We start from the raw sequence: 144,179 nt of genomic DNA on the forward strand, positions 1-144,179 counted from the left end.
CTACTTGACGCTATATTCTCCTGATGATAATCTAGACAGCGTGCGAAAATGACGCACGACACTGCAACAAAGGCGCAGTGCGGTATCGCTGCTAGCAGGCAGTATACGGGCGCCGGTTATCGCCACGCGCCGTTAATGAGGAAACGTGCCGTTTGCAGGCGGCGAATACGAGGAGCACACACGCGCCCGCGGCGGCCGGCTGGAGGGGGAGTCCTTTTACCTGCGGCTCAGCTGTCGGCCGGAGCAGAGCTTCGCTGCGCCCCGAGAAGGCGGCCCAGGTCATTGACAGCACTCGCCTCACTGCTCAGGAATCCGTGCGGTCCCCCACTCCCCCTCCCCAGAGGGAAGCAGGTACCGCTACAGCCGGCTCCGGCCCAACCCGCCCTCGCCGGCAGTCGTCGCTGACGAGCAGACGCTGGCGCACCACCTCCGAGCGATGTCGCAAACGACGCACTGAAGGCGGAGAAAAACTATCGTGAGTTCTAACGAGAGAGACTTCAGAGTGAGATGGGCGGGCTGTGGCGACTCGTGCTGTGTTTACTGTCCTCCGCGCTGCTGGCGGCATCGGAGGAGGAGAACCCCTTCGTGGAGATGGCGAAGACTTTTTTGAAAGAGCAGATGCAAGGCCAGGGGGGCAGCTCCGGCGCCGGCGGGGCTCTGGGCGCCGTCGGCGCCATGATGCAGAGTTTCATGCAGGGCGGGGGCGGTAGACAGCTGGGAGACCTGCTCAAGGACTCGGACTTCGTGGCCACAGTGGGCTCGGCCCTGGCCGGCGCCGCGGGCAAAGAGGCCTACGGCGACAGCCCCAACTCGGGCGTCATAGACCCGCAGCTCATCGCCGACCTGGTCGGCGCGTTCACGTCCGGCCACAGCGACGAGAACAACAATGACGTGAAGCAAGGCCGCGACCTCCGAGACGAACGGAGGCCGCAGCAGCAGGGGCAAGTGGACTGGAGCAGCATGCTGGACCTCGCCCTCAGCTTGGCCGGAGGTACTCAGCAGGACCAGCCACGAGGCGGAGGCAACCCTCTGCAGGGGCTGCTCGGTCTCTTGCCGGCCCTCATGCAGGCCGCCAGCAGTGGCGAAGCGCCGAGGGCCGAAGGAGCCGGCCTCAGCGAGGCCAGACCCTCTCTGTTCGCCCCCGTGCTGGCAGCTTTCCGCGACTACTGGGAGCACTTCATGAGCTCCGAACTGGGCCAGACGCTGTGGAAGACCAGTGGCCTGGAGGCCACGTTCAGGCTGTTCACCGACAAAGACGGAAATCTCGATACGGAACGCATATACAGGTCTTTGGAGAACGCCAGCTTCCGGAAGCGGTGGGTGCGCAGTCTGGCGACCTACGTCTCTGAGTGGATCGCTCACGTTTCAGATCCTTCTACGCAAAAAAGGTCAGTTACTTTCTTTGTGAAATTTTACTTGGCTAAATCGTGAATCTCAGTCAGGTACAAAACTGTTTTATTATAATGTCTAGATCATTAAACTTTATTTATACAATATGTCCCGAGAGGAACAGTCAGTATTCATGGATACAATAGAAATGGTCGTTCGAAGAAAAACAGTCTAGTAAACATAGTTTCTAAAATACTTACCTTAAGAACTACGTTAGTTAAGATCTGGTACCACGAAATAAATCTCTTTGCTATCCATACTTTGAGAAGTGGTACGATGGACCACAACAAGAACAAAAGTTCAGCCAGCATGGACTCTAAAGTGAATACTTTAAGAAATGGTTCAAATGGCTCTGAGCACTATGGGGCTTAACTTCGGAGGTCATCAGTCCCCTAGAACTTAGAACTACTTAAACCTAACTAACCTAAGGACATCACACACATCCATCCCCGAGGCAGGATTCGAACCTGCAACCGTAGCGGTCGCGCGGTTCCACACTGTAGCACCTAGAACCGCTCAGCCACTCCGGCCAGCATACTTTAAGAGCTGTGACCATTTTTTCAGTAGAAGAGATGTGTTCCACAGTAGTGAAGATTAACAAGTGTTCGTGGTTCTTAAGATACATGCTTTAAAGCCCACATTTACTGGACATTTTTCTTGTTTTCGTCCTTACTACTACCTCTCAAAGTATCAAAAGCAAAGAGCTTGCAGTGGAAAAGATTTGATTTGCAGTACTGGCACTGTAGATGAAAAGTTCCATACCTCTTAAGGTATGCATTTTAGAGCCTGTATTTACTAGACTTTTCTGCTTCAAATGACCTTTCCTGTTATATTCCTGAATACTGACCATTCCTCCTGGGGCACCCTGTATAAAGCAGTCAGTTCCAATCAAACTTCACATTCTACTTCAGAGACAAATAGAACAGGTCAGTGTGTTAAACTACCCTACATAGAATAAAATACACACAACATACCAATCAGTCATTAGGACAATCCATGAAACCACAAATCGTGACATCTGTGCAGTATTAAGTACACCAACTGCTCAGTTAGTGAGCTACTGGAGTAATGACTATTGGTATGCTCTATATATTTTAGTCGATATAGTACCGACATTTTAACACCCTGACCTTCCTAATTTTTCTTTTTGTCTGTTATCATTTGGTCTGAAGATGATGGGAAAGTGCTGTTGAAACACATCACCTTTGGTAAAGAAACTGTAGCGATCTAGACATCACAATTAAAAGTTTTTGAGTTATTGTTTCTCAAGAAGCATTTGATGCCATTGAAAAGTCAGCACAATGTATAGAATTTCATTTCGTATAAGGAGCATGTAAGGAATAGATATAAAAAAGTAAGTAAACTGTTTATTATTTAAAAAGTAATTGCCATGACTGTTAATACATGGATTCCACTGTCAGATAAGACACTTAATTGCCTACTGAATCATGATGGTGCCTGGGTGTCTTCCTCTTCATCCAAAGCAAATTGATGACCATGAAAGTCTGTCTTCAGGGCTCCAAAAATATGGAAATCACATGGCCACATGGGGAGAGATCAGGATTGTACAGAGGATGCTTAAGGGCTTTGCAGTGAAACTTCTCCAGTGCAGTCAAAACAACCTTGGCAGCACGTGGACAACCATTATCCTCCAACAGAATGATGCCATCGGTCAATGTGCTGGGGCATTTGGACTATGCTGCAGAAGTTTTCCTGGAAAGACCTTATACATCCTCCAAATAGTCCCAATATCTCCCCCTGTGATTGCATATTTTTAGAGCCCTGACAAAAAACATTCTTGGCCATCAATTTGCTTCGGATGAAGAGGTCAACAATTGAATGTTTCTGCAAGCAACAGCAAAAAATTTTTCCATGAAGGGTTTGACCTTCTTGTCTCATAGTGGGATAAATTTATTAACAGTTATGGTGATTACTTTCGAAATAATAAACAGTTTACTTACTTTTTCCATCAGTCTTGTTTTTGTGTGACTGCTCCCTGCACAACAACTTTACTACTGAAGTTGATTGAGGGCAATGGCAAGGCAGACTCGCATTTGGGAGCAGTGGGGCTCAAATCCCTGCCTGGATAGTCAGGTACAGATTTCTACAATATTTTAAATCACTTAACACAAATGGGAGAACAGTTCCTTTGAAATTAAGGTGCCTGATGTACTGGGCATTTCTTGTTCCATTTCTAGAGTCCTCATTTTTGGCAGGGTATTAAACCCTAATTTCTCTTCCTTTGTTACTAAAATCAAGACAGCAATGAGATACTATTGATAATTTACACAAATTATTAAAATTAGCAGTTGCAAAACTGAATTGTTTACCCAAAGATAGCAGGAGACATTTTATACTTTGTGAACAACATTTTATTGGCGAGTCTGGGGCATAGGGTCATATCAGCAGTTTTGTGATGCTGTGATTGTGGAGTGATGTTGGTGTGCAGAATTCTGTGAACTGCTTAAATTCAGTTTTATCCATGTTTTTCATCTGCTGCAATATTTAGCTTCATGACATCAGACATCGCTCTTTCCACAATGTCATAGAATTTTCTCTATCATCAATATTCACTAAAACTTTGGGTACCTAAATTGGCAATAAGTTGCTGAAAGAATAAATGTCTGAAGATCAACAAAAAAGGGAAGGAAACATATAAATTTTATAAAATGAAATGTGTGCCTTTGTCTACAAAAATCTACCAGATTTGAAACCTGTCATTTCATAGCTATGTTAAAACAGCCTGGGTATGTAATACCTGTTGGCAAAACTGCAATTTTACTTTAATTCATCAGCTGGCCAATGGCAAGCTCATCAGTGAAGGGCTTAAATCAGGATGTTTCACATTGGAACTGGAACATATTTTCTCAAAAATATGAGTCTAGTGGGCATATCTGTACAGTTTGCTACTGATTATTAGTAGGAATCTTGTGGGTCAACATGAATTATAGAAATATATACAATTAGTGCAAATAATTTAAGTGACTTGTGTTGGTTATTGACAATAACTAAAAATGCCAGCAGTGCAAAACTATATCCCATAAAAATGCTAATGGTTGCCTGCATATTTCTACAATACATCCAAATTATATAAACCCAAAAAGCAACATTAAAGTTATGTTACTGTGTGGGAGACAGACAAGCCTGTAGTCATTATTGTTCCAATTTATGTTAGACGTTTGCTCAGATTTACACCTGTGTCTCTCACTCAGTTTTATACAACTGCATTATCTGAGCATGCTGTGTAGTTTGAATTCCATTGTGTAGTTAGATCTTCTTGTGTCATACGATACAGACCACGGGTGTTATGCATGCAATACCGGCACATGTTGTAAAATAGAACAAATGGAGGGAGAAATATGATCAAGGCAATCAGGTAAACACAGTACTTCTTAACTTCAACATTTATTAATGAAAGTGCAACTAGATGAGATACCAAATGAAATTTGTAAGTGGACTGGGGATTCCTTGGTAGCAAGAACACATGTTGTTACCTTGGATGGAAAGTCGTTGACAGATATAGAAGTAACTGACTCAGGTAAGTTTTTTGGTGCCCTTGTTGCTCATGTTGTATATTAATGACCTTAAAGACTATATTAATAGTCAGACTTCTCACAGATGCAGGGACAGTTCAAGAACATTTTTCCGCAATAGAGGCTTATCATTTGGCATCCTTCCACTCCCTCCTTTATGTTTGTACACTTTCACCTGTGTCAGTTTTCACTACTAATTGTGAAGTGCGCAGTATACACAGATCTTGCACTTTGGTGCCCCTCACACCTTTACACACCAAGTGACCACTACAAACTGTGATATGTTCTGCATAGAAATTTTGCAATTGTAGCACATCTGGTACCTCTCTCAGCTTGGCACCCCAATCAGGGGCATGTGTTGCTTGTTCCTTAAACCAGTACTGCACAGATGATGCAGTTGTCTGTAACAAAGTACTCTATTCAGATCTAGATAATCATCCAAAGTGATGCAAATATTGATAACTTGATTTAAATGTTTAGAAATGTAAAATTGTACACTCCACAATAAGCAGAAACATAGTATCATATGACAACAATACCAAAGAGTAACAATTGGAACCGACAATTCGTACAAATACCCGGACGCAACATATTTAGGGATATAGAATGTAATGAACACATAGGCTCACTCGTAGGTAAATCAGGTGGATCATTGTTAGGATACTGGGAAAATGCTACTGCTCTGCAAAGGAGGTTTATTATATAACAGTCACACAACATTTCCTACAATACTGATCAAGTGTATGGGACCGTACCAAATAGGACTAACAGAGAATACTGAACCTATGCAAAGAAGAGATGCACCAGCGGTCACCAATGGTTTTTCTTCTTTTGCCCACAGAAGTGCATACGGAAATTGTGAAAAATTTAAGCTGGCAAGTACTTCAAGGTATATGCCACCTGTCCTGCAGAAGTCTTTGTACCATGTTTCAAAAACAAAAATTAAGTTATGAATCTAGGAATTTACTACAGCCCTCTGTACATCACTCCCATGAAGACCACAAGGACAAGACTAATCTAATTATGGTGTCCACTACAGCTTCTAAGCAGTCATTCTTCCCACAATCCACACACAAATGACACAAGAAGGATCCCTACTATGTAGTTCAATGTGAAGTACCCCCCCACTGTGCACTTCTCACTGGTTTGCAGGGCATGTGCATACATTAGGATTCAACAACCCACTGAAAATGTAGTCATTAGAGACAGAGCAAATGCTCAGATGGAAGAAGGGTGAGGTAAGAAATCAGCCACATATCATTTTTAATGGAACCATTGCAGTATTTTCCTTAAAGGAAACCAAGGAAAATTGGCTGAATGGAGATTTGAATCCTAGTTCTTCTGAAAATGAGCATATGGGATAGTTTCCCAGATATGTGGGTGGTTTGAAGGCACTTAAGTAACAGAATCTAGTATGTTGTTCTCGGTGGTGACTGTTTATCAGAGACAAGGGTATCCTCAGGAGTGTTACACAGAACTATGATAGGACTGCTGGTATTTATTGTAAACACAAATGATCTGCGTACAGGGTGGGCAGCAGTCTGTGTTTGTGTGTTGATGATGCTGTGATGTACGAAAAGGTGTCAAAGAGAAATGATTGTAGGAGGATATAAGATGACTTTTCTAGTTGGTGTGGTGAATTGACAGCTAGGTCTAAATGTAGAAAAATGCACATTGATGCAGACAAATAGGAAAAACAAACCTGTAATGTTCAGATACAGAATTAGTGGTGTCCTGCTTGACACAGTCACATCATTTAAATATCTGGGTGTAATGTTGCAAAACGATATGAAATGGAAAGAGGATGTGAGGGCTGTGGTAGGGAAGGTGAATGATTGACTTCAGTTTATTGGGAGATTTTTGGAAAAGAATGGTTCATAAGCAAAAGAGAATGCATATAGGATGCTAGTGCAACTTGTTCTTGAGTACTGTTTCAGTGTTTGGGATCCATACCAGGATTAAAGGAGATATTGAAGTAATTCAGAGGCAGGCTGCTAGATTTGTTACTGGTAGGTTTAAACAACGCGAAACTGTTGTGGAGATGTTTCAGAACCCAAATGGGAATCCCTGGAGGGAAGTGAAGTTCTTTTCAAGGAACACTATTTAAGCATGTGTGAGACAGTCAAGGTTGCCTCTACAAGTGTCTTCAAGTCCTCATGAAGAAACGAAACCCCTCCCTGTGGAATCTTGCAATCAATTTTCTGCTGCACTTGGAAAAAAATGAAAATACAGATCTGAGAAATCAACCTCACTTATATCCCAAAGTCTGCGAAATTATGAGATAAGACATCTATTGCTGATTCATGACAAATATATATAAATTTTGTTTTTCAGGTACTTAACAACAGCACAATTCATGGGAAATGGATTTCTTAAGGCGCAAGGCTATCCTAAATCCGTGATGTTTGATCCTGCAAGACCATCAGAATCTCTCACTCGCATCGTAAATGCAGTTTTTAAGAAACAATTTGGTTTAAAAATTGACTCAGCAACTTACATAAAACCAGCTGTTGCTTATCTTCAGGTATATGTTTGTTATTGCTACTATACAGCATTATTGAAGTTTCATGGTGGTGGTCAAATCTTTTTCCCACAGTTCAAAAAAATCTTGCTTTAAGGGATGTGAATGAAAAGAGCTCAAATAAAAAATAGTAGATATTTTTCATGGATGCTGAAATTCATTTTGTCACATAGCTTGTTGATTTAAGAAAATTTGGCCTCAATTTTTGAGTTAAAGCCAAAAATGACAAATCATGACACTTATTTGCTGATTTTGCACCTTCTTCCGTTTTGAGCTTTCAATTCTAATTTTCATGTTAAATAATATTTTATACATTTCTAATTTTATAAAGGTAATTAAGAATATTAGTTGCACTTTCTACTTAATCAATGTCAGTCATCTACCCAAACTGCTTAAGTTAGAGATTGCCTCATTACACATTGGAGAACTGCAAGCCCCTCTGAAACCATGTGACACAGGTGACTAATCATCTACCAGTACTGACAACTTATACAACAATGAAAATAGTTCATGTTTTGACCATATGAGAAAAAAGGCATGTTCCAGCTCTGGATAGAGTACCTTGAAAGTCAACGAACTGCAGGAAGAGCTGAATGTACTCTTGCTGATCTCCATTGTCTGATCATATGCTTGGTATGACAGTAGCAACAACTGGTAAACAAGTTTATTGGTTGTTGTGCTTGCACTCTGATGTTGCATGCTGATTCAAGCCCTTGGTGTGGGGAGTTAATCCGCATATATAGCTCTGTTAATCACCAACACCATTATTATAGGATCTCATCAAACCACATCTTTTATTTATAAACAAACATGCACACCACATGACCCAATAATTGAAAATGTAAAGCTAGTTATGTGCTACAATGTTGACAGAGCACTCTAAGTTCAGGCTATTTAAAGTCTACCAATTATTACAGAATAACGTCTTACTGAGGCCACATCATTAGAGCTCGAAGAGAAAAGTTCAGATACCAAGCAAAGTCATCTTGCGTAGCAGTAGGGGTTCCAGATGCAGTTCGAAAACCAAGTCCATAACAATGATCCAGCAATGTGCCCACAGTGGTAGGTGTTCCAAGAGCAGATTAATCATAGCTGCAAGAGCGACATATGTAGCCTGTGGCAATTCCCTTTCTGTAGGCCACAACCGAACACACACTACCACATGGTGCCAGCTGAGTGATTGGAGCAGGCCACTGAGATTGTCATAGGCTTACTGGTGCAACAAATACAAATTGGTGAGGCAGGAAGGTGTGGCATGTCATCTGCTGCATCATTTGAGATGGATAAGAGACTTGTGCGATTTCATTTTTGTATGTTTGTTAAACATGGAAAAGGTACTCATGCCAGTGGCAACAAATAATCAATGCAAAAATCATGCTTCCATTATGTTTTATATTAACAATATACTTCTATTGAGAGTCACTTTACTATAATTTATTTAATAAAATAAGGTCATCACTGGGAGATGAAGAAGCTTGCACAGGATAGAGTAGCATGGAGAGCTGCATCAAACCAGTCTCAGGACTGAAGACCACAACAACAACAACAACAAGGTCATTTTGCATTGTTAGTTGGAAGATCATGGTGAACAGCTTTAGATGACTATGCAAAAGCTTTTGTTATTTTGTACACACAAATGGATAGCCTTTGGGAAGTGAGGATGAAGTGTCTTAAGTGTAAATACCTGCCATATGAGACTAAGAGTATGTTCTGTAACTCACTTAATTATGTACAGGAAGTCTTCAAGCTGGGACAGGCGAAAGGTCTCAGCTTATCACACCTTAGTCCAAAGGAGATTGAAGACAAACTTACAGACACAATAAGTGGTCACATAATTGAACCAGCAATGAGGGTCTGGAGAGCTTACTGGTACGCAACAAGGCACCCTCAGTGTGAGGAGTATGTAATATGTACTGTCAACCAGAGAGATACTGCGACAGAAGGGGGTTTGAAGCCTGGTGTCACTAAATTATCCAGGTAAGTTATGATTAAGTTTGTCTTTCAAAGGTCTGAACAATACTCTACTTTTAAAAAATTATGATAACTACATTACGGATAGATGCTATGATTGTATCTACTGAAATAACATATGAGAAGATTACCATAAGACATTTTTGCCGTGAAGAGGAACAAAAAGAAAAGAAAAAAATATTAATCACAAAAGACTATGAGAGAGAGAGAGAGAGAGAGGAAGGGGAGGGGGGGGGGGGGGGGAGTGTACTGACTACACTCTGCTCCTATGTTATGGAGAACAACACAAGCTTGAAAGCTGATCTACAACATTTATCTTTCCATGTGTATGTTTGTCAAATTTCTCAACAACTCTCATATCCAGTGAAAGTGTTTGCTCATTTCCTTCTTTGAAAACTATTGTGATGGCATGAGTGCTGTTTCATTTCAGAAACCCACATGTGCATCTGTCTTTAATGTAGTCTAGTATGCATTTCTAAGATCCTTTCTGATTTCATATTGAGTTCTGTGTGATATTTCTTATAAACATATTTCTGTATCCTGCTTCCTTGTGAAGTTTGTGAAAACTGTTACAAATGATAACCCTCTAAGGTAATTATATCCATAAGAAATAGAGTTTACTGTTGTCTTTCTCCCACAATGAATTTTGAGACTAATTCATTGGATTCTAACTGGAGGGAAGGAAGATTAGGGTTTGACATCCAGTAGATGATAAGGTCTCTAGAGATGGAGCACTAGTTCAGATACGACACATATAGCACTGTAGTCTCTTTAATGGAGCCACTTTAAGTGGTTTTTAGATAAAATGTGTAAAAATTAAATCTAGATGGCCAAGTGGTCAGTGCCAGCTGTTGTGTAAGAGCACGAGAGCATGTGAACACTCTAACTTTCGACACCTTGCAGATTTATTGGTTATTTTTCTTTCAGTGCTGTTAAATGTAGCATAGATGCTGCAATCTGAAAGATATGGCACTTAAATCTACCATGCTACTGCTCCTCTAGATTCCATGAAACTTGGCATCAAGGTCGCAAGCAAACCTTCAATTGTGCACATTTTAAGGTGCTTTTGCACATGCGCAACTCGCATTACGTAATATCCTTCTGGACCAATACATAGGGATTTGATAAACAACGTGTAAGGTTGAAGATGTGCACAGCTAGGCCTTGCCACTGAACTAGAAGTTTAAGCCAGTGCCACCAGGTGGTAGCACACTGTGGAAGACTTTCATCCCAGTTCTCTCGGCACAAATCCTGCTAGATGATAGCACTTTCCTCAGATATTCTACTTCACTCACTACATACTGTAGTAAAATTAGATCTGACATCAGTATATGTTAAATTTGTACTGACAGTAAACCTATTTTGTGGGTTTCTGAATGGGTTATAGTATATTAAGTTCTGAATTTCATAATACAGCGATCCATTTGAGATGCTGAGAATCATAAGGGCCTAAATCACATCACCGTCAGCTGAGAGACTGTAGCATTTATTCATGCTTTTGAAATCTGTTGATCTTATGGTCAGTCAGGTTTATCTGTGCTGTAGGCTCAGACTGTGTATATATGAAAATTCATGAAAAGTTATACCACTGGTTTCACTTATATTCACTTAAATGGGGGCTCAACAGCTGTGTGGTTTAGGCCCTTATAAGTCTCAGTGCCTCATTTGTATTCTAATCAAGTGACCTTGATGGCAGACACTACTGCTTGAGTTTAATCATTTCCACAAATGTCACTTTGTGTTTGCAGTTGGCTGTTTACTGTGTGAGAATTGGCTTTTGTGCACAGTGTAAAAATGAACTATGTTGACTCTATTTTAAATGCTAACAGAAAAGTAAAGCTGTGAGGACAGGTCGTGAGTTTTGCTTGGGTACTTCATTTGGGAGAGCACTCACCTGCAAAAGGCAAAGGTCCCAAGTTCGAGTCTCGGTCCAGCACACAGCTTTAATATACCATTAAGTTTCATATCAGTGCACACTCTGCTGCAGAGAGAATATCTCATTCTGGGAACAGAAAAGCAAATTACCAGGAAAAGTTAGCCACAAAGAAACTAGGCCTTCACAGAACGGCTCCTTTGAGACAGTAACAAAATCAAATAAGCGTGACTACAAGCGGACATTTGACGAGGAAATGTACAGTTAGCACCAGTTGTTAGGTGGGTGCAGCATAAGAATATCTTATTTTCAGCCCGGAAGTAAATTTGCGAACTAATACAGGGTGATTATAATTAAAGTTAAACTTTCGAACCGCTTAACATACTGAACAAATGTCTACAACACTGCCTGTATCTGTTTCGAACTTCTGTATCATTACTCATGAATTTTTATTAAATAGGAATTCAATGAATGGAACAGTGGAGAATCCAGGATAGAGTAATGACAATATTATGAAAGGTATAGATTGTCAATGTAATGAATGGAATTTTTATGTTTCTGTCATTCTCGACGTAATACTCTTATCATAGAAGTATTGCATTCAATAGGTACTGGTACTGCAACTTAATTTGCTTATTACTGTCTTTTAGCATGGTTGCCATATGGATCCTGTCAAGCAACAATGGGAATTCTTTCTGGAAGCTTTACAGTGCTGCTGTTGAAGGTCATGATTGCACAGTAAGTAAAATCAAAATAAAGTACCAATGTGTTTTCAAGTTTCTTCATACCTCCAGAATTGTTTTTCTAATCATGTCACTGCAGATAGTAACCAGCATTATACAACAGAAACAAAATTGTACCAGCATAAAACACTTATACAAAAACAGCCATTAACATGTGCCAAAACTTGATTTGACCTTTTGTTCAAATGTACTCATTACAATATAAAAAAGCTCAGGTAAGTCATTCATTTTTCTGTGTCATCTAACTGGTCTGATGCAGTCAACCACTGTTGAGCCAATCTCTTAATCTTCAAGCTGGACCTACATCCAGTATTCTCATTAACTTTTAATCTCAATAAAAGAATGTGAAATGCTACAAAGGGAATCAGCAGTTTGTTACATATGTCACAACATTGTTCATCACAGGATGCCAGAATGATTTGTTGCTGATGGCTTAGGATCAAAATTTAAAAAGTATTAGAAAGTAAGTTTCCAAAATCCAACCTCCAGTAATAATTCTTTATTAACTGGCCAGTCTTACAGAATTTTTGTAAACTTATAACAAAAATTAAATAAAAAACCAAATGGGCCTTTTCAGAATAATTAAAGGGGCAGACAAATGATGAAACACCTGGAAAAAAGAAAGTCAACTGTTTATTATTTAAAAAGTAATCACCATAATGCAGCCCTAGATCTACAATATTTCCAAATCAGGGGAAAAACTTGATAGTGACGCCACCATCTCCCTTGGGCGTTTGAGATAGGGCATTAGAGATAGAAAAAAAATCTATTTTTCAAAAATATTTAATTTTGTAGCCCACATCTTTCTGAAGAGTTTGATATATAAAACATATATGTTTGAGAAAAATAAGACATGTTATTTGGTCTTAAGTATGCCAAAGTGCAGTGCCACACCTCTTCACACAGCATTCTTCTATCACACGGCACAGTATTTTGCTCTGTGGAATTCAAGCATGTATATTTTGTAATGGAAGCCTCCAGATCTATATTCAGGACAGTGAAAATTAAAATGCCGTGTGGTCCCTCTCCTGCTCCCAGTCGGGCGGTTTGACATACTACTCCCCTAAAAAAACACACACACAATTAATACTGGGTGGGCTTATTTGTGACCAAGAGAATAAGAACTCCTAAGAAAATTTGCACTCTTTATTGCTTATTAGATAATAACTTACTCTTTACTAAGACATAAAATTAAAAAACATAAAACCAGTAAAGACAAGAGACAAGCAAGACAGTAAACTTTTCTTCAATCCTTTAAGTCCCAGCATTTTTTTGTCTCTAATCTTGCTACAGCTTTATACAGCGAGCTTTCCTTTCTACGAAAGAATCTATTACCTCATCAAAGTTTTTCAAATGTTTTGCTACATGAAAAATCAAAATGTCTTTGATTGATACTGAAAAAGTTGTTAATATGAGTAGTACCCAAGAATGTTGCGGTTTTTCATTTTGATTACGTCTGTTATCACTATCTGCTGGATAAAATAAAATAAGACTTACTAATATTGCAGTAATAGTAACACATGCCAAATAAGCGAGACTGTTTTGGCACACACGGTCATTTTTATCTGCCTCATTTACATACATAAGACAACCAAAAAGTTTTATGTTAGGAAATAGTTTCACATTTCATTCATGTGCTCCAGTTCGTAAGCATGGGATTAAAAAGTTGTAGCAATAGTATGAAATTTTTATACAAATTTGGACTCGTCATATTCTTACATATAATTTGTGTCATGTCCCCCATTTCCTCTCCTTCCTCATTCTAAAAAACAATCTTGTCATCACTAATTCTGTAACTATTCCTGCCATTGTCAAAACTTATTTTCTAGTTGCCTTCACTAACCCTGTCAGAATCACCAGTTCAGTTATCCCATGTTTATTCTCCAGTTACTTTTTATTACATGTTTGTACAATGAGTTTTCTGCACTATTTCGGAGACAGAACTTAAGCGGCTGCTAACCGGGAACTGTACAACTGGCCCTTCATAGCACAACATTCTGGCAAAAATTTTCTGTCAAAATTTCATTTTCTTGGAGACACTGAGAAGATAATATGTAATATTTCTTACCTGTTATTCCTATTAATTGTTTCTTTCCACTCTGGTAGTTTGAATCTATGGATTTCACTAATAATTATAACAACACTTATCATTGGCATACCAAATCAACCACATAAACAAACAGTAATTGGCATTCACATGTTTGGGTGTATTCAGCTCAGCTCATATAGCCCTTGCCCTTTTGTCTGTGGGAAAGTTTTCTATTTATAGACGCGATGGGGATTCCCCTGGCAGGGACATCACGTACACAAAGTGATCATTCAAACATCTACTTATGATTGATTCAGAAATCAACTTAGAATGTTTTCAGAAATGTTCAAAACCAAACAGGAATGCATTTCAAAATCATATGAACAGTCAATAGATCAAAGTGCGCTGGGTGTTACGCACTTTGTGAAATGAGGTTTTTTTTATCCAAGAATGTGAATTTGACACCACCTGACATTGCCACCCAGGGCAGATACCCCAGATTGACCCTCCCCCCCCCCCCCCCCCCCCCCCCCCCAGATCTGGGCCTGCCATAACTGTTAATACATTTGCTGCACTGTAAGAAAAGATGGGCAGTGCCTTCATGGAAAAATGTTTGCAGTTGCCTCCAGAAGCATGATTGTACCCAGGCATGCATCTCTACATCCACAGCAAATCAACAGCCATGAATGTCTATCTCACAATTACAAAAATGTGGATGTCACACGAGAAGAGATTGGGATTGTATGGATGGTGTCTAAGGGATTCCCAGTGAAACATCTGCAATGTAGTTGAAACAACCTTTGCAACATGTGAGTTGGCAGTAGCCTGCAACAGAATGATGCCATCCATCAACACAGTGCACACTGACTTTTAGGAACACAGAGCCACAATTAACACACAGTGGTATGTGGACACTGTCCGAAAACTGAAGCACACCATCAAGTCCAAACACCTGGAGTGTTGACAGGTGATAGCCATTATCTTGCAACAGAATGATGCCATTTGTCAACACTCCTGGTGTTTGGACGAGATAGCACACTTGAGTCTTTTGACAGTATCCACATACCACTGTGCATTAATTAATTGTGGCTCCATGTACCCAAAAGTCAGTGAGCAGTGGCTTCACAGATGACATCATTCTGTTGCAGGATAATGCCTGCTCACATATTGCTGAGGTTAATAAGGTATGCTGCAAACATTTTGCTGGAAAGCTCTTGCACATCCTCCATGCAGTCCCGATCTCTCCCCATGTGAGTTTCATATTTTTGGAGCCCTGGAGAAACACATTAGTAGCTGACGATTTGCTTTGGACAAAGAGGTGCATGATGGTATAATTATGATTCTGTAGGTAACCATAAATATGTTTCCTTGAAGGCACTGACCACCCTGTCTTACAGTGGTATAAAGATATTAACTGTTGTGGTAATAACTTTTGAAATAATAAACAGTTGAATTACTTTCTTCCATCTTTGTTGTTTTCATTTCACTGCCCTTTACACGTATTTCCAGTTGTTACCTCTATACTTACCAACTAAGCAGTCTCCTCATGGGATGTTTGTCTAGGACACTGCTTACAACATGTAGACGATTCTGATGTAGTTTCTGGTAGGATAAGTGATGATGCCAAAGCCCATCACTTACAACCTGTACTCTCACTTTACAATCAGAACTAGTCACCCAAAAAAGAGAAAGCATTCAACATTTATTTGCACAAAAAACTTGATATACACACTGGAGATACATGTTGCATCCTCATAAACCAATAAAGAGACAAGTTCATCGGATATTCTCAGCCATAGGCAAAGCAAGTGGCAGATTTCAGTTTGTTGGTAGGGCTGCTTGCAAAACACTTATACATCTCATCAAGGGAAGTATTCCATCTCAAATGCCTGAAATTGAATAAAAATTATTTTAAAACAAGGGGATGTGTGTTCTACCAACCAGCAATGTTGTTTGTCTGTAAAACTCTGTATTTGTGTACAATCGATATTTGAAGTTAAATAAATGTAAACTACCAAGCTATAAGTCAATGAAGAAACAATACCATCTAACCCACAATTATGACCAACAGTGATAAATCATAACATGTAAGCTTTCACGGCTGACGTCTTCATTAATTAAAACTTCTGGGCTATAGGCAACGAAACGTCATGAAGGAAAAGCAGTTTTATATTTGGACCACGGCAATTCAGCACAGAAGTTTTAATTAATGAACTGTTATAAACTTTGCAGTGACAAATGGTCTCACAATAACTTACTTACTTACTCACTGTTCATACCGGACTCGAGAGTCCATTACCGCAGCAACGTATTTTCGCCATCTGTCACTGTCTTGGGCCTATTTCCTTCCATTCACCTTCAATACCTAGGCTCCTCAAATCAGCCTTCACATTGTCCTCCCATCTACACCTCAGTCTCCCTACAAGACATTTTCCTTCTAGGTGCCCTACCAGTACTCTGCGCGCTGCCCTGTCCTCATCCATTCGAGCTACGTGACCCACCCATCGTAGCCTACGTGATTTAATAATACTGATTATGTCAGGGCTTGAATAGAGTTCGTGAACCGCTTCGTTATGCAGTTTTCACCACTCTCTGCTAATGTCATCCCTTTTTGCTCTGAAAATTTTCCTCAAAATTTTGTTTTCAAATACTCGAAACGGCTTTTCATTTTGCACAGTGAGAGACCAGGTCTCACACCCATACAGCATAACTGGTAGAATAGTAGTTTTGTATATTCTAATCTTTAAATTCCTAGACAATATCCGTGATGAATGTAATCTATTCAGTGAGAAGTAGCACGCATTTCCCGCCCATAATCTCTTCTTCAGTTCGGATTCAATCTCATTTCTCAAAGTGATGTCCACGCGTAGATACTCAAATGTGTTCTCACAATAAGCAGCACAAAATTTCAACATAAACGCATTCATTTAGGAATATGGATATCACCAGATGGAAAGGTAGTCAATCAAATAGATCATGTAGCTATCCAGAAATGATTCTAAAACAGTATTAAGGATGTCAGAACCTTTAGGGGGATCAGATTGTGACACGGACCACATGTTAATCATATCAAAAATGAAAGTGAAACTCAAAAGGAAAGTAAATAGAAATAGAGAAGAAATTGCACAGTGAGAGACCAGGTCTCACACCCATACAGCATAACTGGTAGAATAGTAGTTTTGTATATTCTAATCTTTAAATTCCTAGACAATATCCGTGATGAATGTAATCTATTCAGTGAGAAGTAGCACGCATTTCCCGCCCATAATCTCTTCTTCAGTTCGGATTCAATCTCATTTCTCAAAGTGATGTCCACGCGTAGATACTCAAATGTGTTCTCACAATAAGCAGCACAAAATTTCAACATAAACGCATTCATTTAGGAATATGGATATCACCAGATGGAAAGGTAGTCAATCAAATAGATCATGTAGCTATCCAGAAATGATTCTAAAACAGTATTAAGGATGTCAGAACCTTTAGGGGGATCAGATTGTGACACGGACCACATGTTAATCATATCAAAAATGAAAGTGAAACTCAAAAGGAAAGTAAATAGAAATAGAGAAGAAATTACAATATATAACATAGGAAACCTTATGAAAATAAATACAAAAGAAAATTTTACAAAAGAAATTGAGAGCAATCTAACAAAACCGAGACTGACCAACACAGAACAACAGGATGTTGAAAGCAGATGGAGACAACTGAAGGGCTGTATTCAAGAAGCAGCTTCCAAAATCTTAGGTAAAAGAAAACGACCTAATAAAATTTGGTTTAACATGAAGTGTAATGAAAAAGTACTGGAAAGAAGAAATACAAAGAATGTATGGATTAAAGAAAGGGACAATACAACATCAAAATAAAGATACTATAAACTCGGCCAAGAAATGCAAAGAACCCTAAGACAAGAGAAAAGGGAATACTACAACAATATGACCAGAGAAGTGGAGGATGATTTCTATCATCATAGGACAAGGCAAATGTATCCAAATATAAAAAATCCTTTGGGAAATTCAATAAAAGGGAGCAGTTTATACAGGATTAGTATGGGAAAATACTGACCAACAAAAGTGACATACAAAAAAGATGGAAGACATACTTTTCACAACTTCTCAACTGCAATGACCCACACTCTTACTTTAAATTGGAAGAACCTGGTACAATTGATACAGCTGATACAGTTACTATCCCATCAGTAAATGAAATACAGCAAGCAATAAAGAAATTAAAGAATAAAAAGGCTTGTGGTGAAGACCAGATATACGCTCAGTTACCAAAGAATGGAGGCCCACAACTGGAATTAGAAATACAGGCTTTAATAGAAACAATTTGGAAGACAGAAAACATTCCTGCAGATTGGAAAACTGCAGTTGTGTGCCCCATATTTAAGAAGAATGATCCACTTGTTTTTGATAACTACAGAGGAATTGCCTTATTGGGTGTCACCTACAAAATCTCATCAAGCTGCCTATTAAACAGGCTGATACCAATAACAGAAGAACTGATTGGGGACTACCAATGCAGTTTCCGCAGAAACAGGTCTACACTAGATCACTTATTCACCCTAAGACAAGTAACTGAGGAGAAGTGGGAATTCAGTGTAGATGTCCACATACTACTCGTAGATTTTAAAAAGGCCTATGATAGCATACACTGACAGACACTCCTAAATATAATGAAAGAATTTAAAATACCATCAAAATTAATCAGATTAGTTAAAATGTGTACAGACGAAACTTTATGTTGCATAAAGACACCGGTAGGAGAAACTGAATATTTTAAGGTGTACACTGGACTGAGACAAGGGGATGCCATTTCACCTATTTTATTTAACCTTGTCCAAGAGAAGATCAATAGAGAATTTTCTAAAACCAGTCCACAAGGGATCCAGCTACTGGATGTCAACATTGCAAGACTTGCCTATGCAGATAATGTAGCACTAATAAGTAGTTCCAAAACAGAATCAATCAGAATGATGCAAAATTACTACAAAATTGCTGAGAAAACAGGATTACATGTTAATGAAGAAAAGACAGAATACCTGCCTATAAATAAGAAAACCAGAAAAGATGCACCTTTGACTGTAGATGGATTCAATTTCAAGACTGTTGACCACTTCAACTACCTAGGAAGTCGTTTTAGTAATAACAACAGAACAGATATAGAAGTAGATGCCCATTTAGCAACAGCAAACAAGACACTTTTTAGTTTCATCAAAATTCTAAGAAAAAGATCGCTTAGCAGTAACTTCAAAATCCACTTATATCAAGTGGCCATTATAACTGTGATGTTATATGGATGTGAAACATTAATGTTTAGAAAGAAAGATGAAGGAAAACTGTTAATATTCAAAAGAAAAGTACTAAGGAAACTTTTTGGACCTGTATACAACGAAAATAACATGGAACGGAGAATAAGAAGAAATGGAGAATTAAGAGGGCTGTACAAACACCGTAACGTCATCGAAGTGATCAAGAGGAGAAGGTTAAATTGGGCAGGCCATATAGCAAAAAAGACAGAGAATAGACTACCTAGAACGGCATTCAGCAAAACAGTAGATGGAACGAGAGGAAGAGGGAGACCCAGAATCAGATGGCGGGATAACATTCGGGAGGACACAACAAGGATGAACAGCAACAGCAACTGGACAAACAGCACATTGCACAGACAGAAGTGGAAGAGGCATAGAGCAGGCATATGGTCAATAAGGCCCTTGCCACATGTAGAGTAAAGTAAAAGTTTCACAAGAGTCACAACAGAGGTACTAAAAGGCATAAAGCTAAAAATTTGCTCGAAACAATATAAGTATTTTAATTACTTCATTGAAAATCCACATATGTACTTCGATGATAAATAGGAGAAGGAAGTCTGACAAGACAACTACTTCTGTTTTGGGAAATATGATTCTAAGTTCTGCAAGTGTTAACATATATTGTTTCAAGAAAAAGTTTATGTCTTTTGCTAAACAGAACCTCATTGATGACTCTTGCACACATTTCTTCAGCAAGTTGTGCTTCTGTTGTCTGTAGATTCATTATCTTTCAAATACTGATTGAACTCAAATGCACAGTTTTACTGGTGAATGACACTGATGAGAGATGGCACAGGCACATTTCCATGTTATAAAATATTTTTTTATTCAGATTTAATCTGTTTAATTTGGGGTGCTTCCTGTGTTAGAATATTTCTCAAGAGTGTGGGAACCCAAACCAAACAGGAATGACTGGGGGGTACTGAATGTATACCAAAAAAAGAGAGCACCACAGGTTTGTTTGACCCTTGGGAGAGTTCCACAAAAATACTGAAAAACCTGCTGGCAGACACTTCAAGGCAGACACCAACTATCTCACAAAAACCTACCTATCTACTTTCAAGAACCAATATCAAGTGAAGAATGTAGGAATATACTACACATCATCCTATGTACTCCTCACATAAGGATTGTGAAGAGAGGATTACATCAATTAGAGCAAGCACAGAGGCATTGAAACTGTCATTCTTACTGCCCTCCATAAGCAAATGGAACAGGAAGATACCCTAACTTGTGTTATTAAGGAAAGTGCCCCTGCCATGCACTCCACAATGGTTCAAAAAGTATTGACAGGTAGATCAGAGGATAATGCTGAAAAGTCTTGTGAAGAAAACCTTTCATCATCCAAGCACAAGAAAAAGTCCAGTGGTAGTGGATACAGACAACATCCAAACAGAGAAACAAACATAGTCAAAAGAAGTTCACAGTTTATTTTTAAAGGATCCATTGAGATCACTGTATAATGCTGACACTGGTAAAAACTGAAGAAGCTTTTAGTAAGCTCCTACTGGCCTTTTATCAGTCCTGGCAGCCAGATCATGCAGTAACTATTACAGAACTTGTCCCAATTGAGTTGCAGTGTCCTCACTGGATGTTGTAGCAGCTACACAGATAGATGAATTTCTATATTGATGCTCAGTGGGGCTACTAAAAAATTAATGGAAATCAGGATTTAATAGCCTGTCAATGACATCACTAATTCTGTAACTATTCCTGCCACTGTCAAAACTTATTTTCTAATTGGCTTCACTAACCCTGACAGAATCACCAGTTCAATTATCCCATGTTTATTCTCCAGTTACTTGTTATTACATGTTGGTACAATGTGTTTTCTGCGCTATTCTGAAGACAGAACTTAAGCAGCTGCTAACCGGGAACTGTACAACTGGCCCTTCATAGCACAACATTCTGGCAAAAATTTTCTGTCGAAATTTCATTTTCTTGGAGACACTGAGAAGATAATATGTAATATTTCTTACCTGTTATTCCTGTTAGTTGTTTCTTTCCACTCTGCTAGTCTGAATCTATGGATTTCACTAATAATTATAACAACACTTATCATTGGCATACCAAATCAACCACATAAACAAACAGTAACTGGCATTCACATGTTTGGGTGTATTCAGCTCAGCTCATATAGCCCTTGCTCTTTTGTCTGTGGGAAAGTTTTCTATTTATAGATGCGATGGGGATTCCCCTGGCAGGGACATCACGTACACAAAGTGATCATTCAAACATCTACTTAGATCCATTCAGAAATCAACTTAGAATGTTTTCAGAAATGTTCAAAACCAAACAGGGATGCATCTCAAGATCATATGAACAGTGAATAGATCAAAGTGCACTGGATGTTACGCACTTTGTGGAATGAGATTTTTTCTGAGGATTTGGACAATAAAGCCAAGACATTGATTCTCTTATAAAATACTACACCTGACTCTCACTAATCCGGCCATTCCTGGCACTTATGGGTGTCGGATTAGGGGAAGTGCCGGATTATTGAGTGTCTGAAATTTATTTTATTCATTTATTTTGTTTTTTATTTATTTTGAAAACATAGGGGATATAGTGTACTGTACTTTATTAAACCGAAGGATACAATTTTAAAACATAGAGGATATACTTTATTAAATCCAAAAATACATTAATTTTCAAAGAAAACTTAGTGCTTGAGTGCATACTGTGCATAATTATACAGTCATATCACTCGCTATGAAAGATGTCCCTAATTTTGAACTGTCACAAAGATGATACTCAATGGTGGCATGCTTCATCACGCAACCGCTTTACAAGCATTAAATTGGTACTGCATATATCTGCTTGTTGCATAATTTACTCCAGGAAGACCTTGGCAGCTTCATCACCAGCAGTTTGAGAAATCTTCATGCTCTCCCCTCCTGTGTCCTCTTCTTCATCACTTTCATCATTACTTTCTTGCACACTTTTGATTATTTCTTCATCTGTTTAAGTTTTGGTCCGTATCACAGGTTTCTTCATTCAGCCACTTAGTAACATGTTCATCAATTTTTTCTTCTTCTGGAAGGTTGTGGAACATATCAATGTACAAAGTAATTTATAATTCCAAATTGACTGGCTCATTGTTGTCACTCAATACTGGATCCAACTCGGCGTCAATGGATGGTCACAATTTTCTCCAGCCCTTCATTATGGTAGTGCTCCCCACTTCATCCCAAGCTTCGGCTGCTTGGAAAATAACATCACATACGTTAATTACTTTCCACGCCTTCAGCATAGTCTCGATAGAGTCGTTTTCACTTTCGTTCAGCAACAAGACGAGAAGTGAATGTCAATAATGATGTTTAATTTATTCCAAAATTTCCTGGTGCATGGGCTGGATTAGGGCTGCCACACTGGGTGGGAAAAAGAGTGCTTGTATGCCATTGGACGTTAGAGAAACATTTGAAGGATGACTTGGAGCATTGTCAATTATAAGGATAGCTTTCAGTGGAAGCTTTTTCTTCTATAGCTCTTTTCTCACTGCTGGAACCACCAAGAGAATATTTGTCTGTCCACCCATGCTTTCTTCTGTACTGCACTGGTAGAGTATTTATGCCAGCGTATTGAAAACAACGTGGATGTTGCAGTTTTCCAATCACCATAAGCGGTAGTTTATGACTCCCATTTGCATTACAACACGCCATTAATGTTACACGCTGTTTCTGTTGTTTGTAACCAAGAGCTTCCTTCTCATTCTTGGCAGCTAATGTTTTTGAAGGTTCATCTTGTAAAAGAGTCCTGTTTCATCAGCATTATAAAAGGCATCAGCAGTTAAATCCTCTTCCACTATTATCTTCCATATCTGGCTTACAAACTCATCAGCATCCTTATCATTGGTTGAGTGACTTTCCCCTGTGACTGTCAGCTGCCGAATGCCATGTCGTTTTTTCCAGTCTGAAAGCCGACCTTCACTTGCTGCAAACAAGTTACTGCCGCCAAGTTGTTTGTTAAATGCAGCTGCTTTATCCTTTATAATCGGGCCACTAACGGAATTCCTTTACTGCGTTATTGTATGAAGCAACTATACATAGCTACATCCAGTTCTTCATTCTCACTCTTTCGCATAACCTTTCGTTTTCCCAACTCACTATCCATTTGTGTTGAGTACTGTTGAATAACATCTTCCTTTTTGATGTCATAAATAGTCGCTCGTCCAACTCAGCAGCAATGGCTTTCTGTGAAGAACCTCGATTTAACTCATCTAAAATTCTGAATTTCTGCTTTAGGTCTAGCATAACGTGTTTCCTTTTAGAAGACATGATTCCGAACTGTAAAGAAAGCTACAATTTCAAATACAGTATATAAAGCATTGTTTAAGTAAGCATTGTTATGCATGATAATTAATTGTGCATGTGTTTTTGAATGTGTGCCAGAATACAGAGAGGCCATACTACTGAGGCCAATTAGTGAGAGTCTAACTTATTTTCATTTCTTGAAGAATAACTGAAATCCTTATCTTACAGATTCAGTACCCTGCAAACTGTGGAACATTTCATGAAGAAGACATCAAAGCAACGACAGAATATATTCACAGTGAGCTGTAATGCATATCATCCTACTTCCACAAATAAATTATACATTTTAAACCAAAGCTGGTCTTTTGAACAAAATAATGTGGTGTCTGTTGTCCGTGCTATCAACAGAGCATCTCGGATTCAAAATTGTTGCAGCAAAAGCACTACCTGAATTATGCTATGAGATAGTATGTCTTATCAAGTTACGTTTGAAACTGTTTATGACTTACAGTCACATATGCCTCTGTATTTACAGAACAGAAAGATCGCAACAGAAAGATTAAATTATTCACAACAATTTGTTGTGATGCCAAGTGGGTAAGTATATTCCTTTGGCTCTTTGTAGTTCTTTCTATCATATTATGGGATGTAATATACTTTTCCTCTTTTGAACCATTCTTACACCACAATTTCTGAAATAAATCCCACAATTTTGTACTGAAGTGGTAATGTAAACATATGAATTTTATTGCAACATCTGTAGCAGCAGATGTACGGCAACATATTGTTCAAATTGAAGCATTCTTATGTTTGTGAAAGTGAAATATTGGAACTTCATAACACAAATGATGAAATCGAGCTGTCCATTAAATTATCTCAGGCCAAGGCTGACAAGTTCATGGTAGCAGAAGTAAAGTACATGGTAAAAGACGTGATGGTCGCTACTGGAAAACACTGAAAGACACAGTACAAGATCCCAGGTGTGGAATTCATATTCAAAGCACACCTGTACTGGTAATACCACGCAATTTTTTTCCAGTTGTTAATTAGTGATACTCTGCTGCAGAATGACATGAAGCATAGGTACGTGGAGGAATTGGAAACCTTTCTTAAGAAGTTTTACATATTATTGTCAATCCAAACATGAATTTTTGTATTCAGAATTAGACTACATTCCTTTTTATTTGGATACACTGTGTCTGATTCATGTAATTTTTTGCATGTGGGATGTCAGGTCCCCATCACACATGCATATGAAACCTTGGTCACCCAATCAAGGAACAAAATATTGCATTATGCATAAAATGAACACTTCTAGAACTGTGATAAAAGGGCATACTACCCACCTCTGCAAAATATAAGGACAATAACTCCTGATTCTATGTACAGGCCAATTTCAATACTACCTGTGCCTTTTGCTTTCAGTAATACTGTAGCAGTCCTACAACTGGAGGAACAAGGAGACCAGAGCTTTCATTTATATTAGTTATTGCGCTGTATGTGTTTGTTGAATTGTTGCATAATTCTGATGGCAGAAGTTTACGTGTAGTATTATTTATGTGTAAACTAGAAAAATGTATGTCACTGGCAGAAGTGACTGTTATAGCGACAACTATGGTATTCTGAATAATTAAGTTAGGTGATCCTGGCCAGGGCCCATTTGAGAACGTATATCCACACAAGCAACTTATTATTTTACACCCCCTTTGCCCCACTACTTCTTTGTACATTTTCACCTGTGTTAGTTTTCGCTATTGATTGTAAAAAATACTGTACACAAATCTTGCAATGGGGCAACCCTCTTAGCTTGGTGCCACAAATGACCACTACTAATTGTAATGCTTTCTCTATAGAAATCTTATAATTGTGGCACCCTCACAGCTTGGCAACCCCAGAGGTGGCTTGTGTCACTTGGTCCTTAAACCAGTCCTCCTCCTTGACATATTTTTTCTCTCTTCACAGCTTTAGATTTTCATTATAATTAACTGCAAAGATACATAAAAAGCCAGAGTCATAAAGTGTGTCCCCCCCCTCTCTCTCTCTCTTTTGATGGATTAATAGAATGTTTTTAAAATTACCTTATTTTACATTGTTAGCCGTCTTCAACAGAAGACACAAATTGTTTATAATCCACAATTTGCGCTATTCTGATGCTGTATTGTTCATCTTTGACATGCTAGTGTACAAGGTGTCACAAATTCACTCTAGTAAAAAATGGGTGAATTCCGCACATTTATTTACAAATATATGCTGACTTCCAGATTATCCTATGTCAGAGACCATATTTGCCAGATTAGTACGATTTGAAATTCTAAAATTTCTCATAATCTTTCACTGATTATGTCAAGGCTTGTGTCTTTCATAATTATTGTGCATTTTTAAAGATTTGTGAGCCCCATGCAAAATTTGAACTATACTGTGAATTGTTAACTAAATTTCTTTTTATAATGTTTCCACAACATTATCCTTGTCCAAAACAATCTCTTTATAATTTTACTGTATATTTATGTGAAAAAGGTTATATTTCTGAGAATCTTTGGACATTTACAAATGTTTTGTGTAATGTATTCTACAGTAAATTGTGTGCAACAGTTGTGCATTCTGTAAACTGTGGCAGCAACATCATTTTAGAAAATCATTTCCACCTCAGGTACTTATATCATTAGTGTAATGTTTCCATGTTTTTCTGCTCATTGACCTGTTTTTTCTAAGTCATTGTTTGAAATTTAACGATCCGTAACTTTGGCTCTTACAAATTCAACCGCTGTGTTGCAATATTGTGTTTTGCACATATCATATCTGTCATATTGCATCCCATTTAGGTTCCCACTTCAGCAGTAGTTAATACTGTCAATATGTAATAGCAATGTTTTCAACACAGTTAAATGAGCTTGGTAGCGAGCATAACCTCTTCAAAGGTTTCAAGAAATACAGTTATCTTTAAGCAATCTGTAAACTTTATCACAAGTTTTTTTGCTTGAATGTTGTAGTACCAGGTATTAAAGGGAACTTGCAGTCAGCATAGTATAACAGTTCCTTAAAATAAAGCAATGACAGTGGGGCTGCTTTGAAGTTACAGTATTTAGTGTTCTGGTAAACACTGTCCCAGTCAGATTGCAGCCCCACTGTGAACGCTGTTTTCAGGCATAAGATGGGTTAGTTGCTGTTCATATGCAGCTGGAAGTCACTCTCACAGCTGACAAGCAATTGGAAGCTGCTTCGAATGTGGCTGTTGGGCAAAATACTATGAATTATGTACAGAAGACACCATAAGTATCTCAAGTACTATGCTCTCACATGGATACAACACTGAAGCGCCAAAGAAACTGGTATAGGCATGCATATTCATATACAGAGATATGTAAACAGGCAGAATACCACACTGCAGTCGACAATGCCTATATAAGACAACAAGTGTTACTCCTGCAGTTGTTAAGTCTGTTACTGCTGTTACAATGGCAGGTTTTCAAGATTTAGTGATTTTGAATGTGGTGGTGTAGTCAGCGCAGGAGCGATGGGACACAGTGTCTCCGAAGTAGCGATGAAGTGGGGGTTTCTCCATATGACCATTTGACAAGTGTACCAAAAAGATCAGGAATCCAGTAAAACACTAAATCTCTGACATCGCCGCAGCTGGAAAAAGATCGTGCAAGAACAGGGCCAACGACAACTGAATAGAATCGTTCATTATGACAGGAGTGCAACCCTTCTGCAAATTGCTGCAGATTTCAATGCTGGGCCATCAACAAGTGTCAACATGTGAACCATTCAATGAAACATCATCAATAAGGGGTTTCGGCACTGAAGGCCCACTTGTGTACTCTCGATGACTGCGCGACACAAAGCTTAATGCTTCGCCTGGACCCATTAGCACCGGCATTGGACTGTTGATGACTAGAAACATGTTGCCTGGTTGGACGAATCTCGTTTCAAATTGTATCGAGCAGATGGACACGTACGAGTGTGGAGACAAGCTCATGAATCCATGGACCCTGCATATCAGCAGGGGACTGTTCAAGCTGGTGGAAGCTCTGTAATGGTGTGGGGCATGTGCTGTTAGAGTGATATGGGACCCCTGATATATCTAGATACTCTGACTGGCGACACGTACGTAAGCATCCTGTCTGATCACCTGCATCCATTCATGTCCATTGTGCACTCCAGCGGACTTGGGCTCTTCCAGCAGAACCACACAAGTCCCGAATTGCTACAGAGTGTCTCCAGGAACACTGTTTTGAGTTTAAACACTTCCGCTGTCCACCAAACACGAACATTATTGAGCATATTTGGGATGCCTTGCACTGTGCTGTTCAGAAGAGATCTGCACCCCCTCAAACTCTACATATTTATGGACAATCCCGTAAGGATTCATGGTGTCAGTTCTCTCCAGCACTACTTCAGACATTAGTCGAGTCCACGCCACGTCATGTTGTGGCACTTCTGCGTGTTCTTAGGCCCTACATAATATTAGGTAGGTGTACCAGTTTCTTTGGCTCTTCAGTGTATTTCCTCTGTAGCAAGTACAGGGTCTATAACTGTTCATCCATTTGACCATGACTGGTGTGTTCGTGGTAGGTCTAGGGACCCTTTACAGTGAAGGCAGGACCCAATGAGAACATGATACATTACTCCTATCCTCCTAACAATGGTATCTAAGGTACTGTTTTGCACTGAAACTGAGCCAGACACACTTCACTTGTTGGAAAGCCTGTTGTGACCTCTGTCATGAGGAAGCAAGTGCAGAAGCATAGGGATATGTTTACTATGGTGAGTAATGGCTCCCCTTAGCCAATTGTGTCCTGTGTATGGCTGAGGTCTCATTCAACATGTTGAAGATTGCTCTGGCAGCCACTGAGGGAGCAGGATGCAACTGACTGCAGATTAAGTGGAACCACAGATACCTGACATCTGGGATCTTAGGATCATTCCAATGACTAGAAGGGAGGGTTGAGGAGACCAGCCTCCTTCGTACTATTGGCATTTCAAATGTATGGTGAGTAATGGCTCCCCTTAGGCCATTGTGTCCTGTGTATGGATGGAGGCTCATTCAACATGTTGAAGATTGTTCTGGCAGGCATTGAGAGAGCCGGGTGCAACTGACTGCAGATTGATAAGTGGAACCACAGATACCTGACATCTGGGATCTGAGGATCATTCCAATGACTGGAAGGGAGGATTCATGAGACCAGCCTTCTTCATAAGTTTACAACAAAGCTCACAGTATGTAGCATAGCTCTCAAAACTGACTGGGTACCCCTGTTTCAGACCTGAGCAGAAAGCTTGAATCAGAGACTTCAAAGGTTATGTGACAAGCAGGTTGTGACTTCCTGGACTGATGTCATAGGGCTGAAAATTTTAGGCATTGTAGGGTCACCCTAAATGGATCAGGGGTGCACTACACAACAGAAGTTGCTACCCAGGTGGCTGACTATGTGTACAGCATATACAAGGGCGTTATTTTAGGTGACTCTCCATGCATTACAGATCATGATAGCTTTAAGAGACTGCAAAGTATTAACACAGGATTCAATGAAAAACAGTTAAAATCGTAGTGATCAACTGATGAAACATTCACAACAGAGAACCAGAGTTTGAAGCAGTCATAAACAGTAGTGTAGTTCATACAACACTTGGTACAGAAAAATTGCTAAAACCTAAACTGACAGCAGTGAGAGTTTTGGGCAATATATAAGCATCTATTTAATGGATAGGCTAACGGGAAGTGGTGCATTTGTCACAGCAGACAAGTTACTCAAATCCATGAGGGCAGAATGAAAACCTGCGTGTGAAAGTATTTAGCCAACACTCACTATCCACAAGGATGGGCATAAACTCGTAATTGCACCTTTCTATTGTCCACTAGGATCGCTCCTACTTGTAACCAAAAACTTTGGAGAAAATCTCAATCCACTATTCCATATGTTCCCCAATCATACTGATATTATTGGATGAGACCTTAACAATCCAACAACCAACTGGTATACTCACAGATTCCTAAGTGGTGGACATGACAAGACATTCTGTAAAACATTACTAAAATTTTCTGAAAATTATCTAGAACAGATATTCCGGGACTCTAATTGAACCTAAGAACAATAAGCAGATCTGACCTCTTTGAAAATGTCCATACTGAAAATGTTATCAGGGATCATGGGGTAGTTGTGACAACAATAATTAGTAAATGAGGGCAATATGCAAATCCTTTAATGACTTACATAGAAGAATCTTATCAAAAGACCTCTCACGAAATCTAAAGTAATTCTAGTTATAAGTAAAGCCTGTCAGTGGCACCAAAGTTAGTGCCCAGATACTCACAAAAAAGACAAGAATTGAAATTAAGTGTAGCAAAGCAAAAGAAGAAGTGTTAAACTCTTATTTTCAATCCTTTACTAAGGAAGATACAGATAAACAACCACAGTTTACATTTCACACTACTGCAAAGATGAGTGCTACAGATATCAGTGACACTGAGAAGCAGCCAAAATGAAACAAGGTTCCTGGGTGACGGGATCCCTATCAGATTCTATACAGAATTTGCAGCTTTTGTGGCGGCGTTCGTAGCGACAAACAATTCGCTGTAGAAACAGCTTACGAAGTCACCGCCACACTTTTAATAGCGGGCCGACCGGTCCGCTGGAACAGTGAACAGAAAGATGAAAACCCAAACACTCTGATTAAATAAAAGTCGGTACTTATCTTTATTAACGAAGATACAGAAACACAGTAGTGAACTCCGGGTCTACCGGGAGTTTGTCTAGTTCGAGTCGGAGCGGCTAGGTCAGCGTCGGCTGACGACAAACAACTCTGCTGCGATGAACACACAACTGACTAGCAAGTACACAATTCGGTGGCGAGTATACAACTGAGGGGCGAATACAGAACTGTCCTAGTGCTCGCAACTCCAGCGCTTAAGAAGCCAGAAGCCAGCGGTGGCACGTGCAGACTTGCGGCGATTTCCTGTCTCGCTGGCGCTGCTTATGCGGACGGCGTCCGGACTTTGATGCTGCCAACCTTTTGGCAGCGGGCTCGGGTGGCATTACTGGCTAGGATATAACAGCAGCAGAGTTAGCTCACCATTTAACCACAATTACTGTAGATCCATTAAATAAAAAACTGGACCCAGTGACTGGAAAGAAACTTAGTTCGCAGCAGTCTAGAGGAAGGGTAACAGAAATGATACAAAAAACTACTGTCCAGTCTCACTGACTTACATCTGTTGGATTCCATAAACATTGAGCATGTGAAAACGCAAATTGTGCTTTGCTCGCGATATCCTGAAAGCCTTGAATCAAGCTGGATGTATTATTTTTTAAGTTCTGAAAAATATTTGACTCACTTTCACAGCAATGTATACTAACATAAGTATGATTATGTGGGGCATCAAACAAAATCAGCGATTGGCTTGAGTTGGTTGGTTTCTGGGATTAAAGGGACCAGACTGCTACGGTCATCGGTCCCTTTTTTCAAAAAACTAAAACCACCCACAGAGAATAAAAAACGAACAACAGAAAAGATGGCAAACGACACAGGACAAGAAATACTTAGAGATCAGACAAAACAAATTAAAATCACACAGAGTGTGATGGTGGTTGGCCGACCATAGAGATAAAAAAGGAAAAGCCAACCACCAAGAACACATTAAAAAACACAGTGTAAAATTGGAGGCCAAAGGCCAGAATCAACACAATAAAACAAACACTCAGATTAAATGATAAAAATGATAATGATTAAATGATAAAAAAACCCTGCCCGAATAAAACGCAAAACTAAGTCCACCAAGGCAGAGTCATCTGTTAAAAGGGCAGGGAGCGTGTCAGGCAGTGCGAACGTCTGCCTGAGCACAGCTAAAAGTGGACAGTCCAATAAAATGTGGACCACCGTCAAAACGGAGCCACAGTGACATAACGGTGGGTCCTCACATCGCAATAGGTGGCTGTGCGTCATCCATGTGTGCCCAATGCGCAGCCGGCAGAGTACAACAGACTCCTTGCGAGAGACCCGCAAGGAGCAGTGCCACACACCTGTAGCCTCCTTGATGGCCCGAAGTTTGTTTCGTGAAGGCAGTGTCCCAAAGTTCCAGAATTTTGCCGCGTAAGAACAATCGCAAATCAGTCTCCGGGAGGCCAATGTCCAGAGATGGTGTACTGGTGGCCTCTTTCGCCAGGCGGTCAACATTTTCATTGCCGGGTATCCCAACATGGCCTGGGGTCCACACAAAGACCACAGAGCGGCCGCAATGGGCAAGAGTATGCAGGGACTCCTGGATAGCCATCACCAGACGAGAACGAGGGAAACACTGGTCGAGAGCTCGTAAACCGCTGAGGGAACCACTACAGATAACGAAGGACTCACCTGAGCAGGAGCGGATATACTCTAGGGCTCGAAAGATGGCGACCAGCTCAGCAGTGTCAACGCTGCAGCCAGCCGGCAAGGAACGTTGTTCGGAATGGTCCCCTAGAGTTAGCGCATAACCGACACGACCAGCAACCATCGAGCCGTCAGTGTAAACAATGCCAGAGCCCTGATACGTTGCGAGGATGGAAAGAAAGCGGCGGCGGAAGGCCTCTGGAGGGACTGAGTCCTTCGGGCCCTGTGCCAATTCCAGCTGAAGGCGAGGGCGAGGCACACACCACGGGGGTGTACGCAGAGGTGCCCGGAAAGGAGGCGGAAGAGGTAAAGCCCCAAGCCCGGAGAGAAGCTCTCGGACGCGGACCGCGATCGTACATCCAGCTGATTGACGTGCGACTGTGGGAATAGTAGCCGATAGTTAGGATGCCCGGGCAAGCTGAAAACATGGGCAGCATAAGCGGGCAGCAAACGTTGGCGCCGTAACCGCAGTGGAGGGACACCTGCCTCCACTAGTATGCTGTCCACAGGGCTGGTACGGAAAGCACCAGTGGCAAGGCGAATCCCGCTGTGGAGGATTGGGTCCAGCACCCGCAATGCAGATGGGGATGCTGAGCCATAAGCCAGGCTCCCATAATCCAGACGGGACTGGATTAACGCCTGGTAGAGCCGTAACAGGGTAGATTGGTCGGCGCCCCAGCGGGTGTGGCTCAAGCATCGCAGAGCATTTAGATGCCGCCAACACATCTGTTTAAGCTGCCGAATATGAGGCAGCCAAGTCTACCGGGCATCAAAAACCACCCCCAAAAACCTATGTGACTCCACCCCACAGCAAGAAGTTCACCATCAAGGTAAAGCCGCGGCTCCGGATGAACAGTGCGTCGCCGGCAGAAATGCATAACGCAGGTCTTCGCTGCCGAAAACTGAAAGCCATGAGCTACAGCCCAAGACTGTGCCTTGCGAATAGTGCCCTGCAGCTGACGTTCAGCAGCTGCAATGCCATTTGAGCTACAGTAAAGGCAGAAGTCGTCAGCATACAAGGACGCTAAGACAGACGTTCCCACCGCCGCAGCGAGGCCGTTAATTGCTATTAAAAACAGGCAGACACTTAAAACATATCCCTGTGGCACCCCGTTCTCCTGTGCGTGGGAGGAACTATGGGAGGCTGCGACTTGCACGCGGAAGGTACGATGCGACAGAAAATTTCGGATGAAAATCAGCAGTGGACCCCGAAGACCCCATCCATGAAGCGTGGAAAGGATGTGATGACGCCATGTCGTGTTGTACGCCTTCCGCATGTCGAAAAAGACAGCAACCAGGTGCTGACGGCAGGCAAAAGCAGTACGGATGGCGGACTCAAGGCTCACCAGATTGTCAGCAGCGGAGCGGCCTTTACGGAACCCACCCTGAGACGGAGCCAGAAGGCCCCGAGACTCCAGTACCCAACTCAACCGCCGGCTCACCATCCGCTCAAGCACCTTGCAAAGAACGGTGAGGCTAATGGGGTGGTAACTGTCCACCTCCAAAGGGTTCTTGCCCGGCTTCAAAACGGGGATGACAATGCTTTCCCGCCATTGCGACGGAAACTCACCCTCAACCCAGAGACGGTTGTAAAGGTCGAGGATGCGTCGCTTGCAGTCCACTGAAAGGTGTTTCAGCATCTGACAGTGGATGCGATCTGGCCCAGGAGCGGTATCAGGGCAAGCGGCTAGGGCACTGTGGAATTCCCACTCACTGAATAGAACATTGTACGATTCTGGATGGTGGGTGCGAAACGAAAGGCTCCGGCGTTCCATCCGCTCTTTAATGGAGCGGAAGGCCAGGGGGTAATTCGCAGGAGCGGAACTCAGAGCAAAATTCTCCGACAAGCGGTTTGCAATGACGTCGGAGTCAGTAGAAACTGCTCCATTCAGTGAGAGCGCTGGGACACTGACAGGGGTTCGATAGCCATAGAGACGTCGAATCTTGGCCCAGACCTGCGATGGAGAGACATGGAGGCCAATGGTGGAAACATACCGCTCCCAGCACTCCTGCTTGCGTTGGCGGATAAGGCGGCGGGCCCGCGCACATAGCTGTTTGAAGGCGATGAGGTTTTCTATGGATGGATGTCGCTTGTGTTGCTGGAGCGCCCACCGGCGATCTTTAATCGCTTCAGCGATCTCAGGCGACCACCAAGGCACAGTCCTCCGCCGAGGGGACCCAGAAGAACGGAGAATGGCAGATTCTGCGGCAGTAACGATGCTGGTGGTGACTGAGTGAACCACCGCATCAATGTTGTCATTAGCGAGAGGCTCAATAGCAGCAATGGAGGAGAACAAGTCCCAGTCAGCCTTATTCATAGCCCATCTGCTGGGGCGCCCAGAAGAGTGACACCGTGGCAGTGACAGAAAGATCGGAAAGTGGTCACTACCTCACAGGTCGTCATGCACACTCCACTGGACAGACAGTAAGAGGCTAGGGCTGCAGATCGAAAGGTCCATGGTGGAGTATGTGCCATGCGCCACACTGAAGTGTGTGAAGGCACCATCATTTAAAATCGAAAGATCGAGCTGCGCCAATAAGTGCTCAACGGTGGCGCCTCGACCTGTTGCCACTGACCCACCCCACAGAGGGTTATGGACGTTAAAGTCACCCAGTAACAAGAAAGGTGGCGGCAATTGGGCTATCAGCGCAGCCAGGACATGCTGTGCGACATTACCATCTCGTGGAAGGTAAAGATTACAGATGGTAACAGCCTGTGGCGTCCACACCCAAACAGTGACAGCCTCTAAAGCTCTTTGTAGAGGGACAGAGTCGCTGTGAAGAGAGTTAAGGACATAGATGCAGATGCCACCAGACACCCTTTCATAAGCTGCCCGGTTCTTATAACAACCCCGATAGCCACGGAGAGCGGGGGTTCGCATTGCGGGAAACCAAGTTTCCTGAAGAGCAATACAGAAGAAAGGATGAAGGCTGATAAGTTGTCGGAGCTCAGCTAGATGGTGGAAGAAACCGCTACAGATCCACTGGAGGATGATATTGTCCATGGCTGAGAAAGGCGTGAAGGGACTGTGAAGGCAGATTACGCAGCTGGGTCACCTGCTGCCTCCAATTGAGCGCCTGTGCTAGTACTATCAATGGTGTCTGAGGGACCGGCGAGATCGAGGTCTTCAGCAGACGCCAGAATCTCGACCTCTATCCTCAGACGCGGAGCTTGTAGGAAGCGGTGGGACGGGTGCCACCGCACTGTCGTGATTTTTACGAACCTTTTTCTTTCTCTGTGTCTCTCTCTGTGCCTTTGGTGGTTCCGGCTGGGAGGGCTTCCCTGGTTCAGTCTCAGGGACGGACGACGGCCGTGAGGCCCTACGACCAGCAACCGGTAGGTGTTTGAGCCGTTTGCGGGTGTCCGCTTTTAAACCCGTCGGAACTTGCGAAGGGAGATCCCCAAGGGACCCCCTCCTGGTGAGAGAAGCCGAAGAAGTCTTACGCTTCTCCGGCTGGGAAGGGGGAACTGATATCCCTGATGGTTGGGGGGCGTTGCTCCTGAAGTAGATGGAGTAGGAGCAACAGGGAGTGAAGTGCCCCCCCCCCTCCCCCCACCATCGAGGGGGCAGGTGTGGGTCTCTGGCTCTGAGAGCTAATGATGTGTGACACAGTTATGGGAACTGTAACAGGAGCGACAGTGGCAGCCTAAGTGGTCGTCATGCGTACTGGATACAGTCGTTCAAACTTATGCTTAGCCTCAGTGTAGGTCAGCCTATCCAGGGTCTTGTATTCCATTATTTTCCGCTCCTTCTGGAGAATCTTACAGTCCGACGAGCAAGGAGGATGGTGCTCCCTGCAGTTGACACAGATGGGAGGCAGGGTACATGGAGTATCAGGATGGGATGGTCGACCACAATCGTGACAGATGAGAGTGGAAGTACAGCGAGAAGACATATGGTCGAACTTCCAACACTTGAAGCACCGCATCGGGGGAGGGATATAGGGTTTGACATCACAACGGTAGACCATTACCTTGACCTTCTCAGGTAATGTGTCACCCTCGAAGGCCAAGGTGAAGGCACCGGTGGCAACTCGATGATCCCTCGGACCCCGGTGGACGTGCCTGACGAAATGGACACCTCGTTGCTCTAAGTTGGCGCGCAGCTCGTCATCGGACTGTAAAAGAAGATCTCTGTGAAAAATAATGCCCTGGACCATATTTAAGCTTTTATGCGGGGTGATAGTAACAGGAACATCCCCCAGCTTCGTACAAGCGAGCAAGGCTCGTGACTGGGCAGAGGATACTGTTTTTATTAAGACTGACCCTGACCGCATTTTGGACAAGCCCTCCACCTTCCCGAACTTGTCCTCTAAATGTTCTACAAAGGACTGAGGCTTCACAGACACAAACGATTCCCCGTCAGCTCTGGTACAGACGAGATACCGGGGCGAATACCTTTCACTGTCATTCATAGCCTTTCGTTCCTCCCATGGTGTGGCCAGGGAGGGGATCGATTTGGGGTCATACACATTAGCCTTAAAGTGAGCTTTGGAACGCTTAGAGACTGCTGAACGGCTGGCCGCCAGCGAGAGATGATGTACCACACTTCATTGCGGGTCATCCGCCCTGATGCCACCTACTCCAACCAAGGGCCCTCCCCACGGGTGCCACCCAGCCGCAGCAATAGCCACCTGGCAGGATGGCCATTGCCGGGAGTCCTGATGCCCCAGGGAGACGGGCATCTATTCCTTGGCATATGTGGGGAGTTGATGGCACAGGCATCAGTAGAGCAATCCCTGTGTTGTCAAGGGGCTACAACCAACAGGGTACATGGCAGCCCAACCACAACGGACTGGCTACCGTGCTGGATGTTAGGTGACATGTGGTCCATGGTCATCGTCAGTGCAGAAAGTGGCACTGCACAGCACAAGGTAGAAACTGCACGCAGGAACGTATCCATGCCCAAGAGATGGAGAGAGGGCATGACTGCAATGCAACGACGAATAAGCTGGCGAAAGTTCTCAATGCAAAATGGACACAATGCACCAAGTAAGGCGCCCTTCCCCAATTGGCTCGCTCTTCGGAAGAATTTAGAAAGATGGAGGTCAAACCCGAGAGGGGACCATCACATAAGGCCGAAACGTTTGAGGCTCCTTTTAGTCACCTCTTACGACAGGCAGGAATACCGCAGGCCTATTCTTACCCCCGAACCCGCAGGGGGGTGGCTTGAGTTGATTGGGTAAGAAGGGCGCAGTATGTTATCTCGTATTGAGAGTTGTTGACAGAAGTAAAACCAACTTCATGCAAGCCCTATGGAATTGTGTTGAGACTCTTGTAGTTCATGTTGTATGTTAATGACCCGGCAGACTATATTCATAGTAACCTCAGACTTTTTGTCAATGATGCTGTTATCTATAATGAATTACTGCAGAAATATTCAGTCAGATCAAAGTGGTCCAAGAGTGGCAAATTGCTTTAGATGTACAGAAATTTAAAGTTATGCACTTCACAAAACAAAAAAAAATTTGTATCCTTTGACTAAAATTCTGATAAGTCACAGAGCTCAGCTTTAGGTAAGCAAGGTGGCAGATTTTGATTCATTGGCAAGACAGCTGGAAAATGCAGTCATTCTACAAGGGAGACTACCTAAAAATCATTTGTGCATCTCATCTTAAGAGTATTACCCAGAGCACGATAGACCGAGACCAATTACCTGTAGGACCAATAGCACCTACTGAATGTAAACACAGAACAGTGCCACGAATGGTCACAGGTTTGTATGACTTACAGAAGGAGGTCACAGAAACATTAAAAAAATGTGAATTGGAAGACTCTTGGTAATAAGACATAAATTATCTTGTAAAAGCCAGTTTACAAACTTTCAAGAACAGGTATTAAGAACCTAGAAAAGTTATTCAGCCCTCTATGTATCACTCATATTGGGATCATGAAAATGAGATTGTACAAATTAAAAAAGCTACAGAGGCATGTAAGCAACCACTCTTGTTGCACCACTGAAACTGGATTTATCTCTGTTCTGAACGTACCTTTTCATACTATATGTTCACTAACAACAGTCTCAGGTAAGGAAAGTATACTACCAGCCCTCCTAATTGTTACATATAAAGATGCTCAGGACTTTCACAACTTCATCACTACTGATATTACCCTGGCGTTCACCAAAAATTATTTAAGTAAACCTAAGTCTGAATTGTTCCATTAGAACAAAAAATTATGTAAGAATGATAATGAGAACAGATATTCAGCAAAACCGCTTTATTACATCACATGTTCATATATAAATATTTGTATATCATATGAGATCATAGAGCTACTTTACATTTTTACTCATGAGAAAATAAAAAACAATATCACAAGCAGTTTTGGACGGATGACTAGATAGTTTCGTGCTCTAACAACTGCATTGTAAAGCAAATTTCATTCAGGAAAAAGATGCAAGGCACTGACAATATTTCAGCAATAAGCATTTGTCATGTAATACTAGTTTACAGAAGACTGTAAACTGAGATTCTTCACATAAAATGGAAACATTCATAAAAATTAAAACTTCTTAAAAACTCTAATATGTGCAAGTCATAGTGATATAGATTCATTAAAAATATCTCTGGATAAAACTATAATGCTCAATAATTTTATCACTTGCTCTTTGATTGAAGACATTTGACCTAATTGTTAAACTACATAAATGTATTTTGTGACGAATAATTCATTAATCATGTGCTCTGACTTTCAAGAATTATCTCACTAAAATTTTAAATAATCAATGTAATGGATATGCTTTGAAGTTTGATTTTTTTTCCTCTCTTATTGTGAGGCACCTAGTCAGTTAAGTGTATTCTGAGCTTAAAACTTGAAAGCATCAGGAGCTATCTTACACAATTAATGAGAACCTCCAATTTAAAATGGCAGACAAGGAAATCTGCATTACATCCACTGAATATGGAACTGTAATTACAAGGAGGACTATTACAATGTCATGAGAGGAGTGGTACACTAGATTAAAATTATGGTTCCCTTTGAAACTAGCACATTATTCAACTTTCACATAGTATGAAATTATTTCTCAGCTTTACTGAACCCACACATAGTGCATTGCAACATAAGATTTGTTCAAGTATAATACTAAGCACAAAAATTTGAAGAGTGAAGTCAACTATTCATCGCATGTCCAGTGTTGGTCGATTTACATATTTTAAGCATTTCAATATTTTCGTTACATAACTGACACCCCCCCCCCCCCTCCCCCGGTACAATCATTTTGAAAACAGATCTACAGTTTCTATCAAAATTAAATTAAAACTTCCCATTACAACAATGCGCTCTTTTATATCTCAGCACATAACACTACATAATGCCATTTCTTTAACCCTTGCTGAAAAACACAAAAATAAAATTCATTACGGGTATCAACAACTGGCTTACAACTAAAAGAAGGCACCTAAAACCTTTAATGGTCCACAACTCTTGGAACACTAAAACAATTAATCAAAAGTGAGATCTCAATTGCACTGAAGACTCATTCTCATGTGGCTGTTGTACTGACTCAATATTAAAATTGAGTATCAGTGTACCTGATGGATACATTTTAACTGGCAAAATTATTTCCTTTTGATGTTCTTACACACCCAATCCATTCCATCCTGAAAAGAAAAAGGAGAGTAAGTGCAAAAACATAGTTCCTGGTGATAAAAATGCTTGGTAACCAATACAAATTAAACTGGAGTTTAAACAAAAGTAAATACAGTATGACATGATTTTTTTTCTAAAACTGATTTCAGAAAACCATGAATGTGTCATATATTTATGAGCAATGAACTGAAGCAACCAGCCCTTATTCATGCTATAAAATTTATGTGTCTGCATATTTTCATGTCAATCTATGGAAGGTGCACATTCAAGTTATTTCATAAAACACATATGTCTAAGGCTGGGTGTACACCTGGCCGTAGGTGGCACAGACAGTGCAGAGCAGAGTGACCTAGTTCTCTGCAGTACATGCTTTCTAACGGTGAAGTGTCCTACCATATAATCCTGAGCACCAACACTGACTGTGCTAGGGTTGTGGCAGTGCTGCAGTTTCCTGTCTCTTGAATGGTGCAGTTGACTTGCTCTACAGCTAGCTGCTATGACGTTGGATGAATTGATAGGACTAGGGTGTAAAGAACCTCTTCTGTATGACACGAGTCATCTTGGTTCCATGAAGAAAACACTCAAAGACTAAACAAGCGAAAGAAATACACTACTCACTTATAACAGCTGTGTTTCCTTGTAACTTAATAATGGCCACAATAAATCAAACAGTGCTGGTAAATAACATTAAAAGAAATTTAAATTAATACTGTCCTTTTCTGCTACTTGCAACATGCCACAACACGATTCGTACAGGGCTGATGAAATAATTTTTAAAGCTGTTTTTTGCTACAAAGGCATGCATCCTAGCTACAGTCCGCGTATGCTGCAATGGGCACAGCTGGATTTTAGGCTTTTCTCGAAGTTCTTCATTGTCTCTTTCTCCTTCCGATAACAGCAAATTTAATGACATGCAGTTGAGAAGTACACATACACCCTTTACCAAGTTGTCTACAGTGTCTACTTTAACTTTGACTCCTGAATAATCTAAACTGATTTGCCAGCAATCCAAAAGCACACTCAACCATTTGTCATGTTCGCAACAATCTATAATTGAAAATGTTGTTGCCCTGGTCTTCAAAACTTGCGGCTTTGTGAAAGATTGCATTAAATCCTTAAACAATGGAAAAGACTCATACCCTCTAGAACAGGGCCAGCCACAGCGTGCCAAACTTCACACCATGTGTGGGCCAAGCCCAAAGCTGTCACACTGCTTTGCTCGGTCCTTCTCATAAGTACACAGAAAAGTGTGACATTTCATTCAGCATTGCAGTGTTGTATTGTTTGCTTGGCACAACACTCCGAGTTCACTATTTGCTCATGGCAAGAAGGACATTCACATGTCCAGTGGTTGTTTGCACAAAAAGAGGCAGCCTAATGATCTATCATTGCAATCCTTTAAAATAAATGGGAATGACAAAGGAGAGGGAGGAGAATCCTCAATTTGCGTAAGAGACAGGTTTGCGCATTTGCTATGAAATGACATTACAATATCATGTAGAAAGAATTTCAAGATTTAATTTATAATGAAAATGTGAAAATTACAATGATCAACAGATATATTCATTGTTTTGAACATCAAAAAGTACTTTGTGCTAAATTTGCATGCCTGGAGGGCGTGAAGAAATTGGCGGTATGAACAGTAAAATGTCTGAAGTCACACGCATTATTTCATTGTCATTTGATTTCAATGGAAATGAATAAAGAGTTTGGAGTCTTCAAATATTACTGTAAAGTATGTTGGTTAAGTTAAGGGGCATGCCTTGAACAATTTTTTGATTTAAAACTGGATATTATTGAATTAATGAAGGAAAAAGGAATGCATTAACGAAAATTAGAACATCTGGAATGGCTTGCAGATTTTAAGTGGATTGACCTCACACTGACTACAGTAAAACATTGCAAGGTAATTTCTTTTCGATTTGATGGTGATACATTTAAAAAAGAAAATCACATTGTAGAAGGGGCAGATTCTGGCAAAGACAGTCCAGTTCCCTAAGCTCACTTGCATTGAAGAAAATGTGTGGTTTGAAGACTTGGCTCTAAGCACTATGGGTCTTAACATCTGAGGTCATCAGCCCCCTAGACTTACAGCTACTTAAACCTAACTAACTTAAGGACATCACACACATCCACGCCTGAGGCAGGATTCAAATCTGTGACCATTGCGCAGTTCCAGACTGAAGCGCCTGGAACCATTCGGTCACAGCGGCCGGCGTTTGAAGAATTCATTGTGGCTCTGAAAGAGGTACAAGGATGGTTTTCTAAAGGTTTTGGGGACAATCTTACATCTTTTTTTTCGAGTTGTTTTTTAGACCACTTGCCATTTCAGTTGAAAGTGCCCCTGTGCATATGCAGATATAAATGATTGACCTGTAAGGTAATTCCAGTTTTAATAACAAATATTTTTATGTTAAAATTGTCCAGCATGTCTACATTACTATCCTTATGTAAAATTTCCACGTTTCAGTATTTGAAGTCACGATATTTGGGCGAAAGACTTTTTTTCAATTGTGAAACTACATCAGTTACCATAATGTGGCAGCTTGACTGCAAAAATTTGTGAAATTGTCTTCGTCTGTCCATATGTCGACAGTTTGTACAACATAAAAATTAATTATGTCTTCAGCATGCCAAAAATAATTAAATAATATTAAAAATTTATTTTGTTTGTGATCTATATTGTTGAGAAACGTGAAATATAAAACCAAGTCATATGCAGCTGCCATTTAAATGTGGTGTGTTCACAGTTTTCCCCTCTTCCCCCTTCTTGTGCTCAGACAGTGTGATTTGGTGGTGGGGAAAATGTGAAGCTAGTCTGAGCACTTTGGCACTAGCCAAATTCTTGGCTTCCCCTGCCCTAGAACAAAAAACCAGTGAGTGCAAATTACAACTGTATAGTGAGGCTCCTTTACAGACCAGCAGCTGCCCGTACACGTTGCACGTAAGGGCCTACGGTAGCTGTATTGGCTGTCTGTGCCCCAGTATGTGCTGTGTCGTACTGTGCTGCCCTGCCCTACTGTGTGCTGACCTAGCTTCCTGCTCTGCATCAATACTATATGCCCAGGTTAATACTTGTTCTCAACACTGGCATTTTCTTCTTTCTTTTGAGGCATAGTACCTTACCTATTTAGATGGGACATTACAACAGTGGACAGACATGCAGTACGAGTCATGTGCAGGACTGGTGGAGTCAGATGCTTGAGTATGTAGTTTCTATGCAATCTGGTACAGGTCACAAGCTGACTGACATTCTCTGAGCTGCAGTCAAAATACTGTCATTTTTATTTGCAATTCTGTTTGTTTAATTTTCAAACTGTCTATTAATTAGTACTATTATTGTGCTTAGTTATGAGAGTGAATGAAGATGTGAATGTGAAATAATGTTTTATGTAAAGTTATTATGCTGTACACTGAAGTAATTGGTCATGTGAGGAATGTTCAAGAACAATGTTTGTGTTACTCAATTGTACCGAGGAATTTGTTATAAATTATTTTGTCAGATTATGGTACTGGGGAAATGAGATTATGATGTTGGTATAGTAGTATTCTTAAAAGGGAGTTAATTTTATATTTGTGGGTTTTCAAACTTTATTTATGGTAATTTACTGTCCTGATTCAGTGACACATTTTGATCAGTTCTGTATATATGTGCAGGACTGAGTGGAATTGGAGCTGCTTTCCGAGTGGCTGCACCGTTTCTCTGCCAATCACAAATAAGCATATTCTTGTGTATTTTGGGGAACTATAAACTTCTTTTGTGGAGAGAGATGAGTAGAGTCGGGGCTTGAATCTCATTGTGATCAGACCTACTGATATGTGCTCTGATGAAAATTATTAATATTGTGACATTGTGGTACCAAAATGTTTGAGAAGTGCTGTCAAGTGTTGAAGAGAGTTTGATTTAATGCCCAGAGTGAAATTCAGAAGCTTTTGATGACACTTTAAATAATTAAATTCATGTGTGTTGCTCACTTGCGAACATGAACATTTTGTTACATGAGATTGATTATAGCAACCTTTGAGTGAGCTATTCTAAAAGAAACAATCTGTTTGTAAACTTTCTGGGAAATATCATTAATAATTACCATAAACTGGCTACAGTTATGAATCATGTGTGCTTTTCAGACTTTGTACAGCTTAGAATAAGGCTTGGTAGTAACTGGTGTATGCAAGCTTACTGTAATAGAGTGAAATGTTACGCACATAAATAGTTTCATTTAACTATTCCTTCCACTGACAAAACGATTTTTAGTGCGACTTGTGGTTACAAGGTGTAAAGCTGCTTTTTTCCTATAGCCTTTTCTGGCTGAGAACTGCGATTCAGTAACTTTAAGGAGGCATGCATTTGGGAAGAGATTCACCACAAAGTGAGTGGAACTTTGAAAATGCTCTACGCCGCCACACTTTCCATATGTACAGTTACTGAAATATTATGCAATTTACTTGTTTACTAATCGTATGTATGCATCTGTTTTGTATTCTCTAATTTATAAAATTAAGTTTATCTATGAACAACATAATACTTTGTGAATGTATAAAGCTGTTTTGTAGCTTGTTGTTTCTAAAATTAAGTTTATTTACAAACAACTTAATACTGCGCAAAATTGAATGCAACCTGTCTGTAAACGTTGTGCAAGTTGATAATGTGAAACAAAACTGGTTGTGGCATCCTGTTCCAATCAGACAAAAGTTACTCCATAGAAATCTCACTTGTAAAAGATGTGCAGACCGTGATTATGATGCATTTTATTAAAATTTTGGCAGCCACACTTCTGAAAAAGGTGCTGAAAATGTGAGAGCTGAGAACAAATATCAGACCTGCTATTTGTTCATAGTAACAATCTAGATGTGCACTTTCCATACACAGACATGAAAACACCTGAAACCTGTAAAGGGTAATAAAATAAATTTGATAACATTAATAAGTGGTTGCTGCAATTCCTTGCTCAGAAAATAGAATATTGACTGAAAGACACAGATACTGGCCTCGAGCACAAAGAGATGGAAAAACATCATATGCACACCTTTATCCCCTCGCCAGTAGTGGCAGAGCAAGCTTGAATCTGCCAAGGACGATCTTTAATAGTATGCAGTCCTAAGCCTTCAGCAATTTCTGATGCTGGTAATGCATGGAGGAGATCTTGCTTATTGGCATAGACAAGTAATGGTACACCACAAAGCTTTTCTTCCATCAGCAGCTCTTCTAATTCCTGTCCAGTTTCTTCTAGGCGTTTACGATCGGCACTGTCAATGACATATATCTGGAGAGTAGAAAGGTATTAATAATGGTATCTGTTTTTACCAAGTAACAAAGCAGTCAAGTGATAAACAAAATCTTAATATTTTAATAAAGCAATGCCACAGTGCTCTTTCTATTTTGTGCAAGAGGGAACTAGATGTCAACTAATTGTGCACTCCTGGATCTTTACTACAAAGCCAGAGAGAATGGATCTACAATAACTACTGGGAGAAGTAAGGTTCACTACTGATTTTAAAATTGCTATTAAGATGGCTTTTTTCCAGTTGTTAGAAAATACGAGGCTATTCCAAAAGACATACACAGTTTAATTAATTTGCATTTCACATCATATGAAAAGAACATGAACAGTCTACATACCAAAGGAAAGAGCAAGGTCAAAGATTTGTTTTGTTAACCACTAGCTGCGTGAATGCCTGCAAGAGCTGTGATAGTTGTGTAAACTAGGGTATTCGTGGCAATAGGTAGCTGTGAACAAGAGGCTATAATGCCGCAGGAAGTTTTCTGTGTTCTTAAGTTTGCAAGAAGTGAGTTGGCAGCTGCAGTGGAGTGGGCATTTTTTTCTCCGATTCGGTACTGAACCACCAACTAGGAAATGCATAAGCCATTGATTTAAGCAATTTCAACAAAGCTCTGCAAAGGAAAAAGTCCTGGCTGACAAGGGTGTCTCAGAGTATAACATCAGCTGAATACAAGACAGTTTTGTTCATAGTCTGTGTAAGTCAATCAATAGAGCTAGTATGGAACTAGGAATACATCAACCAACTGTATGGTGAGTTGTAAAACAGTGTTTACAATACTGTACAAGCCCTATTGCTTACAACTGGGGTACGCCCTCCCTGAGAATGACAAAGAATAGCGTACTAAATTTTGTGGTGATGCTTAAAAAGATGGAGGCTCACACATTTATACTGTCAAGGAGCTGTTTATGTCCCACCTTTACCAACAACACTAGCCAACCCATGGAACCGTGTCACTGTTGCTGGTGAACTCAGTAACATGAGACATTCTTCTTCGCATGGTGGACGAGTCTGGTTACCGCTTAGATATTTGCCCGGCTGCAAAGGAGGAGGGGGGAGGGCGGCATTGAATATTTATAACCTGTGGTTTGTGGGATTTTTTCTTTTTTCTAAAACTTCCTCTTTTGACTGGTATGTGCACTGTTCGTGTACAATTTACACATAATGAAATACAAATCAATTAAATTGGGTCAATCTTTTTCAATAACCCTGAATGCTGGTTAGTCAAATTTAGTAAAACTTCTAAAGGAGAAGTCTCTTTGAATGTTTTTGCATACAATTTGAGCATGGAGAAGCTCACTTAGAGATAAGGAGTGGTTATATTCCTCAGTACCCCTGGAACTGAAATCCCAATCGCAAACACCCCTCTCATGCATCACTTGATATTAATGGGCACCTCAATCCTGGCTGCAGTCAGCCATAATAGCCATATGAAGTCTACAATTGTTCATGCAATACCTCCTTGTGTTGTTACGAGACACCTCAGAACTTTTACAGGTTTTTTTTGTATTCATGAATGGCACCTGGACATTCTCCAATCAGCTTACCATATTGACTTGCGGATGTGAATCCACTGATGGAATTAACAAACTATGTCACACCCTCTTCTTATTATCTTTAGTTGTTCTTCACAAAGTTGAAAAGGTTGAGAACCGCTGCTGCAGAGCATGCTCAGCAGCCAAGGCAGACAGTAAGAAAATGAAACATCTACAGTTGTCCTTATGGTGCCATTTTTTGTGTAGCTACCAGTTTTGGCACTTGAATGCACTATCTTCTGGCTTTAGTTGACGTCGAAGGGGTTATCACGATTCATATAATACGATGCATCAGTGGCCAACAACTGGTTTACGCGGACTACCTGTAACTGTGATGTCTGTAGTAGTCTGCGTAAACCAAGTGTTCAATTGTGAAAACCCCTTCAGCATCAACGTAGGCCGAGAATGTTGCATTGAAGTGCTGAAACTGGTAGCTACACAATAAATGACGTCATAACGGCGGCTGTAGGTGTTTCATTTTCTTGAAATAGTGAACAGCCATACTTCCCCACACCTCCAGGCACAAGGACGGACATACAAAAAGGCAGATAGTTGCTCTGCGTCCATTCATGTACTCACTGTTTACTGGTAAATATTACCAAATAAAAAGCCATGTTGTGAACACATTAGTTGGTACACGGAATGTTTAGTTTCATGTATTATCCTGCCTTTGATGTTATACAATTTGCCTGGGGTGGGGTTGGAGTTTAAGTGGTAGAGGGTGGATGCCTGGAGCAGGTCTTACAGTGGGACTGGTTGGAACAATAGTAGCAGTATGAAATTTGGGGTAGAGAGATAATGCTGTGAGAATGTCATATCGGTTGACAAGAGTGTTATGGAGGTAAGACAGGCAGCTAAAAACAAAAGTGGGATAGATGATCATATTTCAAGGCTTAACTCAAGAAAGTCATAGCCTTGGCAATGTAATGGTCTGAACCATTTGACACCCAAGTGGCAAACAGGGTGCCTCTGAGGTTTTTTAATATCTTCATATCTCTCTCTCTCTCTCTCTCTCTCCCCTCCCCCCTTTTTGATTTTTTGATTTTCCTTTTTAATTCTTCACAGTACTTTGGATTCCCCTACTCATTCCTCTTCGCTTCAGTCCATCTTCAATTCACATTCTGTTCTGTCATCTCTGGACTGAAGCTGACATAGTGATTACCAACATACTATATTTGACCAGCTACTTTCTTGGACACCCCTCTTCATTCACCTTTGTCTCCTCTTGTCCTAACAACAGGTGGGTCCCTCTCAACCTCTAGTCTATGCGACAAACTTCAATCCCAAACTTCACATATCTATCCACTTTTTGTCCCTGAGGAAGGAACTGTGAGGTTTATTCAAAAGTGAAGGTCATTTCTTTAAATTTATATGCTGGCAACATGGAACAAAACTGCACAATTCAGCACCATCTACTGATTGTTTACGAAGAGTCAGAATTCACTGTAATGATTCAGTATTCATTTGACTGTGGATGAACGCAGAAAACAATGGCCTCGAAAATAATTGGTGCTGTAAGTCACTTCTTGTGTCCAAAAGGATCTACAGCTGTTCAAATTATTCAAGAGTTGTACCTAGTTTAGGGACCTCCAATTTCGAATGGCGAAAAGGTTAGATAATGGTGGCAAGACTTTAAAAATCGCCATATAAATGCGAATGATAAACAGCAGAATGGTAGGCATAACATCCAGATCCCTAAAATTGTGCAGTAAGTGGACAAAAAACGGTGATATAATTGATATCGACATTACAGCTTGCGTTTTGTGGCAAAATACTCGCTAAACTGCATCTCCATCCTAAATCAGCAGCACTGGAAACTGTTGCCCACAACAATCCTCCTCCATGATAATGTGCAGTCACATACTGCTTCACTGCCTGTACCACTGTAACACAGATTTCCATTGGGTAATTTTTGATCATTCATTCTACAGCCCCAGCCTTGTGGCTAGCAACTATTACCTCTTTCTGCACCTCACACAATTGCTCAGTGGACAATGGTTTGAAGATGATGATATCAAGACCACCATTGACAACAAGCTTAATTCCCACATAGGGAGTTTGATGCAGACACTATTACAACACATGGAAAGTGTTAAGAAGCGAATGACGATCATGCAGACATACACATTAGCTTTGTACGTAACTAAAACTACCAATAAGAGCTATTTCTAATGAATATATCTACTTTGGTACTGGACACTTCTTACCTTTCATGTATGCCTCATAACAGTTACAAAAGCTAGGAACAGAAACTTTAAAACTATTACCAATACTTCAATTTCTGAGGATAACTACTTGTAGAAAATTATTTGGTCATGTTCAAATAAGGTGAGAACAGGAGTGGGAGTAAAGGCAGGCTGATGACAGGAGCAAGGTCAACATTGTGTGAGCACACACAGATCTGTTGGAGGCAAAGTTTCTGTCTGCACAGTTTAGAGAAACTAATGTTATGGAGAAGAACTCATATATCATGGTTGTAAACCAGCTGTAACAATCAACTGCTCATGTTAGGCAGCACACTACATAAGTGGATGATCCAATTGAGTTCCATCAGTTCAAAGTTCTCATTAATCTAGAGCTACAAATTCACATCATCAATAAAGCGCATGCAATCTATGAACTAACTCCATTCTCTTGATAAGATATTCTTGCTCTGCCTCAAAATTACTGCAGCCCATCTCTCAAAATGAAGTCTTTGTCCTCCAACAAACACAATGCTACTTGTTTTGCCTCATACTTCTGCTCTGGAATAACTCTTCTCACACTGACTACAAAAGCCTCCAGCAAACACCACCATTGGTTCTCAGCTGTCAAATCTCATCTTGCTAACCTGCTCAAACTGTCAGGCCTAAAAACTCACATGCACAACCTAAGAAAATCCAGAACCCCAACAGATCCATACCACAATCATCAATCCATTCTCAGAAAATCACACTTGTGCATCAATCTTGCTGAGGCATTTGTAGATCACTATTACCCTCCCCACCTTGATCAAAATGGGATCTCATGTAATAGACTGTCAGTTTATGTAATAATTTTTTGTTTATTTCATTTATGCAGCTTCTCATATGGTCTCACAAGGATAAGTGGAAATCGGAAGTGGTCACTGGAAATCTAACTGACGATTTCTGCAACAGGACCCATCTATACTAATCACCACCACTGGCATCAAGAACTACCTTCCCCAAAAATGAATCACACGAAAGGAACACAGCATTCCACTATCCCAAATCACCATTCCCCTGGGATGATTCCTCTGCACGAGATTTGAAGGATATGGCCGAACACTTGGCACTCATCATGAAATGACTCTAGAAATTTTGATGCCTGAGGTACCAGCAAGGACAGTAATAATTTATATGTGGGTAGCAGTCCTGTTCCTTTTCAGGAGAGGGGGTATTTACAAAAGTAAGAACCACATCCTCAAAACTGGAAATACCAATGAATGATGTATGTGAGCCCAGGGACTGGTCCAACTTCATGTACCATATTTGGGTTTTCCCCTGAGCTACATTCCACTTCAAAAGCTTTTGCTACATATCATCACGGTCTAGAGAGGTAGTCTGATTCCGAATAACGACAGCTACTTTCAGAGGCATTGAGAAGTTGAGACTCGAAAGACCAATTGACGACAGCAAACTGTCATAATGATTTGGAAGAGGGGAAATAAAAGCACACACGAAGAAGGCTTGAATAATAATAATAATAATAATAATAATAATAATAATAATAATAATATGGTGTGAATAGGTAATTCACCATTCCACCTCACAAAGTCTCTCTTAGAATGAAGCAGTCTTCTTATGGAAGAGCTAAATATACAGGAAGTAAGTACTATACAATTCTGATTTCATGCTTGGTAATGGAAATAAGAACAAAGAAAAATCAAGAAATCTACTAGCATAATTTGTTGATCTACAGAATGCCAACACTTGCCTTTAGCCTTAAGTTAACACTGTAAGAATCATAATCACAAAAGATATATATTATGTGACTGTTCATTGTTCACTATACTAAGCAAATCTCAATTCCACCATCTGTTATACGTCTAAGCCACTCAATGAGACACTGTAAGGACAGATATTCCTTTCTTATGTACAAATCATGGATCAATACACAGGAATTTGTGTGCAGTGTAAATGCTGGTAGACTTCCATAAAGAATGACAGCCTGCAGAGAAATCATACAGTGTCAGTACTCTGCTATGAGAAATATATTTCATTAAATGTTCAGGACTTTTATTGATTAACTCCCAAGTATGTGTGTTTTCTTACAATAGGAGGGTGTACATCTAGAAGGAACACTGCACTGGTAAGGATAATTTGCTGACGAAAATTTAGCTGAAATTTTAGGCTGAAGTCAATTGCATATTGTGAATGTACATACACTTGTAAGTCTGCACATGCACATTTATATTTCATAGTTTATGTATAAATATCTAAATATATTACTCACCAAAACATCCGTATTTTCAAAGTAGTTTCGCCAATATGGCCTAATCTTTCGTTGTCCACCAATGTCCCAAACATTTAACTTAAAGCCTTCTGACTGAACGCTCTTTATGTTGAAACCTTGTGTTGGAGTGATGTGTGATATATCTTCAGATGCAAGTTTTTTGAGTAGTGTTGTTTTTCCAGCATTATCAAGGCCTAACAACAATAAGCGGAGTTCCTTCTCAGGAGAGGACTTCAGCTTCCGAAGAATTGAAAGCAAACCCTATATGCAACATGAAAAAACATAACGTATGAATTGTCTGTTCATACTTCATGTGATAAAAAAAAGTAATATAGCTTATCCGACATTACCTATGTGGAAAGGTATTCTGTGAAGCTACTCACGTATTTTATAATAATTTACACTATTTAGTAAGCAATCATACACACACTTACAACAAGTTCAACTAACAAATTTTTGACACTTTGCTATTTACAGTTCGGCAGTCAATAACCTGCCTTTCCCTGCCCTTTCCACTTAACATAACTTCCACATTTGGCAATGCCTTATGCACATAAATATCATCAATTTGCACCCTAGTACAGATTTCGAAAAACTTCCACATATAGGTCTCCTACGGGAGAGTGAGAGAATGGTTGTACCAAATTGGTAATGCATCAGTAAAAATCCTGTCTGCCTTTATGTGACTTAAATTACAAATAATATTACCTACTACTACTACTACTACTACTACTACTACTAATAATAATAATAATAATAATACCTGTATTTGTAAGTGACATTAAATTAATATGCTGTTATACTTTAGAGAGCTGCAACCCCAGCTACTGTTTTTATTCAGGAAATAACCTATTGTATAAAAATAATTCATCATGTTAACCATACCCTCAATGCCTATTAGTATGCCACATACAGTATTGTGGAGCATGTATTTTACCCTGTGTGAGAGTATGCAATCTAATTTCAGCAAGATTGTTCACTGATCTATACCCGTAAATGTATTATGGCTTTGCATCTTGAGCAAGGTAAAATCAAACTATTTGTTTAGTATGTAAAGACATGCAACTTGAACATCACAGAGGATATCTGAACCAAGACAAAGCAGCTTATTAAGTTCAACTGCACATGTTACTAGCCAAGGTCAGTGAATGTCCTTTGATATTGTATACTCCACACGTGGGCAATTTTCGCACAGAATAGGGTCTGCCACACTGGCTGTAGCTGGGTACAATGCAAACTTTCAGTTTCCAACCCAGCCATGATAAGCAACAATGCTGCAATTCAAACAAAAGCAAAAGGTAGAACACTAGATCACTTGTCATCCATTCATGGGTAGAATACTTTGGTAGAATGAGAAAAAGGAATCTCCTGTCAAGCAGATGAGCATCAATCCTTGTGGTCACATTTGTAATGCACTACATGCAGCACTAGCAGAGATCAACTTGTGCATATGGGTAAGCTGATTAAGCAATGGGCATGAGATACATTGTGCAATAATATACAATTTTCTCTTATATGATAGCATTATTGAAGCATCTTCAGTGTTTGCTTGTTTTTAGACAACACTCTAAATGGAGAGATCATAGTATTAAAAATGTGGAGTGTGGTCTTCTTAAATAATACTATACTTTGTTTTTTGTTCAGTTGCACACACTGTTAGCAAGCCAAAGTTTCATAGTAAGGAATTTTTAAAAAATCATTTGCTGAATCTTTGGCTGTTATCTGTGGCTAATCAGGTATACTTTTTCATTTATTTTTATATACATCAAGTTTTTAAACTGTGTCTTCAAATTAGTTGCCAGCTTGTTTGTGCCAGAATAATACTTATTTTCAGCAACCTAGAAAGGAATGAAAAGTCTCAATGAAAACCTTTCTTGTATCCTGGCTACTTCAGTAATTCTTATTTTCATACCAAAACCACCATTCTCAAGTAAATGCACTGGTTATAAATGCACAACAGCGAAGAACACAAAAGGAATTTGTTCATAAAACTCAATATAATGCCACAACTTATTTTTTACTACAGCTACTTCACAGAACGTATTATCTTGCAGCTTATGCTGTACTGTCCTAAAACATTATTCAACATATTAACAAAGACTGGAAGTATGTCATTTATCTATATGCTAGTACTTCTGAAACATAACAAACCAGTGCAGTGGGCATTTAAGTGCAAAATAAGCTGAAGCAGAATTTCATCAATAAAATAGAAATACGAAGAGTCTATCTTAGTTTAAAATCCATCTTTGCACTGTGAAATATTACACACATTTTAGTTTACAGTCAGTACACAAATAATTCAAACTATACACACACACGGCTTCCTACACACAAAATAATGTTTTTGGGGTAAGGAGTAAGTTACTATTAGGACTATAGGGTGGAAGGGAGATGAAAATAATAATAGAAATGTCAATATTGTTGTAGAGTCCAGTTTTAGGTATTGCTAAGCTGATAGATGATAGGACATTTACATGCAAAATTATTCAAGTAGAATGAAAACAAGTTTGTAGAAGCTTCTAGAAATTTACAGTAACAAACAGAACTGTAACTAACAACACTGGAAATTATAAATGAAAGTTGGAGAGGTTGAAAGCTAATATTTTATGGGGCATGTAATTGGTGGACCTAGCGAGGTCTGAGAAAATCATCATCAGAAAAGTTCATACAGTTCATAATGGGATAAAGAGGAATATTTGATACAAGTCATCAGAAACATACGACAAACATCATAAATAATATGGTGGCTATAATGTGATAGCAGTGGTGATTTTTTCAAACAGAAAGCTACATGTCAGTCTGTCACCACAATCAGGCTTTTTTATTACTTTCACATTCATTGATTTACCAACTCACAGCCAAACTGTCACCTTCCAAACTAACCTAGACCTCAGGCTAAGCTACAGATCAGTCCGTCACAACCACGTATTTTTGCTTTCACATTCGTCGGCTTCACCAACTAACAGCAAAACTGTGAATATATGCATTACATCACAGCAGCCATTAACATTATGTCAATAGTCAAAACTGAGATAACTTATGTTCTGTTTTCCTCTTGACCCTTATAACATACAGTAAGAATTTTGTTGAGTACAATCCAGACAAGATGCTTATCAAGAGTAACAACAATTACATGGGCATAAAATCTGTAAGTGTCAGAATATTCATTCCAAGTAGGGTGTGAATCCTGGCATAAGTGAAATATATCTATAATATTGCATTACATATCTGTTTGAATTTCTGAGGATAACTGATATTATAGAATATATAATTATATTAGGATATATTCAAACATCAATGAGTGGAGACACGCAAGTTCACACCAGTTTACAGAAAATTTTGCCGCAACAACACAGTATTAAGCTAGAATCCCAAAAGTATCAGCTCTGTGTAGCTTTCAGAAAATTTCAGATTACATACTTAATTTTTTGTCAGCCAAATCATGATAAACCCATTTTGCACGAAGCTTTCCTATTCTTTTTTATACACACACAAAGCCTCACACTTACATGTGACTTTATTTTAGTATGCTACAACACAATTAAACATTGGAAACTCCAGGACGGAAACAAAATTAAATTTGATACATTACATAAAGCAACAAAGATAATGGAAAACTTTTGTGATAAAACAACAACTTATTTTGTAAAGAAGCCTGAAATATCTGTCGCTTTCTTTTAAATAAAACGATTTTTAGTAAAATCTGTACAAGTTTAATTTCTGTTAGCCTACTTATGATTTTTACTTTTTTTTTTTTTTTTTTTCTTTCTGCAACTGTAATTTCATGGAATGTCCAATACCCCTGCAAAAGTGATCCACAGATGAATAAACTACTACTACTACTACTGCTGCTACACAAATAATGAGAAGTGGACAGCCGCAAGCCCAATAAATTAAAAAGAAATTTCACTTTGGAAGAATTTGTGAAATATAGACAGGAAAGAAGCACACAATCTGCCAGATGTAAATTAAAAATTTAATGTATATTGGAATGTATATATTCCAAGAAAAAAAAGTAAAAACAAATCAGGGAGACTAGGAACTCAGATGGACTTAAGTATGCTGTCGTCAAGCAATCTCACACAAGGGAGATACAGCAACAGTAAAGGACTACTGATCAATCTCATAACTTATAAAAACTCACTTTTGAAAATACTGTAAGCAATCTCTCAGGTTTTCTTTGCAAATTTTACTGATAGTGCACTTCTGGATTTTATGCATAAAATGGCTGAACATCTGGAAGCTCACCATCAAACACATTAAGTAGCAAACAGTTGGTATTTTTTAAAATTCTGCCCCATGAACAAGCAACTTTCAGATTAATAAATAATGTATGGCAATCAATTATGGTACATTATGTTAGTCTTATTCCCTGGATCAGATGTGGAAGGGTCTCTGGGATGTGTGAAGAATTCGAAGATGTAGACTTGATCGAAGTGTAATACAATAAAACGACATAACATTACAAAATGTCATTGTATTACAGTGTTAATGCTCACAAAATAAATTTTAAGAAGGTTTCTGATGATACTCTTTAATGGAGTAGGGGGGGTTGCCAAGAAGTTCTTTAAGTGTTAAAGTCTACCACACTACTTAATTGCCATTCAATATGTTTTGGCAAGATACTCAGCAGGCCTACATGTGTACCCATTTACCCGATTCCTTTCTGCACTAATGTTAACAACCTGAAGTCTTTGTAGAAGATGTTTTGACCCTTGTGTTACATTTACACTTTGGTATTCCAAAAATACTATCCCTATAAGTTGAGTTTCCCATAAAAGATGATTCCATAACTTGTAAGTAATGGAAATGAGCATTACAAACTAGTTCATCCACTGTTTAAATCAGCTATAGCAATAACCACGGGTACTGCGAACATAGCTGAATTACAGCACATCACTGCTTCTCTGCAGGAGGTTTTCCAATTAAGGTAATCTATCAGCAGTCTCAAAATTTAACACTTTTTCCTTCTTGTATACACACTATTTGGCAAAAATGAAAGTTGTGAGTCCACCTGTCTCCTTTGACCCATAACTAAATATATGATGATGAGAATAATACCTTTCCAAAACAAATATTAACCCAAAGATCAAGAACATAAAATTCTCTCTCTCTTTTTAAGGAACACCACTGGCATCATAAATTTTGGATCACCTACATAGATCAGATGAAGACCACAATAGCAGTAACCCCCTCACAACTTAAAAACCAAGTACCGCAAATTTCATTTGTTGTATAGTTCACAAGAAGCCCTCCATACCATGGACACACAAATAGCTCCAAAACCACAAATTTCACTAGCCTATATGGCAGTTAAAATGAAGCCAGTAGCACCAAAACACAACACATTCAAATCTTCAACTCCATTACACATCACCCAAACCTTCACTTATCCTGTCTATCTAAAATGAAGTCCACAGTACAATGAGCCAGGAAGTTACAAACCAAAACTCATGTACACAACAAATATAAAAAATGTAACCTAATCAACCACAGTTTACCCACAATACCTACCTACCATAATCCAACACAATTACCAAATACTAACAAGAAAAATCCTGAAATTCATGAAAATTTGCATCACCACCAATTTTGGCATACACAAACAATTATAAACATGAACACACATACCGTACATATTAAAATACTTACCAACTACAGGCACCATTACATATACCTGAGTTAGTCAAATACACACGTACACACATGTACACCCCCCCACCCCACTCCCACCCCCACAAAAAAAAAAAAAATACCTCAAACACCAAAAAACAAAAGAAAACAAAACTGTTCACAATCATTCCAAATAACTGTAGGAACTTGAACATAGGGAACATATCTTTGCCCATTGGCCTTCTCATAAATGTATAACCGAGCAAGGTAGCGCAGTGGCTAGCACACTGGACACGCATTTGGGAGGACGTCGGGTCAATCCCGCGTCCGGCCATCCTGATTTAGGTTTTCCGTGATTTCGCTAAATCGCTCCAGGCAAAAGCGGGGATGGTTCCTTTGAAAGGGCACGGCCGACTTCCTTCCCCGTCCTTCCCTAATCCAATAAGACCGATGGTCTCCTGCCCCAAACAACACAACCCTTATAAATTTATGTTCATGCCATGACTGACAAAAAGAAATAAACAATATTATATCTCCAACCATAAAATACACGAGGCATTACTAATTCCAAACACGCATATGAATCCAGTAGCCACAATACCCAAAGTCAGAATAACTGATTAGCAAACTGGCACTAACTCCTCCAATGCAAATGCACATTTTATCCTTTTGATACATCCAGGTCCCAACTTTAAATGACTCACTAAATTACCTAACAAGCAACGGCAACATACAACACAAGTGAGGAGCGTTAAATACTACAACACACCATATCTACAAAAATAACTCAAATCAAAAACACCACACCACAACAGAGTACAACACACTTACATCAAGGGTCAAAGTGGATGGGTGGAATCACAACTTTCAGCTGACCCTACTATTTTCAAAGCTTGTATAGTTCTTTGTAAGAACTACATTTTAAGTACTGTTGCTTGTCAAAATTCATTCCCCTTGCTTTGAACAATTTGATAATGATTCTCAATTAAGTCTATAACCTATCTGAAGTGTCAAAAGTGTAACATGTTTTACTTCTTGTATTTCATTCTAGGAGTAAGCTATTTTTCTGGCTTGTGGAGTTAGTTCTGTGAAAAATCTGCATTTTATGCACCATGGCTTGTCAAAATTCAGTCCCTTTTGTCTTGAACCAACTGCTGATTTTCCAAATATTTTACTAGCTGCCATTTCGGTAAGGGGATTTATTTTTATTCCCATACTTGTATAATCAGCAAAAGGGGCAAAACCTTCATATTAAATGACAAAACTTTCATATTCTGAAAGAGCAGTTGGAATATCATTTATGTATATTTGAAACAGTAGAGTATTCAAAATAGAACCATGGAAGAGTATGTCTAAATATGTCAAACGCTTAAATGCTTATACTTAAGTGACTGAGATGGACCCTATACACACTGGTATCTGCACACAGGATAAAAATCATGACCAACTGAGTCTACTGTTCCTTTATATTTAACTTTTGTGTGAGGACATTATACACTACTGGCCATTAAAATTGCTACACCATGAAGATGACATGCTACAGACATGAAATTTAACCAACAGAAAGAAGATGCTGTGATATGCAAATGATTAGCTTTTCAGAGCATTCACACAAGGTTGGCGCCGGTGGCGACACCTACAACGTACTAACATGAGGAAAGTTTCCAACCGATTTCTCATACACAAACGGCAGTTGACCGGTGTTGCCTGGTGAAACGTTGTTGTGATGCCTCGTGTAAGGAAGAGAAATGCATGCCAACACGTTTCCAACTTTGATAAAGGTCAGATTGTAGCCTATTGCGATTGGGGTTTATCGTATCACGACATTGCTGCTCGGTTGGTCAAGATCCAATGACTGTTAGCAGAACATGGAATCGGTGAGTTCATGAGGGTAATACGGAACGCCGTTCTGGATCCCAACGGCCTCTTATCACTAGCAGTCAAGATGATAGGCATCTTATCTGCATGGCTGTAACGGATTGTGCAGCCACATCTCGATCCCTGAGTCAATAGATGGGTACGTTTGCAAGACAACAACCATCTGCAGCAACAGTTCAACGACATTTGCTGCAGCATGGACTATCAGCTCGGAGACCATGGCTGCGGTTACCCTTGACAGGAGTGCCTGCGATGGTGTACTCAATGACGAACATGGGTGAATAAATGGCAAAAGTCATTTCTTCAGATGGATCCAGGTTCTGTTTACAGCATCATGATGGTCGCATCCGTGTTTGTCAACATCACGGTGAACGCACATTGGAAGCGTGTATTCGTCATCGCCATACTGGCGTATCACCTGGCGTGATGGTATGGGGTGCCATTGGTTACACGTCTCTGTAACCTCTTGTTCGCACTGACGGCACATTGAACAGTGGACGTTACATTTCACATGTGTTACGACCCATGGCTCTACCCTTCATTCAATCCCTTCAAAACTCTACAATTCAGCAGAATAACGCACGACCGCATGTTGCAGGTCCTGTACGGGTCTTTCTGGATACAGAAAATGTTCAACTGCTGCCCTGTCCAGCACATTCTCCATATGTCTCACCAACTGCAAACGTCTGGTCAATGGTGGCCAAGCAACTGGCTCGTCACAATACGCCAGTCACTACTCTTGATGAACTGTGGTATCGTGTTGAAGCTGCATGAGCAACTGTACCTGTACATGCCACCCAAGCTCTGACTCAATGCCCAAGCGTATCAAGGCCGTTATTACGGCCAGAGGTGGTTGTTCTGGGTACTAATTTCTCAGGATCTATGCACCCAAAGTGTGTGAAAATGTAATCACATGTCAGTTCTAGTATAATATATGTGTCCAATGAATACCCATTTATCATCTGCATTTCTTCTTGGTGTAGCAATTTTAATGGCCAGTAGTGTAGTTTACAAATCAGAAATTACTCCAAAAGATAAGGATTCTTGGTTTATTGGGTTTTTCTGCACTACACGCCTTTACAAAAGAACTGGCATGGTGAGGGGCACTGGTAATCCTTTACTAATATCTTGTATTCTTTATTGTGGACCTGCATGACAACAGCATGTTTAACTCTTCATGAGAAAGCACTACTGAGAAAAGATTCATTTCTTAAGTAACTCAACATGTCACTAAGTTCGGCTGAAAAACATTTTGTTATTTGACTGCTTGAAAATTTATTCTTAAAGGAGTTGATTATAATGAAAACTACTTCTGGAGATAGAGGGCTAACTTGATTTTTACCAGACTTGTTTAGGTAGGCTTTCCTTAGAAACTATAAGCTATCTACCAAGGAAGGGTACAAACCAACTTACCAGCTAATGACAAAGATGTGTCTGCAACTTTGGGATACTGTATTCATCTTCTGCCTTTACTGACATTTCACTTTTCTGATTTCTTTTTTCTGTTACATTTTTGATTATGTTCTGAATATTTATTTACTTACTGGAAACAAAGTCTTCTTCATAATACACTTAATATTTAAAAAATGAATTCATTTGAGCATACAAACATCAGCTTTTGATATTGTGAGCCACAGTACCCTCATTATGATGGTTATATAACATTATGAAGGAGTCAACACAGCAGATTACTTCAATTTACATTATGCAAAATTTTGTCCTCCTTGCAGATGTCAGAAGTACAAAACTAAAAAGCAGTAATAGTCCTCTTACAGAATGAGCAGCCCCTGAAATATCTGATATCAACTGTGTCAAGGTAAATAGTGAAGTGTTATACCATGAAGAGACTAATACACACAGTGCAACACTTCTCATACGATACCAGACTGTCTAACTTACCTATTCAAACAATGAAATAAAAGAAACATTTCTTTTACTGAGCTCAGTTTAGGGACTATTAACAGATCATTCATTACCTCATCTATAAATCCATTGCCCAAGACTTAATGAAGCATCTCAGTCCAGTTATATTTGCAATATCCATGACAACAACTACAGGTGATTAAAAAGGAAGAAATCAATCAACACTCCACATATATTTCTAGTCACTAGTTAGATACAGAATTACTATTTGGGGAAACTTAACTGACGGAGACACCAGTTTAGGAATACAGAAGAATGTTACAAGAATCCTACCTTGTGTCAAAAATCTTGCAGATTTCTCTTTAAAAAGCTTAGCATTTTGACAATTGTTCTGTAATCTTTTGGAAAAATGTCGTTTCATCAGTGGAGGAGAAGCAGGAGGAGCAGGAGGAGGAGGAGGAGGAGGAGATTAGCGTTTAACATCCCATCAATAACAAGCCATTAGAGGTAGCATATGCCCAGATTAGAGAAGGATGTGGAGGGAAATAGGCTGTACCCTTCCAAAGGAACCATCCCAGCATTTGTTTGGGGCGATTTAAAGAAATCACAGAAAATGTTAATCAGGGTGCGGGTTTGAACCATTATCCTCCTGAATGCGGGTCCAGTGTGCTTAACCACTGTGCCTCTGCACTCGGAGGAGATCAGTGATTGACGTATAGTGAACTTACTCTTATTTCATACACATAGTTGGTTGTGATTGCAACATAAAATGTGACCGTGTCTGGGAAAAAAAGTTTCATAATAAATGGTACTTCTAGGACGAAAGAAAATCTCTAGAAAGACTTTGAGAGTTTAACTTTAGTACAGAGAGAAGTCACATAAATGAAATCCACGATCTCCCAGAGCATATGCAATGTCTTGAGTAATATAGTGGAGTTAAAGAGTGAATTACTTATCACCTACAAGCAACAGCTTCAATCCACTTAGATAGGCCTGATGAAATCAGAAAGTGGAGGAAGCATGAGAAATGAGGATTAAAACATTAAGCAATAAAATCTATGTAAAACTTCAGTGTCGTGTAAACATTTGATAACTGTATGGACACATCTCATATGTAGTCCGCAAAAATAAAGTCAGTAGAAGAAATTAGCGCTCTGTTAACAGCTAGGTAGGTCTGCTTTGTGGCGGAGCACAATCTCGGTTGACAAGGGCAGAAGAATTAGCTATGGTCTTACTGTAAAAACCATATCGCCATTAGTCTGCAAATCAAAGAAATCCAACTGGCTGAGCGTGAGTGTAGTACGTCAGACACTGCGCTACCTTTATCGAAGATCAAAAAATTGGGCTACTAAAGTCCATTATTATGCGTCCTTAACAAAAAATGTCGAGCAGAACATTCACATTACCGCTATCATGAATCCTGTTGCCTCTATTACACAAAACAATACACATAAATGGGTAACAACTAATAACACGTACTAACTTCGTTTCGCGCTGTAAAAACTAAAACATTATATTTTCATATGGCTACGAAAAATATGATAATGTGGTACCATAACGAATACTTGCCATTTGTTTTTCTTTTATAATAATTTGTTAATATATTACATTTCCTTCTACCACTCGCATAAATAAACACAGCTCTGGCAAAAACAAATTCTTCCCGGCGCTACAGTTGATAATCACGAGTGTAAACAACTAAGATAATATTCTCAACTACGATAATAATCGTGTCTACCCCGAAGTGATATATCTTTGGTTTTTGTACATACATCGTTGGTATAGTCTTGGTTACGGATCCCGTCAAAGTTGGGCGGGCCATTTGAAGTAACGCACGAATTTCCATTGGTGACTACTGCTGTTAGCACTACCACCGCCACTACCACTGCTATTGACCTTTTTGAGATACAGACCACACTGATTCAATAATATTCAAATCTGGTGGCAGCGTTATTTCAGTGCAGTATAAACATGCTTTGTAATTTTCATTCATATAATTTGGAACATTATCATTTTGGAAAGCACAATCCATTGCTTACACTTATTCGTCTTTCGTCATTGATGAACATGGTGAACTAACTATCTATGTAAGCGTAGGACCTAGTGGGCACCATGTTATGACTGCGAAAACACTTACAAATAAAGAGAGTGAGTGATGAGAGTAGTACATCATGACTTTAAATCTGTAACACTAGAAGAAAAGAATCCTTCATTAGGTATCATTGAAGTTTCACACGTTTCAGAAAGGTGTGCAGCATGCATATTACATGCACTACACAACATAAAATGTCTGACACACAGCCAGGCCAGCAGATGTTCGAGTATTCTAAAAGATTAGTATGTTCACTCTTCCTATTAACTTTAAATATTATGCTATTTACTATTCTCCAAAAGGCTACCAGTCATGAATACACACAAAAAAATCATATCAGCTAGCATTTAAACCTGTTTTGTTACATAACATTTTCACACAAATTATGAAAATGGAGTATGAAACACTAAACTAACTAGATAGCTACAAAATTTTCAACGTGCTTCACAGTGACAAGTTCACTGCTTGTGTTCTATATTTTCCCAGTATTCTCTTGCATAAAGTTCTACAGGAAAAAACAAAGTAATCAGAGGCATACTGAATCAAATTATGTTTTTCAGGTGGCTTGTAATCCAGGTTTTATTCTACTTTTATCATCAAAGCTTTTTATTTGCATTCATATGACTTTGGAGACAGTGGTAGTATCCTTACTACAAATATTTTCATTCCATAATTTCCATCACTCAGTCCGTGCTGACTGTGACTGACTGACTGTCGCAATAAATGGAAATTTGTGCCAGATTCAGATTTGAAGCTGGATTTCCTCTTTACTGCAGGCAACTTAACCAATTGACCAATTATGTCACCCAAGAATGTATTACAACGTGTTATAAGAGGCGACGGAACATTATGTCTTTTGTGGGAGGGGTCAGAGAGGGACGGTGAAAAAATGTGCCCCCCCCCCCCCCCCCCCTTAAGAACTGAACATTTGGTGGATCCACACCTGATGGAAACAATGGAGAGAAGGGCAGCGACACAAAAAGTTATTGGTAGATCCTTGCAAAAATGCTGAATCTGTAACGTGGTGAATATTTCACATCAAATACAACTCATCTGAAATTTAATTAGAGTGTGAAACTACCAATACAGTTGTATTAAGGTCACTGTGATATTAAATGTGGCTTGTTGATGTATGTGATGTTAGTTGCAAGTATAAATTTGTTCAAACCAAGAATGTCAATTACCTTATTCAGATTCCTCAGTTAGATTCAGTGTTATTTAGTTTCTATCAAACAAGATAGTCCAACCCACAGCACTAGAGTTACCCTATTGCTGCTAGACAGAGTCACTGCCATCACCCAAAACTGATGTACAAAGTGTGGACCAGTGGAAGGGACTGATCATTCCTCAATCTCTGCCCACTTGCGTGCTGGTGCTTCTTCGCAATTGTCATTGGGAAACGACCAGAATGAAAGCTATAGCCACACTTCATGCTTCTTGGAAAGGGACTGATGTCAATCAAAAGTGTCATCAGAGGAGCACTTGGGCTTCAGTTTTCCAAGGCATAAATGTGGTTTGCTGTGGTGAATACATTGTCAGATTTTCCTTTTGGTTTCTTTGTTTGTCCTAGCTGGATAAGGTTGTTGATGCAAGTCTTTGTAATTTAGAACCTCTCATACTTGTCAGCTATAGTTTGTCACATCATTTCCCTGGATTCTACATAAAAAACAGTGGTCACCACATTATTAATGCTCTTTTTCCATCCACAGTCCAATAGTTCAAGATGCAGATGCACTGCAAGATTCCACATCAGAGCTTGCTGTTTTTGAGTAGTACACATGGTATTATTCTGGGAAACTGAAAGTTTGTGGAAATCCTCCCTGAGTACTCTTATCACACTATTCCTAATCTGGAACATGTGACAGATCAAGACCTCATCCAGTGCTACCATGTACACTATAATCTGGGTCTGCACATTTGGGCTCATATGTCTGCTATTGTATTTTAGCCTTGCAGCTTCTGCATGTTAGTGGCCTATGATGAAGGTGGAGATCTTTGATGCTTCTGTGGAATGACTTGCCTATTTGTTCCACTGCAATGTCACCATGCCTTGAACTCTACTAGCATTTACTATCTTGACGCCACTGTAAGCTTGCAGAATGTGACACAAACTGTTGAAGACCAACATGGACAGGACCTCTCTTCATATGTCATTCTTAAGCCCTGTATTTCAGCTGAACGTCATAGACAACTCGATCGTAGTCACCAGTTCAAGAATATAAGGATCACTGATGCTATCCCTGCTGGACACTGAGAAGAAGGTTTAGACACACCCTTATCTAATGGATTATGCACAGTTGACTAGAACACCTTTCTAGCTCCTCCATTCACATGCACATAAAACATATTCTAGTCGGAGAGCAAAATTACAGAGCCACTATAGATGGTGGAAGTGTTTCAGCTTCAGGCTGCATTTACAGTGACATTGCACCCAATATGAAATGTGAAAATCACATTCCATTAGGTTAGCACACCAGAGAAGTATTCCAAGCAGATTACACCAAGGTAATAGAAGAACACTGCAAGCAGCTGCTCACTTATGTATACATTTAAAATGCCACATATATTATGCTGACCAGTTATAATTTATCTGTTACTGATCATCATAGACATTACATGGTCTTTTGTTGCTCACTTATTTGACAGTACTTGCCTATAAATACCGACCCACCTCAGTTGTTTCTAGTGCAGCTCTTAGATCATATAATGATGGCCTGGCACTATTAGCTCTTTATCCTCCATTCTGAGAAACTGCCTGTATTTGAATCTTACAGATACCCCATATTGATGGAATACCTGAAGAGTCTGGTGTGTTAACTCTGTCTTGAGTTTGAAATATTAACCAGCAACATTACTGCACATCTTATACCACTGGTTATTCAGTATATGCTGTATGTAACAGCACATCATAATTAGTCTCAAGCCTCCACACCATAGTGTAAGGTGAGTTCTGAAATCAATATGCAGTAATTGTTAGTGTCGTAAGTTGTCATGAGGACATGTTTTGTTTTGTACTGTATGTGTAATGAATAAAGATGTATTTGATAGCATATCTAGTTGTTTATTATTGATCTTCGCAGTACTACATACTTTCACAAGTCTATTCAACTTAGTATTTTGAACAATGTATTCTGTCAAACCTCTGTAATTTGTCTGGAATTATTTATTGGCTGAAAATAGCACTTACACATTTCTCAGATCCACTTTGTCTTGTCCACAGTCTTGTCTAAGTAGGAAAATATGTTGAGTTTAGAGCCATTTGTGCAAATCTCTATGCATTTAGCCCTCATACATCTTTAAGCAGTGTAATTTTACTGCACTCAGTCCTCGAGCTTCAGTCAGATCAAATACAACAAAGAGAAAACTTCTCAAACTTTAAAGATTCGTGCACTGTTGTGGAAAAAACCACGTCATGTACAACATTTAGTAGTAGATGTCTTCTACAACTTTCTCTTCTGTAGCACTTTTGTAGGTAGTTGTGATGTTACAACAATGTTACATAGTAGTGATGACACATCTATAAAAATCATGGGACAGCGAAAAGCAGCCTCGTTACAACCTTATAGGCAGATTGAAATGTGACTTTTATTGATTTACTTAATTCCAGAAATCTTATACTGTGTTTCCACAAAGACATGGGACTGATGAGAACAAAATGTTAAATACAGAAAAAAGCATTTTTTCATAAAAATATAATGTTTCCAACAACAGAAAATGTCTAGTGTTTGCAAACATAAAGTATCATTTACCCTAAGCAGGTAAATAAATGAAAATAGACATTAAAATTCAGCACATATGTTGTGGCAAAATTAACAGCAGCTGTGTGATAAAGAAATGACAAAACACATTGTGGCTATGTTAATACACAAAGGTATATACACACATCAAAAAAAGTTTTGCATCACCCAGAACTCCTGAAGATAGACAATGACTGTGGATATTGTATCACAGACACAGTCTCTTTGACTGTTCAGAGATGTCACTAAACCTGCCCAATGATGTAAACAACCATGCATGAGCAGTGCCTATTAGAGGGAGTCCAACAGCCGATCAGTTCCAGTCATTCCACCAGGAAGGAGGTTCACGGCTTGTGTTGTCTGCAGTTCAACTATGCCTAGACAGTTAGTACCATGGTTCGATCACATCCACATTGTTACTTTGTGCCAGGAAGGGCTCTCAACAAGGGCAGTGTCCAGGCGTCTCGGAGTGAACCAAAGTGATGATGTTCAGACACAGAGGGGATACAGAGAGACAGGAACTGTCAATGACATGCCTCGCTCAGGCCATCCAAAGGCTACTGCAGTGGATGACTGCTACCTAGGGATTATGGCCAAGAGGAACCCTGACAGCAATGCCACATTGTTGAGTAATGCTTTTCGTGCAGCCACAGGACGTTGTGTTATGACTCAAACTGTGTGCAATAGGCTGCATGATGTGCAGCTTCACTCCCAACATCCATGGTGAGGTCCATTTTTGCAACCACAACACCAGGCAAGTACAAATGGGCCCAACAACATGCCAAATGGGCCGCTCAGGATTGGCATAATGTTCTCTTCGCCGATGAGTATCACATATGCCTTCAATCAGACAATCGTTGGAGATGTGTTTATAGGCAACCTGGTCAGGCTGAACGCCTTAGACACAATGTCCAGCGAGTGCAGCAAGGCGGAGGTTCTGTGCTGTTTTGGGAACGCTGCTGGTGATCCTGGAATGTGCTGTAGCAGCTGTACAATACGTCAATGGCATCCTCAGACCAATAGTGCAACCATACAGGCAGCATATTGGCAAGGCATTCATCTTCATGCCCCCCCCCCCCCCCCCTTCATGCATACCTTCTGAATGACTTCCCTCTGAATAATGACATCGCTCAACTAGGGTGGCAAGCATGTTCTCCAGACATGAACCCTATCGAATATGCCTGGGATAGACTGAAAAGGGCTGTTTATGGACGATGTGACCTACCAACCACTCTGAGGGATCTACACTGGATCGCCGTTGAGGAGTGGGACAATCTGAATCAGCAATGCCTTGATGAACTTGTGGATAGTATGCCACGATGAATACAGGCATGCATCAATGCAACAGGACGTGCTACTGGGCATTAGAGGTACTGGAGTGTACAGCAATCTAGACCACCATTCTTGAAGGTCTTGCTGTATGGTGGTACAACATGCAGTGTGTAGTTTTCATGAGCAATAGAAAGGGCACAAATGATGTTTATGTTGATCTCTATTCCAATTTTCTGTACAGGTTCTGCAACTCTCAGAACCAAGGTGATGCAAAACTTTTTTGATGTGTGCACCATACATGCTAATACATCCATACTGAATTGAACTGAATTTTATTTGATATGGTAGGATTCCATGGTGTACAGTACATGGGTGTGTAATATGTAAAATAGGACAAGTCAAAAACAAAACAAAAATGTCATAATGCTAGACACAAACACTAGTGCAGCCAAAAAGAAAAAAAGCTTTTTTCATCCACTTTCAAGTAAATGACAAACATAGAAATGGTGCACTAAGCTGTAGAACACAATCTGAGGATGGGCGCATGCCGCACCCATGGTGCTACCTGTAGCACATTGAGAACAGGCTGCGACAAGATACACAATGTCACTATCAGTTCCAGACCAAAACAGGTGTTAGCAGGCCAATGACTTGTCTCAGATATAGGAGCTAAAGCACATCCCACCATAGGTCAGCTGGGATCACAACCCTGGGCGACAGCCCATCCCCAACTAAAGGAACAACACCATAAAACACCAAAAGGTGGTGACAGACGGCAAAACAGTTGCGCAGAGGATCAGAAGCCCTGCCCAGAGGCCTGTCTGGCCAACCATGCTGAACTAGGTGAAACAAGATCAGCAGTAACAGTAGCTGTGATCTGGGAGCCGATAACATGTGAATTTGATTTATTTATTTACACATCAAGTTCCATAGGACCAAATTGAGGAGCAAATCTCCAAGTTTATGGAACATGTCAGTACTTGAAATTACAACATAAAAGTAATAACAGATAAAAATAAATCTTCATGAACCCAAAGAAAGTCCGTCCATAAGTTTAAGTAAATGCAATCAACAATACAATAAGAATCAGCTTGAGTTTTCGAGGAACTCCTCGACAAAATAGAAGGAGTGACCCATCAGGGAACTCTTCAGTTTTGATTTGAAAGTGTGTGGATCACTGCTAAGATTTTTTAATTTGAGTGGTCGCTTATTGAAAATGAATGCAGCAGTATACTGCACACCTTTCTGCACAAGAGTTAAGGAAGTCCAATCCAAATGCAGGTTTGATTTCTGCCAAGTATTAACTGAGTGAAAGCTGCTTATTCTTGGGAATAAGTTAATATTGTTAACAAGAAATGACAGTAAGGAATATGTATATATATATTGAGAGGCCAATGTCAATATACCCAGACTTGTGAAAAGGGGTCGGCAAGAGGTTCGTGAACTTACACCACTTGTTGCCCGAACCTCCCATTTCTGAGCCAAAAATATCATTTTAGAATGTGAAGAGTTCCCCCAAAATATAATACTAGAAGACATAAGTGAATGAAAATGACCAGAGTAGACTAATTTTCATGTCGAACGATCACTCACTTCTGATACCGTTCGAATAGTAAAAATGGCAGTATTAAGTCTTTGAACAAGATCCTGAGTGTGGGCTTTCCATAACAGCTTAATATCTATCTGAACACCTAGGAATTTGAACTGTTAAATTTCACTAATAATATACCTGTTCTGTGAAATTAAAACGTTAGGTTTTGTTGAATTGTGTGTTAGAAATTGTAAAAACTGAGTCTTACTGTGATTTAGTGTTAGTTCATTTTCTACAAGCCAAGAACTTCGGTCATGTACCGCACTTTTTGAAACCAAGCCAGTGTTGTACACAAAATCCTTTACTACCAAGCTAGTGTCATCAGCAAACAGAAATATTTTAGAGTTACCCTTAATACTACAGGGCATATAATTCATATAAATAAGGAGTGGCCCCAACACTGATCCCTGGGGCACCCTCCACTTGACAGTACCCCACTCAGACCCAACATAACAGCCGTTATTAACATTGTGAATAATGAATCTTTCACTGTACATTGCACTTCAACATCTAAGTGAGAAAAAGGAGCTCATCTGATCAAAACTAGGATCTGGCCACATCAGAAGCTGAGGCAGTGCACCGGCATTGGCATGCTGCACGGTCTGTCAAAAATGTGTCTCATAGTTGGGTATGTGCTCAGTAATGAGTTGGAACTTAGACCCATACAAGAAGACATGAAACTTTTTGAGGGTGTAGATGATAGCAAACACTTCCTTTTCAACTTGGGAGAAGCACTGCTGAGTGGAGTTGAGCATTTTTGAGGCATAAGCTATTGGATGTTCGAACCATCCCCACAGTGATGTGTGAGAATGGCCCAAGGTCATACTGGAGGCCATCTGTAGCCAAGACAAAGTGGTGGCCATGATGGAAGGTAGCCAAACAAGGAGCAGAATATAATTTACCTTTCAAAAGCATGAACGTGCACTCGCAGGCTGGCATCCACTGACAAAGAGAGTCCTTCTAGAGCAATTTGTGGAGAGGATGGGCCACACCTGGAATGAATTTGTGATAGTGGCAATTTTCCTTAAAAATGTTTGGAGTTCTTTGACATTTGAAGGGCAAGGCAGAGCTGTGATAGTGACAACATCATGATGTAAAGGCTTTACACCTCCCTGAGAAACCTCAAACCCCAAATACGTAAAGGACAGGTGATAAAACTGGGGCTTGGTCAAGTTGCATTTCAACCCTGCACTTGCAGGATCTTGAACAAGGAGTGTAAGTTGCATAAATACTCTTCCATGGATGAATCCATCACAGTGATATCATCAAGGCAGTTGATGAACAACAGAACAGACATCACCAGTTGTTCCAGAAAATGCTAAAATATCATGCGGGCACTTGCCACACCAAACAGGAGATGCTGATATGGGTACAAGCCAAAGAGGATATTAACCACAAGGAGCCTCATCCAACGGAAACCGTAAATAGGCTCCAGATAAATCAGTTTTAGAGAAAAACTGGACCCCTGTGAGTCTGACCAACGACTTGTCCTGATGGGGCAAAGGGTAGGTGTCAATTATAAATTGAGCATTAACGGAAAGTTTAAAGTCACCATAGAGGCAAAGCTGACAGTTCAGTTTTTTAACAATCACAAGGGTAGTGGACTGTTCATTTGATGTAATATGCTGTATGACCCACAACAATGTCTGCCTGCCCAATTCTGATTTCACTTGTATGTGCAAAGCCATGGGAATAAGGTGCACACGGGTAAAGCATGGCTACACTGTAGTTTGCATGATAATGCAGGCCATAAAATTAATGGCACAACCTAACACACAAAAAAAGAGATGAGAACTTAGAACACAGAGGATCTAACTGCTGGTAAGGGACCTGACAGGAAACGAGATGCACCGGATCCACAATGGAAAAACCAAAAACATTGAAAGCATCCAGACCAAACAAATTGTCAGCGCCAACATCATCCAGTACCAGAAAAGATAAGGACTGAATCACAGATTTATACACTGTTCAAGCTGTAAATTGCCTCAAAACTGGAATACATTGCTTGTTGCAACTCACCAAACGTTGAGTAACTGGAGGCAATGCTGGATATCCCAAGTACACACAGGTTAGTGAGGTTAGCAATATCAAAGCTGCACCAGAGTCCACATGTAGTTTGACCTCCTTGTCCACCACCTGCACTTCAATAAACAGTTTTTTTGTAATTTGTTAACATTGGAGGCATACAATTAACATCCATATCTGCAGGAGAAGGCTGGGAATGACACACAGATGCTGTAGGTACTTTTTCCTACAGTTGTTGCAAGTCACCCAGCACTTAGGGCATGCAGCCGTGTATTGTTGCACAAAACAGTATGGACAAGATGGGAGCACCGAGCACTGCTGCTGCTACGGTTGTTGTTTGACATGTTGCTGTCCGGCACAGTGTGGAGGCCATGTTCGTACAGCTGCCATGTCATCCTCCTCCTGGGAACTAACTGATATGTGATGACCAGGAACAGGAACCACTGCACCAACACCAATCCTCAATCTGATCACCAGCAGCACGAGATACATCAAAAGATTGAGCAATATTCAACACTTCAGCCAAAGATGGATTCTTGCACTGTAGTGTTGATGCACTTACCTGTCCAGAGCCAACTGAATGATAGCAGCACAGACCATAGAATCAGCATAGAAATCCTGATGAGCATCCATTACAAACTGTCATTTGTGACTGAGCCAATGGAGTTTGGCCGCCCAAGCCTGGTAACAATGGTAGGGCTGTTTATAACAACAATAGAACTCAACAAGCAGTGCACTGCCATATGTGCACTTACTGTGATAATTGGACAACACATTTCATGAAATGAAAGCGATGCTGGTTCCTGGAGCAGTGCTAACTGATTATTTCCTGTTGAATGAGCATGAGTCTATCCGCTCCCATGCTTGCCCTCAAATGTCATAGTTATCCAATTTTCAAATCAGTATTTCATGGTCACTGGTGTTGAATGTTTTGGAGGGATCCAGAAATGTTTCAGATACAACTTTTTTTCCATCTAAGAACTGTATAATATATTCTGTCAGACTCACAGTTGCTGTTTCTGTGGATTTACCATTTCCAAAACCATGTTGTAATGGTACAAAGTATGTTTGTCCACACAACCAACTAACGAATTATACACAAGCATTTACAGGATTCCTGAGAAACCTAATATCAGTGAAGGTGGCCTGTAATTTTTGGAGTCATCCTCATCCCCTTTATTGATCACTACTCCACTCTGCTATCTTGCTATCATCAGTGTTTCTGGAAAAATCCCATCTCTGCAAGTGCTGTTCACTATATCTAGCAATGGTGTAATTATTTGCTCACTTACTAGCATTAATATGTGATTCAGTGTTTCATCACCACGAGCTGATATCTAGGACTGCAGTTTCTGTACATTTGTCCTCAGTTTGTGTTCAAAGACTGGTTTCAAAAACATGGTTCTGCCCAATTTTTTGATACCTTAGTAAACCTCTTTTCTGAACTATTTCTTTCCAATTTTAAATTCTCTACCACATTTATATGGTTATTATTGAGTATGTTTGCTATTTCTCTAACATATCTAATTCCCATGTTGTAAAATTTAAAATTTTCACAGCAAATCAACTATTCAAAAAAAATTTGGGATTGCAGCCAGTCGTCATAAAATTCATTCCATGATGTTTTGGCTGGATAACTGCCAGCCATCTTTAGGTGAGCCAAATGAGGACTGACGAAGACGTTCTCTGCTCCGTCTTATATAGTGCACTGATGGTACTGCCACGCATGTGTTGAAGTCTCGGAGACAGAAGGACCACACCGCTCAGCAGCAGTGCCCTCGCTGGTGGATCTGCAAGACTCAGCTGCCATTAGTATTGTCAGTGGCCGCAGCTATCGAAGTCTTCTGGTGTCTTCGTCTCAAGCAAATTACGATGACGGGGTTCATGTGTTATTCAGTTGGTAACCAGTGTCACGGTTCATTAGATTTTCCGCAATGTGTATTTCAATGGATTCTTTGATAATGGAGTCCCAAAAGGTTGTTGCTGTAGCAAAAATCGAAGATTTGTCATACTCCACTGGATGTCTGTTGGAAATACAATGTTCTGCTACTGCAGACTTATTGGGTTGAAGTAGGCGAGTGCAACATTGATGTTCTGTACAACACTCTTCCACTGTAAGTGTTGTCTGTCCTATATAGGCCATACCACATTGACACAGTATTTTACAAATTCCCGCCTTCCGCACTAACAAATCATCCTTCACCAATCTGAACAGATCTGAAATCTTAGAAGGTGGATGAAAAACCACTTTCACATGAAAATTATTAAGAATCCTCACTATTTTGAAGGAGACATTTCCAACGAAGGGAAGAAAAGCTAGGGACTTGGTTGGTGTGTTCTCTTCTTTATCCCCTTCCCAGTTCCTGGCTTTAGTTGAGAAGGCCCTATTAATTTGCCAGGTTGAGTATCCATTGTCTCTGAGCACCATCCTTAAATGTGCAAGTTCCTTAGGCAAATTCTCTGCATCCTACACTGTATGTGTCCTGTGAACAAGGGTTTTAAGAACACTCATGGTTTGGGATGGGTGGTGGCAACTTGAAGAATGCAAGTACAAATCAGTGTGAGTGGGATTACGATAAACAGAATATCCCACCAAGCCATCACTCTTCTGTCTCTATGACTTCAACACATGTGTGGCAGTACCATCAGCGCACTATATAATACGGAGCAGAGAACGTCTTCATCAGTCCTCATTCTGCTCACCTGAAGATGGCTGGCAGTTGTCCAGCCAGAACATCATGGAATGAAGTTTACGATGACCAGCTGCAATCCTGAAATCTCTTTGAACAATCACTGTATTGTCTATTTTCATTGATCTGATTTCTATTTCTTTGTTTGGTCCATCTTTTTCCTTTCTTTCACTATTAACTGCATTCCAAGGGGCCTTCATTTATTATTGTCTTTTTTAGTTCATTATGGTGGTGTTAATTGCTCTTGCTTTTGTCTCTTTTATTATTTTTCTGCACTTGTTTTGTAATATTTTGTAGTTTTCAGCTTCACCCATCCATCTCAGAGTCTGGAGCTTCCTACACAGCTCTATTATTTCTCTCTTAATCCACTGAGTTTGATGCTGGAGGTTTTCTTATCTCTTTACTCTAGGGAATGATGCATTAAAATGGTAGTTAATTATTGTAATAAATGAACCATACTTCTCACTTACATTCTGCACCTGTAGAGTTTCATTCCAGATTTCTCTACTTAATACTGTTCTAAAGATGTTGATTTTTGCTCATTAATGACCCCGAATTCTTTGTTTGTTGGTTTTGATTCGGATGTTATGCCATTACTTCTGCAGTAGCAGATCAGCCGTCCATGACAATGAAACATTTCTGTTTGTACTACATGCGACTCATAGAACCCAAACAAATTCTGGTCGAATATAAAGGCCGTTAGCAGCACCAAAGTTAGTGTCCAGTCCCTAGTGAAAGAGACAGGAATTGAAATCAAGGGTAGCAAAGAAAAAGCTGAAATGCTTAACTCTGTTTTCAAATGTTCCTTTACAAAGGAAAACCCCAGAGAATTGCCTCAATTTAATCCTCATACCACTGAAAAGGTTAATGATATAAGTATTAGTGGCAGTGATGTTCAGAAACAGCTGAAACTATTAAAATTGGGCAAAACTCCACGCCCCGATGGAATCCCTTTCAGATTCTATACTGAATTCGTGGCTGAGTTAGCCCCTCTTCTAACTACATTCTATTGTAGATTCCTCGAACAAACATCTGTACCCAGTTCTTGGAAAAAGGCACAGGTCACACCCACCTACAGGAAGGGTAGTAGAAGTGATCCACAAAACTACTGACCAATATCCTTGACATCAATTTGTTGTAGAATCTTAGAATACATTCCGAGCTCAAATATAATGAAATATCCTGAACAGAATGCCAACCTGCATGGATTTTGAAAACATCTATCATGTAAAAACCAACTCACACTTTTTTTGCATGACATACTGAAAGCTATGGATCAAAGGAACCAGGTAGATGCAGAGTTTCTTGATTTCCAAAAAGTGCTGCACCTATGTTTATTCTCGAAAGTATGATCATATGGAGTATATAGTGAGATTTGTGACTGGATTGAGGACTTTTTGGTAGGGAGGACACAGCATGTTATCTTTAATGGAGAGTCATTGGCAGATGTAGAAGTAATTTTTGGTGTGCCTCAGGGAAGTGCGTTGGGGCCCCTCAATGTTTTTTATATTAATGACCTTGCAGACAATATTAATAGTAAAATCAGCCTTTTTGCAGATGATGCAGTTATCTATAATGATGTGCAATCTGAAAGAAGCTGCATAAATATTCAGTCAGATCTTGATAAGATTTCAACGTGGTGGAGATATTGGCAACTTGCTCTGAATATTCAAAAATGTAAAATTTTACTCTTCACAAAACAAAAAAATGTAGCATCCTATTACTATAATATCTATGAGTCACTATTGGAATTGGCCAACTCACACAAATACCTGGATGTAACACTTTGTAGGAATATGAAATGGGATGACCACATAGGTTCAGTCATGTGTAAAGTGGACGGTAGACTTCAGTTTATTAGTAGAATACTGGGGAAGTGCAACCAGTCTACAAAGGAGATTGCTTACAAACCACTCGTGTGACTGGTTCCTGAATATTGTCCAAGTATGTGAAACCCGTACCAGATAGGACTAACAGGGGGTATTGAACATGTATAGAGAAGGGCAACACAAATAGTCACAGGTTTGTTTGATCTGGGGAAGAGTGCCACAGAGATACTGAAGGAACTGAACTGGAAGACTCTTGAAGGTAGACATAAACTATCCCAGGAAAATCTATTAACGATGTCTCAAGAACTGGCTTTAAATGATGGCTCTAGGAATATACTACAGCCCCCCATGTATCGCTCAGATAGGGATTGTGAGGATAAGATTAAAATAATTGTTGCATGCACAGAGGCATCCAAACAATCATTCTTCCTGCACTCCATATGTGAATGGAACAGGAAGAAACCCCAATAATTGGTGCAACGGGACGTACCCTCTACCATACATCTCACAGTGGTTTGCAGAGTGTAGATGTAGATAGTTACACCTACTAATGTTAGTAATTATGTAGTCTGTAACTCTCTGACTTTGAGAAGTCACTGTTGTTGGTGCAGATAGTTGTTGGTTCCATATTACACTGCATTAACAGTACTTCAAAATCTTGTTTCGTTTTTGATTCTTTTCACATGTCAATATTGAAGTCTCCACAAATAACGTTTTTCTTCATATTCATTCATAGTAAGTTTGCAATTTTTTTCAGAAAGCTGCTAAAGTTGTTACCTGGTGATCCATACACACTAAACACTTTAAAAGTACTTGTCACTACACCAGTAACTTCAAAGCCTTTTCTCTAGAGCTATGGGTACTCTCACACCTTTACTGTTTACAGTCATTAAAGGCTTTCCTCTTTTAATGTATGCAGAAACCCCACCATGTTTATATCTAGGGATGTAACTGGATAAGATATTGACCTTTATTGTTAGGTTAGCTATTTGACTTTCAGTTAGCCCATTTCCACTGATTCGTACTATGTCTGGTTGTGTTTCATTTAGGAGTTTAGTTCTAGTTTAGTTACCAGTGCATTGAATATTCTGATGTAGTACTTTTATGTAATTTTTCTTCTGCTGATTTACGTGTTGTGGGTTGTATTGCGACAGCATATTCTCTAGTCCCTTCTTTTTGTGTGATGCTTAAAATTTTGCCTTTTCTGCTATAACATCTGATTTTTCCTTCCAATCAGGCCATATTACTTTATCTTGCATCTAATAATGTTCCAGATATTTGTAAACATTCTGCTGAGTATTACAGACCTCAATCTATTTAAATCGATATATAATGTTACATATACATACATGCATATTGTTTCTTTATTTTGTCTATGAATCTTATAGTGAAATAGTTGTACAAGATATGGGGCAACTAGAATGTTACCAGTATGCTTAGAGCATTAATCGGTGTGCTTAGAGCAAGATTCAAAAATAAAAAGAAATTATATGGACTACTGATAACTGTGTACATAATATAAACATGGTACATGGTCTTCTTAAGATTTAAATTATCTGGGGAAGAGAATGAGGTCTTACATTTAATATAAATTTGCTGTCAGGTGCTCGTCAGCAGAAGAGAAAGAATCTTTCATTAGCAATTCCTCTATTTTCATCCTAAAGGTACTGTTTTTATTTCTAATCATTAGGGATAATTTTTTGAAGAATAGGCTACCCATATTTCTCAATTTGTCTTTAACCTAGGTTTTGCCACATAATGATGTAAAGTTCTTGCAAGGAATCACATGTAGTCTGGATTTCGCTTTAGACTGTGGCCCCTTTCCCCAGTAGGACTACAGGGATAGGTTAGAGGCACAAAAGTAATTGAAGTGGCATAGGAAGATGTTACTAGGGTCTCTGTACAAGATTTCGAGTGACTATCAGGCAGAAAACATGGAGGAAGTCTCTTCAAGGGAGTTCATCTGCTGCATGAGAACTTGCCAGAACACTTTTTATTAATAAAGATTCCAGGTACAAGTTTGGGTTCATACTGCACTTCACTGAATGCTTCCTGTCTAGACTACTCAAAAGATTTTTAGTTATTTCAGATACCATTATACGTTCTGTATCTGAAGATGGATATGCCAAAACATGTACTAAATAAAAATGTCTTTAACGACCTAAACAGAAAACATTCATTGCAGCAAGTTATTTCCAATAAACAGTGGCTGCATACAGATGCTTTGGGAAATGAAATTTGTAGTGTACCATGCTTCACATAGAAGGTGCATTCAAAAAGTAAGGTGACTTTATATTTTTATGAAAAAATATATATTTATTCATCACTATTCATGTCGTCCCCTTCAAAGTAATCCCCCTCAGATACAATACACTTGTGCCAAAGCTTTTTCCAAACATCGAAGCACTTTTTGGTACAGCCTGGTACTTCCAGTGATGCAGTTTTTATTTCATAAATTGTTGAAAATCTTTGTCCTTTCACAGGTCTTTTCAGTTTTGGGAACAGGAAAAAGTCATAGAGGGCCAAATCCAGTGAATATGGTGGCTGAAGCATGATTGTCATGTTGTTTTTGGCCAAAAACAAGCAACAATGAATGAGCAGGTGCATTGTTATGATACAAAAGCCATGAATTGTTTTTCCACAATTTCGGACGTTTTTAGGGTATTGCTTCTTGCAAATGGCACATAACATCAAGGTAATACTGCTTATTGACAGTACGATCTTGAGGAAAAAATTCACGATGAACTGCGCCAAGGTAATTGAAAAAAGTAATGAGCAAAACTTTGACATTTAATTGAACTTGGCATGCTTTTTTCAGTCTTGTCTCTCTGGGATGCTTCCATTGGAATGATTGAGCTTTGGTTTTGACGTCATAAATGTAAACCCAAGTGTTGTCACCAGTTATGACCCTTTGGAGCAAATCAGGATCATCACTGATATCATTCAAGAGCTCCTGGGCAATGCTCCTGCGACGGTTCTTCTGATCAAAATTGAGAAGTTTTGGAACAAATTTTGCTGGCACACGTCTCATGCCCAAAACATCCAAAAAAATTGCCTGACACGAGCCGACCAATATGCCAACATCCTCAGTAACTTCTTTTATGGTAATTCAATGATTACCCAAAACAATTTTCTTCACAACTTCCATGTTATCATCTGTTGTCGATGTGTTGGGGCATCCAGAGCGAGGCTTGTCATTGCCAATTTGGCATCTTCTCGGCCATCTTGGAAGAGCTTCTACTACTTGTAAATTGCTTGGAGCACTCACCATATGCCATTGTTAACATCTCAAGTGTTTCAGAGCAATTCATTCCATTTTCATACAAAATTTAACGTGGATTCTTTGCTCTTTTTATTACAATAATTGAAAATCGCCGAGCACACTAAAACAGGTCTAACAAAGTATGCTGCACCTGTATACTTGAAACTGAACATATGTTCAGGATATGTGTATCAATATAACAAAACAAAAACAAAAAGATTGATAATTGAATATATGTTGCCCTCACAATTTAAAAAGTCACCTTACTTTTTGAATAGCCCTCATACACGTGACCTGGCACCCAATGACTTCTTCATCTTTTCTTGCATGAGATACCAGCTTTGGGATGGGTATTTTCAGGATGACACTGAAGCGATATTAAAGGTGGAGCAGTTCTTTGGTAGCCAACATTATCTTAATCAGGGCAAATGTAAGATAACATACCAAAGTAGCACTGACCCAAAGCAGAAAATCTTGGTATCCTGGTATGCATGAAATGTTACAACTTAGCCAAACAAAGATGGCATCAACGAGATCATTGCTGTATTAATTGATGAGGTCTTCTATCTAAAGCATAAGTATGAAGTGATGCCTAGGCAATAAGAAGATAGTGAAGAGAAACTGGATGCCATGTGTCACATACAAAAGAAGAGTGTGGACAGTGCACCGATTGGAAATATTGTTTTGGGAACTGGACTTTGTAACAAAAACTGGAAAGCTGTAAAATCTGGAATTAGGTGTAGGCAGTGCAACAGAAGACTTCATTTTTGCTGTGGGAAGGCAGATCCCTAGGTGAAGGATAATGAGAACTTTGCTCTGAAATGGAAATGTGATGATCTTAAGTACAAATCTCCAACTAAACTATCTCATACTAAACAGTTAGCTAAACCATCCACTATACCAGAAACAAATAGGGCAGTACCTCATATACATTGTGATAAAATGAACAACATTGTTGTGAAGTGGTCCAAAGGTAATAATTACTTTCAGGAACTTAGCACTGAGAGGAAGCGTCATGAAGAATCACAGAATATTGAGGATGATCTGATGCTGCCTCATAAATTTGTGAACAAAAGTGCAAGGCAAGCAAGTAGTCAATATAACCAAAACTGTCCTTGCACTTGGCAGTAGTCGTGGTAGTTACTGATCTAAGTCAAAAGCTTGACCCAGTCATATTACAAGTGATGCAGGCTCCTTGAGGGAGGATCTTGACTAACAAGGCTATATAACAATAATGATAGATTAGAGTAGATTAGATTAATACTATTTACATGGATCATGAGTACGATATTTTGTAATGATGTGGAACGAGTCAAATTTTCCAATACATGACATAATTAAGTTAATTTAACAAACATAAATTAAGTTAATATAACTTTTTTTGTTTGGTTTTTTTCTTTTTTTTCTTAATTTATATCTAAAAATTCCTCTATGGAGTAGAAGGAGTTGTCATTCAGAACATGAATATAGAATGGCAAGTCATTAATATATATTAAGAACAACAAAGGACCCAAGACCGACCCTTGTGGAATCCCATTCTTGATAGTTCCCCAGTCTGAGGTGTGTGCTGATCTTTGCATATTATGAGAACTGCTTATTTCAACTTTCCGCACTCTTCCAGTTAGGTACGAATTAAACCATTTGTGCACTGTCCCACTCATGCCACAATACTTGAGCTTGTCTAGCAGAATTTCATGATTTACACAATCAAAAGCCTTTGAGAGATCACAAAAAAACCAGTGGGTGGTGTTCAGTTATTCATATCATTCAAAATTTGATTGGTGAAAGCATATATGGCATTTTCTGTTGAAAAACCTTTCTGGAAACCAAACTGAAATTTTGTTAGTACTTGATTTTTACAGATATGTGAAGCTACTCTTGAATACATTACTTTCTCAAAAATTTTGGATAAAGCTGTTAGAAGGGAGATTGGACGGTAATTGTTGACATCACATCTATCCCCTTTTTTATGCAAAGGCATAACAATAGCACATTTCAGTGTATCAGGGAAAATGCCCTGTTCCAGAGAGCTATTACACATGTGGCTGAGAATCTTACTTATCTGTTGAGAACAAGCTTTTAGTATTTTGCTGGAAATTCCATCAATTCCATGTGAGTTTTTGCTTTTAAGGAAGTTTATTATTTTCCTAATTTCAGAGGGAGAAGTGGGTGAGATTTAAATTGTATCAAATTACATTGGTATGGCCTCTTCCATTAACAGCCTAGCATCTTCTAATGAACACGTGGATCCTACTAAATCCACAACATTTAGAAAATGATTATTAAAAATATTTTCAACTTCTGACTTTTCGTTCATAAAGTTTTCATTCAATTTGATGGTAATACTGTCTTCCTGTGCTCTTGGTTGACCTGGGTGGTGCTGGGAACAGTTTGGGCTACAATTACAACTACAGAGTTGAGGAAGATATGTCTAACATGGCTGGTGAAACGACATACACCAATGTGTAGGTAGTTTTGCTCTTCCAGCATTTTGATAAGCCATTGATGAAACATTCCATGAAACATGTCAATGAGGAGCTCAGCAGAGCTTTGTGACAACCAGGCCAATCACACATTGAAATGACTGATGCAATACCAATAAGCCAGCACCATCACACACACCATAGCTTGCATCTAAATAGAGCAGAAAAAAATTATTACACATATCACCACCAATAGCATTAGAGAAAATCAAGACGGCATCCATCCGATGCCAATATTTTCTAACATTCAACATAGATCTTTTTTAGGAAAAATGAAAGAGACAGTCTAAAAGTAGTTCTAGTTGATGACAACCTGTCAGATACCAACAATGAAAGTAAGGGCTCTTATGATCATCACTGCTTACAAATATTCCATCAGAATATAAGACGCCTGGTAAATAAAAAGAAAGAGCTGCTTCTTTCAACTCAGAATACAACAGATTTAGATGAAACAGCTGTTCATGTGCTTTGCTTAACAGAGCCTCATCTAAGAGCTGCTGAAACTGAGGAGATTAGACTTAGAAAATTACAAAATTTGATCTAAGTATTGCAGAACCAACTTAAGAAAAGGAGGTGTTGAAATTTTTATTCACAACACTCTTAGATTACAGGTACGTGTATGTCAATACTGCAATGAAGAAGATTTTGAAGAGTATGCTGTCAAACTAGAAAAGCAATCTATCACATTTATAACTATCTATAGGGCACCAGTAGGAAATATCTCAAAATGCCTTGCTCAGTTAGAAACTATCCTTATAAAACTTTACAAGAGAAACAGTAAAATTATTTTGTGTGGGGATTTTAACATTGACCAAACAGAAACCCTAGACAGTTAGAACCATTGATGTCTTTCTTTGACTTATACCCCAGTGATCTCTTTCCCAACAATGGTAGATGACTACAGCAAGATGCAGTTGACAATGTTTTCCTGGACTCGCACATATTAATACAATGTAAAAATACAGGCTGTAGTAAATAGCCTATCCGATCATGATGATCAAATAGCAGTCCTATAACTCAGCGACATAACAATAGTTAATGTACACATCCAAGTTAGGCATGTCAGAATACTAAACAATGATGCCACCAACATGTTTAAAAATACTCTGCAACAGGAACTACGGGAAGAAGTCTACTATGAAGACACTATGGATATGAAATTTCACTCATTTTTAAAGCTACTTCTGAAACACTTTGAAGTCAGCTCCCCACAAAGACAAACAAAATCTAAATCAAATGTAAGCAAGCAGGAAGACTGGCTAAAATCTGGGATTAGACTATCATGTGTCAGAAAAAAGGAACTTTACATAGAACAGACGAATAGTAGACACAAAGCAGTGAAAATACACTGGAAGAGATATTGTAAAATCTTAAACTGCGTAATTAGGAAGGCTAAACACATTCAACATGCACATCAAATTAAGAGCTCAAAAAATAAAACAAAATCCATATGGTAAATCATAAAATTGGAAACAAACAGAAACAAAATATCAGAAGAATCAGGGGTAGCACAGTTAATAGAAAATGGGACAGATCTCAGTAATCTGAAAAGGGAAGACCGGAATCAAATAAATTTTTCCTTTGTGTAGCCGAAGATAAAGGAACATACAACACTCAGCCTCCCTCAGAAGCCACAAAACTGCTTAATCTTATCCAACAATATTATGAGAAGGAAAGTTGCTACTCACCATATAGCAGAGATGCTGAGCCGCAGATAGGCACAACAAAAAGACTCTCACAATTAAAGCTTTTGGCTATGGGCCTTTATAAGCTTTAATTATGAGAATCTTTTTGTTGTGCCTATCTGCGACTCAGCATCTCTGCTATACGGTGAGTAGCAACTTTCCTTCTCATAATATTATTACATTCCACCCTGGATTTTCCATTGTTTAATCTTATCCAATGTACATCAACATTGACAGTGCACTTCAAATCCACAGCACCCAATGAAATTATAAAAATCGTCACTTCCCTAAAAAAAAGCACCATCTGTTCAAGGTACGATGGAATATCTACCATGGCACTAAAATTGTGTGGTGGCTTAATCAGCAATATAATGTGCTACTTATGTAACCAGTCTGTGAAAACTGAGGTATTCCCTAATAAATTAAAACATGCTACAGTGATGCCAATACATAAAGTTGGTGAGAGACATGTAATATCTAACTACTGAGCAACCCCTCTGCTGCAATTTCTTTCAGAAATATTTGAGGGCATAGTGTACAACTCAAAATGGTTCACTGACTACCTCCCAGTTTGGCTTTCATGAAGGGATCTCCACAGAGGAAGCAATATTCAGTCTAACAAAAAGGATGAACTGAACCATAGAAGATACCCTTATAGGAATGTTATGTGCTCTAGCTAAGGCTTTCAGCTGTGTAAAACACAACATATTAGTAAAAAAAACTACAATACAATGGCATCAAAAACCAACCAGTAGCTTGGCCAGACTCCTACTTACATAACATGAAAAAGAGTTGTCCCAACAGGTGCAGGCGAAACAATAAAATAAGATTGGGGAATTATTAAGTATGATGTTTCCCATGGCTCAGTCCTAGCACCGCTGATTTTCTTACTGTATGTTAATGACCTACCAGCATCAGTAAGTAACATTGCAAATACAGTAATGTTTGCTGATGACACTAGTACCTTGATCAAAGGCTGTGAAATTTTCAGTGCAGTGTACAACTGAAACAAGCACACAGGATATATACCAATAGTTCACAGCAATTAGCCTGTCGCTAAACCTCTCAAAAACAAATTTATTTGTTTCTCACAGCAAATAATAAGCTCTTGAAACACATATCAATGGTCAGAAAATAAATGAAACTTCATATTGAAAGATGCCAAGTCCTAAGAAGGAAAATCTGTCCTCCTCATCCCATCCAGTAAGTGTACCCTGACCTGTAGTTCTGAGCAACTTTTCTCTCCATTCCCTAAACCCTGCCAGCCCTTTTCCTTTATCCCTCTTCCTTCCCTTCAGCCAGAAGAAGGAGCCACTGACTCCCAAAGCTTGCACATTTCCTAAACATATATGAGGCTATCAGCGCTATAGTGGCCTAACCCACAGCACACTGGTTTGTGGGAATGGCCACTGGAAGATGTTGACGTTTGCAGAATTGATGTGTAAGGTAGTGATTGTGCATATAGCAATGATTGTGGTATATATAATGTGGTATGGTGTCCGGTAATTGGCTATATGTGGAGTTAACTGTAATAGTGTTTTTAGACCATTTTTTTTGTGTGGGTAAGGCCACTATTGTTTTGGTGCATTTGACCATAATACACTGAACATGTGGGATAGACCATTACTGCTTTACACACTGAAGTCAAACACTGGACAAGATACACATCAGGTGTTAATGTTCATCATCCTTATCATCATTTTCAGGGACGGTGTTGCCACACGGCTGTGCAGATATCTTCAAAGAACAGTAATAACCATGGTACACCAGGAGGGAGTACGAATTGCAACAAGGTCATTAAATTGGTCTTCTTCAATGCACTAATAGCATGTCCATTGGGATATAGTACGTCCAGAGTCTCAATTACTTTCAATCCTTGCTTAGAAAAACTGACAATGTCAAATGGGACATCTGGCTCATTGGAGTACTTATAAAACATGATATGGGGAGAGGATGCTTTATGCTGAAGCCACTGAATATGCAACCATTGCACCCTGTTATTTTGTGTCGACACTTTATTTTCAAGCAGTGATAATGACATTCATCCAGTGAGAGGGTGTGTATATGTTTGGGTGAAATTTCCTGTTCTTCGTGATGATACCGAGGTCCTGGTCATGTGGTAGGTATGAATGCCCACTGACTAGGAATTTATGGTGGATTACTTCTGGTGTGAAATCTGCATGCAGCACCAGGAATTGACATAGTAACGCCATCTTTATATTCCGATTTTGCCTGCCACATTGATCTGAGTACATAATCAGTCGCTTTGTTTCGACGTTATGTTTAATGTAATGCACGAGATACAATCCAATTTCTTGTGGTCCTTGGGATGCTTCGCCCTCACTCCATACATACATGGTAGCTTTCTTGGTACCCAGGTCGTGTATTCCAAGGCAGTATGTCCACAATTGCCACTTGTAGTAACAGATACCTGTTTTGAGTAACGATGTTGGTAAAGTCCTCATCAAATCAAAGCCGATCACGGTCGTATTGTTGTCCTGATGCCTCCCTTCTGCTGCATCGCGATATATTCTCATCCGCACGCTCTCGGCCTTTCGTTGATGCAACTCTCTTTCACATTCCCATTTACCCTTCTCTTCCGCAGTGTCGGCTACAGCATGTTTATGTTATTGAGGTCGCATTTATGGCAGGAATCAGTTACAGGGGAATGAAAGACAGATTAAATCTTGTATTAAATATCTGAACAAACATGTAGTACGTGACCAGATCATGCACGGCTTTATATAAATGGTATAACTTCCCCATGCTCAGGTCGGGTGACAAATACTTCCGATCGACTGTTTCATTCATTCGTGCATAATGGCTCTGATATGCTGGAAACTGTTTTATGAAGTTTTCTACCACAACTGTCTTTGCTATTGGTGTTTTGATTTTAGCAGGGCATGTGTCTTGCTTATTGATGGGTGGGGTCTGGTGCTGCACTTTGTGTGAAAGAACCCGTGTAATCCTACTGTCTGATATCTGCTAAATGTTCTTAAAGAACGTTTTACACACCTTCACCTCCACTTCCTCTTCATTCTGGAAATGGCATTGCCTTGTTGTTACTTGTCACGACTTTGTAGCACCAGAAGAATACACGTGTGCTGTAGAGACTACTTTCACCATGCCAAAAATGTATGCCGGCTGCAAGTTAAAACTACTTAATGCATAGAATGGGTCAAATAGATGTTGCTGATGTTCAGGTGAAAAATGTCGATCACATTCCCCCTGACACGTGCATGCTCCGAGGGTGGGACATTTCTTTGGCACTACATTTCACTTCACGTTAATGTATTCTTCCCCTTTCGATCACTTTTCTTTTCAAATGGTCCGTGCCCATAGGTGTGCATTCTGCACCAGTTTTCTTCCTCGTTGCGGTGCAATTACTGTACCAGTACTACAATCCCCCTTCGATACATCCACGGTTGACATTGTGGGTGTGGTATCCTTCAACGCTCTGTGTAGATTGGGCTCTGATAATATGGCACATAACTCATCCGCTGTACCACGTGCATGCTGGCTGAATCGGCCAGGTGCACATTCCATGTCTGAGGCATCGGTAGTAGTGTCCGATCCAATTAGGTCTGAAATGGAAATGTTCCTTACCTGCACCAGTGTCCATATCACATCATATGAGTCCAATGAGGGAACATAACACCATCCTTACCTCGCAATGCGGCTTCGACATCATCACCAGGGCTACTGCACATGTCGTTCTGTAGTATGCAAACACTAATGACAGTTCAGTGGTGTATCGATCACAATACTGTGAGTATATACTGCAGCTGTGTCCTTCGCTGGCGATTACATGATGTATGACGTATGGTACACTGTCCCACCAGCCTACTCGCTATGCATACATGGCGCAATAGTGGCCTATGTGGCATTGGCCACTATTGCGCCCCATTTCGTATGGCACTGCATGGCGCACAAACAACATCTGACACTGCCACATTGTCCATGGTGTCCAAATACTTGTCTGGTGATTGTAGGACATGATGGTAGGGCGTAAAGTGATGTCCTGTGCAAATATCTCATTTTTCCAAAAATGTGGGTTAGGCCAGTATTGTGCTGATGTGTTTACTTCTGCCATGGCTTGGTGAGTATATTTTTTATCCATCCAATTATATATTTTCAAAAACTGATTATTCTCATTTGTACAACAATGTATCTTTGGATATTTTTGGCTACACAGTATAAATGTGAGTAGAAAACATGTCAAACTGAATTTCTTTATCAGTTTATCACTGCATTAATTTCATTTTTCATTCTTTTCCAGCTCAGTACTATTGCATTACAAGCTAAATGCAATCCAGTGTCATGTTCTTAATATATATTTAGATTTTTTTAAATTTTGATGAACAAGTTTACAGATTATATCCACGTCTATTTTCTGCGAACACTTTTACTGTGTGTGGCAAAGTGTACTTCTGGTACGACTTTGTCTTACTCTACTTCAGGTCGTTCCAAAAGTACCCCATAGAAATGGAGTACTCCAGCGTCCTCACTGCAGTGGCTCTGAGTCCCATGTGGTGGGAGACAGTGAACTCATTGCCACCTAGCCATAACTGGTGCAACAATCTGTGTTCACTGACAGCTATGGGTAGTCACGCAAAGCCCTGTGCCTCAGGTGGAGGATACATTTCTGTTTACTGAGACGGATGGTCTTCCACAGTGCCTAGGATGCTAAAGTGAGAAAAGTCATGCGATAATGATATGCATACATAAAGGTGGCAATGGTACCACATACATAGCTATAAAAGGACAATGTAAAGCTGTCATTTGTACTCAAGTAGTTCATGAGAAAGTGTCTCCGGTGTGACTACGGTCGCACGATGGGAATTAACAGACTCTGAATGCGGAATGGTGGTTGGAGCTAGACAAATGGGGCATTCCATTTCAGAAATCATGAAGGATTTCAATATTACACGATCCACAGTGTCCAGAGTGTGCTGAGAATACCAATTTTCATATGTTACCTCTCACCATGGACAACACGGTGGCTGAAGGCCTTAACTTAACACTTTTGCTGCGGCTAACGCTTATAAGTGTCAAAACAAGCCACGGGATAGTGCAGCTGACGCTTATAAGCGTCCGCGCTCACTGTCGGATAACTCAGTCTAGTTGCAGCGTCTAAGCTAGCATCAAAGCGTGTAAACTTTTTTTTGTGTTTTCAGTTATCGAACATACATTGTTCGCAATGGTGGCTAATGAACAGACACCTGGACCTTCCAATGTGAAAAGGATCAGGAAAGGTGTTAAATTGACAGAGGAACAGTTACTTAGTGTACTAGATGACAGTGATTTTCTGTGTAGTGAGGACGAGGCATACCACAGAGACTGTCATTTAGAGGCTGCAGAAGAATTGCAGAGTGATGATAGCGTGGAAGAACAGCTTTCGAATCTGTTTCATGACAGTTACGAATCTGACGATACGGATCACGACAATTGTGTGGAAATCGGCGACGAAAAAGATCCCGACCTGTCACACAGAGATAATCAAGGTGAGTCCTGGCATAAAGAACCACATAATATACAGTATCACCCACTTACGAAGGAAGACGTTTTGCAAAATCATCCTACTGGCAATTCTCCTATGGATTTCTTCAGATTATTGGTAACAGACAAATTGTTGCAACTTGTGGTTGACGAAACCAACAATAACGCAGTCAACATATTGATGAGCGAAAATACAAAAGAGGGATCTAGGATCTGTAAATGGAAATCTCTAAGTATAGGCGAATTACTAGTTTTCCTGGGTGTTTCGTTACATATGAGAAACATTAAATATCCGCGATTACAAGACTACTGGAAGAAAGAACCGCTGTTTGAGAATAGAGGAATAGCGATGAGTATAAGCAGAGACCGGTATTTGATCATATTACGCTCTCTGCATTTTGGAAAAAATCCACTTCTAGAAAACCCGAAACCAGACGATCATTTATATAAGATACGACCTATATTGGATTATTTTAATACGAGAATGTCTCAAGTGTATTACCCGGGAAGAGATTTATCAATAGACGAATCAATGATTCTTTGGAGGGGAGGATTGTCATTTACACAATACATAAAAAGTAAACGTAATAAATACGGCATTAAGGTGTACATGCTCAACAATCCAGACGGTTTCATAAACAAGTGCACTGTGTACACAGGAAGTAGTGGAGATACGGGTGGAAAAGGTCACGCTGAAAAGGTCGTTTTGCAATTGATGGCAGAAAAGCTGCACGTTGGTCATCACATTTACTTGGACAATTATTGTAACAGTTTTCATTTAGCTACAACTCTGTTGAACCTAAAAACACTTTCTACAGGTACTCTGAAATTAAATAGGAAATATACCCCCAAAGACGCTGTATAGACAAAACTTCGGAGAGGAGAGAGAATTGCGCGGTATTCTAATGGAGCTATGATTGGAAAATGGAAGGATCAACGAGAGGTTTCCTGCATTTCCACAGGACACCTAAACGTTATGGAGCAAGTGACGCATGCGCTCCAGCAAATAGTCACGAAACCTTTGCCTATTATTAGGTACAATGCGTGTATATCTGGGACTGATAAACAAGATCAGATGTTACCATATTATTTATGTGAATGAAAGACCATCAGCTGGCCGAAAAAACTATTCCTTCATGTCATTGACATGCTAGTTTTCAATTCTCTATATCTGTACAACAAATACGCAGGAAATAAAATGATGTTGTATGGTTACAGAATGAACATTATAAAGGGCTTCCTTCTACCAATGGACGTAACACGAAATGTGAGCAAGAAACATCACAAATGAACACATGTTGTGCAAAAGTGGGAAGCTACTGCAGGGAAGAAGCAACTTATGAGGAAGTGGTGAAAGAAGAGCGCGGAACAAAGCAAGTGCATTGATACACCATACGAGTGTACAACCCGCCCAGACAAACCTGGATACTGCTTGAACTGCTGCATAATTTCCCATAAGTAGCAATAACGCGATAGTATCGGGGAAATACCGATTATCAAAGACAACTTCTTTTATTTCTTTTGACATTGCATGGTTTCTTTTTATGATGTGAAAGGTTAGAACTTTTTTTCACGAGTATTCAGAAAATGAGGTTTTCTGTTGTGTTAAGTCAACTTATTTCTTATTGCGTTGTAAAAGCATTCCCTACAGTTTTTGCAAAAGAATTTAATGGGCTAAATTTGTTTTAATAGCATCGCAATTGAAGTGATGGGGGACATGAGAGAAGCCTCCACGTACGGTGTGTTCCGCTTACTAATTTCTACACATCCGGGCATCTATGATAAATGTAGACGGCTAAATCTCTCATACCATGAGCAAACGTGCTACTAAATTGACGACCTCTGTCAGAGTCAATCTTAAAAATGCGCATTTGAAGTAAATATAATTTCAAATGAATCTAGTTTCCTTTTTTTTTCCTTCTTAAGAATTTACGTTTTGAATCCAAATTTTTCCTGAATGCAGTGGATTTATTGCTTGTTTGAATTGTATTTTTTGTTACATTATCAACATATCACGAACATTTGAATGACGCCTGTGACCCCTATATGTGTCAGACAGCAAACAGACTTTAACACGACCAAAGCACAGTTGAAGCTTATTTGAAGTAATGCATCTAATGCGTCATCATTAAGTAAGTATAGAACATGATCCTACAGATCTTACAAGGTCTTGACGTCAGCCTGTAGCTCAGGTGTGCTTAGGAGCGTCAGCTCCAAGCGGTATCTACCGTTTCAGAGTGCTACCGGCTCGCACCCGCACTTTGCCGGGCTGCACTGGGGAGTTGTGTGCCTGCACTGATGCCACAGCGAAAGTGTTAATGACCAAGAGCAGTGGCATTTGCTTACAGTTGTCGGTGCTAACAGACAAGGAACGCTGTGTGAAGTAATTCCAGAAATCAATGTGGGACATATGGCGAACATATCCTTTAAGACAATGCAGCAAAATTTGACGTTAATGGGCTATGGCAGCAGACGACTTCTGCGAGAGCCTTTGCTAATGGAACAACATTGCCTCTTACGGTTTCCTGACCATTATCAGTTCTTCCCTGGATGACTGGAAAACCATGGCCTGGCCAGACTAGTCCCAATTTCAGTTGGTAAAAGCTGAAGGTAGGGTTTGACAGTTGCACAGATGTCACAAAGCCATGAATCCAGGTTTTCAACCAGGCATTGTGCAAGATGATGGTGCAGACTGTGCTTACATGGAATGGACTGGGTCCACTACTCCAAATGAACCGACTATTGACTGGAAATGATAATGTTCAGGTACCTGGAGACCATTTGCAGACACTCATGGACTTCATGTTCCCAAACAACAATGGGATTTTTATGGATGGCAGCACACCATGTCATCAGGCCACAATTGTTCACAATTGATTTGAAGAACATTCTGGACAAGTCTATCAAATGATTTGGCCACCCAGACTGCCCAAAATGAATCCCCAAACATTTATGGTCAGTTCGTGCACAGAATCATGCACTGGCAAAACTTTCACAGTTATGGATGGTTATACAGGCAGCACGGCTCAGTATTTCTGCAGGGGACCTCCAACAAGTTGTTGACCATATCGAGCAATTACACTATGCAGCTGCGAAGGTCTAACATGATATTTGGAGGTATCACATGACTTGTCACCCCAGGGTAAGTCATAAAGTATAATTCCGTTAAGCAGTACAGCACCATTATGCATGCCTTCATGACCCACACATTATTAGCAGGTGGAAAGCAAATCACAGAGAGATAGTAGCCAGGCTTAAAAATGATATACTAGGAGACTACAGAAATTTGCAGAATGGTTGATATACTGTAATGCATTTGTGTGTGTCAGGTGAATGACAGGGAAGAAAACAACTGAAGGAGCAATTTGAGAAAGCTAAAAAGTCACTCACATCAACGATTAGTGGCGAGCTGTTTTCAGTAGGATCTCTCATAAAATCAGGGGTGGTAGCAGATGCAGAATGTTTGTTTCCAAGAAAGCTGCAAACAACTGAAAGTGTTTGCCTTTTGAAGCAAACATTCTATCATCAAATTCTGGACATGGCAGCATTTAGAAACAGCTCATGAAACAAACAGAGCTTTCTTGCAGTTTTGCTTGTGCTTGATGAAAGCAGTGATGTTACTGGCTGTGCTCAGCTTTCAGTATTTGTACATGTCAGTATGGAGCTGTAAATAACATAATAACGTTCTGATATATTACTACTCAATTTCACTGTGACAGGTCTTGATGTTTTTGAATCAGTGGAGAATGCGAATTTGAAGTGAGATAAACTCCATACTGTAGTCACAGAAAACGCACCACAAATGACTGGGCACCATCAAGGTTTCACTTCTCATTTAAAAATAACTCAGAAGAGTATTCAGCAAATATCTTTTGACTATTTGTTTCACTCACAAAGGGGTAATGCTGAAGCAGTGGAACTGGGTAACAATGAAATTTGCAGTCAAGTGTATTCATTTTGATTGGTGTCAAGGTGTAAATCGTTGCCAATTTAATGGAAGTGCAGTATGAGGACATACCTTACCACTGCACAGTTCATTGGCTAAGTTGAGCAAAAGTAATTGATATTTTCTTTGCAACTAGTGAGGGAATCTCTCTCTTTCTTGAAATGAAGGGGAAAGACATACATTGTTTGAAAGATTGAAAATGGAATCAGACCTAGTGGTCCTAGCTGACAAATTTACATTTCAATTTAAACTTATCATTGTAGGGCAAAGAGCAGTTAAGAGTTGACATGCACAATCAAATCAGAGTGTTCATAGAAAAGTTACAGTGTGTTTGAGGAGGCAAATGAGCACAGTACCATAACAGAATTTAAGATTTTTCAGTCACCTGGTTTCTTTAAAACCATCCCAAAATACGAGTTTGACATTTTTCCAGCTAAGATAAAGCAGCTCATCACATCTTTTGAAACAAGATTCTGAGGGCTCACAACTGTGGAAGTTTAGTGAAATTGTTCAGCACTCATTTCTGCTTCCCCCAATAAATTATCATCGCTACAGTTAGAAGTTAAAGAGTTGCAAAGTCCAACTTTGTGGAAACACAGGTACAACCCATGCTAAATTTGTCACGGTGGTACGATTCATTACAGCAAAAAACAATTTCCCAAGCTATACAAAAATATTGCAGAAATCATGTGCAGGTGTTCTCAGGAATGAAATGAATAAAAAAACAACGAATAATCATTTCTTCAGGAGGCAACAATGAAAGGAATTCTCTGCTGTAACATTTGAGCACTTTGACAGCTGATATTTCCGCACTTGTTTTGAGCAGAAAATGTTTAATATCAGAAGCCCCATTAACGAATTCAATTTCTTTTAAAACAGTTTTCATTTAGTTCCATAATTTTCCATTTCCCTCTAGTAGCATGAAGCTACATCATAGCAGCTAAGAGTATGAAGTTGGCTATCATGTAAGATCTGGCAGGCAGATCAAAACGCTCGTCATGCCACGTGCCACTGGCTCATCTGATTGCTCACAACCAGTGAAAATTCTCTGTGCAGCAAGCAGAATTACATGGCTTATTTTCAATGCTATTTTGGAATAAATCATTTGTTTCTTTTTTCACAGACCACTATGACCACCTAACTGGCCAAGGGCAAATGTATATTTAACTTTAGTTCTGAATGTTTAGATTGTTTCAGTATTGTTGGACAGATTAGTAGCATGAGTAGTCAAAACACAATAAGCACACAGTTAAAAAGTTTTATTTTACAAAAAGCTATTTTCTTTTGAGAACAACAGAATGGCAATTTCTCACAATAAAAAGGCAACACTCATATTCATGTCTTAGCAGGCTTCAAAAATTATAGTTAGGTATTAGCAGGTATTGAAAAATTTAATTCAATAATTATGACAATGTGTAAGTACTTAAATGGAAGTACTAAAGTTGATGACAGGCTTAGGACAAAAATTTTAAGAACTTCACAATAGCAAAATTTAAAAGCAAGTTTAACTATCTTTGATGTTTCTGATTATTAGCACAATTTCAAATAATGAGCGAACAATTTGAGAAAGGAAAAGCTTTTCAGGTCTTGTTACTTCGTTCTTAATAAAATAAATTACTGATAAACAGCAGAGAGAAAACTAGTATTTCCCTCCAGTACTTTTATCAATTAACCCGAAGATACTTCTGTTGTGAAGGTCATGTTAAGGACATTTATGATTGCATGTTTTATACTGATGGAACACTCGGAAACAGAGGAAATGTCTTTTTAACAATCTGTTAAGTACTTATAATACCATACAGCTTGCCAGCCTATGAAGATTATTAGATGAATGTACAGAGATAATGTTTATGTCAAGGCCTGAATACCTAATCCTTACAAAAAATCTGAAGTTTAGATCCACACATTACCATTTGCTAATATAACAGTCAAGCAAAATGACACATTCACATTACTCAGTCAATTACACAAGATATTTCTTAATAAACACATAAGTTATTTATATATACATATATTTGCACTATATAAAAAATAAAAGACTGCATATGTATAAAAAACTTAATTGATATTTTATTCAGCAACATATTTGTACATACAGACCTAATAAAACTTAGGAATAAAAGAAAAATTTATTTTGTGCTTAGGACTTGCTTTAAAATATTATAAGCTGTAAAGTATATCACTCATAAGATCACAGAAATAAATATGGCACAATCTTGTACAATACTTTGAGCAACAAAAAGTCAGCACGCAGACAAGTCATCTTCCACTAACAAACCAGAGTTCCATGCTCCACATCTTACACCTACAACTTTCAGACTGCCGGTCTCTCCATTACTGCTGGCAGATGGTAGTGTTAGCCTTGTCATTTCATCAACATTAAGGAGTACACTTGGTCGCTTGCCTAGCTGTCCATATGCATTCCAACCACAGCCCCACACTGAACCATCATCTGAAATAATATGCATAAATGTAACAAATAATCTGTCATTGATAATTGTACACAATGAGAAACTAAAATGCCCCTGCAGTGACCAAATAATGAAAAAGCCAGGCCCATTTTCATGTGAATATAAACCTACTTGCTATTGATTCTTATTGAAACACTATACTACTGACCTAAAAGTACTATTGTGTGACGGCTTCCACACCCCACCTCCTTCACATTGGCATAGATACCAGATGGGAAGTCTACAGGCATTGGCACTCCAATTAAAGTTGATGGATCTTTTTCAAAGGAGCTGTCTTTTTCATCAGTCTTAAATGCATCATCTTCATCAGCACCAGCTTTCCGCTTTTTTGCCTTGTTTTCATCACTATGTATCCCTGAGCTTTCATCATACTTTCTACACCCAATCTGAGAGAAACCGCTGTCATCAACATCACCACCTATGGGATAGAAATAATTAGACAAAACACAGAACAAATACATGAAACAGGCTAAGTTGACTTATGTGCCAACCATAATTAATCTGCAAATGAGTAGTTAGCGATCCTCTTACTATATTACAAAAAATACTACACAAACCCTGAGAAGGAGATATGTTATCTATCAAAAGAAGGAAGCACAGCAGATCCTGTATAGAAGAAATATACAAATACAGCACTGACACAAAATTTAAAAAAATCCTTCAACAATTTTGTGCAAGGTTGGAGCCACCATAAGAAAAAAGTCCTGTCATGCCACATCACAAGATCTGTTGCAAGTTATGCGATGACTGCAAGTAAGAAAATCAAATCACTGATGACTAGTACTGAGGGGCACGGGGGATTGTGCGCCCCAAGTTTTTGTTATGTGTTTGTATAACACATACTGCAGTATACTCAAGCATCCAATTCCCATGTAAGTATTGATATTTGAGGCGAGAGAGGAGAAGGGAGAGGAAGACTATGCAGTTGGAAAGTGTCAGATGGGAGTTTGGGCAGATGCTTCAAATCTCCTATTTCTTAGCTAGTTCTTGTCCAACTGGGCTATGCTAAACTTTTAAGAATCTCTCCATTGACAGGATACCAGACCACAACAGCAATGGCAATAATTACAGTGGTAACTGCCACACACTTGGCAAATGAGAGAAGGGGTTGTTCCAAAACAAAACACACTTCTGTTTGTACAAATTGCAACACACAGACTCGATGGTTGAGATGAATGTATTCTCTGCAAATTTTCAGAATAGTATGCCACAAAAGCAAACTAAAATAGTGAAGAGATCACATAGACTTAGGCTATGCACCACCCTCTATTATGCAAGAAGAAAACTTGTTAAGCCTAGCTTGTGCAGTGAATGGGCTTCGAAGTGGAAATATGCAAACACCTGTCAATGTGGTAGTTTGGGGACCTGATGAGTACAACATAAGATTTCAATTATGTAGTGAGGGCTATGTGAACAGTAACAATTACTTTGGAGAGATTTTCAAGCCCAAAGTACCATTCCTCCTCCAGGTCGTCTAATACAAAGAAACAAAATCTGGCAAAAACCATCATTTGTACCATTGATCTTCACTGATCATCTATCATCTACTTTGCATTTTCATGAAACTGTCATAAAATGTAAGGAAAATAACTCATATTACATGCCACGAAGTAATCATTTGAACAAGCTAAAAAACACTCAAATAATTAAACATGATAAATATCAGTAAATGGGAGTGACATATGTTGTTAGGATTTCAAATGACATATGGACGCAACATTTTGTGGTTCTGTAATGGTTTTCTATGTAGCTAACAATTTGAAAATGGTCAATGATATGTGAGTAATACAATATTTCTACATGTAATTGTTGAACAGTCTTCAATTTAAAATATCCATGAAGCAGTAATACTAACAAATTACTGATTATGCCAAAATATCCTAGCAAAAATGGCAGAACTTTCCTATTGGAAATGTGACATTACACACTACCTGTGTATGACACTGACATACCAACACATGCTAGAAGCAACTGATTGTCAGACAAATTTATTGCCTTTCCATCATACCTAAGTGTAACAACCTAATCAAATATTGTATCTTCAGAGTTACCTTCCATTATGAAGTGCGTGTAATTCTCATCTTATCAGTAATACTTTTCTGATATCATTTAAATAAATATGAGCTCCAATTGGAACTTTTTTACTGGAGATGGGCACTAGAAACCCACAATACTATTTCAACAACTTATCTCACTCCGTGTAAATAGTTTCAGCAGAAGATTAATTGACAAAGAGAAAGGTAAGAGGCACAACCCCATAACAGGAAGGAGCGAAGATTGTAATCTAATCTCCCGTCGATTACAATATGAACAAGGAGCAGTAGCTGGAGAATGACTAGGGGATGTAAGAGTCCTTTTCAAACAAACTATCACAGCATTTGCCTCAAACCATCTAAGGAAAGAACAGAAAACCTAAATCTTTATGGTCATGGATTTGAGCCCTGACATCCTGAATGTGATTCCGGTCTTACTACTGTGCTGCCTTGTTCCGACAAACTCCCATAACAATCAAATAGTACAAACTCAACCAGCTGGTGCCTCTGGTAATTAAGGACTCTGGAAATTGTCTGTCCAATGAAACTGTTTTTGTTAGTTTTCAGAGCCAGTTTAATTAAGTCAAGGCAAATGGCATTTTTTGGAGAAGAACCTTTGTGACTGTGGCACTGTACAGACTACTAACAAGATTTTGAAGAATTGTCAGGAAGGATAATTCTTGGATAGCATTCAAGAACTTCCTTCAGACAGTTCACTGGATTGTGTATTGTAATCTCTTCACATCACATCAGCATTTTTTTTTTCCTAATGGCATCTATCTGCCTTCCATTTGTTTGTTTTCCTCCTTTTGCAATCCAGTAAAGAACTCACTCCATGTATCATCCATTAGTTTTGCAAAATGCCCCACCCCATTTTGTTTGTTTCTCTGTCTCTTAGTAATTTCAAACATCGCAGAGGAGCAAGAGGGGGATTGTCCTATATATACCTGGCACTGGGCCACCGCTGGTCAGTACATCAGCGCACCTGATGATGGCAACGTGGTAGATTGCCAAAATAGTGTGTCCTATGCACACTCATACCAGGCTTTTCACCCAAGCTTTATTTTTCTAGTGAAGTTTTACTTTTGCAAATTTAATACTTGCAGAGATAGGGTCATTTATTTGACCCCATATTGCAGCAATCAACAGTAGACATGGGAGTTTTCTGCAAATCTGAGACATAATATCCCCAGCAATATTTTCTTGAAATAAACGAAACTTGACTAACTTGTACAAGTTTTTGCACTCTCTTAAGCACAATAATAAAAACATTTCCTGAGCAATTCACATATAGATAACACTTAGCAAATTTGGCCAAAAAAATAGAAACTTCAAAAATGTGAAGTTTAGCTTTTTGTATCTCCGGAAGTAATTGTGGTACACACCTCATACTTTCCACAAGGCCATAGAATACAAAATTGTGTTCTCCTATTGATTTCTAATAGTTTACAAATTGAAAGCAAAGTTGTTGAGTTTTCTAAAAATGCCAAAAATGGCTATTTTTGCCCCCACAATTAAAAAGAAGTCTTCCACAAACTCAAATATTTTTGTTAGAAAGATCATGTTTTAAATCACCTAAACTATTTGGCTTTTCAATGCAAGCATATGATGCTCTAAAAAAAAAAAATAAAGAGTGGAGTTGTACTGATAATGGGCCCATGTTCCACTGGCACTCAAATTAAATCTGACATCCTTTATTATGCTATGCAACTGGTTATTTCTCTCTGTAGAAGACAATATCAAAAGTCCCAATGATTAAGAAATGAGGTTGAGTCACAAGAACTGCGGGTAAGCAGTCTCTCTTTCTGCTTCTCAACACACTCAGCTCTACAAAAATTTTTTCATAAAAAATGAAATTGATCAAGGAATCAAATAGAAAGACTAGTTTTCTTGTTTATGCAGCTCTAACAATTTGAGACTATCACATTTGGAAAATAAGTTTTTTGGTTCTGTGTTACCAAAATTTCTTCCCAAACAATCCAGTCAGTGAAATAATCTGGCCAGCAGTATAGTTTTCCTCACAACATTAATGAAACCTTTAAAAGATTGAAGTAGCTTGAATTAAACAGAAGCTTATGATCGTGAAAGAGACTCTTCTGACTTTGGCCTCCAACACTTATCGAGTTTGAGAACCTGTGATAAAGAAACCCACCCATTGCTGGTGTTGCACAGCTATCGGCTGGGACCCCTATGGCAACAGGGATTCTGGTTTTCTCACTTTAAAAGGAACCTGCAATGATTAAGCCACTGGAACATACTAACACATTCATACAATTTTCCATGTGTATATCAGAGGTCCACACTGACAGCAAACTACGCTAACAAAAAGTACACTATACCTTACTCCAGAATTAAACTAGCACATCAACAGCATTATACAAGAAAAAGACACACTAATAACTGGCTGTAACATGAATCTATTCCAAAAATATGTCAGGGAGACTGCTGTGGACTTCACTTAAATTTACACAATGTGACGATTGTGTAAAATCAGCATGATATTTATACGCTGTGTGCCGCCGCTGTTCTGCAACAATTTTTGCTACCATTATCTCCACTGCCTTGGTATTGCACAGTTAAATTGTGAAGTCTACAACTAGTTTGAGTCTGTAGTTATAGCAGAAAAATAGACTGGAATACGTCACCACGAGTCATGACAAAAGACCCAAGTTTTGGAAATTTTCAAGTTTTTTGGATTTTACCTCACTTCCTAGTCATCATCAAGAGTTTTGATATTGCCTTCCCTGGAGAATACTAAATAGTGTATAACATAACAGAAGATACCTGTGGAATTTGGGCCCTTTTTCAATGCATCTCCTCCCTGCCCTTTTTTCTGGCCTTATACAGGGTGTTCGGAAATTTCCATTATAAACATCTAGGAGTTGTACAGGGGAGGGGGTACATAATATTTTGAATTGGAACTAATGTCCTGAAACATACCGTTTCCATTCTACAACAGTTTCGGTTCAGGTATTTAACTCACCCACTCCTGACTGAGGAGCTGAATGAGGCATGATGCAGTACAATTATTAGGCAACAATTCAAAAGGGAACATCACAAAACATCCATTTTTTACCTAAGTACATTAGTATCAACACTTAAATATTCTGTGTTTACATTATTCCAAAACAAAAAAGAGCCCAGTATACCGTATGTACAGAACAGTACTGATGCATTACAACAGGGACTTGATGTGGCGACCAATGCTGTTACAGACATTGTACCTACGAAGCATATTCTGGTGCACACTCTTCGCTGCCATGTAGAACTACTTGTCATTTCCTTTCCTGTTACACTTGCAAACAGAGTGAGGGAAAAAAAACATCTGTCTGTATGCCTCCGTTTAAGCCCTAATTTCATATATCTTATCTTTGAGGTCCTTACATGAAATGTATGTTGGCAGCAGTAGAATTGTTCGGCAGTCAGCTTCAAATGTCGGTGCTCTAAATTTTCTAAATAGAATTTCTAGAAAAGAACATAACCTTCCCTCCAGGGATTCCAATCTGAGTTCCTGAAGCATCTCCTTAACACTTACGTGTTGTCCGAACCTACCAGTAACACATCTAGCAGCCCACCTCTGAATTTCTTTGACATCTTTCAATCCGACCTGATATGGCTCCTAAACACTCTAGCAGTACTCAAGAATAGGTTACATCAGAGTCCTACATGCAGTGTCCTTTACAGGTGAACCCCTCTTTCCTAAAATTCTCCCAATAAACTGAAGTCTACCATTCACTTTCCATACCACAGTTCTCATGTACTCATTCCACCTCATATCACTTTGCAATGTTATGCCCTGATATTTGAACGGCTTGCTCTCAAGCAAAACACTAATAATACTGTATCCGAACATTACAGGTTTGATCTTCATACTCATCAACATTAGCTTACATTTTTCCATATTTAAGGCTAACTGCCATTTGTCACACCAACTGGAAATTTTGTCTAAGTTGTCTTTTACCTTCCTGTAGTCACTCAATTTCGACAACACAGCACCATCAGCAAACAATCGCAGATTGCTGCACACCCTGTAGGCCAAATCATCTGTGCATATAGAGAACAGTGACAGTCCTATCACACTTCCCTGGGGCAACTCTGACAATACCTTTGTCTCTGATGAACACTTGCAGCCGAGAACAACTTACTGGGTTCTATTACTTAAGAAGTCTTCGAGCCACACTCCTATCTATGAACTTATTCCATATGCTCGTACCTTCGTTAACAGCCTGCAATGTGGCATCATGTGAAATGCTTTCCAGAAATATACAAATGTGGAAACTGTCTGTTGCCGTTCATCCAGTTCTCAGTATACCATGTGAGAAAACTGAAAGCAGAGTTTTGCACGAGTGATGCTTTCTAAAACCATCATGATTCGTGCACATAAGCTTCATAGCCTCAAGGAAGTTTATTATATTCAAACTGAGAATATGCTCAAGGATTCTGCAGCAAACCGAAGTTAGGGATATTGGTCTGTAATTTTGCAGGTCCATTCATTTACCATTCTTACATACTGGAGTAATCTGTGCTTTTTTCCACTCACTTACGACTTTGTGCTTGGTGATAGATTCATGGTAAATGCAAGCCAGTTAAGAGGCCAATGCTGTAGAGTACTCTTTGAAAAATCGTACCGGAATTCCATCTTGACCTGGTGATTTATTTGCTTTCAAATCCTTCAGTTGTTTCTCTATGCTAGACATGCTTATTACTACGTTGTCCACACAGGAGTCTGTCCAATGGTCAAATATGACTATATGTATGCACAATTCTCCTCTGTGAACAATTTCTTTAACATGACATTTAAAACTTCATCTTTTGTTTTTTTGTCTTCAACTGCCACACCAGACTGAATGGAAGCCTTAGAATCGCTTTGTGATTTTACATATGATCAGAATATTCTTGTGTTCTCTGCCAGATCTTTTGCTAAGGTGTGACAGTGGAAGTAGTTGTATGCTTCATGCATAGATCTTTTCACAGATGTTCTAATCTCTACTAACCTTCATTGTCATCATTTATGCATTCTGTTTTGAATCAAGATTGCAACAGCCTCTGCTTCTTCACCATCCTCCAAATTTCCTCCTTGAACCATGGTGGATCTTTTCGCCCTTTATCCACTTATTAGGCATATAACTCTCCAGACCACGATTTACAGTCTGCTTGAACTTTGCCCATAATTCATCCACATCCATCTTACTGCCTTACTGGAACTAAGTGATGCCAACTCACTAAGTGAGATGTTAATAACTGATTATCTGCTCTATCTAGTAGAAACACTCTCCTAGCCTTCTTGACTGATTTGTTAACTTTTGCAATCGTAGTTTCTATAATGACATCCTGATCACTAATCCCTGTTTCTATACTGACACTGTCAATAAGGTCTGGCCTATTTGTAGCTACAAGGTTGAAGATATTTCCATTGTGAGTGGGCTGCTCAATATAAGTGTTCAAAGGTATTTCAAATGACTATCTGTATACGGGACTTTAATACGGGTCTCCGAAATTGGAAATTTGTGGTAAGGACTCTGGGACCAAACTGCTGAGGTCATCGGTGCCTAGGCTTACACACTAATTAAACTAACTTACACTAAGGACAACACACACACCCATGCCCGAGGGAAGACTTGAACCTCTGACAGCAAGAGCCGCACGAACCGTGACAAGACTTCTCAGACTGCATGGTTACCCCGCACAGCTGGTGGTTTATAACATGGTCTTTCTAGTGGGAACAGCTTGAAAGAGTTTGCAGAAGACTTTTGTAAAAGTGGGCAATATATAGCCATTTTTTGAAAAATGGTCAACTTTGGCCTAAACTTGTAAACTATTTGTAAACAACACGACAGTTAAATTTTAGATTCTAAGTCCTTTTATTGGTAAGTAGTTATGTGCAAAATTTCAGATTTATCCCCACAAATACTTCCAGAGATACAAAATGCTGAACTTAAAGTTTTTTTTTTAAAAGTCTATTTTTTCGGTTGACTGCTTCAAATTATCCATACACAAATTGCTTGGGAAAGTTCTTTCTTATTATTTCACTTAAGAGTACAAGATGACCTAGTTTTGTTTGTTTCATGAAAACGTTACCAGCTATATTATGTCACGAAATTATCAAAAACTCAATGGTGCACTATTGATAGCTGCACTGTGGTGTCAAATGACCATATCTCTGGAAATATTGAATTAATGATCATAAAACTTTACCAATGTTCACTGGGAACATGTGCAACTGTTCATATAAAATTTCATCAAAATCCTTTATCGTCATGTGTGAATCTCTACACCACTTGGCATGGCATGACTCTTCTACAAGTTCCACACCAATACTTGTGTAGTGCAGAAGACACAAATTAACATTATAGTAACACTACAAAACAATGTAGTCTAAGCTAGCTATGATAAATGGAAGGACATTATAATATATGATTATGAAATGGAATAAATATTAGCTATCTTTATCCACATTAAGGATGTAACTAATTTTATTACTGAAATATTTACTTTGATAAACAATTTACATAAGATTTTTTTCTTAAAATGTTGAGGTGAACATGAATCCAAGACTAAATATTGAATGAGACACCTAAGCATTTGCCCACTGGATCAGCTTGCTACATGGTTATCATTATTAATATTTCGGTACCAGAGGAACTTCTATGCCGATATTCTCAAAAACCACTTAAATAGAATTTCTACCAAATTTGTCACCAAAAAATGCCACAATCCCTTTGTAAGGTACTTTGATCCACACTGAATAATGTTCCACAACTCCTTTCCCTCCTGAGTTTGTGTCACTTGTGGTATATTCAGACTCAAAGTGGAACTACATTAGCATATCATCCTGCTGTAGCAACAACAAAGCCATACCTATAGTCCCTTCAGAATTCCATGATCATTCAGTGGCAATGATTTAAACTGCTTTCCATGGCCTATCATGACATGTATTGGTGTTTTCAGAGTCCATAACCAACTGAAAGTTGTCAGGTGACACAGCATTTTCCTGTGTGGCTTACCTTTGTCAGCAGGTGACCTAGCTGTCCCTTTCTCAGATAGCTTCCTTTCAAGAGCTGTGCTTGATGAGTCATCAAGCCTGCCATTGGCACTTTTTCTTCTACGAAAAGCCGGTCGGCCTAACTGACCTGAATTATTCCATCCCCACATGTACAAATCACCGGATAATGTGACAGCTGCAGAATGCCATCCACCAGCTGCCACAAATGTTACATGCAGTCCACTCAAAACCTCCACTTCACAAGGTTTCTCTTCATTTTCAAATGTGCCCAGTCCAAGCTGACCACGCCTATTCAAAAATTAGAATGTTAAATTAATCTAGTATTAACATACAAATTTATAATATACCTGCAAGTATCCTATTGCTTGACAGTAAAACACAAAATTAAATAAAAATATTTACTACAGATCATTTCTATTGTTAAGAAAATTTGGTGTAGAAAACTATGACAAGACTTAATTAAAAAAACTGCGAAGTATTCTAGCTTATTATATATGGGAAGTATCTTGGAACTGGCACCGGTTAATTTTTGATTGGTTCTATACACTTTACTTTCATTATCACTATTTAAATGAGTAGCTACAAGAATTTTTGGACAATAACTTCCATTTATTATATAGAAGCTCCTGGTAAATGCATGTAGAACACAAACCTTCATATGAAAAGTATGTCAGTATATATTCTCTTCTGAAGTGTAATAATCAGGAAACCATTACCAAAACATCCTTTACAACAACCCATAAAACCAGCAAATAGTAATACAATAATAACACAAGTAACATCCACTACATTTCCACATAATTTTCTTCACTAACAATACCTAAGGGTCCAAAATATTATGAGGCTGTAAACTGACAGAGACAGACTGACTCACTGAAGGAAGGAAGGAAGGAAGGAAGGAAGGAAGGAAGGAAGGAAGATGGGGTTTAAAGACCAATCCACATCGAGGTCATTAGAAACTAAGCACAAGCTTGAATTGTGTCAATGATCGCAAAGGAAATCTACCGTGCCTTTTCAAAGGAATCATCCTGCCATTGCCTGAACTGATTTAGGGAAACCATGGAAAACCTCAATTTGAATGTCCAGATGCAAGTTTGAACCATCATCCTCACGAACACATGGCCAATGTACGAACTATTGCACCACATCACTCTGTGCAGCAGTATATTACTACTATATTTACCTTACTGCATTCATTACACACTAACACGAGATCAACATCTTACCCTCATATTTTAAGGGGGAAAAAAAAAGCACAAGTGCAATTCTGTGTGAAAATTTGGGGCATATTCTGATAGTACACAGCTATGACCTGATTGTACAGTTTTTAAACTTTTGTGTGCACTGGTTGTCACTCATTTTGCCCCACTGCAGCCACTAAATGCCCGAGTGCAAAGTGCTGTGAAATGGTGTGCATAAGAGGTTTCTGAAATATTGTTTTGACAGCAGTAATGTCCTTTGTTCATTGCGTCAAAGTGTGTGGTTTATAACCTGTAGCTAGTGCTCAAGATCTGTTTGCTTTGAACATTTTTATGTTTTAATTCACAAATGCAGTGTAAATGAATGAAACAAATGAGTACATTAGTAAAGAAGTAGTTTAGCACTATTTAATAATTAACACTGATGTTGTGCATTGTTTCTTTGGATTTTAAAGCTGGTATTCTTAAAGTGAAGAACATTTACAGCAGATGTGCTTTTCTTCAACTTCACTGGCATGACTGAATTTTAAATAAAAAACAGTTGACTTCATTTCAGACTTCAGTTGCTTAAGTGTATTCTTTTGGATTTTGAGGCATATATATTGCTGCAAAATAGAAATACAAGAATACTGTTAAAATATTCTGTGAATAGCAGGGTTCTTCTTGTCATGCCACTGTACTGTACTTCACTCTATGGCATTAGGCAGCTGCAGTGGGGTGGGGCAAATGACAATGTACATGCAGGAAAGTTTACAAGCTGTACATTCAAAGAGGTCATAACTGTGTACAATCTGAATTATGGCCCAAATTTTCAGGCGGGATGGACTTTTGAGACTGATATCTCGCTAGTGTTCTTTTTTCTCCTGAATTCAACTACTAGAAGTTCCTTGGGCAAACAAACTATTTTTCTTAATGTAGATTGAGACTATCCATTACTAAGGAATTTAATTTTCTTTCAGCAGACAAATTACCTTCTTTTTGTCTCTCACCTCAGTTCCTGCCAAACGATAGCCTAAAATTTTTCCAACTCTTTTCAATTAGACATACACAGAATAAATATCTTACTATAGATATTACAGTCCAGTTGTGCAATTTTTTTCGTTTATTTGTGATGCTGGTGGTGCAATCAGCAAACCAATACAATAGTGCTTAACACTTTTACATACTTTCTCTAGGCATTCTGTTCACCCACATTACTAAAGAAAGACATCATGTGCTGCCAATAATGGTAAGGATTTGGAAACAAATGACCACACTCTTGCTTCTCTGATCTGTGGACTGCTTATAAACTGTTACCAAGCATCAAAGGCTTGTCAATTTCTAAAGATATTTAATATGATTGGCAAGTGATTAATAAAAATGGGAACAAACGACTGCTTGAAAAGGGTGACAAATGACTTACTTACTGGCAACTAACTGAAAACAGAATGGGAATGGAAGGTTATTTTCCATTATACACCGCACTTCAATATGTTTTTGATCTTTACTTTTTATCAGTGTGTCATATTTAATAATCCTTTCGCCTTTACTTCCTTGGGAGCTGAGCAATGAAAAGTCAAATCACATAGTGGTTATATTAACAGCAAATTGCAATATAGCTCCAAAATTACAACACATGGGCTTGTCATTTTTGGTTGGTTGGTTGTTGGGTTTTCAGGGACGAAACTGCAAGGTCATCAAGATCCAATCCACGAATAATTCTCAGAAGAAGGATACAAAACAAAAATTCTGGGAAGCCTGATTGTAAGCAAGATACAATAAGACAGACAAATCAAGGAGAAGTAGGAGGGGACAGAGGGCGTAGGGTGCGCAGGCCGCTCTGCCCAGAATGCAGTTGCAGGTCACTGGAGCACGATTTGCAGTGGGAGACGCACCCTCTGCAACAAGCCAGCACCACCTCACCAACCATTACTGCATAAGAATGAGTAGCGCACAGAAGACAATAAAATTTTAGGAAAGAAAACATTAAAAGTGGTAAAAGAGAGAAAGAGAGAGAAAGAAAATAAAAGGTGGGATGGATAGAGGCCATGCCAGACCACTGTGCTAGGACCACCATGTGCCCACTGGGCCAGAGCAGTTAGATACCCCTCAAACACCTCAGACGCTCAATGATACCAAAGTGCCCCACCTCACAAAGATGAGTAGACACCACCTACAACGATGAAACGTAAAATCAGGTCGGTTGCTTTGGTGTCATCCACTAGCATCAGAGGTAGTGTCAGGAAGGTTAAAGTATCACCGTACAGCAGCCAAATTTGGGCGGTATGGTACAATGTAGGTAACTGTAAACTGATCACCTCATTAGCAGTAAGGCGGGTCCTAATGTCAGGGATTAGGGCCATGGGTCAGCCAAGTGTAGGTAAGGTGTAGCGGATTCCCTGCGAGAAGTGCAAAGGGAAGACTGCCACATGATTGTGGTCTCCATTACTGCCACCAGTTTGTTTGGGGAGTTCAGGGCAGACCATTCCGAGTTCCAGAACTCAACAATAGATGGCACAGAGTTGATCGAAGGTCCAGTTTTGGTAGCCCCATTTCGATAATCAGCAACCTAGTAGCCAACTTTGCCACATAGTAGGCATGTTCATTCCCGAGATACCAAGATGTCCGCAGATTCTAACAAGGATGACTGGCCATCCAGCTTGAGGGAGGTCATAAAGAAGGTCTTGGGAAGAGAAGGGTAGCACTGGTCTATAGCCTGAAGACTACTCAGGCAACTGTTGCAGATTGGACGCACCTTACCAGCACAAGAATGAGCGTGGCTGAGGGCTTGTTTGAGGGCCACCAATCCAGCAGGGAAGACACTCCATCCATTTGGCAGAGAATGTAATTCACTGCACCTTGTTTTGAATCCAGAAATCGAAGACAGTGAGGAACAGGTGGCAAAACACCGTGGGGTCAACTGAATCTTTCAGTCCAAAGGATAAATCGAGACAAATCCTAGTTCAGGGGACACACGCTGGGGGTGCACATGATTGCTCTTTCGCAAGAGGCAACAGTGGGTAAAGTGAGTTCAGAGCAGAGGCACTGTAGCTGAACTACAATTGTGACCCCAGTTCTGGGTCTCTGCTGTGAGAGATGGATCATCCTATGACTAAAAAGGGCATGGTAATTTGGATGCTTAGGGGAGCCGTGAAAATGTAAAGCACAACTGAATAGCTGTTGTTGGCCCCTGATTGCCATGGAGGGGCACCAGCGCCAACAACAGTGAGTAGGCTGTTCACAGGGCTAGTTCAAAGGACTCCTGCTGCAAGTTTGACCCCATACTGGTGGATCTGGTCCAGTGACAGCAGAGCGATACCGAACCATATACCAGGCACCCTTAACCGAGATTGGACAGGATCAGGGCTTTGTAAAACCACAGAGGGTAGTGCAGTGTGCACCCCAGCTGGTGTTACTGAGGCAGCAAAGTATACTGAGGTGTAGACTGCACCTTAAAGTAGTTGAAGATGGGGAAGCCACATCAGTCGAGCTCTGAAGACCAATCCCAAAAAGTGATAAGTCTCCACTATGTTGAGTAATTGGTTGTCCAGGTAAAATTCTGGTTGTGGATAAACAGTACAATGTCAACAGAACCGCACTACGCGAGTCTTGACAGCAATAAAGAAAGCCATGGGTGACGGCCCATGACTGCAGCTTTCGAAGGGTGTCTTGCAGTCTGTGTTCAATAACACCCACACTAGAGGAGCAATAGCACAAGCAGAAATTGTCGGTATACAGGAAGGTGATACTGAAGACCCCACAACTGCTGTTAGACCACTGATGGCCATTAGAAAGAGAAGAACACTTAATACAGAACCCTGTGGGACCTCAAGCAATATGGAAGTGCTGTGGGAAGCACCAACTCGGATGCAGGAAGTTCAGTGCGACAAGAAGTTCTGGATAAAAATCAGAAGCGGTGGCGAGGTTGTGGTGTCACCGTGTGATGTCATAAGCCTTTTGGATATCTAAGAAAGCAGTAATAAGGTACAGACATCAAGTCTGTTTAGATGGTAGATTCCAGGCACACCAAATTAACAGTGGAATGGCATTGACAAAAACTGCCCTGGAACAGAGCCTGAAGGCCCTAAGACTTGAGGAGCCAACAAAGAAGCTGCTTCATCTTACATTTGAGCAACTTACAGCAAACATTGGTGAGACCAGTTGTGTGATATCTGTCCAACTCTAGGTGGTACTTACCCAGTTTCAGTACTGGGACGATGGTGCTTTCCCACCATTGAGATGGGAACCCACTTTTGCTCCAGATACGAGTGAAGATGGTTAGGAGATGATACTGATGGTGGTGGTGGTGGTGGTGGTGGTTAGTGTTTAACGTCCCGTTGACAACGAGGTCATTAGAGACGGAGCGCAAGCTCGGGTTAGAGAAGGTTTGGGAAGGAAATCGGCCGTGCCCTTTCAAAGGAACCATCCTGGCATTTGCCTGAAACGATTTAGGGAAATCACGGAAAACCTAAATCAGGATGGCCGGAGACGGGATTGAACCGTCGTCCTCCCGAATGCGAGTCCAGTGTGCTAACCACTGCGCCACCTCGCTCGGTAAGAGATGATACTGACAATCCACTGATAGGTATCTGAGCATCTGGGTGTGGACGCAGTCTGGCTCTGGGGCTGTATCAATGCAAAGGGCACTGAAAAATTCCCATTCCCTGAATGGAGCACTATAGGGCTATAAGGTGACATTTAGTGAAAGATAACAGCAATTGCTCAATCCATTGTTAAATGACACAAAAGGCAGGTTGGTAGTTCTCAGATGTAGAGGTTTTAGCATAATGCAGAGCAAAATGTTCGGATACGGTGTCTGCGTCACTGAAAACAGCGCCACTCAAGGAAATAACAAGTACATTTGCAAAGGTCTGGTATCCACAGGGGTTCTGATCCCCCAAACTTAAGAATGAGGCACATCTGGTTCGATGGTTGAAACTTACTATCCCCAGCATTCTTGCTTCCGCCATTTTGTTAAGCGGCAGACCTGGGCACATAGCCGTTTAAAGATAATGAGGTGCTCTATCGATGGATGCCACTTATGATGTTGGACAGCCTGCCTGCAATCTCTAATGGTCTCCGTGATTTCCGAGGTCCAACAAGGTACTCTCTTCCAATGGAGGGATCCCAAAAAATAGGGGATCGCTATGCCAGCTGCCAATAGAACGGCTTCTGTTGCACCCTCGACAACTGCATCAACGCCTCCATGTAGCGGGGAGCTCAGAATAACAGTGGAGGTGAAAGTGTGCCAGTCGGCACTCTGGAGAGCCCATCTGGATGGGTGCCCATGCGAGTGACAGAGAGGGACAGGAAGATTGGAAAGTGGTTGCTACCACAGGTCATTGTGGACCCTCCAGTGGATGAATGGGAGAAGACCATGGCTGCAAACAGATCAATGGCTGAGTTAGTTTCATGTGCCACAATGAAGAGTTTGGAGGCACCAGTATTGGAGAGACTTATGTCAAGATTTGCCAGTAAGTTTTCAATGTCTTTAATGATCATGGGTCCACCCCACAAAAGGTTATGGACATTGATGTCGCCCATGATTAGGCAAAGTGAGGGGAGCTGAGAAACCAATGCAGACAGTTATGCATTGAGGCACCACACCATTGGGAGGGTAAAATCCTGAAATGCCCTTACCTGAACAGTCACAGTCTCCAAAGTTGAATCAAGAGCAACATGTTTGATGTATACCAAGTCCAGAGGATGTGTGGAAACTCCACCAGACACACTATTATAATCGGGCGATTCTTAAAATAACCCCGGTAGCCACAGAGGGCAGGGGTCTTCATTGGTGGAAACCAAGTTTCCTGAAGGGCAATGCAAAAAGCAGGCTAGGAGCTTAAGAGATGTCACAGCTCAGGCGGTGGAAAAAAACTGCTACAATTCCACTGGAGAATTGTGCTGTCTGTATACTGTGAGGGCTTGATGGGACCAAGGAGGCAGGTTGTGTCCCACGCTCACCTGTTGGCACTGGTTGAAAGGTGATGTTAACACATACAGGATCTAAGTAATGTTGCGTGTTGCGATGTGGAGCCTCAGGGGCCACTGGGATCGTTGCTGAGGTTGGGTTGTGCCCATGGTGAGAACCCCTGTTGGAGTGAGTAGCTTCATCTGGAATTTCCTTCATCTTCAACGACTTCTTTTTGTCCTTTTCCTTAGGGGCTTTGGACGACTGGGAGAGCCTCCCTGAATTAGTTTCAGGGACTGAAGAACATGAAGCCAGCAGTTTGTGGCTCCTTCAGCCATTGATTGGTATACTGCTGCAGACTGGCAGAGACCTTTGAGGGAAGTGTCCCGAGCAACCCCTTCCTGGCGTGAGAAGCCAGACGAAAGTGATGTGTGTCCAGCTGGCAATGGGGATCAGCATCCCCAGTGGTTGTACCAATGTGGGTGTGGAGGCGGCAGCAGCAGCAGCAGGACAGCCCCCAACCAGCAGGGGGCAGGCATGGTCGAATGGCTCTGAGGGCTCATTGTAGGATGCAGAATAGGGGAAGAGTACCATCATTCAAGGTAGTGACCTAGTCATAGCTGTAGCCTACAATACTGTCATGCAAGCAGGATGTGGATGGTCGTACATTTTCTTCGCCTGTTGGTATGTCAGTCTCTCCAGAGTATAACATTCCCGTACTTTTCTCTCTCTGGAAGACAGTGTAGACTACTGAGCACAGAGAATGGTGCTCTCCACAGGTTATTTAGACAATGGAAGGAGCACAAGGAACATTCACATGCCACAGCCATCCACAATCCTTGCATTACAACGCGAAGACGTGCCAGAATTTCACACATTTGAAGCACAATGTAGAGGGCAGAACACAGAGTTTCGCGTAGTATTGGTATACCATCGCCTTGACCTTTTCAGGCAATGAATTACCTCCAAAGGTCAAGATGAAGGCCCCAGTAGCAACTCTACTCTCCTTTGGACCCCTATAGACATGACGGACGAAGTTTACATCCCCCCCCCCCCCCCCCCAAGTTGGCACAGCTCATCATCAGACTGCAAGAGGTGGTCACAATGGAAAATGATGCCTTGAACCATGTTTAGACTACTATAGGGAGTGACTGTCACTGGAATATTACCCCCTTGTCACAAGCAAGCAACACTTCTGACTGGACAGGGAATGCTGTTTCAATGAAAACTGACCCACTCTTCATTTTGGAGATGGCTGCGACTTCCCCAAAACTTGTCCTAGGCTTTGTGGCCAGAAAAGAATCCCCATCCGTCCTTGTACAAACCAGGTATTGGTGGGGAGTATTTCCCTACTTGTCTGTTAACCCGACGTTCCTCCCACAGCGTAGCCAGGGAAGGAAACAATTGGGTGTCACATCTCTCTGCATTGAATGAGTTCCTTCCTTCTGAAGAGACAGCCTTATGAAAACCAGCAGGAGATTGCATCATGGCAGATGAAGCTACTCACTCCAACAGGGGTTCTCACCATGGGCACAATCCAACCTCAGCAACGGTTAACTGGCCAGTAATCTGCTGCTTAGAGTGCCCATGCCCCAATCATGATGGGCGCATACTCCTTGGCATAGAGGGGGATGTTTCAGCTCAGGCACCAACAGTGTGATCCCTGCATGGTCAGGGGCTACCACCTTGCAGGTACTTGACAAAGGCCACCTCCCCTCTCCCACAATGGGATGGCTACTATGCTGGAAAGCAAGGGTGCAAGGGAGCTAAGGTGGAAAGGCACAAAAGTAAAAGAGATACCACACTGGGTGACCTCTGTGTTATCCCGCACTTCTGAAAATTTTGGAAATGTTATAGCATGTCAAATCCAACAATGAGGACCATGTATTTATTAAAGAAACGATGTAGAGTGCACTGGAAGTGAAATGGACCGGGTCCAGGCCCAAGTGGAGTCTGCACCAGAGAGACCATATGATGGAAAAGCAGAGGAGGGAAAGGGATAGTGGAAGTATAGGCTTGCATCACAGAGAGAGTAACACTCCCACAAAGGCTGGGGGGCTCATGATAGCCAAGCATGTACTCACAAAAGAACTGTATGCCCCTGGGAGATTGTCATTTCTGCCATCATCTCAATCATTAACCAACCACAAAATAAACCAACTACATTTTATGATTCCTGTGTACCTCAATCGTCTTTCAGGTTGAATGTTTGAAAGTATAATGAAGTAAGAAATTAGTTTAATTTGTGAACATTCAATGAGTATACCGTAACACACATTTGCACCAAACAGTCTGTTACACACTTCTAGTTTATTACGAGATCAATTATCATTGTTAGCTTACAGGCAACCATCACATAAAGGTTCGAATTTTTCTTTCTATATTCTAAAGTCTTTTCTGATTCGCATGAACTCATAAAACCAGAAGTAACTTCACCTCTCCCTCAGTCTTTTCATCTTTGGTAATATTCTAATTTTCTGATGTTTAAATAAACAATTGCATCACTTCAAGTTATATGCCAGATAACTTACGAACTATGCAAAACTAGTCATACAAACTCTTTACTAATGATTATCTTTGAAGGAAGTGGCGTTATTTCATTCCTGTGACTTCAGCATTGTCTTAGGCAAAATTTGTCACTGGTTAATGCGTGTAAATCACATAAGATGTAAAGCTTCCTCATATTAAAGTCTTGTAATGGAATCAAATGCAAGAGTGCCATATTACTTACGTGCCAGTTCCCCAAGAGTAAACAGTTCCAGCATCTGTCAGTAGGAGGCAATGTTCTATACCACAAGCAACAGCAGTCACACGATGTTTCGTGAGAGGCAATGGAGATGGAATACTGAAGGCACAACCTATTTTGCAACAAAGGAAGTCAATACTTATGATATATATTTTTGTTTGACAATGAAAATATATGTTCTGATCATTAACAAAAAACTGATTTTATGCATCCCATCAGAGAGGTATGCTTCACGAAGTCAAAGAACTGTTTCAGCATGTCGAGACAGTTGGTACAGAATTTTTCTGTCACTAACTTGAAGTAATTTAAAAAGATAAAATACCAAAATTGTGATGATCAATCAAGAATACACACCTTGACATTTTTGATTATAGACAGTTTGTATCAAAACATTTATTTTGAATGGTGGTGATATTCTTGTATGGACTACGAATTTTGTTTGGTTTTGATGTGTATATTTATCAGTGTGAACTTAAATTTAAATTAATACCTCCTTACAGTTTTATGATAACACAAACTATAGTGCAAAGATCCTTACCAGCCGCAGTTACTGCCACATGAATAGCTTCACCACAGCATATTTTAACAATTTTTTGGTGGGATTCTCCACTACTCGAATTTGGAAGTGCTCCATCCTGAATCCTCTTCCCATGTCTACACTGTTTATTTACGGTTTCCTTCTCATCATCAGATGTAGACATCTCAGTCTCAACATTCACAAAATTTGGCAGCTTTTTTAAGGCTCCTGTGGACGAAATGTACTGCCAACACTCACCGCTATCTGTAAGTATCAATGCTCGTGAAGAGGAGCAAGCAGCCTGAAAAATAAAAGCTTCTGTAAGATCACTAATTCTGCCCAAATTTTTATGATACTGCACATCAGTGTTGTTCTAACTTTTTCCCCACTGCACAATCTCCAATCTGTAAAACCAATGGTAACTTGAATAGAAAGTGGATTATCGTCAATATTCCAACTATATTATCTATGTCTGCTAACCTGAAAGATATAGGACCTTTAAGAATGGGGGAGTGGAGGAGAGAAAATCTGTCAGTTTTGGAAAGTAACACACAGACCACATATAATATCAAGGAACAAATCTCTTAAGAAATTCCATTTTTATCAAAGGTAGAGTTCACCTAAGGAAACTAAAATTACGAGACACAATGGCCAGCCAGTCTCCAGAAGGGAATATTTCAGTAATGTCAACAGGCACATTTATGAGAGAGATCTTTCTAGCTTTCATAACTATTAGTTCCTTCCTTGTTGGGTTGGGAAGGGGGGGGGGGGGGGGGGAGAGGGAGTAAGCGGCAGACTGAAATGTATCAATATGTGATTGTTAGGATACATACGACAAAATGTTGACATCAAGTGTCAGGCTGTCACATTTACAGGTTTATATAAATTTTGTTACAATCATTTCATTACTCTGATCCTTTTAGAACTCAACGTATTACACTGACTCAAATTCTGTCAATTTTGTTTTGACTTTAACAAGCACATATACACCTTTGCACTTTTACTAACAGGTACTTAGGCATAAAACAAACAATTCTCATTGTGTAATTCCAGAATACCTTTCAGAAGAAGTGAAACCAGCATTTCATTAGTATTAGTGGAATGAACATGTGCATATGTTATGAACATAGAACCTTCATGATGTAAGCAGCTCTGCAAAAAGCATTGTTACTGAACCTATTTTACGAATTTCTATACTAAAAGCTGTGTAAAACTTCATGTTGCAGTATGAGAGAAGTAAACTAATATGTAATTCCATGATGTCTGCCTGTATACACCAACAAGTTTTTGATTGTAATACAAAAATTTTCTGTTTCTAATAAAGGATTATGTAACCACTAATTATTACAATAATGTATGAAGGGTGGCAAATTAGCAGTCAGAGTAACCATATTATACATTAAACATGTAATTATAGAAGAGACACGCAACTCGAATTTCTTGAAATTTCTCTTGGAACTACCAAAACATTAGCTGCACTGTCAAGAACTCAGCAAGTTGCAGCAAATTTTGGTGGAGCAGATATTCGCAAATTCTTTTACAGCCACTGCAGCAAAGAAGAGTGCTGAGAAATGAAGATGAGTATTTGCTATTAATTGTTACACCCTGTAGCATTTAATTTGTGGTGGAGGATCCTGTGATATAGGCATGCACATACACGTGTGAGCAATAAAGCAAATAAAGAGGTGATAACTAACAAGTGGGACAAAAATGTTTGTGGTATGAAACTTTAACACCACGGACAATCTCTTTTCTGTGTGGCAGAAATTTTGTGTGAAGACAAGAATTTTAGTGAGAAGACTGAAATTTTAATTCTAAGTACTTAGTACTGTGTTTGTTTATCAATCTGATGATTAAAAGTAATCAAAACAGGTTTCAGGTAGTAGACAATGTTGCAAGTTTAAACAATAGCATTAAAGATAATGAAAGTAAAATCTAAGTTAACAGTGAGGTAGCACAGAACCGGATTCACAATAATGAGTCAGTAGGAACTGTTTACGTGAATGCTTGTTCACTGTTTCTTGGTTTTGACGAAACTGAATTTATAGGCTCAAACAATGGAATTGTAAAATTATTGTCAAGGTTATTAGCTGTTTCACACAATGGTCAAATTGCTGAAACAAACAATAATCTGAAGGACCTTAAAACACAATTGGAAAATAGTAATACATGAACCACAAGAAATGAAGAGGAGCTTAAAAAGCATTAAAATGAGGTAGAAACAGATCGGAAACAGGTCGATGAAGTTTTCTAGGAATTGCAGATGTATTTTGTTTCTTCACGCTGCTTACATGTTCAGTACCCACTGGCAAATACTGATGTGAAGCTCATGGTCCAAATCTCTGACACTGTTGGCAATTCAATCTTTAGAACTGCAATTGCCACTAAAGGTAGACTCTGTTATAATTTCCTGTATCCACTAGCTGGCTCCCTCCCACATACGTAATCCCGAGGCGTAGACATACAACAACTGTTTTAAGGGATCAGAATAGTCACCACATGCTGAGAATACATGAAATACTGGCTTTAAAATAATCATTTAGAAATTCTGCCATTTCTTTTCATGTAAACCACTGTTCCCAATGAAGCAACAAGGAACTACGTGGCCTGTGTAACAAGCTGAATAAGCTAGACTGTATGGGTTACAAAAAGAAAAACAAATTTAGATAGAAAATCTTGTTCTTGAAAATGAGACCCTATAATCTGCCTTACACTATGGAAACTAGTGGTCTTTGAAACTGTTTCCCGAGCCAAAGTTGTGCGCTTTTTATGGTAGTGGACTTGTTTAGATGGAGCTGGATCCAAATCCCAACCTGAATAGCCAAATTTGCATTTTCCAAGGTTTTCATAAATGACCCAAGGCAAAAGCCAGGATTGTTGCTTTGAAAGGACAACATACAATGTTTTGATCCATTCCTACCCAATCTGCACTTGCTCCCATCTCTAATGATGTCATAAACTAAACATCCTTTAATGCTCTTTTCTTTACAGCTATTTACGAATTATATTTGGAAGTTATAAACATTGCTGAATGTGGCCTTTTAAAAATAACATCTGAAATGCCCATCATAAGACAGTGTTTGTAGAAAATTTTCATTTAAATATGAAGTGTGTAAATCAAAGTACTTTACATTTATTGCTTTTGTTGTTACTGCATTATTTTAAAGCTTTTTAGTTTACTTAATTTTTCTGTAACCAGATTGTACATATTGTTTTTCAATGTAATTGTAACACTTAATTAAAAGTGATGCACACCTTAGGCAGTGCACATGTAAAGTAATTAGATATCAACTATCAAATTATCACAGTGGTAAACTTGGAACAGCACAATATTTGAAGAAGTGTGTGTCTCACCTAAGGCAATAATAACTTGTTTGATGTGTATTTTTGCCTACAGAAAAAATACAATGATTCCTGAAATGTGAATTAAGAATTATTGAGAAAAAGAGGAACCAGTTCAACAATGTTTTCATATGCCTTACATTTATATACTCTCACATATGTCTCTGGTTGTAATCAAATCTAGGCACAAATATGTTAGTGAGTGTAAGTGCCACACAATTAACTGACTTACATGTCTGTCAACAGAGAGCTTGCAGTGTATACCTGTGTTCACACTGTAATGTGTGTTGTGAAGACGTGACATGTGCCACAAACATGAACAGCATAAAAATACAACAGTACGTAACAGTTAATTTGATGAGCTGATAACTCATTATGGCATGACTTGGGAAGAAATGCAACAAGTTTCAAATGGTTCAAATGGCTCTGAGAACTATGGGACTTAACATATCTGGTTATCAGTCCCCTAGAACTTAGAACTACTTAAACCTAACTAACCTAAAGACATCACACACATTCATGCCCGAGGCAGGATTCGAACCTGCGACCGTAGCAGTCGTGCAGTTCCGGACTGAAGCGCCTAGAACCGCTCGGCCACGCCGGCCGGCGCAACAAGTTTCATAAGGCCCTACTATTGCAATAGAAAAGAACTGGGAACATGATTATCTTGTTGTCTACCACTAAGCACAATTATAGCAACTTCCACAGAATTGTTAACTTCCTACACACGTATTTAAAGTATGACCCAACACGAAACTGTAGAGTAAAAAAATAGGTGCATTAGAAATGTTATGTAACAGGTTGGTAAAACCAGTACCACCAACTGAAGGAGCTACAGTCCTTGGCTTAGTAACAGGTGAAGTTGTACCAACTCTCACAGCAAGACTCTAAAGTTAATGGAATATGTTAAATTAATGGCACTGCAGCTAGGAATGAAAATATGTTGATAGACCTTACGCTATTTGCATCTTATTAACTACAAATGAAGGCAAGACATTAGATGAATTAACTGTTAAACTTCTTAAGAACATAAAACTTGACACTGCATGAGAGGTTTTAGCAGTAAATTTACACAGGCAACAGTGTACCAAAATACAAGATCTTTGAAAGATTTAGAAAAGGGGATATTTTTAATTACTGAAAGCAAATGGGTCACAAGGTAAGAACTTGTAATCAGTCCATATCAGACTACAAGTAAATAGAGAAAATAATCAAAATATCATAATACACACACGAACAGAGTACTGACAGAATCAACAAGGAGATAGTACAACATGGCACACATGAAGTATGTGGAACATTTTAAAAAGCAAATTCCAAACCAATTCTGCAGCAGAAATAAATGACATTCATGATGCATAATTACTATACAGCTATGTTATGAGGGATTGCGACATCAAAAGAAGCACCATATTCAGGAGAAACTTGAAAGGGAACTGGTTGTACAAGTTTCTGTAAAAATGAACTGCGAGATATTTATTTTGGGAATCACATAGACCACCATCTGGATATTAATAAAGAACAACCAAACCAAGGAAACTGATGTCAGTTGACACTGGTAGAGAGCTTTCAATGTGACCTTCCATAACAAGGATATTGTATTTAGGACCTACACATAGTCACACAAAATTCCTTTACTGCTGTCTTAAAAAACTCTTTAGTCGAAGCCATATTGGAGCATGTTCAACAGTCAAACTTTGGGACATACAATAAACAAAAAACCCAGTGGAAATAGTGACATTTGGCAACAAAGATATCAGAAAATACTATCCATGAATTAATAACAAGAGTGCCAGATTTTTACTAATAAACTGAATAGCAGCAGCAAGTATGAAATGCATATAATAATTCAAATGGCAAGAACTCACCAATATTCAAGTGCACGGGCAAATTCTCAAGAAGTAATGCAAGAAGAGCTGGTGAGAGCTTTGGTATACATTTTAAAAATGGTCTGGCAAATTAATGTTTGGAAGTGTTAGTCTCTGTGACCAATGGATAGCCAAAGAGAGATAAAACACCTGCTTATAAAAGGGTATATACTTATGTCCTAGTTTGTAAGTCAGAAAGCATATGCAGTGAAATTAATTGAAATGTTTCATGATATAAGAATACAAACATATGACATCTATAATAAAGAAACCTCTGACTACAACAAAAGTGGAGGTACTGAGAAAAATAATTTCCCCTATCACCAACCAGTTGGCACTCATATCTGACGACCGAAATAAGACCTCATATAACCTGTAGCCTAAGCTTTCTTTGAGATCACTTTGAAGATATAGTGACACAAGAGGGATACACTGATATATTGCTGAGGCAATTTATATGGGCACAAAAATGAACAGTTAAAGTAAAAGGGCTGCACTGATGCAATTTAGGTATATGTAATATGACAGATCACTGAACACCAGGTGTAGTAATAATTCATTTTCTTTGAATTATTCCAAAGCTACACATAGATAAATTAACATAGTCAAATTTATGCTCTGAGGCACAGGCAGCAACGAAGTTGGGAGACTGACTAAAAAGTACCAAATTTCACCACTGCAATCCTTCATTCGGAAAGAAGAAACCAACAGCTCTGTGTTTTTACTTCAATACCAGATCAATTAGCAAACAATAGCAGTACCTCTGACAAGACCAACACTTGTTTTCATATTATAAAATATGATGCTCTGAAGTGATTCATTTAATTACACTGTAATTAAATACAGTAAAGTGCTAAACTTACAGAGCTCTGTATTTAATCAATGTTTACTTGATTTGGGTAAAAAAAAAAAAAAAAAGGCATGTACTGCAATTTCATATATTTCTCACAAACAGGTCAGTGCATTGCAAATATTGGATCAATGTGATTCTTTGATTACTGGTAAATACAAAAGCTTTAGAAATTTACTATGTAGTTGGGTGCCTAAATCTCAGTATCTCAGCTTGCATACAAATAACTTTCCACTCTAATTGCTTATATGAAAACTGAATAGGAGACATAAGTACCCTAGTTTGAAGGAAATACAATTCGAGGAAACATTTCCTAACTCCGTGAAAGATATGTGAAATACATTATAAAATAGTTTATGAAAATGTTAACTGTTCATACATTCCCACTGCATGGCAGGGAAAAGAACTTCCTCCACACAATACAAGGTCATTGTTTCTTCGGCATTCTTGCCTGAGAATAAGAAAATGTTTGAAAGGGACAAGGTGTATGAAGATGCTGCAAGTGTGATTATAGTGCTGCACACATAGTTCTGTATTCTTTTAACACCAAGTCCTTAAGCTACAATAACTCACAAAATTTACATTAAAGATCTTTCCATTTATACTCTAAAGACCTGCCTCCTACATGGGTCCATTTTTGTGTGGCGGCTGTAATGCTACATGGGTCCATTTGTCTCTGTTGACTAATATAGCAACATAGAACTGAAGGAAAAATAATGGAAGAGCCAGGAAAAGTTCTACTCGCCAGAATTCACAAGGACACATACGAATTTTACGCTTCAGTCAAGTCTAGTTAAGCAGCAGTCAAGATGCTGACAATTTTGCTGATCTCCAATTCTATATAAACAACAACAGACATCTGGTGAATTGTCATAGTGTAGTGCACTTTAGGGTAGAAAGTTATAGAAAATGCAGGATTAAAGGGATAAAAGATAAAAACAGTTTTAACAACACACAAAGCATCACTTTCGTAACTGTACTGGTAATTATCACTTAGTTGTGTTGTCCCTATTTGGCAACGCCACATTAGATATATAGCCTAAACGGAAAAAAGAAATGTTACAGGTAATATAGTGAGGAGTTCAATTCTTTGACGAACTGTAAATACGAATGACAGAACTCACCATTTACTTTAACGCTGATATTAAAACTTTAGGCCATCCGCACCAAAATCAGGTAGGACTTCACTACTCATACACTGACGAGTGAGTTTCGAGAATTACCAATCCCAATAGTGTCTGTATCGGACTTGCGACTAAATGATGAAATAAATAATTCTGGTAACAAGACATTGTCCTTTGCAGTCAACTATGTAATACAGTGGTACTTGAGTTCACAGAATAGGAGACAACCAACAAGCCCGCAACTAAACGCTTTTCAGTTTATTTATTTTTCCCTCCCTCTGCTTACGTCTACGGGCGAAACTGATCTCTCCAATGGCAATACGTAATGCTGCGCATTTTAAATTCTGTTACTGTGGTATTTGAATATCAGACGTTCGATTCCAATTAGAATACTTGCACAGAGAATAGCAGATTCCTCCACAAACGACGAAAAATACCCCAAAAGAAACTGTAAAAACTGTCTGCTGCACGATAATTTCGAGTGGCCAGAACCGTATTATTTAAAAAACTTAGTTTGGTGGAGTGTCTCAGGAAGGAAATTACAGGAAGGTTTAGTTAGGTGAATGCCTTTTCTGACTTACCTGTATCGCTCTCTCTTCATCGCCCAAAATAAGTTTCTTTCTAATATTCGATTCATCTTCCACAAACCCAGACACGTAAACATCTGTACCTGCAACATGTCATTCCCTTAAGATGCTAGAAAACCAATATTGATCATAACTATTGCCTATTAAGAAAGACGTATTAGTCTTCAGAAAGAGGTAACTATGAATACCTGTAAGGACCACCATGTAATTCCACGAAAACGAAACATCCGTTACGTTCTTGAGCGGAAACAATGTATACCCTGTTGTATCAATTTGCTTCGATGGTGACACTTGTCCGAAACCATTAAATCCGCAGCAATACAATCTCATACTTTTGCACGATTCACATTTCATAACAAGAATTATTAAAGCTATATTTTCATTATGACACTCACAAAGATGAAGGCATATTCTCGTCACACAATGCAAAATAAAGGTTACGTTCGGCCAACCATAAGCACTCCTCTTCCCTAACCCAAACTAATTTACCAGCGCCGGAACGCAAATGTCACTTGTCTCCCATAAACCCGTGAACATCAAACGAAGATATCTCAATTTTCGCATGTGAATCTCCGCCTCAGACTGTGCGGGCGAGATGAACTATATTTATCCGCCTGCCTCGCGCGGAGCGTCGATAATAGAAGAGAAACGTACATTTTAGTATCCTCCACCATAATTTCAAAAAGAGGGTGACATTAAAATGTGAACGCAGTTGACTTACATTCCTTCGGTGTACGTCAGCGTGAAGGACCGGAATAATATTTTGTGTTACTTTGTTTCATACTCCGTAAATCATATTCTTGAGAAACCTTACGGTGTGAAACGTATCAGTTGACCAAGAGATTACAGAATCAGTTAAAAAACCTGAGGATATATTTATGTGGGAGTATCTGTTCATAAACATATTTGTAACTGACTTCTAATTCCTACTCCTTCTGCCCTTGTTAAAGAAGAAGTTTTTAATCTACTTACCAGTGCTCTTCTATCAGACATTTTTATTAACAAGATCAGATTATCAAGTTTGATAGATGAGTATTTCACATTTTTCTGTGCCAAAGTTAGATTCTCTGTAGCAAAGTGGAGGACATTTTTCCTTTTGGTATTGTAAAAATATTAATAATTTTATTTTTCTTAGGCCATTACAACAATAGACAATGGCACACACACAATACAATACAACTGATAATTTAAAAGAACAATGGGGCACTTATCAAATTTACAGTATTATACAGCAATGTTGATAAATTTCATTGTATTGCAGGAATAGATGAGTAGATTCCTGACAGGTGGTAGCGCTGTTGCCCGTTGTCAGTTGCGAAGCACAATCGGCTACAGGCGGAAACAATAACCGTCTATAGAGCGGAGATAACACTGAGGCGTTTCCATAGAGATGTTACACAAAATCGCATTAAATCGTTGGCTGAGGTAGGCGCTCGAAGCAGCTGCGTCCAGCCAGTTACGACTGTAGCGGACCTTCTTACCAGACTCAACTATAACCAATCATGCAGTGTTCGTTTGAACGTTTGTTCTGATAAATTTTGTACAGTTTGTGAAAGCTTATTAAATAATTTGTGCACCATGAGTTCTAACTGTTAACTGATTGTGACAGTCTACATCTACATCATACTCCATGCCACCTAATTGTGTGTGGCAGAGGGTACTTTTTGTACTACTAACTGAGCCCTCTAACACTGTTCCACTCGCGAATAGCGCGTGGGAGGAATGATTGTCGGTCAGTTTCTGTATTAGCTCTAAATTCTCGAATTTTCTCCTCATGGGCATTACATGAGACGTATGTGGGCGGTGGGAGGGAGGGGGAAGGGGGAGTAATACGTTGTCCAGCTCTTCCTGGAAAGTGCTCTCTCAAAATTTCAATAGTAAAGCTCTCAGTGATGCACAATGCCTCTCTTGTAACGGCTGCCAATGGAGTTTGTTCAGCATCTCCGTAACGATCTCGCACCAACTAAACGATCCAGAAACGAAATGCGCAGCTCTTCATTGGATCTTATCTATCTCTTCTATCAGTCCTATCAGGTAGGGAACCCAGACAGATGAAAAATACTCAAGAATGGGTCGAAAAAGTGCTTTATAAGCCACTTCCTTCGTGGATGAGTTACATTTCATTAAGATTGTTCCAATGAATCTGAATCTGGCATCTGCTTTTCCCACTATATGTTTTATGCGGTCATTCCAGTTAAGTTCACTCTGGATAGTGGATCCTAGATATTTTACGCCGGATACTGTTTCCAATGGTTTGTCATCAATAGTGTAACTATACAGTAATGAGATTAGATTAGATTAGTACTTGTTCCATAGATCATGAATACGACACTTCGTAATGATGTGGAATGTGTCAGGTTAATAAATGGTGTCTATACAAGGTATTATATTAGACAAAATATTACATGACACTCAATATTTTTAATTTTTTTGTGGGGGTTGGGGAATTACCCACTTACTATATCCAAAAATTCATCCAATGAGTAGGAGGAGTTGGCATTAAGAAATTCTTTTAATTTCCTTTTAAGTGCTATATGGCTATCTGTCAGACTTTTGATGCTATTAGGTAAGTGACCAAAGACTTTTGTGGCAGCATAATTTACCCCATTCTGAGCCAAAGTTATATTTAACCTTGAGTAGTGAAGATCATCCTTTCTCCTACTGTTGTAGCCGTGTACACTGCTATTACTTTTGAATTCGTTCAGATTGTTAATAGCAAATTTCATAAGTGAATACATATATTGTGAGGCTACAGTGAAGATATCCAGCTCTTTAAATAAGTGTCTGCAGGATGATCTTGGATGAGCTCTAGCAATTATTCTGACTACACACTTTTGTGCAATGAACACTCTTTTACTCAATGATGAGTTACCCCAGAATATGATGCCATACGAAAGCAGAGACTGAAAATAGGTGTGGTAATCTAATTTACTCAGATATATATCGCCAAAATTTGCAATGACCCTAATAGCATAAGTATCTGAACTCAAACGTTTCAGCAGATCCTCACTGTGTTTTATCCAGTTCAAAACCTCATCTATGCATGTACCTAGAAGTTTTGAATTTTCTACTTTAGCTACCTATTTCTGATCAAAGACTATATTTATTAATGGGGTAATTCCATTTACTGTGTGGAACTGTATATACTGTGTTTTGTCAAAGTTCAATGAGAGCCCATTTGCAGAGAACCACTGAACGATTTTCTGAAAAACATCATTTACAATTTCACCAGTTAATTCTTGTCTGTTGGGTGTGATAGCTATACTTGTATCATCGGCAAAAAGCACCAGCTTTGCATCTTCGTGAATAAAGAATGGCAAGTCATTAATATATATTAAGAACAGCAGATGACCATAGACCGAACCTTGGGCCACCCCATTCTTGATTGTTCCCCAGTTTGAGAAATCACCAGTTTTTTGCATATTATGTAAACTGTTTATTTCAACTTTCTGCACTCTTCCAGTTAGGTATGATTTAAACCACTTGAGCACTGTCCCATTCATAGCACAGTACTTGAGCTACTTGAGCTTATCTAGAAGTATTCCATGATTTACACAATCAAAAGCCTTTGATAGATCACAAAAAATCCCAATGGGTGACTTCTGGTTACTCAGAGCATTTAATATTTCACTAGTGAAAGCATATATAGCATTTTCCGTTGAAAAACCCTTCTGGAAACCAAACTGACATTTTGTTAAAACTTTATTTGTACAAAGGTGTGAAACTACTCTACAATGCATACTTTTTCAAGAATTTTGGATAACACAGTCAGAAGAGAGATTGGGCAGTAGTTGTTGACATCAGACGTAACCATGCTGATACCTACAGGGTAGATTTCTAGTCTCCAGAAAAGTCATTATACTCGAACATAATACATGTTCCAAATTTCTACAACAGATCGACGTTAGAGATATAGGTCTATAGTTCTACACATCTGTTCGACGTCCCTTCTTGAAAACGGGGATGACCTGTGCCCTTTTCCCATCCTTTGGAATGCTAAGCTCTTCTAGAGACCCATGCTACACCGCTGCAAGAAGGGGGCAAGTTCCTTCGCGTACTTTTTGTAAAATGGAACTGTTTATCTATCCCTCTGTCATCTATTTCGAAGTCTATCGTTTTGTCATCTGTGCGACAATCTACAGAAGGAACTACAGTGCAGTCTTCCTCTGTGAAAAAGCTTTGCAAAAAGACATGTAGTATTTCGGCTTTTAGTCTGTCATCCTCTGTTTCAGTACCATTTTGGTCACAGAGTGTCTGGACATTTTGTTTTGATCCACCCACCGCTTTGACATAAGACCAAAATTTCTCAGGATTTTCTGCCAAGTCAGTAGATAGAACTTTACTTTCGAATTCATTGAATGCCTCTCGCATAGCCCTCCTCACACTACATTTCGTTTTGCGTAATTTTTGTTTGTCTGTAAGGCTTTGGTTATGTTTATGTTTTTGCTGTGAAGTTCCCCTTTGCTTCTGTGGCAGTTTTCTAACTCGGTTGTTGTACCACGGTGGCTCTTTCCATCTCTTACGATCTTGGTTCAAATGGCTCTGAGCACTATGGGACTTAACATCTGAGGTCATCAGTCCCCTAGAACTTAGAACTACTTAAACCTAACTAACCTAAGGAAAGCACACACATTCATGCCCAAGGTAGGATTCGAACCTGTGACCGTAGCGGTCTTGCGGTTCCAGACTGCAGCACCTAGAACTGCATGGCCACTTCGGCCGGCTCTTACGATCTTGCTTGGCACATACCCATCTAATGCATATTATATGATGGTGTTGAACTTTGTGCACTGATCCTCAGCACTATCTGTACTTGAGACAAAACTTTTGTGTTGATCCGTCAAGTACTCTGAAATCTTCCTACCTTTTTTAATATTTCTATTTAAGGCTGAAATCATCGATACGGTAACCGCTTTATGATCGCTGGTTCCGTGTTCTACTTTAACTGTTTCAAATAGTTCGAGTCTGTTTGTTACCAGAAGGTCTAATATGTTATTGCCACGAGTCAGTTCTCTGTTTAACTGCCCAACGTAGTTTTCAAATAATGCACTTAAAAAAAAAAGAATTTCACTGGATTCTTTGTCCCTGCCGCCCGTTATAAACATTTGAGTCCCCAGTCTATATCCGGCAAATTAAAATTTCCACCCAGAACTATAAAATGGTCGGGAAATCTACTCGAAATATTTTTCAAATTTTCATTCAGGTGCTCTGCCACAACAGCTGCTGAGCCAGGGGGCGTATAGTGACATCCAATTACCATGTATGAGCCTGCTTTAACTGTGACCTTAACCCAAATTATTTCACATTTCGGATCTCCGTCAATTTCCATCGATACTATTGCACTTTTTATCTCTATAAACACGCCTCCCCCTTCACTATCCAGCCTGTGTCTGTGGTATACATTCCAATATGAGTTTAGGATTTCATTACTGTTTATATCTGGTTTCAGCCAACTTTCTGTCTCTAGTACTATGTGGGCCTCCTGACCATTTATTAATTAGAGCAGTTCTGGGACCTTTCTATAGACGCTCCTGCAGTTTAATATTACCACATTAATATTGTTATTCCCTGTTGTGTTTTGCCTACTACTATCTTGTCACATCTCAGTAATAGCATATGACATTAAGTTTTGGAAACAAGAAAAAATAGGATGTTCTAACATACTTTTAAAATACACAAACCATAAACCAGCTTAACAAATAAATTACTCTATACAATATACCACTAACACATCATACATATTATCCCAAGATAATTTATCATCTAAATATACCATAAAAACTTAACATAACCTGGATTGTCTGACAGAATCTTGTCTTTCAGACTGAAAACCATCTGTTGCATTTTGTTTTTATTCAGTAAGAATCTGTTTGTATTGAACCTAAAGGATTGTTGAGCAATAGTCTTTGCAACACAAGTGATAAGGCTACTGTAATCATTACTAATGTAAAGCAGAGTGGTATCATTTCCATATGGTACTGCACTGAATTTAATAAATGATTGTAGGTCATTAATCACCAACTCTCATCTCTACGACAATGAAACAATATCTTCTATACAGTCACGAGATACAACCAAATATAGAAAACTCAAAAACAGCAGCAATACTGGGTCAACATGAAGGACACTTTTTCGCAATGGACACAAATGCAGAATCAACAATGTGGCATAGCACAGTACCTGATTAAAGAGGACTCTGCTTGCAGGATGACACGCAAGAGCCTGACCTTACTGTCATGAAGAGGCCTCTCAACCCACTTACTTTCGAAAATCGCACATGTGTGGCAAAAAATAGAGATACCACCATTCAGATTCGAAAGTCAGTGACCTCACTGCAAACTGGAAGGTCTGTGATGGACTTAGAACAGATGACCATAATCTTATTTACTTCACACTGCAGATAATGACTTAGACGGTAACATACAGGCCAAGCGACTATATAATCTATGCAAAGTGAATTTGGAACTTTTAAAGGCAGAATTCAAGATACAACCACTGCAAGCAAGCAGATTTGATGTTAACGACAAAGTCGATGAATCGGTGTGAGCACTGCAGATGGCAGAAGACAAGGTAGTCTCAGCATTGGTAGGAAGTCAAAAGGATTTAACATTCCCTGGAATCTTGGCCTACAGTCCTTAAGACATAGAACAAGGCAGGCAAGAAGATACTGCCCGAGATCCTTAGCGGAATGACAAAGAAGGCTGAGTTTCTATGGAAAAGTCAAACAACGATATACGGAACTTCTATCCCATACAAGAGTATAAGAGTGGGAGGCGTACATTAAGAACCAAGTGGTGACAGATGTCTGGGGTTTTCTGTACAAATTTGCGACAAATAAAGTTGTATCACCTACTACAGGGCTATTACAAATGATTGAAGCGATTTCATAAATTCACTGTAGTTCCATTCATTGACATATGGTCATGACACACTACAGATCCGTAGAAAAACTCATAAAGTTTTGTTCGGCTGAAGCCGCACATCAGGTTTCTGCTGCCAGAGCGCTCGAGAGCGCAGTGAGACAAAATGGCGACAGGAGCCGACAAAGCGTATGTCGTGCTTGAAATACACTCACATCAGTCAGTCATAACAGTGCAACGACACTTCAGGACGAAGTTCAACAAAGATCTACCAACTGCTAACTCCATTCGGCAATGGTATGCGCAGTTTAAAGCTTCTGGATGCCTCTGTAAGGGGAAATCAACGGGTCGGCCTGCAGTGAGCGAAGAAACGGTTGAACGCGTGCAGGCAAGTTTCACGCATAGTGATGTGATAGATTCAGTGTTTAAACCTCCTCTAGCAAGAAACGTGCCAGAACTGCGAGCTCGCATCAACAATGCTTTGGAACTCATTGATGGGGACATGCTGCGCCGAGTGTGGGAGGAACTTGATTATCGGCTTTATGTCTGCCGAATCACTGAAGGGGCACATAGCGAACATTTGTGAATGCCTAAAAAACTTTTTGAGTTTTTGTATGTGTGTGCAAAGCATTGTGAAAATATCTCAAATAATAAAGTTATTGTAGAGCTGTGAAATCGCTTCAATCATTTGTAATAGCCCTGTATATTATCAACCCTGAGAAGATCCTATGGGATAATGATGTACATTTACATCTACGTGGATATTCTGTAAATCTCACTGGAGTGCCTGGCAGACAGTTCATCGAACCACCTTCACGATAATTCTCTGTTATTTCTCTCTCAAACAGTGCGTGGAAACAATGAACACCTATACCTTTCTACGCGAGCTCTAATTTACCTTATTTTATTATGATGATCGTAAGGTTCCATGCCACTGACTGAGGGACCACACAGAGTTAGTAGGCATGAGCACCCTGTAGTGAAGTTTCAGGAAACGAAAATCCACTGACGATGTCATGAGTCATGCAATGAATATTGTGAATATCTCATAAAACAAGTATGTTGTAGACATGATGATTGATACAGCTAGGATGTCTGATAATTTATTGTGGCCTGCCTTGTTCTAAAAACCGAGACAGCAAAAGAGATTATTGTAGAGACAGGCAGGTGGTATTAGAATGTCCTGGAAAGACATTTGTGGAAAATGTTATATCCTAGTCAGTAATGCCACCCGAGCCCGCTGCCAAAAGGTTGGCAGCATCAAAGTCCGGACGCCGTCCGCATAAGTAGCGCCAGCGAGACAGGAAATCGCCGCAAGTCTGCGCGCGCCACCGCTGGCTTCTGGTTTCTTAAGCGCTGGAGTCGCGAGCGCTAGGACAGTTCTGTATTCGCCGCTCAGTTGTATACTCGCCACCGAATTGTGTACTTGCTAGTCAGTTGTGTGTTCATCGCAGCAGAGTTGTTGTTTGTCGTCAGCCGACGCTGACCTAGCCGCTCCGACTCGAACTAGACAGATTTCTGTAGACACGGAGTTCACTACTGTGTTTCTGTATCTTCGTTAATAAAGATAAGTACCGACTTCTATTTAATCAGAGTGTTTGGGTTTTCATCTTTCTGTTCACTGTTCCAGCGGACCGGTCGGCCCGCTATTAAAAGTGTGGCGGTGACTTCGTAAGCCGTTTCTACAGCGAATTGTTTGTCGCTACGAACGCCGCCACAAAACTGGCGACGAGGGCTTCCGAACTCGTGTGCAGGGCTGGTTCAACTTGTTTCTGGTTATACTAATTATAGCGATAAAATTTTGGGGGCTGGTTTAATTTGTGTTCACTATGTCTGCCGAATTACAACAGTTGATCTTGTTACAGAGTCAGCAAATACAAAGTCTGGTGGAAGCAATCGCCAAACATGCGGCTAACCCTCCAACACAAAGGAACAAGCACAGGCAGCACCACCTTTCCGTGCTTTTGATGCATCAAGAGAAGAATGGCGAGAATATTTCGCGCAGTTGCAGGCGCACATGACAGTCTACAAAATCACGGGTACTGAGCGGCAGCGTTATTTAATTTCCACTGCAGGCGTGGAAGTCTATCGACTACTTTGTAAGTTGTTCCCGGAATCCAAGCCAGAAGCTTTAGACTATGACGTTGTTGTTAACAAGCTTGCTGAGTATTTCGAGTCGCGAGTTCATGTGGCAGCAGCCAGATTCAAGTTCTTCAGATTAAAGAAACTGCCACATCAATCTAATAAACAGTGGTTAACAGATTTACGGGGCCTCACCCGTCAGTGCCGATTTAATTGTGTGTGTGGAGCTTCCTACAGTGATGTCATGTTACGAGACGCTATTACTCAAAACATTGCAGATTCTCGTATTCGTGCTGCTATCTTGAAGTTGCCTGACCCGTCATTAGAGACTGTGATGAACATCATTGAAGCCCAAGATACTTTTGACTATGTTGAGTGTGAGTTAGATCAGCCATGTATTTCTCAAATTGCCTGTGCTAAGCAAGTTATGTCACGCCCGCGGCCCCACCGGCAGAGTCAGACTGTAAACACTAGCCGGCCGCGTCATGTTAAACACATTCGTCAGCCGCGTGTGCAAAATGATAGAGTTAAGTATTGCCCTAAGTGTGTTCTTGCTCATCCTCGTGAACGTTGCCCGTTAAGAAACGCGGTTTGTCACTTTTGTCAAAGGAAAGGACACATCCAGACTGTTTGTTTGCGTAAACGCAAGAACAATTCTAGTGCTGCCCAGCCCATGGATATTCATGTTCTTCAAAGCCAGCCCGCCCAGAAGGTCGCGTTTAAAGACTCTTCCACGGTTCGTGAGGGTAATAAACTTGTTCGCAATAAGCCACCCACCCAGCCCTCTGCTATGCGACCCAAGCGTAATTCAAACGCTGTAAAAAGTAATGTACAGACTGCAAGTGAAGCGCGAGTTGTTGTTCCACCCGCCCAATCCACGAGTTGTCGTAAGCAGCGAACACGCGCTACACGCGCTGATTTTGTGTCTTCCGCCTCCACTGCACCGATCCAGAGACAGTGTAATAAACTATTTGTGAAGCTACGCATCCAGGATAAGACCTTCAATTTTCAATTAGACACTGGTGCGTCTGTGACTCTCATAAATAGTGCTACGTATGCGGCTATCGGCCGCCCTAAACTTTCAGCGGCAAAACATTCTTTGGCTAGTTATATTGGCGAACAAATTCCTGTGTTAGGTGTATGTAGCGTGCCAGCCACATTCCGTGGCAATACAAAAACAGTTTCATTCACAGTGCTCCGCGCTACAGACAGTGTAAACATTTTCGGATTACTGTTTTGACTTGTTTGGCCTGTCTATCCAAGACAATGTGTTGCAAATTAATTCTGTTGTTGTTCCTCAAGACAGCATAACCGATTTGTGTAAACAATACAGTGACATATTTAAAGACGAACTAGGTTGTGCTGCGAACTTTGCCGCTCATATTACGTTAAAAGATAATGCTCAGCCTAGATTTTTTCGTGCTCGTCCAGTGCCTCACGCCCTCCGGGCACTTGTAGCAGATGAACTTCGTCGTTGGCAAAACATCGGTGTTATTCAACCCGTTTCAGCGAGCCAGTGGGCTTCTCCCTTAGTTATTATAAAGAAACCGTCTGGCAAGTTACGTTTGTGTGCTGATTTTAAGTCAGCAGTTAATCCTCAGACTGTCATTGATTCTTTTCCTTTGCCTAGACCGGACGAGCTGATGGATAAGTTAGGGGAAGCTCGTTTCTTTTCCAAAATTGATCTCCGTGAAGTATATTTGCAATTGCCCCTCGACGAGCAATCACAACAGTATTTTGTCATAAACACGTCGTTGGGGTTGTTCCGTTTTCTGCGTTTGCCTTTTGGTTGTGCGTCAGCTCCAGCTGTTTTTCAGCGTTTTTTGTCACAACTTCTGGCTAATGTGCCATCGTGTTGCAACTATTTAGACGATATTGTTGTGTCCGGTCGGACGCCTGCTGAACATTTCCGTAATTTGGAGTGTTTGTTTACAGTGTTGTCTCAGGCAGGCCTACGTTGCAACATCGATAAATGTTCATTTTTCCTTACGGAGATGGAGTATCTGGGACATGTTATTAATGCTCAAGGCATTCATCCCTCCCAGTCACATGTAGCAGCTATTCGTGATTTGCCCGCTCCTCGCAATCTGCATGAATTGCAAGCAGTTCTTGGCAAATTGACATATTATATTAGGTTTATACCTAATGCACCACAGATTGCTGCACCGTTGCATCGTCTCCGCCGTAAGAATGTTCCGTTTGTGTGGTCAGCTGATTGCCAATCAGCCTTTCAGCAGCTTAAAGAGGATTTATTGACTGATCGTTGTCTGGTCCATTACGACCCTAACAAGCCTCTGGTGTTAGCTTGTGATGCCTCTTCTTTCGGCCTCGGTGCTGTGTTGTCTCACCGAGTCGGTAACACCGAACGTCCTATTGCGTTCGCATCTAAATTGCTAAACAAAGCTCAGTGTAATTATAGCCAATTGGACAAGGAAGCGTTGGCTATTGTGTTCGGTGTCACAAAATTCCATCACTACCTCTATGGTAGATCATTCTATTTAGTAACAGATCACAAGCCCCTGACGTCACTGTTTCATCCGTCTAAACCAGTTCCTCAGCGGACAGCTCAGAGACTACAACGTTGGGCTCTTTTGTTATCACAATACCAGTATGAGATACTGTATCGCCCTACAGCTCAGCATGCAAACGCTGACGCGCTTTCTAGATTGCCGATTGCTGCGGATGATGTCTTCGATTCCTCTGACGACTCTTGCCATCAGATTGACGCCGATGAGCATCAGTCCATCCGGGATTTTCCGATTGATTATCGTCAGGTGGCACGTGAGACAGCTACGGATCCTCATCTGAGTTTACTATTACGTTTTGTTCAACGTGGTTGGCCGTCCAAGGCAAAGGACATATCGGATCATGTGGTTCGTCGCTATTATCCGCAACGTCATCTGTTGTCTGTTTCGCACGGAGTTTTGCTGTTACGCACCAAGAATGACCAGCTTCGTGTAGTGGTTCCCCAAGTGCTCCAATCCAAGGTCCTCGACTTGTTGCATCAAGGTCATTGGGGAGTGGTCCGCACCAAGCAGCTTGCCCGCCGTCATTGTACATGGATCGGCATTGATAAGCAGATTACGCAGATGTCTACAGATTGTTCGATGTGTGCCGAACACCAAGCTGCTCCGCCTCAACGCTATTTTGGATGGGCACGCCCTGCCGGTCCCTGGCAGCGACTACGTATTGATTTCGCTGGTCCATATTGGAATTCTCGTTGGCTCATCGTGATAGATGCATTTAGTAATTTTCCGTTTGTTGTGCCCATGCAGTCTACAACGTCTGCACAAACTATACAGGCGTTGACTTCAATTTTTTGTATTGAGGGTCTTCCAGAAGTTTTAGTGTCTGACAATGGTCCACAATTTACCTCTGCTGAATTTGAAAGTTTTTGTTCTGCCAATGGCATTCGCCATGTTCTTACTCCGCCGTTCCACCCTCAATCGAATGGTGCAGCGGAACGTTTTGTACGCACATTCAAGGATCATATGGACCGCCTTCGTGCTACGCACTCTCGTCAGCAGGCCCTCATCACGTTCCTGTCGTCGTACCGGACCACGCCACGCGACGGCCCGTCGCCTGCGGAGCTTCTCCACGGCCGTCGTCATCGCACCCTACTAAGATTGTTGCACCCCCCGGATCGACCCGCCGCTTCTGAGCATCGCACGCGTTTTCAGCGCAACGACGCCGTTTTTTTTCAGAGTTTATCACGGTCGCCGTCGCTGGGAACGTGGTACCGTGATAAGTGTCCAGGGTCGCGGTTTTTATACTGTTCAAGGTGCTACTGGGGTGCACAGGAGGCATCAGAACCAGTTGCGCCGCGCTGGCCGCCCGGATTCTGCCGCTCGTTCTTTGTCCACAGATTTGGTCCGCGGCGGGTTCCAGCCGACTTCGCTGCCGCCCCCAGGGCAGCAGCAGCAGCCGTCGCCGCTACCACGCCGACAGCCCGTCCCGTTGATGCCTTCCGCGCAGCTTCATCCGGGAGCGCCCCAGGTAGTCGCTCCGGCGCCTGCGGTCCCTCTTCAGTCGCCATCGCCTTCGGAGCTGATGGACGTCGACCCCTCAGTCGGGCCGCCTTCCCAAGTGGTGGCTGTGCAGCCTGTCCTGCAGCCGCTTTCCTTGGGCAGCCCCAAGGAGTCTGACACCGCAGCGCCTTGTCCGGCGCCCACTCAGCAGCCGTCGACGCAGCGTCAGGAGACGCTGCCTCTCTTCGTGGGTCCCGACGCCCCGTCGCGTCCAGTACCAGAAGCTGCGCCCGTGGTCACAGGCGTGCACCCTGACCTCGGTTTTCAGTCGGTGTTTCCCGAGGCCCCGCGCAGCCAATGCTGGGGTTCGGACCGGGGACTGCCACCGACAACAGTCTCCGCCCCGGTCTCTTCTGCTACGCCTGCGGCCAGACCCCTCCCCCACCGTCGACGCTCGCCACGTCATTATTCAACGACGGTGCGGCGATTTGGGGGGGAGGAGTGTTATATCCTAGCCAGTAATGCCACCCGAGCCCGCTGCCAAAAGGTTGGCAGCATCAAAGTCCGGACGCCGTCCGCATAAGCAGCGCCAGCGAGACAGGAAATCGTCGCAAGTCTGCGCGCGCCACCGCTGGCTTCTGGTTTCTTAAGCGCTGGAGTCGCGAGCGCTAGGACAGTTCTGTATTCGCCGCTCAGTTGTATACTCGCCACCGAATTGTGTACTTGCTAGTCAGTTGTGTGTTCATCGCAGCAGAGTTGTTGTTTGTCGTCAGCCGACGCTGACCTAGCCGCTCCGACTCGAACTAGACAGATTTCTGTAGACACGGAGTTCACTACTGTGTTTCTGTATCTTCGTTAATAAAGATAAGTACCGACTTCTATTTAATCAGAGTGTTTGGGTTTTCATCTTTCTGTTCACTGTTCCAGCGGACCGGTCGGCCCGCTATTAAAAGTGTGGCGGTGACTTCGTAAGCCGTTTCTACAGCGAATTGTTTGTCGATACGAACGCCGCCACAAAGGAAAACATCACCACAGGTGGCCGACAGGGCTCTGTTTGTCGTCCAGAGTTCTGGGATGTTGACACAGAACCATTACTGAACGAACTTGAGTGTAACAAACACTACATGGTGCATTGCCTATGAAGATGATTTGATAAGTGTAGTATCTGCCAACATAAGGGGTAAATTATATTAAAATAGTAGGCTATTTCTTGAGACATTAGGTAACTATTTTGTCTAGAAAACAAACAACAGCCTATAACATAATAAGAAATGTGGAACTGTGGCACAAGCAGAATTGGAATGATAGCTAATATATCAGCTTATGAACTGCAAGCCTACATGACTGAGAGACAACCAGGAAGAGAGCATACATCACAACAATGAGATGCACCACAGCAGAACATACACCTGTAACAACCTTCTGGAAGCAGTGAGGAGATTAGACTCGGGGAGGATCTGGATGCACAGTAGCACAACTCCTGTGAATGCTGAATTGTACTTCAGTCCACCAGGGCCTACCCATCTGGACAAATGAGGTAACTAGCTTGGTTCTGATGTCAAGTACAGCAGTGTAGTATTGTGTAATGTAGTGTTTATAGTAGCATAGTCCAGAATTACAAACTCCAAAATTATTGATACACCAGTGCTGCATACTGTAGTAGACTAGTGGCACATGCCTTCTGGTTTGTGGAAGAACATACATCTGTGCACCAGATGGCCAAATGGTAGTACATAGACTTTCATTATTATTTTTTTTATGTAAACATTTTATGTAGATCCTCCACTTAAATATCATAATGCTTAGTTATACTAACATATTTGAAATAGTGTTAGAATATTATGTGCTGTTCATGAAAGTTAATATACAACATTTGGTCTATTCTTGCTTATAGGTAACGGACTAAAAGGAAATAGCCAATAAATAGTTAAATCGTTATTGGGAACAAGAAAAGGCCCAGTATAGTTCCCTGTGAAACACCTACCTCAACATGTTCTGTACTGGATATTTCTTTGCCAACACAGACAACTTTCTTGAAATTCGATAGATCTGTTTTTAATAGTTTAAGGCTGTTATCCCTAATGTCATAGTAGTCTATTCTTTCTAGAAGTAGTGTATGCTCTACACAGGCAAAGGCTTTCCTTATGTCACAAAAGTGACTTGAGCAGAGTACTTATTCTCAAATACTTGAGGTAGGTATTTGAGTACAGAGGCTATATCATCAACACAGGACAAGTTTTTCTTGAAATCATGTTGTGATGTACTAATTATTCATAGATAACAATTGGTAAGTTATACATTCCAATTCTTTAGAAAAGCTGGTACTATAGAAATTGTTTTTCAACTTGAAGGAGAGTCTATATCTATCTTTTTATATGCTGGAACTACTTGAGATACTTAAGGTTCATCAGAAGCATATCTATCAGTTATACACTCTTTTATATAGTACATTAAATGATGTACAGTAACTCTATTATTTTCTTCAATTTCTTGCAAGATGTTATATACATATCTTACACTGTCTAATGATTTGAACAGCTTTACTATTCTTGGAACAAGCCCAGGCAAGATCACAGAGGAGATAAGCACACTTGTATTTATTGATGAGATACATGCATTTGTTGAATGTAATTCTGATGAACCAAGTTTGATATGGACACTTTCTAATTCTTCAACTGATATAATATAAAAAACTAGATTTTTTGAGGAGAGATATTAATTTTGTTATTTGTTGCATATTTAGCAACATTATTTATTATGTTCAATGAAGTTTATTGATGGGACTCTTAATATTACTGAGATTGTGTTTTTTTGGGTTCTGCAATGGCTTTTTTATACTCATTCCCACATTTAACACAGACTAAACTAGCACTTACTTTCCATTTCTTACAGGAATTCTGTCATTAAATTGTGTTAAAATGCGTTAAAAACATATTAAATATTATCTTAGCTGGCAAATAATTTTTTAAACTATGACATATGTTACCATAATACTGACAAAACCAGAATCTGTCAGTGAAGGACTTATGAAACATTTTACTTTTATCCTCAGTGGCAGTTCAGATGATAACAACTCTCTGGACAGGCGTAGTTATATGCCTACAGTATAATTTAAAGATACAGATTAATGATCAGATAATGGAAACACTGCCACATCACATGATTCTTCTGTTGCTTAAAAAGTCACACAAATACTGTCAAGACATGCTCGATTTTTTATGAGTCTATCAAAGCCCATTCGCAGTAGAGGTCAATAGAACTGAATGGACTGACACATTACACAATGTACCATCAAACTGAATAACGGATGCTCTTGATGAATTTCGTATGTTAAACTGCTGAGAAGTGAAACAGTATTTCAAAACATTGAAATTTGTTTGCTAGGGAAACATAACCATACAAACAGATCGAACGGTATTTGTAACGGACTATTTAGAGACTGGTTAACTTATCCGTTACGTTTTTTGATACTTTGAAATAATATCATAAACAACTGTATTTTTCTCCTTCAATAGAGTTTACTTTTCACTTAATTATAAAAACTTATTTAATGAAAATTTCTTCATCAATTTATGTCCTTGTTTAGGTGTGTAGGCATCAGCTCTGTTCTGTTATTGTAAAATCTAAACCATTTTTCGCTTTTAGACACATAGACTCACATATGTAAGGGCACTCAATGGAGCAATAGCCATGTCTTCATGGAACATTTAACATTTGTTATGAAAACAAAGCAAAATAACAAAATAAAGATATAGAGGAAGGAAAAGCACAAATACACTACTATAAAATGACTTAGCTGGGCTAAGATTGTTTAACTTCTGTTGTTAGCAGACAAGGACGCAGTTCCCCTACCCACACTCCAACCTCAAAACGTTCTTCCCAAGAAACCTTAACGGGGATGTGACACGACATTCTGTGCAAATGATGGCCAGTGTGAATGCAGTAACAGAAATGCACTGTGTAATGTTTAGAACTGGCGTGATGTTCGGTTCCATCAAATGCGAGTCAGCCTTTATTAACAGAGTGATAACTGTAGTATCTTAGCAGATTTTTCTGTTCAGTGACACTTGTTTATATGTTGGTACATCAAAATCTAGATTCAGATCTCCACTATCATAATATTTCCATCTAGTTTTTCTAAATACATCTAACAGTACGTCAGTTTTTTCTAAAAATAAGTTGATGATAACTTATTTGTGAAAATCTCTATTTCTTTCAAAATGCAATGGACTGGTGAGAAAAATTTTCATCAGTGAATAAATTATTAACATTGCCTATAAGCCTGAACAAATGTCTGCAAGATGTACACACATGAACAACACTCACTCACTAGTCTAATTATTTTAAAATCGACAGGACATTCGTGTGATGCTACAAGGACTATGTATGGTGAGCTCGCAAATAAGGATTGTGCCATATTGATCGCTCCTTTTGAGTATATAATGACATAAATTTATTGATGAAATTAAGTAATTTACCTATTACTGCAGTGTATATGACCTGTGATAATGTTTGAAATATGAAATCAATCAAATGTCAACCATGACTCTGCAAACTCACTCTAGTTCTTTCATTTAAATTTTCCAAAAACTTTTTGGCATACTTACATCTCTAGTTCTGATATTAAACACTGGATCTCAGCCTTCAGGATGGAATAGATCGTGATTTGTTGATGCACACACAATATTTCAAATACTCCACAGTAAAATCATAAGATCTGGGTGGCCATTTCACATCACCAATGAGAGAAATCGCCCATACACAGAACCTCTCTCATAACAAGTCTATTGTTGCATTCAATATGTGGCAGTCCCGGCCATCTTGTTGAAATTAAACGTATTCAGCAATCAGAAGAGCCAATGAGATCTTCAAAATGTTTTAGCACTCATGTAGTTGTGAAGTCTGACAGTAAGATATGCAAAGATGGAGTAATTGAGAAATGTTGACTGAAAATATCTGAAGCTTATTTGAGACAGAAATATGGAAAGCCCACCCGATACGATGTGAAATCCAGAGTAACCAGTCAACCAGACAGTACGACAGCGAGAAAGAAATCTGTTCTTACTGAAATTTACGTATGCCGTCTGACTCTGTGACAAAATGACTGTGTTAAACATTGACACTAAATTGTTGCGAATCTTTGTTATTTTAGAAAACAATTGCTGTACCACAATTATTACAGTAATTACACAACAAATGATCAGTGAATTCAACACATCTGACTTTATCTGTTAAACTGTCTGAAATCAAAGTGCAAACTTTCATAAAATATTTCACTCACATTAAACTTCTAAACTTCTGTTGATATTATTCTCATAAATGCTCTCTGAAAATCACTGCGTTGACTCTGACTATGAACCACAATGATAATGAAATTTGTGGCTTGCCTATGTGCAAATTACTGCTCGTCTGCTCTGCAATCTTTTTTTTATAGTACTTGCGATGTGCAATGCGAGACGACATTTCATCAATACTCAATAATGTTTCTCAGCACACAACTCATGCAGTGCAAGGTGAGTGTGCAGTCATATAAAACCATACATCTAAATGAAAAATGGGATACTAATCTCACCGACAAAGACTGAACCTACACTTTAAGTTGTTACTGAACTTCATTAAGTGAATGCAGATTTCCGCACCTCTCACACATGAACTGATTCACAAAATGTCTCTTCAACATTTATCACTGCAGTGAAAGACAGAACTATATAACTTCATTACAAAAACCTTACAGAAAATCTAAACCATAAGCACTGTTGTAACAATAAACTTACTAAGTAATTACAAATACAGCAAACCACATTAGCTTTAAATGTTTTCTTTTCTCATTATACAATATTATAATCATTCTGCTTAAGGAAATGGGGGTGATATGAAAAACCACTTAACGGAACAATAGGTTAAGTGACGACAAAGGACCGAACATTAGGTTACGGTGAACAGAGTACAGTGCTGAACATTAGGTTATGCAACATGTTTGCTCCATATAATTACTTCTTACAAGACCTACATGTTTATAAACATCAGAGGATGAGCAAGAGAAATCCAACTCCCACAAACTGTTATGAGACCCTTCCTCTCCACCACCAGACCGCCATCTTGGATTACGTTGCAGAATGGACGACAGCGCACTCTGGTGGCAGTACTGTGTACTAGGCCAATTGGAGTCCAGAGCTCGTGGTGAACACACTGGATGGCTGTATTACCTCAAATTGTTTAAATAAAGACTGTATGCAAAATAATAAAGACTTATGTCCAGCAGAGGCTGCGTCTTCTACCCGCCATTTCCTAGGACAAGGTGGCGGTTGGGTGGCTTATGTTAGTGGAGGTTGCCCAACGGCACTTACTTTCCCGCCATTCTCTTAGGTTAGTTGGGATAGCCCAAGTGAGCTTTCTTTACCACCAATACTCAAAGTTCACGCTAATCCCTAGGAAGAGATGGCAGTTGGATGACTTGGGTCAGTGGAGGTAGCCCAACTGCCCTTTCTTTCTCGCCATTTTCATACGTTAGTAGAGGCTGCATTATCCTGATGGAATTTAAACTTCCTTCCATTTTCTGGGGGAGGGGGTTAGGTTAGTGGGATAGAACAATTGACATATCTTCCCACCAAAATTCAAAACTTCCGCCAAAGGCCGCCATTTTGAATGACTTCATGGTCCCCATCTTGGATGATTTCATGCACTGTTGCCAAGTCCACACGCCGCCATCTTGGATGACATCATCGCCGCCATCTTGGTTACATCTGGCAACATGGAGAGTAGGGTAGAAAGCCTTTGTCCCAATACTGCAAGGTAGGTAAGGGGCCAATGCTTTAGAGGCCTATCTGTAGAATTGATCTGGGATTTCATCCTCAACCAGTGATTTATTTGCTTTCAAGTCCTTCAGTTGTTTCTCTATGCCAGGTATCCTTACCACTACATCCATAGGGGAATATGTCCAATGGTGAAATGACTGCATGTTTGTACGATTTCTTGAAAATGAAATCAGATCAGATTAGATTTACTTTCATTCCAATTGATCCATTGTGAGGAGGCCCTCCAGGATGTAGAGCATGTCAGAAAAACAATAACACATGGCAAATATTTACAACTGAAACAAATAAGCTAATGTACCTTTCACAGGTCTCAAGTGGAATGATAGTCATTTTTTTTAATGAACACTATATGAAAGAATTATTTTACTAACACTCATTTACTAAGATCACATTAATGCACTGAATTTAAAATTTAAAAAAATGTTTTTTTTTATTTATAAGGTAATAAACATATAACAGAACTACACACACACACACACACACACACACACACACATGCGTACGTTTTTACAATGAACACATTACTACACTGAAATGTTGCAGAAGTTAGATTGTCCTTACACACACACACTCACACACACACACAAATCAGCTGGTTCTACTGAGAAATTCATCAATGGAGTAGAAGGAGTTGGCCACCAATAAATCCTGTAGGCTTCTCTTAAATTGAATTTCATTGGTGGTTAAGCTTTTTAAGGCTACTGGCAAGTTATTGAAAAAGTGTGTTCCTGCATTATGAACATTTTTTTGTACAAGAGTAAGTGACTTTAAATCCTTGTGTAGATTATTTTTATTTCTAGTATTGATTCCATGAATTGAGCTGTTGGTTTGAAAAAGTGATATATTTTTAATGACAAATTCCATTAAGGAATAGATATATTGGGAAGCTGTAGTTAGTATTCCTAATTCCCTAAACGGGCTTCTGCAGGATGTTCATGAGTTTGCACCACATATAACTCTTTTTGCACGTTTTTCTGCCCAGAAAACCTTAGCTTGGCTTGATGAATTACCCCAAAAAATAATCCCATGTGACACTATGGAATGGAAGTAAGCATAGTATGCCAGCTTTTTCGTTTTTATATCCCCTATGTCTGACACAATTCGCATTGCAAATGGAGATCTATTAAGATGCTTCAGCAGTTCTGTGGTGTGCTCCTCCCAGTTGAATTTATTATCAAGCTGTAATCCTAAGAATTTAACATTGTCCATTTCTTCTATGTGCTTGTCATCGTATGTTAGGCATATACTCGTGGGACACCCCTTGCAAGTTCTGAACCACATGTAGTGTTTTTCTTTTTTCAAAGTTTAGTGACAAAGAATTGGCTAGGAGACAGTGATTAATGGCCACAAATATTTTATTAGCCGATCTTTCTAAGAATACACTTGACTTGCTATTTATTGCAATGTTTGTATCATCAGCAAACAAAGCAAACTTGGCATCTGGTAATGTTACTGATGAAAGGTCATTAACATATGCAAGAAAAAGTAAGGGCCCTAAGATGGAACCTTGTGGGAGCCCACATGTAATTAGTTCTCAGTTGGATGATGCCTGATAGCTTAATACATGTCTCTTTCCTAATAACACCCTTTGTTTCCTGCCAGAGATATAAGATTTGAACCATCTTGCAGCATTTCCTGTTTCACCATAATATTCTAATTTACTTAAAAGGATATTGTGATTTAAACAGTCAAATGCCTTTGACAAATCACAAAATATACCAGTTGCCTGCAATTATTTGTCTAATGAATTTTGCAATTATTTGTCTAATGAATTAAGTACATTTTCTCTGCAAGTGCAGATAGCATTCTGAATATCAGAACCCTTTAGAAATCCGAACTGCAACTTTGACAGTATGTTATTTGTGAAGACAGTTATAAAGCTGAAGTTTTGAGAATGCCGGCAAAAGTGAAACTGGACGGAAATTTGATGCTAATTCTTTATCTCCCTTCTTAAACAGTGGCTTAACTTCAGCATATTTCAACCATTCAGGAAACATTCCACTGGGTAAACGACTGGTTACACAGATAGCTTAACATGTTACTTAACTCAGAATCACATTCTTTGATTAACTTTGTTGATATTTCATGATACCCACTAGATGTTTTTGATTTTAAAGATTATATGATGGACATTACTTCTTCTGATGTAGTCACGGTCAAATTCATATTATGGAAGTTACTTGAAATGTCTGATCTGAGGTATTGCACAGCAACATCTACAGAACATGACAACTCCATCTTTTCAGTAACAGCTATAAAATGTTTCTTAAAAGGGTCTGCAACACTATACACATCCGTCACCAATGTACAATTTACTCTTAATGCTATTTCTCCCTCTTCATGTCTGGTTCTACCAGTCTCCTCCATTATATCCCATATTGTCTTTATTTTGTTATCTGATATGACTATATTTTCCTTGTAATATATTTGCTTTGATGTCTGTATTACAGTGTTTAATATTTTTCAGTATTTCTTGTAATGTGGTATAGCATCAACATCAGA

The 144,179-nt window shown here is 39.7% G+C and overlaps 3 protein-coding genes across 5 annotated transcripts; 1 reads left to right on the forward strand and 2 right to left on the reverse strand.

Annotated features, from left to right (window-relative positions):
* The first annotated feature begins 240 nt into the window (after window positions 1-240).
* LOC124606668 lies at window positions 241-23,982 on the forward strand. Its single transcript, XM_047138680.1, has 5 exons — window positions 241-1,388; window positions 7,257-7,446; window positions 9,179-9,420; window positions 11,938-12,025; window positions 23,855-23,982. Exons 1-5 carry the CDS (start codon window positions 508-510, stop codon window positions 23,933-23,935), a joined length of 1,482 nt encoding a protein of 493 aa, XP_046994636.1. The 5' UTR covers window positions 241-507; the 3' UTR covers window positions 23,936-23,982.
* LOC124606669 (ADP-ribosylation factor-like protein 3) lies at window positions 15,806-61,936 on the reverse strand. 3 transcript variants are annotated; one of them, XM_047138682.1, is made up of 5 exons: window positions 61,447-61,477; window positions 50,858-51,118; window positions 44,615-44,851; window positions 39,530-39,598; window positions 15,806-15,948 (listed from the first exon to the last, which is right to left on the reverse strand). In XM_047138682.1, exons 1-4 carry the CDS (start codon window positions 61,456-61,458, stop codon window positions 39,557-39,559), a joined length of 552 nt encoding a protein of 183 aa, XP_046994638.1. In that variant the 5' UTR covers window positions 61,459-61,477; the 3' UTR covers window positions 15,806-15,948; window positions 39,530-39,556. The 3 variants fall into 3 exon arrangements, with proteins under 3 accessions (XP_046994638.1, XP_046994639.1, XP_046994637.1); XM_047138683.1 differs by lacking the exons at window positions 15,806-15,948; window positions 61,447-61,477 and adding an exon at window positions 61,781-61,936 and having other exon boundaries at window positions 39,206-39,598; XM_047138681.1 differs by lacking the exon at window positions 15,806-15,948 and having other exon boundaries at window positions 39,206-39,598.
* A 32,432-nt stretch (window positions 61,937-94,368) lies between these two features.
* LOC124605521 (probable E3 ubiquitin-protein ligase HERC3) lies at window positions 94,369-122,490 on the reverse strand. The gene is made up of 7 exons (XM_047137264.1): window positions 122,141-122,490; window positions 121,947-122,035; window positions 114,203-114,482; window positions 113,650-113,776; window positions 103,831-104,117; window positions 94,942-95,211; window positions 94,369-94,774 (listed from the first exon to the last, which is right to left on the reverse strand). The coding sequence occupies exons 1-7, from the start codon at window positions 122,304-122,306 to the stop codon at window positions 94,566-94,568; spliced, it is 1,428 nt and encodes a 475-aa protein (XP_046993220.1). The 5' UTR covers window positions 122,307-122,490; the 3' UTR covers window positions 94,369-94,565.
* Between the last annotated feature and the right edge of the window lie 21,689 nt (window positions 122,491-144,179).

This window comes from Schistocerca americana, chromosome 3 (genome assembly GCF_021461395.2).
Source record: "Schistocerca americana isolate TAMUIC-IGC-003095 chromosome 3, iqSchAmer2.1, whole genome shotgun sequence".
Classification (NCBI taxonomy): domain Eukaryota; kingdom Metazoa; phylum Arthropoda; class Insecta; order Orthoptera; family Acrididae; genus Schistocerca; species Schistocerca americana.

What these genes read in the sequence shown, in the direction of transcription:
- LOC124606668 (XM_047138680.1), top strand. Translation starts at nt 508, where the DNA reads ATGGGCGGGCTGTGGCGACTCGTGCTGTGTTTACTGTCCTCCGCGCTG. An exon ending in CAGCTGTTGCTTATCTTCAG is followed by an intron (nt 7,447 to 9,178) that starts GTATATGTTTGT and finishes AATTATGTACAG; the next exon opens with GAAGTCTTCAAGCTGGGACA. An exon ending in TTGAAGGTCATGATTGCACA is followed by an intron (nt 12,026 to 23,854) that starts GTAAGTAAAATC and finishes CTTATCTTACAG; the next exon opens with ATTCAGTACCCTGCAAACTG.
- LOC124605521 (XM_047137264.1), bottom strand. Translation starts at nt 122,306, where the DNA reads ATGAAATGTGAATCGTGCAAAAGTATGAGATTGTATTGCTGCGGATTT. An exon ending in TGTGGCAGTAACTGCGGCTG is followed by an intron (nt 113,777 to 114,202) that starts GTAAGGATCTTT and finishes GTTGCAAAATAG; the next exon opens with GTTGTGCCTTCAGTATTCCA. An exon ending in TAGGTCACCTGCTGACAAAG is followed by an intron (nt 95,212 to 103,830) that starts GTAAGCCACACA and finishes TCTATCCCATAG; the next exon opens with GTGGTGATGTTGATGACAGC.
- LOC124606669 (XM_047138682.1), bottom strand. An exon ending in TTGAAAATACGGATGTTTTG is followed by an intron (nt 44,852 to 50,857) that starts GTGAGTAATATA and finishes TCTACTCTCCAG; the next exon opens with ATATATGTCATTGACAGTGC. An exon ending in CTACTGGCGAGGGGATAAAG is followed by an intron (nt 39,599 to 44,614) that starts GTGTGCATATGA and finishes TTTTCTTTTCAG; the next exon opens with GATGGAATGGATTGGGTGTG.